This window comes from Haliotis rubra, unplaced genomic scaffold, assembly GCF_003918875.1.
Source record: "Haliotis rubra isolate DU_JTF1 unplaced genomic scaffold, ASM391887v1 Scf1496, whole genome shotgun sequence".
NCBI classification, from domain to species: domain Eukaryota; kingdom Metazoa; phylum Mollusca; class Gastropoda; order Lepetellida; family Haliotidae; genus Haliotis; species Haliotis rubra.
Genome location: NW_025765443.1, coordinates 31,053 through 168,535, shown reverse-complemented (window position 1 = coordinate 168,535; position 137,483 = coordinate 31,053). Strand labels below are relative to the sequence as shown.

Genomic DNA, 137,483 nt, shown 5'->3' with positions numbered 1-137,483 from the left:
CCCAACCACAGCTAGCGTGCGGAGAAAACTGTACCCCAAGGGGAGGCGATCCAAGGCAGGTCTTGCACCTGTCCGTGAGACAGATGCACCAGAGTTTGACAAATGCCTTCGACCTGGCTGATGATGCAGCAGCGTGGGTATGTGATGCTTGTTGGCATTGAGCTGAAAAACTTCATAAGAATTGAATGCATGTAGTCATAATGGTAGCTGATCGAGTGATTTTGTTTTGTTTGTTTTGGTGTGTCACCACTCAGCAATTCAGCAGTCTGTAAATAATCGAAGTCTGGACCAGACAATCTAGTGATTGAAATCAGACGCGATCAGTCTGGTTGATGCTGTGACAATTCCAGGTAACAGTAACCTCCCTTTGTTCATGTTAATACCCAATGAATTGATCTTCAGCAACCCATGCTTGTAAGAGAAGCTGACTAACAGGTTCGGGTGGTCAGGACTCACTGACTTGACATCGTGGTCCCAAATGCGTAGAGCGATGCTCATTAATGTTGAGCTATGGAATGTCTGGTCCAGATATTTACAACCCTGCAGCAATATAGCGGGAATATAGCTCTCTTTCACTCTTTCTATTCATCATTCATTCATTGGGGCGGTAGGAGTAGCCTAATGGTTAAAGCGTTATTTGCTCACGCCAAAGACCCGGTTCGAATCCCCACATGGATACAATGTGTGAAGCCCATTTCTGGTGTCCCCTGCATGATGTTGCTGGAATATTGCTAAAAGCGGTGTAAAACCAAATCTCAGTCAGTCATTCATTCATTCATTCATTCATTCATTCTTTCCATGTCTTTCCATTCTTTCTGTCTCTCAGTCAGCTCCCTCACTCACCCCCGTGTACTTGTTATGTTACAGGCCGCCGTACCCAGCTTAATTAGGTGTCAGGGCAGCTTCACACAGTACAGGAAGCTGGTTGGTATTTAAAGTAACATCTCTGAAATGAACATATTTTATGGAAAATATACTGTTCTTAAATTACCCTAAAAAATCATAATAAAAATGAGCTGAGCAAGTTTGTTTGTTATCAGACTTAAACTTGTATCAGACTTAAATTTGGCTATCAGACTTAAAATTGTATCAGACTTAAATTTGTATCAGACTTAAAATTGTATCAGACTTAAACTTGTATCAGACTTAAACAATTTTCTACAAGACCTGAGTTTGATTCCTACATGGGAACATTTGAAGCCCATTTCTGCTGCCCTTTGCCATGATAATCCTGGAAATTACTAAAAGCGGTGTAAAACCCATTCTCTTCCCACAGAGGTTACTTGTCATATCTTCCCACGAACCTCTGTTCTAATACGGCCATATTTCCCGGTTCTCGTAAAATCCCCTAGCGGCAAAAGATCGCAACACGAATTATCTCCCTTCTTTCTATCCAATCAGAACACGTGTTACATCGACTTAGATTCAACTTGACTAACACAAGCAAATGTGGGGGCCACAAATATCCCCATCTGCGGCGGGACTTGTGGTGATGTTACACACAAGACATTTAATGGCTAGCTTGTCCGTCAATCAATGCGCATGGAGACGCCACTCGATCCGCCATAACATGACTGATTTCTGTCTAGAAGAAACGTTTGCGCATCGGCGCGAGAGGGAGAGGTTTAGTTTTCTCCGAAGCATCACGAAATTACCGAGGCCTTGCGAATGATCACTTTTGAAACAACGCCGCTGATTGCACAACTAAATCTGATTGCAACCAATCACGAATCCTGAACACTTGCACCATGAAAGGGCGGTATTAGAACAGAGGTTCAGTAGGGAAGATATGACAAGTAACCTCTGTGGGAGAGAATGTGTAAAACCATACTCACTCACCACCACCTACCACATATTATACACTTGCATACGGCTGAATTAGATATATTTCTGTCCCTCACTGTCTTTTAGTAAATATACCACCTCAGTGGTGTAGTGGCTTAGAAGCGTCCACCCGAGAGCAGAAGGTCTCGGGTGCGATCCCCGAACTCGCCATACCAAAAGACGCTAAATGTGGTACTTGTTGGTCCCTGCCTGGCTTTCGGCATAAATGGGTACAACACGGACTGGTCATGCTCGAGTCAGTATAATGTGTCTGAGTGGGTATTCATGCTTCACTGTGGCATGGTATCTCCAGTGGGCTAGCACTATAGGACCAGCTTCAGTCTGGGCTAGTATGTACAAGCAGCGCACATTACACATGCATGCACGCCGTCCATATGAGTGAAATATTCTCAAGCATCGACATTAAACCCAATTTCACCTCACCCTCACCTTTTAGTAAATAATTATTTTTACCAAAATTCATCATTATTATTACTCCATGATAATTCTGTGAAAACAGGTTGTTAGGTTGATAACACTGAAATGCTTTGAATGTCTTAACTAGTCTTGTCCATCAGTCACACACTGACTGCAGGGGCTGACCACCATCACTAGCAGTAAAATCTTTGTGAAGGTTTTGTGGTATGTATAGTATTGCATGCCCTTTCAAAGACATTTAGAATGGACCCAAATAATTTGGGAGACAAATTACATTGTTTTGAATCGCTGCTACAACTCCTGGCATTTCTATTGTGGGAATGTGCTATTTCTGTCTTGTATTCCATTAAATAGTGGTAGTCTTGTAAGGATAATAACGAATGCACAGACTTCTATGAGTTTGCTTGGTGTCACGTGCATATGTTTCCTGTTGTTTTATGAAATTGAGTACAAGACAAATCTTATGGATTACAATATTTCTTTGTTTGTTCTTCAGGATGTTTTTAGTTCTTGCCCCATTTTCAGATGGATAAATCCACCTTACATTTGCCTTGTATCACTACACCAACTTCTAAATGCCTTTGGGGGCGGTGGGTAGCCTAGTGGTTAAAGCGCTCAGCTCCTGACACCGAAGGCCCGGTCTGGATTCTACATGGGTACAATTTGTGAAGCCCATTTCTGGTGTCCCCTGCCGTGATATTGCTGGAATATTGCTAAAACGCGAAAACCATACTCAGTCAGCAGTCTAAATGTCTTTGAAGAATTTCATGAAATTGGAGGTTAGAGTGATAACAGAAACGGCAGAGTAGCATGACAAAGTAAGATGGCAGTGCAACACTTGTACACACTAACGGTCAGACTTGAACTCCGTGTACAGTGTCAGCGGGCGCGGTGGCAGAGCTTTGAGGAACAGCTTCAGCTGACGCAGGCCAAGACCCAGCGGAAGGTGAACACCCTGAAGGCGCAGTTCCAGGAACACAAGGGCAAGTGGGAGCGTGAGTGTTCTTGTTTGTTTGTTTATGCAATTGACATACTTAATGCCATTTAGAAAGTGGTCAAATTTAAAATATGTCACATTTTTATTAATTTCACTTTCAGTAAAGTGCAGATTCTAGTCCTTTTGGGGGTTGAGTCCCATCTGGGGTTCGAACCCACACCCTAATCACCAGCATACAAAGTCAGCCGCCTAACCCGCTTAGCCCCACATTATGTGCTGGCGATTAGGAGCCTGACTCTGAGGGTGTGGGTTCGAACTCGGATGGGACTCAACCCAAAGCAAGTACTAGAATCTGTACTTTACTAAGAAAGTGTAATCCCAAATATAATGTATACCACAATTGGCATACTACAAAACAATCCTTTTGAAAATTATTCTGTCGCAGCATTGCGCTCCTTTGAGTTTCTTGTTACGCGGTGACCCATGAAGATCCGGGGTAGAATAGGTCTTCAGCAACCCATTCTTGTCATAAAAGGCTTCTGTTTGTCGTAGAAAAGGCTTAATTAACGGATCGGGTGGTCAGGCTCGCTGGACTTGGTTGACACATGTCATCAGTTCCCAATTGCGCAGATCGATGCTCATGCTGTTGATCACTGGATTGTCTGGTCCAGACTCGATTATTTACAGACCGCCGCCATATGGCTGGAATATTGCTGAGTGCGGCATAAAACTCAACTCACTCTTGTTACGTGTTGAATCCCAAGTTGAAACTGGAAAGTTAACCAAGATTCCATCTATAAGGGAACTGTTGGTCCTGTTGTAATGAAACACAATTACCTCTTCACAGCCATTGTTTGTTTATTTGTTTTTTACTTGTTTGTGACATTGGCAGGTTGTTACGACACAGAAATGTGCTAGCCAAATATGCTTAAATGTAAATGAATATACTGTGTGCCTTAGGACTAGGGGTGGGTATTGCAAAGAATTTTCATATTGCGATATATTACGATGCGAAAAGCATGTATTGGCGACATGTATTGCAATATATTGCAGGACGTTAATGCTTGATGTATAAAGCAAACACACAACAAAATCACTATGCCTGATTAAGCTTTTAATAAAACTACTTTACCATTGCATATTCTACATACCGTTACTCTGACCAATAGTTCCATCTACTGTGAACTTTTTCAACCCAAAATGCTGCCTTACCGATGCCTTTGCCCTAGTATTTGGCACCACAAATCAATTGTTCGTTGTTGGGGGTCACCATTTTACAACTCACACATGGCTTCGGTGTAAATAACAGAAATATCCGAAGATTTTCGAGTGTTACCAAGTTTTCCGAATGCATGTCAAAATACCAGTTTTCGATCAACGTATCGCAATACATATCGTTTTCATGTCTGAACCGGTATGTACCGGTAAACCGGTTATATTGCGCAGCCCTACCTAGGACGCACAATAATATTCACAGTTAAGAATTCATGGCAGGTAATATAAAGTTGCTGTAATCAAAGGAACCATTAAACTTGACAATACAGTCTGCTACATCATGTCATCACTTTACATGACAATCGTATTTCACATAATTAGTAAGTGGTAAGTAAATAGAGGCTATTATATGAGTGCCCATGTCATACTGTGTTTACGACACGAGTGCCTAAATGTTGGTATATCATCCGAAAGCGAGATGGATATACCGCATATTTAGGCACAATTGTCTTAAGCATAGTATGATATGGGGCACGTAAATGTCGCCAAATTGAGGAAAAAACCGAAATCTACTTCAAACATAATGATGGCTACCTGCCGTTGCTGCATGTAGAACGCTAACGTCACTTCGAAGAAAAGTGACATCATAGCATTGTTCATGACGTCACTTCACCATGACAGTGATATTTTGCCCTAAGGGCATCGTGATGAAAATATGAACCCCGACATTTTGCCCTCTTAGGTTATAAGGCATAGGAGAAAAATATCCTTACTTTCAGTAATGCCCGAGGGTCATGCTTTATCCAACTTATAAACCGACCAAGATATACTTTCTTAGATATAATTTCAATATTTGGTATTTACTGTTGAAACCAACTGATGAGAGACTGGCAGTTGACGCCTGGCCTTGCACGCACAGTGCACATCCTTCTGCATACGCTACCCATGCCTTGCATATGCGCTTCGCCCGCATCTACCTGTCTTGGGAGGAACACACGGTTCACCGACAAACAATCTCATTCTTCTCAGCGATCCTTCAGTGAGCCTAGTGGATAAAACCGCCGCAAGCTAGTGGCGAAGGGTTAAGAGGTTCAAAAACCGGGTGTTGGCACTACATGTTGGAAGTTTTCAATAATGTCATGTCTTATGATCGCATTCAGTGATGGCAAGACAAAGTCATATCAATCTTCAAAACAAGTAATAATTCAAAGTCAAGGGCTATTCCTCAGAAAATCCCCTCGGCAGAGGGACGATATTGAAGTAATGCCCCCTAATCAACGGGCATCGAGGGATATGACAAGGAAATACTGCCTCGCTAGAACAATAGAGTGACGCCACTGGAGGTTTATAATTAGTATTATAAGCATGTTATAAATAGGGTATACTGTATTATGAGCTTGAGTCATGGGACCCCTTTAGGAAGAGTGAGTGAGTTTAGTTTTAACGCTGCACTCAGCAGTATATTCCAGCTATATGGCAGAGGTCTGTAAATAATTGAATCTGGACCAGACAATCCAGTGATCAACAGCATGAGCATCGACGCATGCAATTGGGAACCGATGAATGCTATGTCAATCAAAGCCTGACCACCCGATCCTGTTAGTAAGCCTCTTAGCAACAAGCATGGGTTGCTTGAAGATCAATCCTAACCCTGATCTTCTTTAGGAAGAAACATGCTGGAATACTTTGGGGCTGAAACTCTTCGATGCAGTTGTACAATGTTTGGGTTCCAGGAGAGGGTGCTGTTGTACGAGCAGGTGTAGCAGGCTCACAAACTCCAGACGGAGGCTGAGAAGGAGGCTGGCGCTGCCATGGCGCAGAAGCGTTGGAAGACTTCATCAATGAACAGGAGAAACTGGTGAGGGAAGAAAATCCAACACTGGCGGGCTTGCTAAGGTTTGGGTTGGGTGTTCATTCTAACAAAAGAGTTATGTTGATCAAATTAAATGCAAAACCGTTCGAAACCAAGGCCCTAAGTGAGGCTTTAGAGCTGAGGGTATTCTGCTGTGAACCAGTGGGACATAGAGATCAGTGGGTAAAAGAGGTTGATGGGAGAGGTACATCTTTAATATGGGGAAAAGAGGTTGATGGGAGAAATGCATTAGAATGAGAGGTGGTTGACAGCTCTTCCTTAAAGGCAAATAGTGAACCCCCTCCAAGCTTTTATTCAAACTGGAACATGCGTTGGCAGGTTTGTATATACTGATGCGGTATCCGGTTTTGTACATGCGGTGGGGAATTCAAAATAAATTTGTTTATCTTCAGCACTGGGGCGTGAACACGAGGCATAACAATTTTAAATGCTGATATCCAGTTTTACATTCTCCTAAACATTCCATTATTTCAGGAGAGGGGCTTGATGAAGTCAAAAGAACCAGGGAATGCATTAGGAAGGACTGGGCTGGTGCTAAACGGAAACCCAGGCGCTGCCCCATAGCAGGGAGGAATATTCGATGGAGCTATGGCTGCTTGCTCAGGTCACAGGACAGGAACATGGAGTCTGGTATACTTCCGGCGGGCAGTGCAGAGGCAGGGGACTGCTCTGTTGTGCGGAGTAGCATGTTAGGGCACTGGGTGCTGAGGTGTAACAAATCCAGGTCAGGAGGGGAGTATCGTCTGGTCTGAAAGTAGTGTGCTGGGTTAAATATATTTCAAAATGTTGGTAGTGAGAATTGTATAGAGTCAAGCGTGGGGAGGTGCCATGGCCATCCATCATTGAGGCCTCTAAATTGTAATTCAGGTGCTGGGAGGTAGCTCTATGGTATCGAAGAATCCAAATTACAGGGGAGGTATATAAATGGGATAGGGTGCGGGAGTGCTCTATCATCGTTCAAGACACAGAGGATTGCTCAGTCAAGCCTAGGTCGAGATTTCCTGGGAGGTATAGATAGAGTCAGTAGAGGTTCCTCAGAAATGGGAGGGGCATCAGGCTGGAGACATTGGACTTTAATAGGAAACAAGGGTCAGGTGGGGACCAGCCAATAGAGAGATGTTTGGGTTTATCATCTCCCATGGCTCATTCATTCAGATGAAGGCCTTTGGCACCCACATCATGGGGCCAGGCCTTGGTGGCTAGGCTGCAGCGGGTCAGGTGGGTGTTTGGCAGGAATCATAGTTACAGAGTGAAGGAAGAGGGCTGGCGGAGACTTGGGTCCCTGACACAGTGAGTAGGACCATGGAAAGGGTTGAACGAACCGACTCCAGATCATCCGTGTTATTTTCCATGCATCCGAGAAGTCACTCCCGGGGGTAATTGCAAGGCTGCTGCATTCCCTGCAATGAATCATTCTAGGTGACCCATTTCAGAGACACTCCTGGAATCAGTGAAAGAAAGATGTACTGAGGCAATGCATTTAAAACATGCAGAAGTGGGGTAACTCTTGCGATAAAGTGTATGAGATAGGCTGAGAATAGATATCCCACTCACTACAGGCTGGCAGGGATCGAAAGTGGCAGGTATCAGGAGAAAGGAAGGTGATTATCAGATGGGATTTTAAGAAATGCATTGAGGAGGTCACTCTAAGATGTCAGAGGTAGCTCCATGGGTTTACAATGGCTCAGTGAATTGCACCATCCGAACCTGGGGATTCTAGTTAGGTGTGGTTTGTGCTGGTGTGGTGTCTGTGGTGTGAGCCATTAAATCATGGGGTTTAATACAGGCAACCCTTTGTCTATTTAGGGTGAATGCACACAGCCGTGGCTGGGGTTCGTGGGAATCGTTTCCAAAACAAATTAGGTCTAGCCTCATATCCATGGCATCAGGGGCACTGGCAGAATTCTCCAATGGAGAAGTGCATGGGCATTGTTTGCATTCTGGGTTTTTATTTTGCAGGAATGGGCTGTGTATTTGTGAATTCTCTGTCATCCCTCCTTAATTTGTATCCTTGGTTCCCATTAATTGAAGTGTTGGGATAGGTAAAACCTAGTGGTTGGCGTTGGCTCAATCCACTTGTGGGCCAGGGTTGGAATCCACATTTTGTCATGAGCCCATTCAGTGGCAGTGAGTGTTTATGAGATGTGCAAGAAGCAGTGTATAAACTCAGTGTCAAATTCAGTCATTGGTTTCCATGATATATCATTGAAATAATATCTTGGAATTAAATATGTGCATTAAATGTATTTATTGATCATTTTTGGAGTCCAGAAAATATTCGAAGTAGTTTCAAATTATGGGTTATTCTATTTCATGAGTCAAAATGGTTTGCATTCTGAACTAGTTTAAGGTTTGAAATTGGGCTTCTTTTAATAACCATGGGCACATCCATGAGGGTGGGGTGCCTAAATTGCATTAAAAAACCATCACATGAGGAAATGGGTTGGAATTTACATGAACATCTGTGTGAGAAAGCCCATTTCCATTGTCTTTCAGAATAATTACTTTCAAAAAGCATTAAAAGCCCCGTTTCACTCTATCTCTAGGGCTATACTCCTTCGGGGCTTTGAAGCTAATTATCAGGTGCTTTTGTTCACAAATCGGTTTCCAGAAATGGCTGAGTGGTGGCATTTAGTTTTAGCACTCCGTATCTTCGGCTGTGGAGATATAGTATTCAGTCGGATGAATGATCAGGATTCATCATGCCATTTCCATACCGTCATAGTGGAACTCCCTCCTCCTTAGTGAATGGGCAGTCATGTATGATTTAGGTCATTTTCCTTAGTCATCCCGATTTATGATCGTATATTTATCCCATTCTGGATGGCCAGTTGGACTTGATGTTATCAGTTCACCCTGTTAGCCTTTCTTATTGAATGTTGATTGACATGGAATCAACTCAATGCAAATCACGAAGAGTTTCAATGACATCGTGTTGTGCCGAGTCTGGAGCTTGACTCCGGGATGACCTCAGAGTAAGACCCATCATCCACTGTAGAGACAGTGAGTAGGGCCCGTCAGGTGGCTTTGATATCTGCCGGAATTACGAAGAATCTTACCATCCATAACAACAAGCTCTTCCACAGATTCCTTGTGGTGAGTTCTGGCTCCTGGTTTCAGAAATTAATGGCACACTGTTGAGACTAATTCGAGAAGGGTGGCATCCAGAATCAAAACTAAGTCAGCAATCAGGTGGAACAGAATCGCGGTGTCCTGGAATAACCTTCTTCAAATGCTATCGATCCCACTTACATCTGGAGTTATAGTTGTCATCAAATCTGATTTGCAAGGGTTCCCTTCTTCATGGCCCGCTTGACTGAAACAGAAAAATTTAGCAGGTTGACAGCAGCAGCATCTTATCCTTCCCTACATAGAATCATAGTAAATTGGGATAGTGCAACGAAATGATCAATTCAACTTCTGAAACAATGCACCTTTCATATTGTTTCCAGGGTGGGAATTCAAAAGCGGAATTCGCAGCTCCTCCTCGGACTAGAACCAAACTCAGAACCTAACCAATTCATTAGAAATCATTGAATGTATCATCATTGGAAATTCGGGACTGGATCAGCTCCTTTTCTGCCTCATACACATATTCTTAAGTACAAATGATAGGAACCATTAGCCATGGGTTTTGGGCTTATTCGGGACATTTGTATACTTCAGAAGCTTCTTCAGATTGGCTAAGTGAGCCTGATTGTTGAGGATACCTAAAGAAAATTCCTCATGCTTCCCAGGAGATTCAAGTTTTCTGACTCCCTGAAACAAATATCATTCCTAGGATCCCTTCAAGACCATTTGAGTCATCTGGTTCTTGTTCAGGGTCATATGAGTCTCTCAAACTAGGCACCCAACAAGTGCCTCACTGTTTCATCTTAAAGGGAACACACAGAAGCAGCACAAGGGCCCTCTGGAAGGACTAACTGGGCAGCTGTGGAAGTCGTGGAGAAGCTGGGATTTCACTCAGTGGGATTCTCAACAAAGCATCACAAACATGGAGAACTCAAATCAAAGTATGGGGTAGGAGCTCAGGTCAGGAATGAGGCTAAAATATGAAGGTGTTCCTGTCTGTTGCTAGGTGAACTCATAGCTAAGCAATGCTTCCTAGGACTAAGTCCTATATCAAACTAGGACAGGACTAAAGTACTAATCTAATGCTGCACAGATGCCTTCCTTATAAGTCCCAGTGAAATCGCTAGGATGCAATATTAAAGATGTATCATTGGAAAGAGACACTCCACAGGTTCAGAGTTAGAAATTTGGCCGAGTTCAAGAGTTTATAGAGAGGAATTGTCCCGGTCATTCCTGTTAAGAGGTTCCATGGAGTGCTTGCTCCAAAGTGCCAGATGATTCTAATTCTATAGAGACTGGGATGAGAGTTGGACACAGAAGGGTGAATCAGGTAGGGATGATGGACAGGTCACCCATTTGAGATGGGATTCTAGGAACAAGTGCAGGTCTTGTGGTGAATCTGCACATGTGAGAAGCTGAAGAAGAGGGAAAAGTAGAGTGGATCAATTAAAATTCAGAAAAAAATAAGAAAATTCTAATCAGGTTAGAAAGGCTGGAGTCATTCAAGGCCAACATTTGCACAGTCCTAGACCTTTGGTCAGAGGAAGATCCATTGGATGGTAAAACCTTTTGTGGTGAAAGTGACAGAAATGGTGAGACTGAAGTGAAAGACTGAGGCACCAGCCATGGCTGAGGGTGCTTCCAATCAACATCTGTATCTTGACATGGATGGGACTAAAATTACCAGAGTCAAAGTCCCATGCGATTGACAACTTCATTACATTGTACAAAAGGCTCGCCAGACCAAGAAAAGGATGACTTAGTTGGAAGCTGTGAATTATTTTGATTCAGGAGATTGATGCAGCGGATGTTGAAACAGTTGCTCCAACTTTTGAAAACAGAAGAGGAAAAATCACAAGAACTCTCCCCTAAGAGTTCCTGGAGTGAATGGAGGCCAACCCGGGGGCTTTCTGATGGGATGGAAGGTCATCACCCAGTAGCTACCTCCTTGTCCAGCAGGCACAGTGAAGAATCTAAAGAAGATGATAGAAACAGAGCCAGACTGAACAAGCAGGAGAACCTTCTTGAGATGGTGCGGGAATTTGTCCAGATCTGTCTAGCTGGTCAGGGTTAAACCCGATGACCAGAAGGTTCGGACCAGCACTCTTGTGGCCCTGGCAGCACTGATGAGTGATGGAGAGAAGCGAGATAGGGTTGTCAAGCGGGGAAGGTGTTAGACATGGGAGATGATGTCGAGGATCCTGGATGCTCGTTAGGGGTTCCGGGGAAGCTTTCAGTTATGGGGAAGAAGCAGCTTCATTGTCCGACTTGTATGGAGGTGAAGGTTTGTGGAGCATCCCGAAGCTTACGGTTTGAAGTCCATGCGCCATTTTACCAGTCTGAACCGCTGATTTGAGAAGTTTTATGGCTGCTGTTGATTCATGCATCACTTACAGCGTTGTTCACCTCACATTTCAACATTGTTTACTCTGCATTTCAACATTATTTCACCTCACATTTCAACATTGTTCACCCCTCACGACTTTCAGCATGGTCATGTTTTGTTTACTATTGTGGTGTTTCATTATTCAAAGCATCTTTTAAAATCTAGGAACTTCCTTTATATGTTATATATTTAGTGAATGTAATCCTAGGACACCCTTCTCTCAGGCAAAACAGTTCGTTTCTTTATGCATTGTTTGGTGATCAGTGTAATTTATGACACTAATTAAGGACTGGCGATTCACCCAGACCTCGGTTCGAATTCATTTTATATTTGGAATCTCGATTTGATTCTTTATACAATGTACAAGTAAAATCATCAGATTTCATTTAACTCTCAAATTAGATTTATTTTAGAAATTGAAATCCATTTATCCAACCTAGTGATGTCTACTATCAACAATTCTCATTGGATAATTAGCGGCATCAACTAATCCAACGTTTGCTTACGCTTATTTCAGAGTGCTGAAACTTTACTCAGGGTTGATCAATAATACGTTCTGGCTGTGTGGAAATAATTTCAATAGGTTGTTCCAAATGTGAATCGAAACTAAGAGCGTCAGATTCCGATTTTGCGTGAGATGGGGCACGAGATGTTGCAGCACTGCAGAACCACTAAGCTGCATGAGTTAATCATCCACTAGTTTCATTAATCAGCAAGCTTGAGCTAGCAAACTGAACTTTCGTTAATTGGGGCTCAAATCAACTTGAATTTTTTTTCTCAAGAATCAACAGTTGGTTATGTAATGAATTTACATGTGGCCTTCTGTTGGTGTACGGGATTTTATGGGTTGAATAGCTTGTATACTGTGATAATGAAAGATGTTGACATGTCAAATTTATAAGTCACATATATGCAAATCTATTTCAAGACTCAATTATTTACAGATGCTGCCTCCACATATAGTATGGGATATTGCTGAGTGAGCGTTAAAATATAAATCTATTACACAGCAGCCATCTTTTTTGAAGAAATATACTGTACCCAAGATATTTCTATTTCTTCCTCCCTTCAACTAATTAAATTCAAATTTCTTACTGACAAACAGACCTCAGAAACTGCCGTAGCTTCGGGGTAGAGCCAAAGTAGAAGTGATATTGCATCTGAAGCTGTGCAGCTGCAATGAGCAGAATCCAGAACCACGGAATACAGAAACATAAAGTCAAAGACATGTTTTTCCAAGTGCTGAGCTCTGTAAAATCAGCTGTGACCACGCATCAAACCAATCTACAAGGTCAAAATATCAGTTCAGATAGATCTGACCACACTGATCCGATCCAAGGCCCAGCTCAGGGCTTTGCCCGTCTGGACCAGTTAGCGTGCATCACAAACATCTTCAGGGAAAACTTCAAAAGATTCCTCCTAGCACTGATTTGAAGTGAGAAACTTCATCCATTTCTGCTACTAATTAGTCTCACGAAGTTCACTTGAGGAGTTCCCAATTATTCATCCCATGAGGAATAGGTTGTCTCCTGTATATCCCCACATAGGTGGCGTTTACCTGTATATATGGTTTTGCTAACTTATATCAAATTAATTTGTTGTGTGTTGCACAATTTGAATTTTACTGTGCATTCTTTGTTTGTGTATTCAGTTTTTCACAAAAATTTATTTGGCTTTCTGTTGGTAGATGGCTGGCCAATGTAATCCTACAGAATATTTTCAAATGTGTTTTAAAGGCAGTGAAAATCCTTTTCAAAACTCTCTTTTTGCGAGCGTCTGTGCAACAAACATGCTCTGTGGAGGTTTTATACCCTCATGTCCATTAGGCCAGACCAATTTTGTTTCTTGTTTACGGATCCACCAGTCATATTTTTCAAGAATAATGAAAAGTAAAAATAAATTTTCCCTGCTCAAAAATAAATCCTCATGTTTTTATTGGCAGAAAATGTAAACTTTAGAAATATTTTTTTATGTTAGCACTTTTACCCCATATACACTTCATAAGTAGCCAAAAGTGAAATACTTTTAGTATTTAAAATGGTAATACTTTTGACTGGTGATTGTTTTCCCTCCGCACTGGACATGGAGGAGCTTGAAGGCACTAAAGCAGAAGTATATGAATGAATCAGACTTATATAAACTCTCAAAAAAATGTAGTCCCAATAGTAGCAAGACAGAAAATGAAAATTCTAACAATAAATAAATAAAACTTTGTTGATAATTTAAATAGAGTGTTTTGTATTTTAGATTTAAATGGTACAGAGCACAGGTAGCAAAATGAAAGTCATGAAAACTTTCCAAAACTAATTAAAATGTTCTGTATAAATTATTTGCATGCTGCATATTAAACACATTAATACTGCCAAGTTTGTTTCAGATTGTCATCTAGATGCATGCATATATTTCAATTATATCTTTACTAATATTAATTGTATTTGATTTATGCATGTTGTCAATCTGTTTGCTTTTACCCTACTAGATGTTGTACAAGTTGTTAAAAGATGACATGCTGTGTATCATCCATGTATATGCTGTTATACCCGATGCAATAATGCTTATGCACTATGATGTATGAATCACTGACAACACTAGTCAGCATTTCATATTAATTGAGAGAACAGTTTATTTAGAAACATAGAGATTTTTCTGGAGTTTACATCTTCTTTTTATTCTCTAGTACAGCAGCACTCCCAGAGCTTGTTCTGGCCCCATCATCAATTAAAACTGAACAGTAACTGTGGCTCTGGCCATTTAGAAAAATCTCTATATGTTCATCCAAATATCATCTTCTAAAATGCCAAGTAAATAGTTCAAGTATATGACATTTATAAATTTTAAACAACATGTTTTAAATCTAATTTCAATATATTTTCAATGGGATCTGTATTGGTATATAGAAGTAAAAGGCTTGTGCCATTATATCTCAAATATGTTGTGGATATAAGGTGCTTTTTAGAGATGATATGTTTATAGAAAAGCCGCAGCATGATGTAAATGCTACAACAGCAGAAGTACAAACGTGGAGTTTGTCTGGAAGAATCAGATATGATTTGAGCTGTAGGCAATGTTGATGCTGTTGGTTTGGGCACCATTGGGACCCATATTAATACTTTTGAATTAAATCAACTTTTGGTCTGTATTCAATGAAGCGTACAATGTCTGTTTCACAGTCTCGGGTGAGTCGGGGGGAGCACTGAAGAAGAGGATAGGTAGTCAGCTGAGAAGCCCGGGCACAAACTACGGAATCAATTCATGGAGGTTGGGTGAAGAAGGTTGTGAATGAAAGGCGGACCAAAATCCCCAGGGATGAATTGCTGCCAAGCCTCGATCCATGGAGGAGGAGGACAGCTTCAGGTTGATGATGATGATGATGCCTTTACCTGGTGACAAGGGGCTAATTGTTGATACAAATCATGATAATCATATGCATTTACCTATCAGACTTAAAGGTATTTGTTGGGAAACACTTCATGATGGTACACCTTACGATGGTATAAAAGGTAATTAAGCTGTTGTTTCGTCACCTTGAAGACCGAGGTTAAGTCCACACATGGGCACATTGTGTGAAGCCCATTTCTGGTATGCCTGCTGTGATAATTGCTGGAATATTGCTAAAAGTGATTGTAAAACCATACTCCTCACTCAAAGAGGTGATGTGATACAAATCATGATATTCATATGCATTTACAGCCGAGAACTTAAGGGTAATTACTGAAAACACTTCCGATGTTGGTACACCTTTACCTGACAATATGATATTAGGTTTAGTTTTGTTTGTGGTGACACCTGGTGACAATGAGAGTATAATTGTTGGATTCTTGTCAGCTATAACTGGAATATACTGTACACTATCCAATTGTAATCAAATAAGATTATACAGGTACAGTCAAATCCGATGAGTCCGGTCGGCTGGGGACCAAATGTATTCGTCTTATCGATGTATTCGAGACTTGCCATTATGTCTGAGGGTAGAAAAAGATGATCCAGTCCTAATTCCTCCACCTAAGCATTTGTTTATCTAATGATTTCCCTATCACTAATAGGGGCATCAGTTCAGTGCGATTAGCTGAACAGTGATTTCAGTAAAATCACTAATCTGCTGAACTCACCCGTCGTGGCGGAAAGGTGTGAGCTGCGCTGGTTTTATTAATTTGATCAGTTTGCTACGCAATCAACTCCGTAGGCTGACTTCGGCTTATGTACTTTAAGATTGCTGTTGTTTTGAATCTCAAAGGGATAAAATTTCCTTCTGGAGTCATTCGTGTGTATTTATGAGACGAATTCGTGTAACCCGGTATTCAAATGATGACAGCTATAACAGAGATAGTCGGGACCGACAGGTACTTCAGAGTTATGCATAATATTGAGACACGGCATTCTAGACTCATCAGGATTTGACTGTATATGCTTGATGACTTGGTCAGGTTGATTTTATATCAATGATATCAAGGCCATACAATCTTAAAGCTACCGCTGAACTCAAAAGAACAGTTTTTAAGGTGCAAATTTGCATTGTACCAGTTATTGTAATTATATTACTTGACAGTAGATGCTAGTAACAGTTAATTTATATATAAATATCTCTCTCAGAGGGAGTACAGGAGCAAGGCGCTGGACATTGGGGCGTCCCCACCTGACACACACTTGTCAACATCTGCGCCAGGTGAGGAAGAGAATGTAGGGCTTATATATCAGACTTTCGTAAACTGTTGAAGACTGTATGAAACAATACTCTCTCTCTCTCTCTCTCTGCTCTCTCTCTCTCTCTCTCTCTCTCTCTCTCTCTCTCCTCTCTCTCTCTCTCTCTCTCTCTCTCTCTCTCTCTCTCTCTCTCTCTCTCTCTCTCTCTCTCTCTCTCTCTCTCTCTCTCTCTCTCTCTCCTCCTCCTCCTCCCTCCTCCTCTCTCTCTCTCTCTCTCTCTCTCTCTGCTCTCTCTCTCTCTCTCTCTCTCTCTCTCTCTCTCTCTCCACGATCCACTCACTCCGCCCCGTTCACTCCTTCTTACATTCACTCCGCTCCCTCCCTCACTCATTCACACAATCAGGCCTGACCTCCACTAGCTCACTCCACCTTTCCTCTGCACAGTTGGCCACTCACTCAACCTCTCTGAATCTGGGCTTCCTCGACCACGCAACTGTGGGGCTACAGATAAAGGGGCATATGGGCGTAATGTATCGCCTGAATATCAATGAAATCACGAATAAAAGATATAGAGATTTCAAGCTGCATCATGCGCTGCGTGAAATCACTGTACAATAAGTCTAACATATATGAAGTATAATAGCTGAAGAGTTGTTTAATATTATAGGTAATGACCTACATGCATCAAACTTCATCACACAAAACATGTCGTCAGTGCTCCTTCAAGATTATCAGTGCACCTCCACTTGCATTATGAGGTGTAAGTACACTACACACCCAAAAGTTATCTAGATTTGCTCACCCAAGATTTCTTACAAATATCCATCATTTATTATATTCCCTCTAAAGGGGTGAAATGTCTGTAAATATTGGTGAAGATTAAAGATGGTATTTTTGCTCGAGTGGGAATATCAATTTTGCCCTGGAACTACTTTCTGATTTCTGCAGACTTACTTGATTACCTCGATCATTTATAAATAATGAAATCAAAATATATATAAATAGAGATATTTTGTGGTTGTTGTCAAATAACATGTATATTTCCGCAGTGTGGTAGTCTGACCAAAGTTGATAAGCGTTGAAAGTGGTAGCACCATCATGTTTTGTGTGTGTTGTATGTTTAGACAGACCCTCCAGCCTGTGGGATCACTTGATTGTCCGCGACACTTCCAGGTTGTACTCAAGGTGTGGTGCAGTTTAAAGACCAACTCAATAGAATCTACTCATGGACAAAGGTGCACGGAGACTGCAGCACTTTGCCCCATGATTCTGATTCACGTTTAACACCAATGCAACTGTAAAAAGATTTTTCATCTCAATAATTTTAACCTCCCTCAAGTACATCATTTTCTTTAGAAGAATCGAATTGACATTGTGTAATAATTTTTCCAAATTGTGTGAGTTTCAGCCACTGAATTTGAAGTTACTTTTAACCTTTCATTTCCAAGATTCTGCATCCCCGGGACTACAAAGAGTTCCTAGTGTTTTGTTACCCATCAGGAACGATTGGGGTAGTCTAAGTGGTTAAAGCGTTGGCTCGTCCACGCCAAGACCCGGTTCAATCCCCACATGGGTACAATGTGTGAAGCCCATTTCTGGTGTCCCCTGCCATGATATTGCTGAAATATTGCTAAAAAGCGCAAGAAAACCAAAGTCCAGTCAGTCAGTCAGTTTAACCTATCATAACTCTTTTATGTTACCATAGGTATACAAATGGCATTATTTAAGTGCTTCAAATGGTTTGTGGATAGGGTCCCAGCTTTATTGTTTAGTTTTTTGCCTATTTGGAAAAAATCAAATTTTGTTAATGTATTCTCAAGATAATTCTCTATAGAGGAAACTTTTGAATTTGATAGCAACATTTTGGCATTAGACATTTAAGACATTTTTGACTGATGTCTAATCTATATAAAGATAAATGTATGTCCACATGTTGCAAGTGCTTATTACTAAGAAGTTATTTTTGCTTCTTTGTACAATTCTCTAAATGTAGTAAAATTGTGGTTTTGTGAAGTAAGCTCATAAATTACTTGTCTGTGTAGTTGCATTAAAATTTAATTAAAATCATGATTGGACACATTTTCGGCAGGCAGTGAGTGTTAGCTGCGACAGGCATAAATATAATACTCATTTAGATTCAGCTTTGTTTGTATCACATCTGTAGTCTCTCCATCTTGATGCTCAGGTCCCGATTTGTTTCAGAGCTGATGTCGGCCAGCCAAATTCTCTCTGATCTTGACATCCTCTTCGTCTGGACAAATCTGCCAAAATACAACCACAGATAAACAATATGGCACACAACATCTACTTTCAGTAAGTGTACTAGGGGTTGTATCCAGGCACCCACTATAAGGGACACAACATCTACTTCAGTAAGTGTACTAGGACTGTATCCAGGCACCCACTATAAGGGACACAACATCTACTTCAGTAAGTGTACTAGGACTGTATCCAGGCACCCACTATAAGGGACACAACAACTACTTCAGTAAGTGTACTAGGGCTGTATCCAGGCACCCACTATAAGGGACACAACATCTACTTCGGTAAGTGTACTAGGGTTGTATCCAGGCACCCACTATAAGGGACACAACATCTACTTCAGTAAGTGTACTAGGACTGTATCCAGGCACCCACTATAAGGGGACACAACATCTACTTCCAGTAAGTGTACTAGGACTGTATCCAGGAACCCACTATAAAAAGGACACAGCATCTACTTCAGTAAGTGTACTAGGACTGTATCCAGGAACCCACTATGAAAGGACACAGCATCTACTTCAGTAAGTGTAATGCTAGGGCTGTATCCAGGCACCCACTATAAAAGGACACAGCATCTACTTCAGTAAGTGTACTAGGGCTGTATCCAGGCACCCACTATAAAAGGACACAGCATCTACTTCCGAGTAAAGTGTACTAGGGACTGTATCCAGGAACTCCACTATAAAAAGGACACAGCATCTACTTCAGTAAGTGTACTAGGGCTGTATCCCAGGCACCCACTATAAGGGACACAACATCTACTTCCAGTAAGGGTACTAGGACTGTATCCAGGCACCAGCTTATAAGGGACACATCTACTTCAGTAAGTGTACTAGGGCTGTATCCAGGCACTCCACTATAAAAAGGACACAGCATCTACTTCAGTAAGTGTACTAGGAAATGTATCCAGGGCACCCACTATAAAAGGACACAGCATCTACTTCAGTAAGTGTACTAGGACTGTATCCAGGAACCCACTATAAAAGGACACAGCATCTACTTCAGTAAGTGTACTAGGGCTGTATCCAGGCACCCACTATAAGGGACACAACATCTACTTCAGTAAGGGTACTAGGACTGTATCCAGGCACCCACTATAAGGGACACATCTACTTCAGTAAGTGTAATAGGGGGCTGTATCCAGGCACCCACTATAAGGGGACACAACATCTACTTCAGTAAAGGGTACTAGGACTGTGTCCAGGAACCCACTATAAGGGACACAACATCTACTTCAGTAAGTGTACTCAGGGCTGCATCCAGGCACCCACTATAAGGGACACAACATCTACTTCGAGTAGGGGTACTAGGACTGTATCCAGGCACCCACTATAAGGGACACAAACATCTACTTCCAGTAAGTGTACTAGGGCTGTATCCAGGGACTCAGTGTAAGGCACACAACATCTAATTAAGTTAGTTGTATAAAGTCCACCTTCATATATATAGCTAGAATACTGGCACTCTGTCCACACACGGACACACACTTATATACGTATTACTAGACTGACAGCAAAATAACCTTGACATAAAATCTCTCATTTCCAGTGCGTTGGAGGAAATAGAAATCTCCCTCAACAATATCATCCTGGTATTTGATCGAAGATGAAGTGTGCAGCATGCCCAGGTCTTTTACCATCCCTTCCTCAACCCGGGAATTTGTTACGGAGCGGTCACTTAGTTAACGGATTTGGTACTCCATATTCAGACCAGAATCCTGTTTGCCCTCATTTCCAAATTGTTTCTTATTTACCGCAATCCCTTTTTTGTGGGCGGCAGTAGAAAGGTTTAGAGTCAAGGATCTGTTCCCTTCTCCATCAAGCTGACCGCTGAAGAGCAGCTTTAAACCTATCCCACTCACTCACTCACAACAAAGGAACAGTGGGGTAGCCTAGTAATGTTCACTCATCACGTGACTAAAACCTGGAGTTGATTCTCAAATGGGTATAGTGTGGCTTACATTTCTAGTGTCCCTGCTGTGATATTTAACTGGAATCATAGCTAAAAGTGGTGTCAAACCAAACTCACTCCTAACCACTACAACAATACCTCACTCTTCTCACTCTCCCATCATACATTGCCAGGACCCTCCAAACTCCCTCCTAACCACCACAACAGTACCTCCCGCTCTAGCCACCACAGCGATACCTCACTCTAACCACTACAACAATGCCTCCTCCTAACCACCACAACAATACCTCACTCTAACCACTACAACAATGCCTCACTCCTAACCACTACAGCAATGCCTCCTCTAACCACTGCAACAATGCCTCCACTCTAACCACTACAACCCAATGCCTCCTCTAGCCACCGCAACAATTGCCTCACTCCAACCCACCACAACAATGCCTCCCCGCTCTAACCACTTTCACAACAATGCCTCCTCTAACCACTACAACAATGCCTCACTCCACAAACCACTACAACAATGCCTCCTCTAGCCACTGCAACAATGCCTCCGCTCTAACCACTACAACAGTACCTCCTCTAACCACCACAACAATGCCTCACTCTTCTCCTCTCCCATCGCCTTGGACCTCCCGAACCATCTGTATACATGGCCTGTAACCACTACAACAATTACCTCCTCCTAGCTTCACTGCAATGCCTCACTCTAACCATGCAACCAATGCCTCCTCCTAGCCACTACAGCAATGCCTCCTCCTAACCACTACAATGCCTCACTCTAACCACCACAATGCCTCACTCTAGCCACTACAGCAATGCCTCACTCCTAACCACTACAACAATGCCTCACTCTAGCCACTACAGCAATGCACCTCCTCTGTAACCACTGCAATGATACCTCCTCCTGGCACTACAGCAATGCCTCACTCTAACCACTACAACAATGCCTCACTCTAACCACTACAACAGTATCCTCCTATACACTACAACAATGCCTCACTCTAACCACTACAGCAATGCCTCCTCCTAACCACTGCAGCAATTGCCTCCTCTAACCACTGCAACAATGCCTCACTCCTAAACCACTGCAACAATGCCTCCACTCTAGCCACTGCAACAATGCCTCCTCCTAACCACCCACAACAATGTCACTCTGAAACCACTGCAACAATGCCTCACTCTAGCCACTGCAAGCAATGCCTCCCTCTAACCACTACAACAATGCCTCCGCTCCACAACCACCACAACAATGCCTCACTCTAGCCGCCTGACAGTACCTCCTCCTAATACCACAGCAATGCACCTCACTCTAATGCCACCACAACAATATCTCACTCCTAACCACTACAACAATTACCTCCTCCTAACCACCACAGCAGCAATGCCTCACTCTAACCATACAGCAGTACCTCACTCTAGCCACTACAACCAATGCCTCCTCTAACCACCACAACAATGCCTCACTCTAACCACCACAACAAGCCCTCATCTAACCACCACAACAATGCCTCCTCTAACCACCGGCAAACATTGCTCACTCTAACCACTACTGTGTGCCTCACTCCTAGCCACCACAGCAATTACTGCCTCCTCTAACCACAACAGCAATGCCTCACTCTAACCACTGCAACAATGCCTCCTCTTCTCACTCTCCCATCATGCATTGCTGGGACCACTCCAGGCTCACTCTAGCCACCCACAACAATGCATCTCCTGACCACCCACAGCAGTACCTCCTCCTGGCCACCACAGCAATGCCTCACTCCTAACCACAGCAAGCAATGCCTCCTCCTAGCCACCACAGCAATGCCTCACTCCATCGTTACTTGGGACCCATCAGACTCACTCTAGCCACCACAACAATGCCTCACTCTAACCACCACAGCAATGCCTCACTCCTAACCACCTAGCGATGCCTCACTCTAGCCACCACAGCGATACCTCACTCCTACTTCCTACAATGGCCACCTCACTCTAACCACCACAGCAGATTACACTCACTCTAGCCACCCACAGCAATGCCTCACTCTAGCCACCACAGCAATGCCTCCTCACAACCGCCAACCAATGCCTCACTCTAACCACCACAACAATGCCTCACTCTAACCACTACAACAATGCCTCACTCTAGCCTGACAACAATGCCTCCTCCTAACCACCACAGCAATGCCTCACTCTAACCACTGTGATACCTCCTCTAGCCACCACAACAATACCTCACTCTTAACCACTACAACAATACCTCACTCTAACCACCACAACAATACCTCAATCTAAATCCACTGCTTTGATACCTCACTCTAACCACTCACACAACAATACCTCACCTCTTCTCATCTCCCATCATACATTGCCAGGACCCTCCAAACTCACTCCTAACCACCACAACAATACCTCACTCTAACCACTGGCAACAATGCACTCTAACCACCACAGCAATACCTCACTCTAACCACCACAACAATGCCTCACTCTAACCACCACAAATAATACCTCGTACTCTAACCACCACAAATAATGCCTCTACTCTAACCACAACAACAATGCCTCTCTAGCCACCCACAACAATGCCTCCGCTCCTAACCACCACAACAATATCTCACTCTAACCACAACAACAATACCTCACTCTAACCACCACAACAATGCCTCCTCCTAGCCACCACAACAATACCTCACTCCTAACCCACTACAACAATGCCTCTCTAACCACTACAACAATACCTCCTCACAACCACCACAGCAATACCTCCTCCTAACCACTACAACTTGATACCTCCTCCTAACCACTACAACAATACCTCCCTCTTCTCACTCCCCATCATACATTGCTTGGACCCTCCAAACTCACTCTAACCACCACAACAATGCCTCCTCCTAACCACCACAACAATACCTCCCTCTAACCACCACAATGATACCTCACTCTAACCACCACAACAATGCCTCACTCTTCTCACTCCCATCATACATTGCCAGGACCCTCCTTGAACTCACTCTAACCACCACAACAATACCTCCCTCTAACCACCACACAACAATACCTCACTCCTAACCACCACAACGATACCTTGGCACCACCACAACAATGCCTCACTCTAACCACACCCACAACAATTACCTCACTCTAACCACCACAACAGTACCTCACTCTTCTCACTCTCCCATCATACATTGCCAGGACCCCTCCAGTATCTTCTCTCAACATTTCCGGGACCAGACCAAGTGGGAACTTGCTGGCCAAGGAAGACACCCGCCGAGAGCGTGCAGGCTGCCTTCTCCTCCACCAGGGAGCCAGCCGATCACAAGCAGCAGTGACAAAGGAGGCGTCCTCCTCTGTCCGAGGAGTTGCAAGAACAGAGTATGAGGAGGCTGCAATGCGTGAACAGTTTCATAATGTTCATGATCTGTTACCACAATTTACCATCATTTATGAATTTTAAATCCTCAGACCAGTCTAGGATCGTTGATGAATCAATATTCATATTTAGGTATTACCACTATTACGTTACTGTTATTTTTTCAAAATGCTTATTACATATCACTTATTTGCAATATTTTTTCTGTCGTTTACAGATGTATGGGATAAATATGTATGTGAATTCTCAGCTCCTATTTGTATTGTTTTAACTATAAAGTACACAGAAATTCAGAATTGATTGACAAAATGGCTAGAAACAAGGACATGATTTTTCTACCAGAGTTGTGCAAAGTCCCCTTGTATCAACAACTACAAAATGGTAAAATGATCAGTGAATGATCATGCTCAGTGATATATAAAGAAAATATGACCTTGTACAATGAGATACTGTCAAACCACTTGCTCCCAATCAATTACCACAGTTAGTAGGCGGTGAAATTAATCCTGAGTGGTTAAAAGCGTTGGCTCGTCTTGCATGAACCGGGTTGAATCCCCACATGGAGTGATATTGCTTGAATATTGCTAAAAGCGTAAAAACCAAACTCAGTTAATTCAGTCCTTATTGGGCCTATAGTATGCAGGCTATATATTGTTAGTCTGTGATACGGTAGGTGACCACATCGATCCTGTGAGTTATAAAGATATTGTTGTGATGATTGTCTGTGGAGTAGTAGCGTTTATCAGACACATGTACAACTTGAAGAAGAGAGCAAGAAGCATGAGAAGAGCAGCTGAGATGTCATCCCATATGCGACATCTTACGTCTTTTTGGACATCATTGTGATCCTATCATCAACTTATCCGCGTCTAATGTGACGCGGCTGTTCTTCTAAATGTGACATTGGTTGTTCTTCTTAAGGTGACATAAGTTGTTCGTAATGTGACAGTTGTTCTTGTTATGTGATATTAGTTGTTATTGGTGTGGACATTATCAATCCATGCAACTAGTTTTGTGGTATGCTTGTTATATGCACGCGCAAGGCAGTGTGTTCGAATGCCCGTGTGCGTAGGTCCCGTCCTGCGCACTTTTGCATCTTTTGTCTTTTCTGGAACGGAACTTCAAAACCGTTCACTATTTCTTCACCAAACTTGGCATATAGATAGGTCACAAGGTGTACTCGGTGCCTTTTGGTAGTTTTGCAATTCTAGAGACTAAAATAATGTTTTTGTGTTTCCATGGCAACATCTCTTTTGACTTCTGACTGAAATTGAAATTGGTTGTGCCCTTTTCCCGAACAGAACTTTAAAACCGTTCACTATTCCTTTCACCAAACTTCTGCACATAGATAGGTTCGGTCGTGTACTGGTGCCTTTTGGTAGTTTTGGGAATTTCAACAAAAATATATTTTGTGTTTCCGGCGATTTGGCTTCGACTGAATTTGGTGGTAGTGTAAACCGCTGGGCGAGTAGTGTAGTGGTTAGGCGTCGCCAGGAGGCCGGAAGGTCGGCGGTTCGATCTAACCCGTCATACCAAAGGCGGTTAAAATATGGTACTTGTTGGTCCCTGCCCAAGCTCGGCATTAATGGGTACAACAAGGACTGAATCGGCTTCAAGGAGTCAGTATAATGTGTCTGAGTGGAATTATTCATGCTTCACTCGCGGCATGGTATCTCAGTGGGCTAGCACTATAAAACCAGCTTAAGTCTGGGCCAGTAGTACAAGTAGCCACTGCATGCAGCGCTCTACTGCGTATGCGATCATCATGGCGGAAATATTCTCCAGTAGCGGCGTTAAAGAGCCAATTTCACCTCTACCTCTGGAGCCAGAACTTAAAAGCTTTTCAATACTTTCCTTCCACTTTGCCATGTACGCACCAAAAGACATTTGACGCCAATCATAACTGGTGGAGCATTTTCATAAAGAGTATTTTGCCATTGTAGGAGATATTGATGACTTTGTCTTCTTCTTGTTCTTGTGTGACAATGATTGATCTTTGTTGTTTGCACAATGTTGCCCTTGCATGTGTTTTTCGCCGATACTGCAGTATGATCATGGTTGTGTTAACTGTGCGACACTTCAGTATCATCATGTGCTACTCCGTACTCTCAGACACTACCACCACAGTAGTCAAGTGATGGAGATGCAGGACACCATCAATGACTCTTCAGAGTTATGCCACGCCGGCGGGTCAAAGCAAAGATCGGAATTAAAGCCTTCCCCAGTTCTCTGCACAGGGTAATTAGAGCTTAAGTTTGCTTTGTTGGAAGCCAAATGCTGTTCGGCTACCATTTTAGTGATATAACCGATCCACAGGAGGGTTTCTGGCCAAGATGCAGGTTTCACTCTGGCTTCGAATTTAAGCGGAGTTGTCTTGCACCGGTTTTCACTTGGCCGGCTGGTTTTGGTTTGTTGTATAGCGCCACTCTCAAATAAATATTCCAGTTATAAGGTAAAGGTCTGTATATAACTCGAGTCTGGACCAGATAATCCAGTGATCACTCCTTATGAGCATCGATCAAAACAACTGGGATATGATTATATGTTTTGGACCAAGTCAGCAAACTAGAACCACTCAATCCTGTTAGTTGCCTCTTACAACAAGCATGGGTTGCTGAAGATCCAATTGTCTGACCCGGCATCTTCACGTCTGGTAACGGCAGAAAGCTTTGTCCAGGCTGACAGATAATGGTAAAGCTCATCGACTCAGCAGACTTTGGTTGCCATGAGTACTTTCATATCTTGCCATGGATGCTAAAGTTCGGATTTCATTTCATCCTCTACTTTATGATTTCCAATTATTTGCATTTAAAGGAGTGGTGTTTCTGTACATGTACAAGATTACCTGCAGATCCACCCCAGTGTGCTATAGCTATTGTACTGGACATCAGTAATGAATGGACTTGGTTATTTTAAGGCCATCGGAATACTGCTGAAGATATGTGGACATTTAACAACATTTATAGTCTGTTTGCTGTGAAAACGTACCGATGAATTTCACTTTAAACTAAAAAGTGAATCAAATAAAGTGAAAATAAGATTACGAACCTCATAATTTTACCTTGCCAAATGAGCATTTAAATCTCAGAATTTTATTCAACTTAGGATAATAGTTGTTTAACAAATGATCATAGATTCAAATCACTATTATTGATTTCTATTACAAGGGTATATGAGCAGTAGTTGAACAGTGAAACAAATGCACGTGCGGTAGGTGATTAGCATTAACTTAAACCAACCCTGCTTTTTCACAGTGTTTCATTTATTGTGCGTACCTCCTTGTAATACAAACCAACAATTGGCAAGGTAAAATTATGAGGAATTGCAATCTTAATTTCACTTTATTTGATTTACTTTTTTGTTTAAAATGAAATTCATCAGTATGTTTTCACTGCAAACAGAGTATGCATCATTCGGTTTGAGGATGATGAGGAAGATTTTACCAGCACCTCAGGAGGATCCCGTTTCTCAGTGCACAATTATGTTGTCCCTGCAGTGATTAAACGTATTGATATTTCTGGCTATGTATCTCTGATTTAAGAACTAAATTGCTAGTGATTACATGGGATCTCTTCAGCTGACCAAGCCATTTTGTTTGTGTAAATGTTTCCATAAACCAGAACAGAAAAACTGGGGTAATATTTTCTGATTGCCTTATAATAAAATGGTTCAGTTTGAGTGTGGATTGTCTCTTTGTCTCTTGTTTCATGTTGTTGTTGATTTAGGTTTTTGTGGGTGGTGGAAAAAGAGTTATGGTTGAATCGGGTCGCCTCCTTACAATCGAAGGCCCAGGTTTGAATCCCCACATTGGTACAATATGTGAAGCATATTTCAAGTGTCCCCCACCTCGATATTGCTGGAATATTGCTAAGGGGGCGTAATATTAAATTCACTCATTGGTTTTCTTGTTCATGATGTAGTCAGCAGCCTGTGAAGTATCTTCAACATACTTATTCACGAGAACTGACTTTAATACGTTTTTCACATTATGGAGGCACAAAAGAAGAATACAAATGTGTGCACACATACATACATTTACACAGTGTACTTACATAAAACCAAAACAAGAGCTACAGAAAAGGTTTTGGGTTATTGAGTTTACATCACTCACTTCTGTTCATCTCAATTTTGGTATCCTAATTTTCCTTTGAGTAACCCAATAAATTGTACTCACCTCACTCAAACTCAATTGCGTATTTTGCAATTTTCCATTAATTTTGAAAATATAATAAAGTTTAAATGTTAGTGTTTGTTATTTATATTTGATCTGTGATATGAGAAACGATAAGAAAGCCTGCAAGTTGTCATGTTCATGTCCTGAAATAGAACCTCTCAGTATACCTCAGTTATGTTATCTATCCACTGGTAAGATTTGACATTTTTTAGTGTGTATGTTAGATCACATTTATTGAGTATTTACAAAAATTCAAGTGTACTTGTACTCAATGGACTTAATAGAAATTGAGTTTTCATTACGTAAATGTATTTACGCAGAGATACGCGAGCTTATCCGTACCTCTGCAAGTTAAAGTATATTCTTAAGTGAGCATTTATGTCTGACAGAGACAACAGATACCATCTCCAGAAACATCCGTGATGTTCACAAGACTTGACTCCGAGAGGAACGCCAAGATAATGAAGAAAGCTGTATTGGACGACAGACTTGGAGCCGAGAGATACAAGGTGAGGTTGTCAGCCTTGAGGTCAAGGTTGCCGAGGAAGGTCAAGGTAACTGAGAGAGGTCAGGGATAACGTTCAGATGTGTCTCCCATCTTTATTGGGCCTCAGTTCATACCATGCTGCTGACGCACTTGGTTCCTTACAAAAGTGAGCCAGGCATTTACAACGAAACTATTTTGTGTAAATTTCGGATCTGTTAGTGAAATACAATTAATATCAATACATGACAAAGGTCGCACCAAGGTCAAATTTGAAGAATAACCGCTAAAAGGTCAAGATCAAGGCTATGCTTTAAGTTGTTGCAAATGACGACACAGTATTCCTAACATTCTGTCTGATTGAGATTAAATATATTTGTGAATTTTTTGGTTGTATTGTGTGGATGTATTATGACCTTCAAAATAGGTTTGATGTTTGATATGCATGTGCCTTTAATATAGCAGAAACCTAACAATACTTCCCATGTTAGATACCATTTAAAAACTCTTTAGATAAAAGGTAGAATATTGCTAACACTGGCGTAAAACTAAACTCACTCACTCTCTCACTCTGATGTGCAGGATGCAGTGGGTCAGATGAGCCAGTACGTGAGTCTGCCGGCCCAGAGACTCGCCCACCTAGCCAGGAAGTACATACACCATTGTCGCATGAAGGCCATAGAAGGTGAGACCAGCAGCAACGACTACAACAACAATAATCATATCTTAATAATAATAATAATAATAATAAGGTCATTTGTAATGCGCTGAATTCCGCACCACGGAAGGGCACGCTCAAAGCGATGCAATCTGATTATTATTACCCCGGTTAACCCAAGCTGCCTGTGAGGTGCTAGAAGGTTAATAGGCACATGACTTATCCCACCGGGTACCCATTTTCAGCTGGGTCCCAGAGGCAAGTTTGAACAAACTCAATTGCCTAAGGTGAGACCACATGTATCACATGGGCTTTGTTGTGGGGCAGGACATGATGGCATGGCTAGTTGCTTTTATTACCGCCTGTGCCATGTCTGTGGCTTTACCTTGTGGTCCAGCCATGGTACGACCCCCTGAACATGTCCAGGGCATCATGGGAAATCATGCTTTCACACTTCTTCGAATAGGGCCATACAGCCTTAGAAATGGCCTGCGCCAGTAACCCTGATCTTGTCCTTTTTGATAAAGTCAATGAATTTCTTTGAATTTTCTCTACCTTTTGAGAGCAATGTGATTGACAATGTTCTAGATAAGCATGATAAGTATGAGGGCCTCGCCTTTGAAAGGTCTCGCTTGCATCCCAAGTACACTGTCGTCAAGCTCACCATTTTTCTCAATGCCCTTGGGTTTGGTACCCGGGTTTGAGTGCCCGGGTTCTCCACTGGGAGCACAGCCCTTCTGACACTCTGGGTAATGCAGAAGGCTGCATTTTTTGCGAGTTTCCATATTCTCCAGGAAGATTTTTGTGGGTTCAACTAGGCACACTGAAGGTGAGCATTACCAGCCTGACTGAGCCAGGATCACCCAAACCCTCTCTGCTACATAGTATGAAGCATAATGATAATCAGAAGAAATAAATAAATTATTGTGGTCACCATCAATGATTTTGTTTATTTCAGAGAATGTAAAGAAGAGTGAGAGCCTAAATGAAAATGTTTTCGAAGTGCTGGACAAGATGGAGGCTCTTCAAAATGAGGTATGATCCTGCTCCTCTGTAATAATGTTTACAAAGACCACTCACTGGTCCAAAAGTTGGTCACTGGGTTCAAAGAAGAAGGATCTTTATATGGCCTTTATGTAGAACATAGATCTCTGAAGGGTCAGGACCCGTGAAGGTCCGGGTTAGAATATTGATCTTCAGTAACCCATGCTTGTCGTGAAGAGGTGAGCTAACGGGATCCGGGTGGTCAGGCTCTTCTGACTTGGTTGACACGCTATCGGTCCCAATTGCGCAGATCGATTGCGATCCTGCTGTTGATCACTGGACTGTCTGGTCCAGACTCGATTATTTCCAGACCGCTGCCATATAGATGGAATATTGCTAAGTCGGCGTAGTAAAACTAAACTCATTCACTCACTGTAGGGTCATTGTTGTGTCTGATCTGTTTTTGCGTTTATGAAAGGTGTGGATTAAAATGATACTATCGACAGAATTATCTGCCCTTATTTCTGTCTGTCAGTGTAAGTAAGTTAGCAACAATTATGCTGTGGACAAGATTATGTGCAGTTATATTATCTATCCGGTGACAATGACACGCTTGTGTTCCAGCGAACGAGAAAGTGGGCGGAGCACATGGACGACATGGGTGCGGAAAGACTGAAGCTGGCCAACATGTTGATGGAGACGCTGGACTCCATTGAACAGGAGTCCGGACTCTTCCTCATCAAACCCATGTACTCTTTCAGGGGGAGGTAAATATAAAACATGTGAAGTATCTGCCTCAACAGATTCCATTTGGCTTTAAAGACAAACTGTCAGTATATGAATGGATCATTGAATGCCATTGATGAAACCAGGTGTTTATGAAAAGAGTAAGCTTGTCATTCCGTAATGGTAGCAATGGATGCTCATACAATTCATAACCCGTGAAGGTCCAGGTTTGAATGAACTGTGAGTTACCCACACTTGTCGTAAGAGGCACCTAACGGGATCGGGTGGTCAGGCTCACTGGCTTAGTTGACACATGTCATCAGTTCCCAATTTCGCAAATCGATGATCATGGTGTTGATCACTGGATTGTCTGGTCCAGATTCGATTATTTACAGACCGCCGCCATATAGCTGGAATATTGCTGAGTGCGGCGTAAAACTAAACTCACTCACTCACTCATACAATTTATATTAAACATTAAGTTTTCGTTGCTTGATGTCGCACAACAATTCTATTATCATGCCTGCACTATTCCACAGGTAGTGAGGGTCGGTGGGGTAGCCTAGTGGTCAAAGTGTTCGCTCGTCACGCCAAGGGCCCTGGTTTGTTTCTCAACATGGGTACAATGTGTGAAGCCCATTTCTTATTGTCCTACAACGTGATATCTTCAGCTGAATATTGCTAAAAACCATACCAATCCCCTGTCACTGTGATATGGCAGTATGGCATGCCTCGAGGCCTCGTATAAAAGTTTAGTAAGTTTCATAGTGGGTGGGGTAGGTTAGGTAGTTGCGGTGGGCTGACGTGACGAAGTACCTACCTTTGTAGTCACATATGTAGAAGCCTAGGCCCATGCGGACTTCGTGGCCGGGGAGACAGGACGATGTCACGCTTCTTGCATGCTCCGCCATCTTGAGGGCAGAGATGTAAGGGCGTATGATTAATCCGAAATCTGGATTTCCAGTCACGGCCGGATGTCGCTCTATGATAGGCTCACCCTAGGGAATCGTCAGTCGTCCGATACCCGCATCGGGTAAGTGTTCAGCGACTTCGAGTCTTGCATCAAGCGCTAGGCTCCTATTACAGCATTAAACCTTACTCACTCTCAGGCAGTGATCTTGACCCCTTTACTCCTATATTGTTATTTATGTGTTTGGATGGACATTATTTTAGCCCTTGAATTGCATCCAGGCATAAATGTAAAAACCAATGATCTTAAGCATTGTCAGAATTCCTTTGAGTTTGTACTTACATTGTTAAATCATTATGATATGATGTTTGTCTCCAATTTTGCATAAGGACATTATGTAGAATTATCATATATTTCTAAGAAAGCACAGTTTTTCTTTTGATGTGATCAATGTCTTGAAAGGACTTAAATGGAATAGGATTTGAAAGTGGTAACTTATTGGGGAACATGAGTGGCCCTCTGGGCTAGATTCATGCAATTTACTGAACATAGTTGCATCCCTTGATAATCATAGTTGCATCCCTTGATAATCATAGTTGCATCCCTTGATAATCATAGTTGCATCCCTTGATAATCATAGTTGCATCCCTTGATAATCATAATTGCATCCTAGCTGCACCTGGATCTGTTGGTCACATGCTGGTAGAATAATGGTGATGGTAGTTGTAGAATCTTGTCTATCTTCCCCGACAGAGAGATGAAGCAGAAGTATGTTGGGAAGTTGTCCCGTCCAGGCCGACCCCTTCGAGCCTCCCCCATCCGTGAGACGGTCAGTTCCATGGCTCCTGCTCCAACCCCCTCCTCCCACATCAGACCCCTTGATGGCAGTCGGGCATACCACAAGGTGAGATGACCTTTCATAGATGAACTTACAATCCTTGCTCCCTAACATGGTGCTGTGTACACATATTGAGAACCTGTCAAGATTCCGATGAGAATTGGTCTTCAGCAACCCATGCTTGTCATAAGAGGCAACCCATGAAGATCTGGGTCAGATTTGGTCTTCAGCAACCCATGCTTGTCGTAAGAGTCAGCTAGTGAGATTGGTGGTCAGACTCGCTGACTTGGTTGACACATGTTACCGTAGCCCAGTCGGGTAGATGCTCATGCTGTTGATCACTGGATTGTCTGGTCAAGACTCGATTATTTACAAACCGCTGCCATATAGATGGAATATTGCTTAGTGCGGCGTTAAACAGCAAATAAAATATATGTGTATTTTGATGGTGATGTTGTTATGATATACATTTCTTCAAACCAAAGTATCTTCCTAGTGAGGTTGTGATATGATATGATATCTTTCATATCATCATAGGATGTTGGGGCGGTGGGGTAGCCTAGTGGTTAAAGCGTCCGCTCGTCATGCCATGACCCGGGTTTGAATCCCTACATGGGTACAATGTGTGAAGCCCATTTCTGGTGTCCGCCGCCGTGATATTGCTGGAATATTGCTAAAAGCGGCGTAAAGCAAAACTCACTCACTCACTCCATAGGATGTTGTGATATCATACACATCTCCATCGTAAGAAAACTCTAATATCATACATATCTCCAGATTAAAGTTATATCATACATATCTTACAATAATGTTGTGATGTTCATATCTTTGTGGTTAAGGTGTGATACATGTATTCATACCATAGGTTTTGAAGTGAACCAAATTGGAAGCAGTGTAAGAAACTAAGGACATGGATAATTAATCTGTGTTACCCTAGTTACTATTGTGTAACATCAGAATAATTACCTAAGTACCTTAAAGTTCATCCTTGATGTACGTCATATCGAAGACCCGGGTTTGATTCCCCACGTGGGTACATTGTGTGAAGCACATTTCTGGGGTGCCCCGCTGTGATATTGCTGGAATATTGCTAAAAACAGCATAAAAACATATTCACTCACTCACTCATCCTTGATGTTGAATGTTGCTGAATTGCTTCTGTGTAAAATTCACAAATGTTCCATTTTTTCCAGATCAGTTCAGCATCGACCACCTCACACCCGGAACCACTGCGCCCCCTGGAGGGAGACAGTGGAGGGGTGGCGGGGGCGTCCATGTCGTGGATGGGGCAAGCTCCTCGACAAACCTGGAGTGTAAGTACTTGCCTTCATCAGACAAGGACACTAAGAACAGCACACTGTTGAATTTGCTACTTCATTTCACAAATTGTACTCCTGCATTTGAGACTAAACATGTTCTGTGCACCAAATTGAACTCGAACTTACGAAATCAACATCAACAGCCAAAAATGAACAATATAAGAAGTTGACAAAACGGTGACGTTGTCTGGAGACATCAAAGAAGCAGACGTATAGTTCTGATTAGTTCTGGTAGGGTAGCCTAGTGGTTAAAGTGTTCACTCGTCACGCTGAAGACCTGAGTTTGATTCCCCACATGTGTAGACTGTACAATGTGTGAAGCCCATTTTTGTGGGGTCCACCGCCATGAATTCCACTGGAATATCGCTATAAGCAGTGTTAAACCTAAGTCTCAGCATATACCTTTCCAACAAGACCACCTCCGCAACACTGACCACCTGATCCTGTTAGTCGGACCGCCTCCGTGGTGTAGTGGTTAGAGCGTCCGCCCGGAGAGTGGAAGGTCGCGGGTTCGATCCCCGACCGCGTCATACCAAAAGACGTTAAAATATGGTACTTGTTGGTCCCTGCCTGGCGCTCGGCATTAATGGGTACAACAAGGACTGGTCGGCTCGGAGTCAGTATAATGTGTCTGAGTGGGGTATTCATGCTTCACTGCGGCATGGTATCTCAGTGGGCTAGCACTATAAAACCAGCTTCAGTCTGGGCTACTACAAGCAGCCGCACATACACATACACACGCATGCACGTCGTCATATGAGCGAAATATTCTCAAGCACGACGTTAAACCCAATTTCACCTCACCTCACCTTTCCAACATGACAGAACAACCTCCATTTCACATCACCTGCCTATAACATGCAATTTGCCCTGTTCAAAACCACATTTACACCATCACCATTTTTCTGATAAATACCGTAAATTGATGTTTCAGTTTTCCTCATCTCATGCTAAACATGTGTCTGCTGACCCTCTAAGTCTGTACAACACTCCCAGGATACTAGAGCTGGATATAAACAGGATGCTGATTGGTCAGAACAACATCAGGTATAAGTCACAATGCTTTTGATTGGTCACTTCAACTTTTTATTGTCTTTAACTATTCATGTCTCTACAGGTGCTTTTTGTTTTCTTGTTGGGATATAATTTGGGTTATTTTGTAATGATGCAGAAGATGAAGTAAAAATGATAAAATATAATATACATTACAGACAATTGTATGTTCAAGATGGACTGATTTGGAAAAGTGATCACCTAGGAAAACATAATTTGACCTGTCACATTGGTCTGTAGTCTTGAACCTCCAAGTTTTGGTCTCGTCTCCATAGTTTCCTTTGTTAAACTGGACCGGGTGCCCCAGTGAAAGGTGTATCAATGACAGGACAACACCTTCTAACAAAAGGGACAACCTAGGTGGTGTAGTGGGTTAAAGTGTTCGCCCAGAGTACTGAAAGTCGCAGGTTTGATCCTGGCCACATCTACCAAAAGATGCTAAACATATGGTACTTACTTGTTGCACTGCCTGGCGCCGCATTAATGGGTACAACAAGGACTGGTCAAAGCTCGAGTCAGTTTAATGTGTTCGAGGATATTCATGCTAACCATGGCATGGTAGTGTTTCCGCTCTCCTCGTATATACCTGAAAATCGCTGGTAAAATTTGTTTCGTGAATCGCAAAACGGAAGCCTTGGTTGTAAGGCTTCCGCGGTCGCAAAAATTGTAATATTTCGGAAACACCTAGTACAAAAATAACTTTAAAAATGAGCAATTTCAGCAGCACGTAATAGGACATGACCGCAAAATTTGGTCTCATGACCGGTAAAAATCTTTAGGCCGCCGCATCAATAAAGTAAGTCAGATGTAAATAATTCCCAATAAAGGGAACAATACAATACGGCATCTTCAGAGCGAAGTAATTTAAAACCAGCTTAAGTTCGGGCTAGTATTGACAGAAAGTCAATAATATGATATGATGCCATGAGACGTTAATGAGCATGATTTAACATTCTCGGCACGACGCTAAACGCCATTTCACCACACCATCTAACAAAGGAATCCATATAGAAGAAGGGCACACACAATTAGTTGGCACAACTCCCAACATGCATATCAAGAATAATAATATCCTGTTGAGGCAGCCACCGCAGTACATGGATATAAAGTAGCATGTAGAGCCGAATGTTGCTTCGTAGAGAGGAAACAATATAGCCATGTGATTTTGAAACACTGGAAGATCTCGAACGCCTTTGTGTCCAAAATACATTCATTGAACCTACTAAACAATACAAACGAGGTCTAAATCTGCTGTATATCTTCTCGGTGTATGTGTCGAATATCCCAACAGTTTTGGGAATCTACGAAGATCCGGTTAGTATTGGTCTTCAGCAACCCACATGCTTCGTCGTGAAGAGGTGACTACAACAGGAGGTGAGGTGAGGTGAAATTGGTTTAACGTCGCGCTTGAGAATATTTCGCTTCTTATGACGACGCAAGGCATGCAGGTGTATGTGTAATGTGCGGCTGCTTGTACTGCGCCCAGACTGAAGCTGGTTTTATAGTGCTAGCCCACTGAGATACCATGCCGCAGAAAGCATAGATACCCCACTCACCGACACATTATACTGACTCGAGTCGACCAGTCCTTGCTGAACCCATTAATGCCGCAGACAGGACCAACAAGTACCACCACATTATCAAGTCTTTTGGCATGACGCTGTCAGGGATCGAACTCCAATAACCTTTCGCGGCTCTGGCATGGACGCCAATCCACTACACCACGGAGGCGGTCCGGATTAACAGGATCAGGTGGTCAGTGTTATTGACGCGGTTGCTGACTTGATGCTGCTTAGGATTGATGCTCATGATGTTGATCCTTCGATTGTTGATTGTCACAATGCCAAGTATGGCTTAAAAATAATAAACAAAGAAACGAAAACACTGGTCTCAACCTGTTCAGTAATTGTGAAATCTTCCATTGGTCCTTTCGTTCCTTCGCTTTCCCGTCGATGACTGAGGACAGACTGGTCAATGCTTCTACAAAACAACTTGTCGTATGTGACGGTCAATCATTCTGTTGTTATCCCAACCACCACCACCACAACCTCCAGTAGACCAAGATCAGCTCAGGTCTGTTCAATAATCAAATGTTGAATAACTCATCACTGTGATTCTGTTAACCCTAACAGGGTGGTGGGTGGCCTTGTGGATAAGGGTTCTCAGTCACCCAGAGGCTCGGGTTTGACTCACATTGATACCATGTGTGAATTCCATTTTAGTTTCATGTTCAGTTCGCTAAAGAAATTCATCCTGTGACAGAACAGACATTTCAGGCGCATAGATTTTGTGTTTTTATCCTCAAGCAACATGTTTCAGTTCTGGTTCATTGAAAGAAATCCGAGGTTATGGTTGGGGAAAGTAAGACCGAGACCGGAGGGTGGGATACACATGAATGTAAGATCGAGGTTATGTCGCGTTACTTCTCTCCACCCAATGGTCGAAGGCTTACTTTCCCAACCATAACCGAGGAGGAGTGCTTTATTATACATATAATCCGTCAATGATGGATAATTAGATGATCATGTAATGAAGCTACATAACAGTAACTGAAGCGCTAGTAAAATCAATTGAATGACAGTAGGCCTAACTATAAATAGATAATTCAACCCTCGTTCTTTGTCGGCCCGGTGGCTGTGAGGTAGAGCGTCCGCTTATGAATCTGAAACATACGGTTCCAATCCTGCTAGGGAAAACATTTGCACATTTAAGTTGATCTTTGACGATATTTTTCAATTGATTTCAAACACTAACATATCATCTGAATTTGAATGTTGGTGTTAATATAGAGTTAGGAAAAGATAAAACCTGGGAAGAGGTCTTACTTACGAAAAGTAAAACCTGGGAGTAAACAACAACCTCAAATGTGGTTATTCCGGGAAAAGAAGCCATGTCTAATTTATAGTGAGAAGCAGCCTTCAGGTTTATATCATGATATCCAAGCAGACATCCACTAGAACAGCGACCAGTGAACTTGTCACATACATCATTGCTGTTAAGGCACCGGCACCGTTTGTCCCAATCTTCAGAAAACCATCCGTCACTGCAAACTAAGTATTGCTCAACCTAGAATTACAGTTAAACTGATTTATATGTATGCACGGTGTACATATACGGAAATATTTTGTTTCCAAGATTGAATTTGTCCATGTATTTTGTAACTGCACTTTCATCATTACATATTTCAGGGTCGATTAACCCAATATGACGTCAATCTTATAAGCCGTTATCATAAGTTGAAATGGGATGGTGGTGGGCGTTTTCCGATATAGTTTATTGTTTGTTAATCACTATTCGTTTGACATCTGTTCACACACATATCGTGTGTATTCGAAATTAATGTTAATGTATCACATTTTTTTTATTATAGTATAATTGCCATTTTAATGTGTGACTAAATGTGTACACACTCGCTAGCTCATGAAGGGTGTAAATCAAGCTAGGGTAGCAAAGGTACTGTAAGATAGTTTTTCATATTTCGATAGGGGGAATATACCAAAGTAACAACGACTTTTAATCGTAATCCGATTCAAGTTTTGTTCTTGTTTGCTATCTTGTTTGTTGTTCAAAGACGCTATCAGCAATATACCAGCTATATGACGGCGGTATGTAAATAATCGAGTCTGGACCAGAGGATCAAGAGATTGACATCATGAACATCGATCTACGCAATTGGGACATGTATAGACTAAATCAGCGAGTCTGATCATCCGATTCCGTTAAGTGCCTCTTATGACAAGCATGAGTGATTTCTTACCCGGGTACCTTGGGCCAACATATGTAATGGCATATGGAGAGCAAACACCAAAATAACAACGGACAGTTATCACAATCAGATTAAATCAATTCATGCAATGAAATTGCAAGGGAATTATATAGACTATATAGCCAGATGGTTGCAACGGGTGTGGAGAACCACCGTCTGGAGACAAATGCAGTTTCAATTGTACTTTATCAGCAAGAGATGATTTCGTACCTGTATGGATATTGAAAGTTTATGGGGTCATACGATACGACAAAGTTACTCACGCTGTAGACATGTGCCGTCATTAATCCATCCTGCTGCACATCCTCCAGGGCAGGCACCGTTTCTCTTGTCACAGCTTACACCATCCAGACATTTGCCACATTGCGAGGCACAGTTGATACCATAGGAACCATTTGGACATGCTGAGAACACACAATCATAATGAAAACATGGAGTAATAACTTAGCATATTGCAAGCTTTACTTTAATCCCAAATCGTACAGACCAACCTTGTAGACATGTTGTGTTACTCCGCCATCCTGCTGCGCATCCTAAATGACGGGCACCGTTTGTTTTGTCACAGATGTCTGCGCCCAGACAGTTTCCACAATCGTAGGTACAGTTGATACCATAGGAACCATCTGGACATGCTGCAGTTACATAAACATGATACATTACGAAATCGTATTGTGCAAAATGTCCCTCAACTTACATTTATACTTACTTCATAGACATGTGTCATTTTCCATTCCTAAGCACATTTTCCAGGTCCGTTTCTTTTGTCATAATTGATGCCTTTAAGACAATATCCGCAATATCCTAATGCCACTTTCAAAAAAGCCATCAGTACTCACGCTGTTGACATAACATTGTGCCGTCATTAATCCATCCTGCAGCACATCCTTCAGGACATATTCCATTTGTCCTACTACAGCTGACGCCATCAAAACAGTATCCACCCTCGAAGGCACAGTTGGTACCATATGAACCATCTGGGCACGCTGCACAAACACGGACATTTACTATTAACCTTGCCCATATGCAATGACTACACTCACCCAAATACTACCCAAGAACGTATACACAGTTTAATATAACATTAGTTAATCACCACTAATCTGATTCACTTTGTAAATAACCAACCACTGTCAGGGTTTGGATTTTGTAGGACAAACTTTATGGATAACAAAATTTATATTTCGTGAGTCCGACGTTTCGATACAGATTTTTGTACCGGTGTTAAGCAGGATTTCTATATTGTTTTATATTTTACGTCTCAACTTCATTACGTCATTACATGCAGAATGTCGCATATAATGTTATCAGCTACTATATGCTGATAGTCCGTGTGGGGATGTTGTCAGATATATAGATTATTGGATTACTGTCCAAAAAGAATGTAATTCTAACTTATTTGCTTGGTTTTCACTGGATTCAACAGTCCTGATTGTAAAGAATGATAACTTGATAATCATTTCAAATCAAGTTTTACATTTTGCTCTGCCTACTTTCAGTACTGACCGCCTCCGTGGTGTAGTGATTAGAGCGTCCGCCCGGAGAACGGAAGGTCGCGGGTTCGATCCCCGACCGCGTCAAACCAAAAGACGTTAAAATATGGTAGTTGTTTGTCCCTGCCTGGCACTCGGCATTAATGGGTACAACAAAGACTGGTCGGCTCGGAGTCAGTATAATGTGTCTGAGTGGGGTATTCATGCTTCACTGCGGCATGGTATCTCATTGAGCTAGCACTATAAAACCAGCTTCAGTCTGGGCTAGTACAAGCAGCCGCACATACACATACACACGCATGCACGTCGTCATATGAGCGAAATATTCTCAACACGACGTTAAACCCAATTTCACCTCATCTCACCTCACTTTCAGTCACATAAACGGTAACTGAAAGTATAATAGTCCGCCAAAGAGATTGCAACATGGTCGATAAGGTTCCTAACTTGGGTTGTACTGTATACCATAAACCTAAAACGGAGCCAGCAATATGTTTTGTGGTCACCTTTATCTTACTGTGGTCGAGAGTGTGTGTACCAACCTTCCATACACGAGTCGCCACTGACCCATCATGCTGCACATTCTCCAGGACATGCTCCCGTGGTCTTGTTACAGATGACACCACTGAGGCAGTTTCCACACTTGGAGGCAAATTCTGTTGTCTAAGCCCGGATATGAACCTCGATAAAGTGAAACGAATTCAATTCAAATCTTCCTTTATAATGCAGTTGTACGGTGACTTGATACTGGTGATTAACACTAACATATGACGAAAGACAATTCGGATCAAATATTAACTCTTATCCCCTATGCCTTTTTGGACAAGATTAAGCAATCTAATGAAATCTATGCAGCGATATCCATGAATTACAGCAATAATGTATCTTAACTCGACATGTATTTTTGCTCGAAATCACATTTGGTTTCGCTCCAGCAACACATAAACAACCATACTTTTACACATACACACTTACATGCATACACACACATACACACACTCGACATAATTTTGTCATCGATATTCTTCAACATTGGCTACTGCCGAATTGGTTGGTTGAAGTAAACACCTTGGCATGGATTTCTGTATGATCAAGCGTGCTGTAGTAACGGGCTTGTATGGTTTTTATAACTATGTTGTTTTTTAACTGTGATCTCCGTTCACGTCTATATTACTATATGTCAACATGTATACTCATCTATCTGAAACATACATGATTTAAGTTCTATGAACTGGACACAGTATATCCATTATGATGATTGTTTGATCATTGATGTAATGTAAAAAAGCATACGCCCACCGTATATGACATAATGCAATCACGGAATGTTTGCAGTCACGTCTATTACTCAATGAACGGGCTGTTTACCACATGTATATATATCATGATTGCATGCATGAGCGTGTGTACTTTAAACAAACACATCGTTATAACAGGCTGGTGTAAAAGCTCATGAATATTATCACATCCGATATCTATGCAGAATGAAGTAGAAATAACACAAGAAGGTTAATACAGTGTTTACGGTAAACAAAATGTATCGAAAACTTATTCACTATTAAAAGTTCTATAACGGTACACGCTTTCATTCTAAGTATAATATATAAAACAAATCGTTAACTGAAGTTGTATCTATTTAAAGTATATGGTTTCCGTGTAATCCGCTAGGACTAAATATTCTGTCAGATCTGGCATGTACGATATTGGATACATTCGGGCAATGTCCACCATCAAATGTAGGCTTGTCAGACCATGAGCATGCCTGTGTTATGCAGTCGATTTCGTTATTTATCATTGTCTAATTATTTCATCAAGTCATAAAACATGCAAAAATACTGTTAGTACTAGTATTATTAAGATTAAAACATTATTAAGGCCAGAACTAGTTTAATACTGCATAAAGCCGGAAAGCTTTTTCAGTGATGTTGGTCTGGGCGTTTGCCACTGAAATCCATGAACACGGATATGTAACAAACAACCCAAGGTTCCTTATTTACACATGCAGTTTACAAACAATTTACGTTCTGTAGGAATCTGAAAAGGTCTGGGATGTCCGCCTCCATCATTGGAGATATAGTCTAACTCGAAATTTAATTAGATAAATAAAACACAGTAAATTACATTATGAAGAAACGCATTGTCCGTGTTACCTGTAAAGCAATATAAGATCAACGAAATACCAGGAGAGATACTGAACAAGACAAAAACGGAATTCCTCCTTGTTGCTCCTCCAAGATAAGTTACAAACTGCTGCAATATCATCCATCCTTAGTAGAAATATCAAATTGTGTACAAATTCCAGTTAATAACAAGTTATCACTATACATTTCAGTTATATGTTTAGGGGTATGGTTCTGATTGAGAAGGGCTTTTGAAAAAGCGTTAAAAATCGGGGGGTTTCTTTCAGAAGCATAGACCTACCATGCTACAAAGTTGAGTCAGGGAACTGTAACCAACATAATTATCCAAATAACAACCCCAGTGAAAAATAGAAAAAACATGTAGGCAAAGGCCTTTCAACCGTTTAGCTAAAAAGAAGAAAACGTTCTGCAGATCAAAACAGGGACAAAGTATTTATAGTCTATAAATTTTTAAATTTATAAAATAGCTAAAAATAATCTACACTATGCCAATACGGTACGTGAAAATGAATACTCTGTACCCAACAATATCTGCTGTTTGCTACTTTTACCACCATCACTGGAAGAAAGTTGCTGACATCTGTAACGAGGCGACACAACATTTGCAGTAACAGCGCAAACACGTACTGCACGTGCAACATAGTATGATGTGAAAAGTTTGAGTTTCCCGTGTTTCTTAACTTTCAGTCTGAAACTGAAAGCGCACACCTATTTTATGCTATTAATATATACTGTTATAATGTAATGTCAGTACAGTACATGACAATGCACCCAACAATATCTGCAGTTGGCTATTTTTAGACCCATCAGTGCAAGAAAGCTGCTTACATCTTTAATATAGAGAGACAACATCTGCAGTAGCAGCGCAAACACGTACTACACGCGCAACATAGTATGATGTGAAACGATTGGTTTTTACAGTGTACGATAACTTTCAATCTGAAACAGAATGTGGAAAACTATTTTATGCCATTAATAAATACTGTTGTAATTTAATCAATCTTTAAAATGGGACAGAGGCGTTGGGGTAGCCTAATGGTTACAGCGTGTGATCGCCATGCTGAAGACCCGGGTTCTATTCCCTATATTTAAGTCAGTGTGTGAAGCTCAGTTCTGGTGTCCCTACCATGAGATTGCTGGAATTTTGCTAAAACAAATCGTGTAAAACCAATCACTCCATCAAATGGGACATAACATCCTGTACTATTCTAATGACGCTATACCTTACTCCATGCCGTTTAGATGAATATAACATTTGACTCTTGAAAAGTAAACATTCGTGAGTAAAACATCCCCAGAAATCTGTCTCAAATCGATACAATAATAAATATTCTGGCTCATTAATATCTTTTAAGTTAATAAGTTTCGAATTTAGCTGTACAAGTTAAAGTTGTTAGTTGAAAGACGAAATTGTCAATCTCACGATGTTCAAGAGACTTTTCGAATTTTGTCACCTTTAAATAGCTTCTTGAAACATGTGTACTCACGCATTTCACGGATATAGAGTCTGATGTGTTGTATCTTCTCTGGAACTGAAGTGTTCAGTTTCACAGTCCAGGTGGGATTTGACTCATTATTTGTATGGGCACATGGCTCGTTCCTGGCATCTGTGGTGACAATGCCGTCTACACCAACTCCGGCTCCATGCCGGCCTGCATTATTCCACAATGTGCTACTCTGGTTACAAGATCTCCGCAAAGCAGTGTTTTCTGAAATATATATACATAATGCGTCTCACAAATATCGGCGGCTTCTTAACGTGATACTACATCTACCAATCTACCCCACACCCACGTTTCTGGCAGTAGTTACCGAACCATCCTTCCTGACATCTGTCTGGATCACCGACCTGGCTACAGGGAGTAGAGGGGAACACGGCACAGGCAGTAGTGGTGTTACATTGACACTCGGCATCTGTTTGAAAAGAGATACATTAACCCGATTGAAAGTGATTACTACTTATTAATACCTGCCAACAAATATATGAGATATTTACACTTTCATATTCTGTAAATAAAGTCCTTACCAGTGAGAGTCACAAAGACACAAACCGCTAGTAGTCCTTTCCAGAACCAACCGATGCCGTGTACCTAAATGAAAAACAAACATTTATAATCGTGATAAAAACACAGACAAACCTGATTTGATGAGCTTTAGGCTTTCAGTACTCGAATATTGAAACATTCTTTTAGTCTGAGAGACAAATTCGAAATATTAATAATATGCAATACTATCCCAAAGCACTTAAGATACTGTAATTGGATTTTAAGCAAACCCATGCTTGTCGTATAAGGCGACTAACAGGATCGAGTGGTCAGACTGGTTAACATAGTTGATGCATGTCATCGTATCCCAGCTGTATAGAGCTATGCTTATGATGTCAGTTACTGGAATGTCTCGATTATTTACAGATCGCTGCCAAATAACTGAAAAATTGCTGAGTTTAATAACAAACAAACAAATGTTGACTCAGGTGATGACTTTCTAATGAGTTAAAACTCACACGCTCAAATACTCATGATGAGTGTTGGATTAAACAACGAGCAAACCCTTAATATACTAATATAAATAAAGAGAGGCGGAGTTACATGTCACGTTCACCTCGTTCGTTTACAAACATCTATCATGTACATGCATGATGTAAATGCATTGTACAGATCAAGCTCCGAGGAACTTGGCGCTCGTGTATCTTGACCACTAACATTTCTTTTCCTGTAAGGGCGACTCCGAACATCAACAAGCGTTTACAGGAAAACTGTTTTATCATTGTTGCACATGTACTTTACGTTTGAGGGGAACTCGAAGCTGTTGACTTTGGAACATGATTGCCATCGGTTTTGCGGTAATTTCTTAATTACTACTTCAACTAAATTTTCTCGTTAATTCAGTCACGTTCTTGGAATATTAAGTATTTTCTCGTTATTTTGGCTATTTGCTCGCTACTCCACGATATATATACACACGCGCGCACACACACACACACACACACACACACATATAAATATATATATATATATCACATAGATAAATAAAACCAGAATGTACTATTGTTTCGGATGTGGACACAAGAAGTGCAAGATTAGAAGAATTGAAGACGTATCTTCAGCTACAAGGATATCCACGTGGGGTATGTTGAAAATGCAGTTCATAAAGAGAGACACAGTAAACCAAAGAAACAGAGGTGAGGTGGACATTCTTCCATTTGTTTGTACCTACAATCCTAATAACTGTACAATTATGCCCATTATAAAAGCAAATCTTCCAATTTTGTATAAAAGTGAAACTATGAAAAAAGGTTTATCCAAGACTAAATTTATACGAAGCACTAGGCAGCCTAAAAATCTAAAACAAATCCTTTGTCCATCTAAATATTCACAAGATACAAACGCTGTCAGTGTAACAAAATGTCACACACCTCGATGTGGAACTTGTTCAATCATAACTGAAGACTGTAAATTTACATTTTGTGAAGACAAACTATTTACTATCAAAACCAACATGAACTGCCGCAGCAAAAATGTTATATATGTTTTAACATGTGCGGGATGTGGTGAGTATTATATTGGAGAAACTGGAATGCAACTAAAGGACCGAGTCACTGTACACAGACAACAAATTCGAGATCCTAATGTGCGATGTATAAATGTAAGCAAACACATTGATGAATGCGGGAATGGCCAGTTTACTATCTTTCCGTTTTATCAATTGTTTAACAATGATAAACAATTACGGATGGAAAAAGAACAAATGTTCATAAGGCTGTTTAAACCTAAGCTTAATACAAAAGTATAATTTTGTAACTTTCTCAATGTAACTCAGTATGTATTTGTGCACTGAAACCATAATGCATACACGTCCACCACTATTGTTTCTAACTATGACGTCAAAAACACGATGACGTCACAAACGTAACCTTACTGTCACCCATGACTACGTTTTACGTCTCCCGCTATTGTCACTAACTGCTTAACGTCATACGCATGATGACGACATAGCTATTACCGTTATGTGTCGCCTATGACGACACTCAGCTTTCATTGTACACCTGAAGAGCCGTTAAACGTCCTATGTCGGTCTGAGCAATGAGATAGCTGTTCACTGCAGTTTAAACGTACACACGGTGCTCCGTTGAGGGAATATAAACATGATTAGCGTCAAGCAATATGAATCTAATATAAAACATTTAGTCTGTCGTGGATATACACTGAGAAGTCGTCAAACACAATATATTCAAGTACTCACTATGCACACGGCCATCGCGCATCGAGCACGATCTCAGTGTACGGCAACCAGGAAGAGGATGGCACGCATGACAGATCACATGATCAATACAAAAGGTTTTCCTGTATACATTGAAGGCGGTGCACTTAAACATGCACTGCAATTGAAATTGTAAAGCCTTAAAGGCTCGGGTGTATGATGAACAAATATTGGTTCTCACAATGTCTCTCTTTCTGCTCTTTCTGATGCTGGAAAACACATTGCCGTGCTATTGTTATCTGACTAGATAGAGCAATATAAACATATGACCATTGACACTGAATATACCATTTACATGTTGATATGGAAGGTTGACATACATGTATATGTCTCTAAACAGATGATTCCGTAGATAAACAAACTTTGTATTGAATCCGGGCTGTGGGGTAGCTTAGTGGTTAATGCGTTCGCTCGTCACGCTGAAGACTCGGGTTCGATTCCCCCCGGCGAAAATGCGTGAAGCCAATGCCTGGTGTCCCCCGCCGTGATATTGCTGGAATATTGCTTAAAGCGGCGAAAACCAAACTCACTCACTCACTCAGTTGCATTGAATCCACTAAACCAGTAAAACACAAATTTCATGGAACATATTTTCAAAGGTTTGCTGATGAAACCAAACATAAATTGTCGGTAATGAAAGGCGTATGCAAACACTCTTGTATCGATTGAACGGTTGTTTCAGTAACAGTTGTGTCCCTGCGCGTTCCTCCTTTAGTCATCATTTCACGGATGTGTCGAACCTTGACTAACTAGAAGCGTACACGTAAGTCCCTTCGACTTTTTCGAGTTTTATTTACATTGAATGAAACAAAATGAAACATTCATCACTATATTCATCCAGTGTTGTCACTTCGAAAGAATTTGCAGTTATTAGATCAGTAACGAAGTACAAGTGACACGTGAGTTTGTTCATCAGTTCCCTCTGTTCACCGAGCAGTTATATATTTTTTATTTATTAAAATGTTTAATTAACTTCTATGCGGTTTCTTTTACAGTATGAATATAGTTTCTATCTCCCATGAAATCATAATGAGCACGTGAGAGAACTGTGTTTATAAGCGACAAAATTGTTTAAAAATTGTACAAAAACATGGTATAAACATCGTCTATATCGCGAGTGTGTGCCTCTGAGAAAGTGATCCAGTTACAAAAAGCAATGCATAACTTTCTAAAGCACACGTTCCTCTAAGATTAAACTAGGCTTTTAGGAAAATGATGTGACCCTGACGTTTTAGTTGTTATCACTGATGTCGACTACTTTCTATAATCCTTCATACAAATGCGTGTAAAACAGGTATTACCCGATGTGAATAAGTTTAAATAGAAAGCCACATTTTAGCTGAGAGTATTTAATGAATATGAGGAATGTCTATGTTATACTGATCGGTCACACACGTAGCTACGCATACGCACACAGGGTGACACTGTCACATTTTCACGTTCTAGTTACTAGAGCTTAACTATTATGAGATGGAATTGAAAGCTTCAGCACGATGGCCACGGGAAGACATGCTGCACACACACAGACACACACACGCACACACGCACGCACACGCACAAGCACAAGCATACGCGTCCTGTGTACAGTGTACCCTGATCATAATGCCTAAACTAGTTATATATCTCTTGAAAGGTTAGAACAAATCGTTATATTTGCGTATGAAATTATGCTTAGCCGAATGGAAAATACAATTTAGATTTTAAATTGTCTAGTGATAAGCGAGTATGTGAGTTCGTTTTAACGCCGCTTTCAGCATTATTCCAGCAATATCACGGCGAGGGACACCATATATGGTCTTCACACATTGTACCCATGTGGGAAATCGAACCCGGGTCTTCGGCATGACGAGCGAACGCTTTAACCACAAGGCAACCCCACCGCCCCCAAGTGATCTCACATTGTTTTGATCAAGTTTGTCATTACTTGTTCATTTACTTGATGTCTACGTAGTTCTTAACTGTGCATAATAATAATGTTAACTTCTAGCTTCACACTTTAAGTCATATAGGTATGAATTAACAACAAAAACATGTCAGTTTGGACTAAATCTTTATTGTATATCCTTCCCCATGGTCCCTAGTATGGTGGTTTAACTTCAGTTGTTAGCGATCTATTGCCCATTTTTATATTGTGTTGTCACTTAACAGTACTATTTTATATGCTCCCTAACTAGTTTTTTAAAAACATGTGATATACTAGTTGTTGTACTTTCCGACAGGATTTTATAACCTTTAAATATTTTTCATACTTTTTATTGCTGTATTAGGTTCTCTCGTCACGATAGGGCTGACATATTGCCGACATTTTAACTCACTCACTATTGTATATCCTTATGATAGAGTCTCATGCTTCGAAGGGGCCGCCAATTGTCGCCACCAACATCATTCACTGCAGGGAAACTGTTACAAACGATTGAACGCCAGAATTAATAACCATAGGATAGTGCCAAATTTAGTTTGTTTAAGTTTCAAGTTTACTTAGTTTCAAACACGTTAAATATCGAGGTTCAGGGTATAGCTATAATCAAGAATTCGTACTACGTTTCAATTTCTAAATATTTCGTATAAGACATGATTTTTTAAACGCGAAATAGATATATTTAAATGAAACATGTACAGCTGACATACCTGGCATGTACACACTATATACCAATTATCTGTGATAAACGTTCCACCATTCTTCACTTTGTGTGATGTGCTGGCTAATCATATTCAGATTAGATACAACAAAAAATGTCCATGTGAGTTCATTTAACTAACATCTTCACTGTATATGTCAACAATGTATAGCGACATGTGCATAAAGAACTGTGTTATCAGGTCTGAGTGACCGTCACAAAATGACACGATGCGTTGATTGAGGTTGGGTGAACTAAGCATGAGAAACAGTGTCACTCAGTGAATGATGATAAAGCTACATTAATTAGATACTAGTTGACTGAGAACTTATATATGACAAGTATTTGTAATGTGATATACATTATGATTCTTATCTATATAGCATAAGCATACTTTTTGTCGTGTACTAAACGTCCACAATAATGTGTCACACTTTGTGATACTTATTTACGAAGTACTATGTTGGTAATATATATACAATATATACATGTATTTCTTCAGTGATGCATTGTGCCCTTTATCGTTAATGCTAAAATCACCATGTTTCACCCTGAAGATGATCGACTACATTGAAGTATGGTATAGCATTGTTAACATGTCCGTGTGTACTTTCTGTTGCTGGAACCTTTGTCCTTTCATAAAGTTTCATCCTGAAGATGATTGACTGTATTGTAGTAAGGCGTTGCATTGTCGATATGTTCGTAGGTACTTTCTGTTGTCTTTGTCCTCTCATCAAGTGTCACATAGTGTTCCGCTCTCTTTTTTGTCTTCAAGCTCTCCAGGTGTTTCAGTAATTTGACGGGAAAATAGTTATTGCTATTTGGTAAAATTCAGAAAACAGAACCCTAACGTGAAACAAACAAAAAGGCCCTTGATTTAAGCTGTGGAAACTTTTATATTGTGTCACAGTTAAAACAAAACTTAGACACTGAGGCTAATAGTACATGAAAGTATTGTGTAGGTCAACGGCTCAAAAAGGATCTTAATAGGTTAAGAAATGTAGGTATTGTATACTTTATGATTTCAAACGTTTTTTATTTGTGAATGTTCGCCCGACACCTGCTAATAATGGATCCCGTCCTTAAATCTAGAAGCTGAAGCTCAAAGAATTCTGAAATGTTCTGCAAGAACTAGTGCACAACCATTTAGAATAGGAAATACCTTATGAATGCAAAGTTTGGAGCCCTATTTCTTGCAAGAGTTAGGTTTTCCCGGAGGAAGAATGATTTTCTGACATCACGAATATCTAAAGTCAAAGTTCATTCAGTATGGCGATGAAGTTGTACCCATAATCACTTCACTACATAAACAAATTATTTACACATTGCAAACTGAGAGTCCATGCAGATGAACTCTATTATTTTGAAACCAAAACAGCATATTGTCAAAGGGTGTTCTCAGCCAAATGAATTAGGACGGGGTCGAGTCGTTTTTGCTGTGTGCACCAGATATTTTGGAATGTTTGCAAACCTCTGAAATATTGTTTCACAAGCGGCGAAAGCCTTTCTATATTCATACGAAATCTGGACAGTCGACTCGAGTTGATTGTGCGGTTCCGACAATATCAACAGCCTGTGTTTCTGAATTACTATCGAATGTATATTATACCAGCTAGTAACAGGTGAAAAGGTGAGCCTATCATTCCACACCAGTGCACCTGCAGCAAACACCTGCAGAGACAAGTGTTCACTTACAAACGTGGAACATGTGGTACAAAATAAGGAACTGCGTGCATGGGGCATCATTTTCGTCTAAGCGTCAAATTTGGAAAGGGCATCTAAATGTTTACCATGAAACATTTCGAAGACTGTACTAAGGCCCCGAATGCTGCAACCTGAATCCAACAACTTCGGAGAAAGAATCAGATCTTGTTGGTAAAATTGTACTCTAAAGTATTTCATTTGGACACGCTGGAGAAGAAGTTATATTTGTCGCTTGTGTGGGTATTGAACAAAACAGATCATCAGTATACTTGAAGCCTACTTGGACCAAGTTCTGAGTTCGCCAATCAGAGCAGAAATTACGATTTAATGCACAAAGAACCAATCCAACAAGAATGGGCAACACAAAATAACTTTATATTTGACACTGCATAGCTAATTGGATCGGCATGTAAAGAGGATAAAACATAAGTGTTTGCTTGCTCAAGAAGAGGCTATCACTTAAACATATTTTTCAGCACAATGTTTAAAATGACTGTTAGCATTCTCTTAAGAAACGTTTGTGTCACAGTTAAGTATAGTTTAACGAACCATTGCCTATCATTCCTATCAGGTGATTACATAGCCGCAAGATACTATTTCAATATACAATGCTGTTCGGAAACATGTGGGTATTTGTACGAAAGAGGCAAAATATACTACCGTCTGATGTATATGGTTCCACCAGTCACTGTGCAGATCAGCAACACACCAAGAACAGCTGTCACTGGGATTCCCCAGCCGGAACACTTCTCTGTAGGGGTCAGAAAAAACACACAAATGTGGTCAGATAAATAGAGAACTGTGAATGTAATTTATAAATCTATTTAGATTATGTGTGAAGCTCAAGCTGGCTTTCGCCAAAATTACTCAACAATTGACCATGTCTATACTCTCAAAGCTCTATTTGATATTATCAAAATTACAATAAAAACCTTTATTGCGCTTTTATTGATTTTGTAATGTTTTTGATACAGAAGGGGACATGGCGTTTGCCTCAAAATGATACAAAGTAATATACGCGGAAAATGTTTCAAATTTATCTTTAATAAGTATCAACAAATAAAGTCACGTATTCCACATAATGGTAAATTAACATATTTTTCCCCATGTAAGATAGGAGTAAGACAAGGCGAGAACTTGTCACCATTTCTTTTTGCTATTTATTTAAACGATGTAGAGCTACTTTCAAACGAACGTAGATGGGCTTGCTACTGTAAATATGTTGGTTGAGAATGATTTGAATGTATATATAAAGTTGCTAGTTCTGTTGTATGCAGATGATATTGTTCTATTTGCTGAAACGCCTGACTATCTACAACAATGTTTATATCACTTTGAAAGCTTTTGTAAATTGTGGAAGCTCAAAGTCATTTAATATACTCCCCATCAAACGTTTAGACTAACTAGTGTAAATGTAGCCACTTACTTCAGTCAACTGTTCTGAACTAAATTTTGCAAAATAACCCATACACTTCAAAGGTACTGTTTATACATGAGCTGATGTATTGTAAAACAAATTCGTGACGTTGAAAACTTTATTGTCATGTGTTCAATAAATGATGAGACTCGGTGAGAAATGGCGATTTTTTATCAAACTTTACACCAAAACGCAGCTGTTCACATGCACGATAGTGGCACATGCTTTTCAGCAATTTGATGCACGATCCTCGTGCAATTAATCTGCGTAAGGTTTGCAGATGTTTCCCCCAAGTTAGTGGAGAAATTCATCTTCGTTGTAACCATATGAACATACATAACATATAGTTATCAAAATGACTTTATTATTTCATGCATAAACATGTACATATTCTTAAACCTTATCTTAAATTACCCTTTCAAAGTTAAATTTGGTTAACAAAATTTGGACAACAAATCATAGGTTACAAAATAGAAAAATATTTGAAAAGACAACCGACTTTGAAATCTTGTTATAAAGCTGTATGCATAAGGTATCAATCTGAAGTAGCATTGTGCGTGACATTTCCGTTTTCATTTCATCAAATCAGACATAGTGACCCTTGCAGGTTGCATTTATAACGTAAATCTAAAACATAGAGAAGTAGTTTAAAATAACCATCATTCCAAACTAATGCAATAAAATAAAGCTACAGTTTGGTAGGTCGAGTCATTTCATTGTGTAAGGTTATATGTTGCATCGTCTCACCACTGTATGCGTCACAAGCCTTACATTCCTTACACCCACAATCTGTTGTACAGTTAATCCCATGCATTCCCACGGCACACTCTGTAAGAAAAAGTATGAAATCGTTCAAAGTACGAGTATCGTATTATGAAACATACAACTCACTTTGTCATCCATAAAGTTGTATGTTTCATATTTACTCACCAACTTCTAGAATGCCGATCAAAACAATTACGAGTGTCGTTTTTGATATAAGGTATCTGTACATTAGGTGTCCAGCACATGATTCTTTGAATCAAACAAAGAACGTTACGACACTATATAATAATAACGTTCAAGTTTTCATATTACCCCTGTTTCGGGAATGTTTATGGCCTTGTTTGTATAGCCTGTCTCTTGATATGGCTGCTGGCAGCTCTTTACATGAGTGCCATTGACTAAGCTTCATGCCAGGCTGGATTGACCACAATCAGACACTAGTTTTATTTTTCTACATATTATCTGTCTACCTCAAGCAAATTGCATTTGACATGTTCCAGCCTCACAATCCCCATTCTGTTTGACTCTTTATCTTTATATCCCCCAAAACGCAAAATCTGCAATACATGCATCATAAACTTCAGGAAACAAAGTATGCATGAAACATTAGATAGGCAGAAGTCCTCTAGAATCAAACGTAGATATTAAAGTGCATAATAATGCAATTAGAAACTACAATCGCTTGTTAAAGTGACTCCCCCCATGATATTCACTACCCAACCCCTTTCAGATGACGTAATTATACGGACATAATTTATTTTAATGTTTTCACTTATTCATACATGATTCAAAGAGTTCAAACTAAATTCTGAATGGTCACACAAGTGTCAGCACTCAATATATTGTAAACGGTGCCACCCTAAATATCTGGACACAATGCTTTTGAAAGAGTAAACTTGAGGTGTCCTTTAAAAACAGCCCCGTCTAAATATAATTCAAGCAATCCAAATCTTTGAATTCTGATTATGACGGGCAGTCATCAAATACTATACTGAACATATTATATATCATATTATCTGAGGGCATACCGTTTTCCAAGAGGTACAAATTAACAGATCATTTTTCACTTTCTGAAATGTTTAAAGAAATATTATACCCTAATGTATTGTGATGACTAGTATCTCGTTAACCACTGTACCCACATATGTGAAATTTGCTAATGATTCTTCCAACAGAAATGGAAGCTTTTCTAACATTGGACATTGAGAATATAGTTAGGCCGACTACTTTTAGGACGCCCCTCGTATTTCACCTCGTCACACTCTGTCCTTCCCTGTTATTTACAAGTGCACATGCTAATGCTGAAGATAAAGCCTATCTGGACACATGGTGAGGTCATGAGCTCACTTTATGCAATAGGCAATGATGCACGACGGTTTTCCTTGTAAGGTTCATGGTAGGTTAAATTGACAAGAAAAAAGTAGCTGCATATGTTACGGATTTGATGTCCGGACACGGAAAAGAGATGAGTAATGACACAAAACAGGCCATTATCAATATGATAAATGGTGGATATAGGTCAGCCGATGTTTCAGAGTATTGGGCATCCATCCTTCTACTATTTGCAAATTTTTGAAAAGATATCGAAAACGTGAAAATATTGAAAGCAGACGTCATTCTGGTAGACCTGCAAAAATCACAGCACGGGGGAGTTATCAACTTTCGAGGATCGTTAAAGTTAATCGCCGGAAATCTTTGGAGGATATTACTCACATTTTTAATCAGTCTGTGCAACAACCTTTTCCAAAAAGAACATGTTCAACGAAATTTACATTCACTGGGATTTGTTCGACGGACTGTTTGCAAAAAGCTGGGAATACGAAAGGTCAACAGGAAAAAACTTGTGGCATGGTGTAGAGAAAAAATTCGTTGGAATGTTGATAGGGACTGGAAAAGGGTCATCTTTACCGATGAAATGACTATTGTTGCTAAACCTGATAGAAGAGTGAAAGTGTGGCGAAAGTGATCAGAAAGATGGAGGGTCGAGTGTCTCGGGTATTTCACTCAGGGAATAGGGCTGTCTATGAAGTTGATGATGTGGGGGTGCATTACGTATTACGGTGTGGGGTGTTTGGTGTTTGTCGATGGGAACATGAACAGTGCTAAGTATATTGATACACTTGACAACTTTTTGTGGCCTGTTGTAGTAAAGCATTTCCTTGACAAACCATGGCTGTTTCAAGATGATAATGCACCGATGCATCGGTCCCTTGAGACGGAAACATGGAAACGCAGGAATGACATTCCTCAGCTACCATGGCCAGCACAGAGTCCAGATTTTAACCCAATAAAAAATGTTTGGTATGTTGAAAAACTATGTGAAAAAGCAACAGGACACCGATAAGGTAAGCAACACATTCTTTATTATCCATAACCGGACGAGACCGAAATATCTGCCATCTTGAAAATTGAAACAATTTTGGCACATGAGTGTACATATGCTATAGATTTGAATTTCAGTTCATTAACCTAATTGTTATATATATATCCCTTAAGTGCAATATACGCCATTGTTACTCACGTTGTAGACACGTGCCGTCATTCATCCATCCTGCTGCACATCCTCCAGGGCATGTTCCCAAGGCCTTGTCACAGCTGACACCATCCAGACAGTTTCCACACCGGGAGGAGCAGTTGATACCATAAGAACCATCTGGACATGCTGCAAACACACACATACACATAATGAAGTCATCCAGTAACAGTATTCTGCAGGGTTAGCAATCTCTTCAAATCGTACAGACCCACCTTGTAGACATGTTGTATCACTCTGCCATCCTGCTGCACATCCTCCAGGACAGGTACCGTTTGTCTTGTCACAGCTGACACCACTGAGACAGTTTCCACACTGAAAGGAGCAGTTGCTACCATAGGAACCATCTGGACATCCTGCAAACACAAAAACAATATGTAGTAGTAAACTACAAGCTTAACCTTCTTTTAATCATACAGACTTACTTCGTAGGCTCTCTGCCATTCTGATGGACATTCCCCAGGACCGTTTGTTCTACCACAGCTAATACCTTTCAGTCAATATCTATTTGACTTCAAATGCAACTTTCCAAATGCAACTTTTCCAAGAACTCACGCTGCAGACATAACATAGTGTTGTCCCTCATTCACCCTGAGGCACATCTTCCAGGACATATTCCGTTTGTCTTACTACATATGATACCATTAAGGCAGCTTCCACACTTGGAGGCACAGTTAGTTCTATAAGAACCACCTAGACAAGCTGCACAAACACACAGATATTTACTGTTCACCCCGTCGGTATGGACTCAAATTATAAATTATTACGTTTGTTGACAAATATCCATTTATCAATATCGTACTAAGATATCAGTACTAGTGAGTGAGTGAGTTAATATTTAACGTCACATCGGCAATATTTCAGCCATATCGTGACGAGAACATTTGACATTTAAATAGAATATATATACAGATATCATAAAAAACCTGCCGACGAAGGACAGTGAAACAACTAGAATATCACAGATATACATGTAAAACTAGTAATTAAATCTAAAACTTTTTAACTTTAGGGGACAGCACAATATAAAAATAGGCAATAGATCGCCAACAACTGAAGGTAGATGACCATACTAGGGACCATGGGGACTTACATTACTTTTGCTACCTGCATGGGCCCTAGCTGGATTTACACCATCCCTTCAGCTGCTGGCGATTGGAAGAAATGTTAGCCAAAATTAATAGAACAAGAATACTACGTTTAAAAATCCTGGCAAGTTTAAATTTACTTTGAAGGTTTTGGGACTTACGTACCCTCTCAGGAGGACAATAATTTTACGCTACGTCAACCCCCTTTAAGGGTACATCCACTAACAATCTCAGTTACTAATAGAAACTACCAATAATATAATATTTAACTATTTACAGATCAGTCCACAAATCTAATTCTCTTAAAAATTCAACTATTAAATGATAATTAACATTATGAAAAAGATCCTTCAATGTCTTGAAATTAAAAATACTTATCCCTTGTGATGGAATATTCAACACAGTCAAGCAGGACATGCTTGACTGTGATTCTTTCATCACAAGGGATGCAAAACGGAGGATCTTCGCCTTTCAGTAAATATTGGTGAGTATATCTAGTGTGGCCAATGCGACATCGTCGCATAATGACCTCTTCAAATCTGGACTGACAACCCTAGTAGGCGTAACCAATGTAGGGTTTATTGCATGTAATTTATTAATACCTACTTGGGTGCCCCACTTCTTTTGCATTAGATCGCGGATGTATGTTCTAATGCTGGCTTTATAATCAGAGTATGGGATACGATGTGGTGTCACAGATTTGTTGAGGGCTGCCTTAGCAGCAATATCAGCCATCGTGTTCCCAGAAATGCCAACGTGGCTGGGCAACCAACAAGTCGCATTGGCCAGTAGCAAGTTCATTGTACAATTCAATAATTTCTAATAAAAGTGGATGTTTGCAAGAAAGATTTTTAATAACCTGAAGACACGAAAGAGAATCTGAAAAGATGATATATTGTTTAAATTTACGGTGTTTATTAATATATTTAAGAGCTGTTAAGATGGCGTTTGCTTCTGCTGTAAATATAGAGCTGTTATCCGGTATTCTAGAAGATATTGTTCGGGATCCAATGACAGTGGCACATGCTACTGCGCCACCATCCTTGGACCCATCTGCAAATAAGGATTTGTATGTATTATATTTAATTCTTAATTGACTAAATTCTTGTTTATACTGCAATTCATTTGTTTCTGATTTTTTAAATGTAATTAATGTTAGGTCAACTTGTGGCCTAACCAACTGCCAAGGCGGAGAAGAAAGAAAACGGGAAGGAGCTATATGTTCTAGCTCAATGCCAGCAGCAGAAAGGAAAGGTTTCACTCTTATCCCAGAGGCGGAACAAGAGAAGGCTTCTTGTTATACAGATCTTCATATAGTGGATTAAAGACACGGTTATATGCAGGGTTTAACTCATTGGAATAAAGTTTTGTAATATACTGTAAAGTTACTTTTATACGGCGTTGTGTAAGAGATGGCTCATCAGCCTCGACGTAAAGGCTGTCAACAGGTGAAGTTCTAAAGGAACCAAGACCTAGTCTTAGACCTTGGTGGTGGACAGAATCTAAAAGTTTTAGATTACTGTTGCAGGCTCCACCATAAACGATGGAGCCATAATCAAGTTTGGAACGTACCAATGATCGATATAATTGTAGGAGGGTAGCTTGATCCCCTCCCCACTTAGAATTGACAACGACTTTCAACAAGTCAAGTGACTTCAAGCATTTAGTTTTTAGTGACTTGATATGGGGAAGAAAAGTCAGATGCGAGTCAAAAATTAAGCCCAAGAACCGGGCCTCCTTCACAATTTTGATGGGAGTGCCATTGAGGAACAGTTCCGGGTCTTTACGCGGTTTATATTTTCTACAAAAGTGTATCCAATTAGTTTTGGATTTAGAAAATTTAAAGCCGTTTTCAAGACACCATTTATGTATTTTATTTAAACACAGCTGCATTTGCCGTTCAATAGTATGCATAGTTTTACCGCGACAAGAAATATTAAAATCATCCATAAAAAGAGATCCAGTAATATAATCTTTTAAAACCTTTGATAAACTGTTAATCTTGATGCTAAAGAGTGTTACAGACAAAATACTGCCTTGCGGGACTCCCTGTTCCTGATTAGAATGGTCAGACAGGGTTGAACCCCCTCGGACTTGTAATTGCCTGTTATTTAAAAAGTTGGATATAAAGCGAGGCAAACGGCCTCGTAATCCAAAGTCATGTAAATCTTTTAAAATCCCATGTTTCCATGTTGTGTCGTATGCTTTTTCTAAATCGAAAAAGATCGACACTGCATGTTGTTTATTAATTATGGCATTTTTCACAAAATATTCTAAGCGCACTAAATGATCGATGGTACTACGGTTTTTACGGAAACCACATTGTATATTAGTTATAAGGTTATTGGTTTCCAAGTACCAAACAAGTCGATTTTTTATCATGCGTTCCATGGTCTTGCAAACACAGCTAGTTAATGAAATTGGCCTATAACTGGAAGGATCAGTATGATCACGTCCAGGTTTAGGGATGGGCACAATTATAGCATCGCGCCACGACGAAGGAAATTGTTCAGATGTCCAAATGTCATCAAAAATAGATAGGAGCGTCTCTAAACATGATTCAGGCAAGTGCTTCAGGAGTTGATAATGTATGCCATCAGCTCCTGAAGCAGTATCGTGAGCTTGGTCAAGAGCAGTATGAAGCTCATGTATCGAAAAGGTTTCATTGTAGTCTTCCCCATTGTCTGAATTGAAATTAATAGATTTCTTTTCCTGCTGTCTTTGATATTTCTGGAATTCAGGTACATAGTTAGATGAGGAAGAATGTTTGGCCAAAGTTTCTCCAAGTTTATTTGCTATGTGGGGCGGTGGGGTAGCCTCGTGGTTAAAGCGTTGGCTCGTCACGCCGAAGGCCCGGGTTCGATTCCCCACATGGGCACAATGTGTTAAGCCCATTTCTGGTGTCCCCCGCCGTGATATTGCTGGAATATTGCTAAAAGCGGCGTAAAACTAAACTCAGTCAGTATTTGCTATGTCAGATTTATCAGTTAATAATTCATTTCCACTTTTTAGATGCTTAATGCTAGATTTAGAGCCCTTACCTTATTTTCTGAATCATGTTCCACACCTTTGATATCGGCGTGCGCGAATTGATGTTTGAGACATAACTTCGCCAAGATTGGCGTTTATTTTGTTTAAAAGTATGCCGTGCTTTGACGTTTAAAATTCTAAATTTGTTTAAATTGTGGACCATAGGATGACAACGGAAATAATTTTCAGCTTTTTCCGTGCCTTGCGAGCTTGTTTGCATTCAGCGTTAAACCATGGTTTACGTACATGAGGAACTGCAGAGGATTTGGGGATACACTTGTCAGCTATGTGTCTGAGCTCATCTGAAAAACATTTGATGGCATCAGGAAGATCACGAAAAAGTTCGGGTTTCAGTTTGTCAGTACAGAAAGTTTCATATAAAGGCCAGTTAGCCTTCTTAAAGTTCCATCTTGATGATGGAGGAACATCAGATGGATTCACGGGTTTTAGTATTGTTGGGAAATGGTCACTTCCACACAGGTCGTCGTGGACTGACCACTCGAATTCATGAAATAAGTCTGGGTCAGTAATTGATAAATCAAGAGCTGAATAAGTTCCTGTACCAGGATGTAAATATGTGCTAGAACCGTCAGTATATATGCATAAATCATTGTCTGAACAAAACTCTTCTAATAGTTTACCTTTAGCATTAGTAGTTGTACCACCCCAGAGCGGGTTGTGGCCATTTAAATCTCCCATAATGATACAAGGTTTCGGGAGTTGGTCATATAAATATTGAAGGTCAGTCTTCTGAAGAGTTGAAGATGGGGAGATGTACAAAGAGCATAATGTGAACGCAACATGTAACCTCAGTCGTACGGCAACCGCCTGGAAACCAGTAGTAAGTATAACAGGGCTATGGATAACATTTTGCTTGATAAGGATCGAAGATCCTCCAGTGGCCCGATCACCTGGAGGTGAAAAGGAATGGTATGCATTGAAATAACGTAAATCGAATGTATCCGTCTGTTTTAAGTATGTCTCCTGGAGACAAATGGCTGATGGTGTGAAGTCCTGGACTAATAGCTGCAAATCATTGAAATTTTTCCTTAGTCCTCTGCAGTTCCACTGTACAAGATTAATAGAAGACATTATCTTTTGGGGGGATTTATTCGGGATCTACCCCGCACTTGTTTTGAGGGCGACAAGCTATGTGCCCTAGAATGGACGTTTTCAGATACGTCCATGTCCTCAAGAGATCCATATTTGTTAAACAACTGAATTTTATTTTGCGACCCCTCTGGAGCTCTGCCACTTTGTTTCTTGTTAGCATCAGGCTTAGGCTTACCTTTACTTTGAACAATTTGTTGATTTTCAGATGACGATTGAGTGAGTGAGCGTGATTGAGAGGAAGATTTATGATCAGAAGAAGATTTTGACGTACCAGGAAGTGATTCTTCAGTCTGAGACGATATCTCAGGGTACAAATTCTTTGGAAAGTCCCCTTTGACCCAAGTCAAGGTTGTTTGGCAGCTAGTGGATGATTTTGTTATTTTAGAGCTAGACTCAGATGGTGTTTTGGCTACTGCAGCACAACTCTCTGGAAGATCGGATCTCTTTACCAGTTTTTTTGCCTCAGAAAAAGTGATATTTTGGGTAAATTTGATTTTGTTAATTGCCATTTGCTCTTTCCAAATGGGACACTCTTTAGAAAAAGCTGAATGGTCGCCCGAGCAGTTGGTGCATTTTTTAAAAGTACTGTTACAATCTTCTGTTGTGTGTGTCTTCTCACCACAGTGAGCACACACAACAGACAATGTACAAGTATTTACACCGTGTCCATATTTCTGGCATTTAAAACACCTGAGTGGGTTAGGGATGTAGGTGTCAACGGGAATGTTACAGCAACCTGCCTTCAGCGATTTGGGAGCATTTGGAGATGAAAAGGAAAACAGATAGGTATTCGTTCTGAAAGTTTCAATGTTTTTTCGGGTTGTAAAGCGCTTAACGTAAAGAACACCTTGATCTTTCATTTCTGATACTATGTCAAGTTCTGACATATCATCAAACAATCTGTCCCGGTCTCTGACGTTTCCTTTACTTGTGTTCAAAGTTTTGTGAGCAGAGACCGAGACCTGAATGCCAACGAACAATTCTGTATTCATCAAGTTTGTTGATTGCGATTTTTTCGCACATTCAACTAGCAGCGCACCTGAACGGAGACGTTTAATGTTCTTTACATCCCCAGCAATACCTTGAATACCCTTAGATACTGCAAAAGGGTTCAACTTTAATGGACTCTTGTCTAGAGTCTCGATCACAAGGAAACGTGGCCAATACTCAATCGACTTAGGCAGTCTGTGGTCATCATCAACCGGGTCATTGTCAAGAGGACGTTTGGTTCTTTTGTTGGGGTTTCGTAAGCCATGGTTATTGTGTTAGATTTCATCATCCGAGCTCCCCACCCACCATGGAGTATCACAAGGACGATGCTAAAAACAAGCGGATCTCCGACTTGCAGCACCAAGGATACCCGGATGACATACTCCAACAGAAAATTAAAAGATTAATGAATCCACCAGATTGGCCAATGAGCCACCGCCTTCTGGGCATACGACTCTAGGCAAAAACTTACATGAAATTGTGCAGTTGAAATTCAAAAATTCAAAGTTCAAAAATTGCCAAGATTTAAAAATATCATATAATAATTCTCAAATTTTGTGCAACATTTTACAGTTGTAGCACAGGGCTTGGCGTGACCAGACGATTGATTGAACCGGGCCAGTTCAACCACCCGTCTAGGTGAAGTAAGGGGCGAAGTGGTGTGTTGGGCAAAGGAACACTGTTCCTGGAACCAGTGCCCTCAACCACCAGCCACCCGTCCTCCACCGACACAGGGGCGCAACCCACGGCAAACGGGTTGGTTGCCCAAATATCCCCACGGGTCCACAACGGGGAGTTGAAGGGCGCTTAGCATGACCCAGCACCCACCACGAGGAGGTGGCCCTTCATAGGTGCCAGATATCAGTACTAACGTTGTAGACATAACATTGTGTCGTCATTCAAATCCATGCAAATGCACATCCCCTCATGCACAAGAGGGGATAGCCTTACAAATAAAAGTCCAGTTCACATTTCTGTTTTGCGTAAATCGTCGTATTGGAAATCCGAAATTATTTGCACAGTCTTCACAAGAGTCTAAACAATAAAGGATAATAACTTGATAAACCGTTTATTTGAACTAAAATTATATACTTTGTACACAGTCTAGTTGCTATTTTTGTATTTTCAGCACATACCTGTTTGGCAGTCAGTGCCATGATAACCAGGGAAACATCCACTAGAACAGTGACCACTGATCTTGTCACATACATCAGTACTGTTAAGGCAGCGGCAGTATTTATCACAATCTTTAGAAAACCATCCGTTACTGCAAACTTGTATTGTTCAACACAGAATTACAGTTAAACTATAAGATTTTGATTTACATGCATTCATGATGAACCTAAAAGATGTAAAAGACGGAATATGCTGATGTAATTTCTAACAGCATTTACTGTTTTTCATATTTCATTGCGGAAGAAGGATCGATTAATCCGATCTAACGTCAGTGTTATAAACAATGAACGTGGCCTGAATTGCAAATGTTGGGTGGCGTTTTCCGATATAGTTTGTTGTCAGTTCATTATTATTCTTTTGGTATCTGTTCATATACCTATTAATGACATACCAAATATCTGCACTTCACACAAAGTAAGATATTTCAGTTGACCAGGTATCCGTATAGTGACCGTGGTTCCTGTCAGTGGCTGGCGGCAGGTGACGTTAGCTATAGGAGGAGGATGTTCAGTTGATGACCAGTTGTAGCACATCTGGCTGCCCACAAGTATCTCCATGCCGTTGCTTCTCTCCTGAACTGTTAAAAAATGATTGAGAAATGTCATAAGTATTAATTGTGTTGCATCAGTGGAACACGTTAAATGAACATAGATGACTTGAGTTATGAAAGATAACACAAATTCTGCTTTGCAAGCTCGGATATGAACCACGGTAAAGCGAATCGTATGCAGTTCAAATCTTACCGCATAATTCAGTTTTACCTGTCAGACTAGCCACCAACGCTTTACACTAACATTTTTCCAGAAAAGACATCAACACAATATACGCACATATAAGCCTAACACACACACACACTCACGCGCTTGCACACGCACATTAGACACACATACACGCAACACAACACGCATAAAACGCACGCGCGCGCATGCAGGCACAAATTACAGACTAACAGTGAGTGAGTGAGTTTAGTTTTACGCCGCACTATTCCAGCTATATGTCGGCGATTTGTAAATAATCGAGTCTGGACCAGACAATCCAGTGATCAACAGCATGAGCATCGATCTACGCTATTGGGAACCGATGACATGTGTCAACCAAGTCAGCGACCCCTGACCACCCGATCCCGTTAGTCGCCTCTTACGACAAGCACGGGTTGCTGAAACCAGCATGTTGAAGGGCAATATTCTAACCACGGGTTTTACAGACTTACAGACACAATGAACACATAACATAGACAACACAGTGTCACTATATCCACACAACACATGAAAGGCACATACGCTGTTTGCGTTTTAGAGCATGCCATTATTATTACTGACTTCGCTAAAGTTTACATCTATGTGGATCTGTCACATCACAGAAACAGTATTTGTATTCATCACGTTTCGTCAACATCTGCTGCTGCCGAAATGGTTAACTGATGATGAGGACATGTATTTCATGAATTTTCATGTATTTCTGTATAACCAAAGGTGCTCAATTAGCAACTATCGTACTGATTATATTAATGTGTTGTGTGTAGTTAATACAAAGTGATACAGTGATGCCCGTTGATATTATTGTACATTAACATAGAAAACCAGTTGCTACGGTGTTTATCAGAAATGGGCTTCACACATCGTGCCCATGTGGGGTTGACGGCGTGACGGGCGAACGCTTTAATCACTTGGCTACCCCATCGCCCCGTCTTAAAATGAGGACGACCAATTGTAAAATAACTTAAATAGTCTACAATATGTCAGTACAGTACATGATAATGAATACTCTGTACCCAACAATATCTGCAGTTGGCTATTTTTAGACCATCAGTGCAAGAAAGTTGCTTACATCTTTAACATAGAGACACAACGTCTGCAGTGACAGCGCAATAGGTACTGCACGTGCAACATAGTATGATGCGAAGAGGTTGATTTTCACGTGTTTGATAACTTTCAGTCTGAAACTGAAAGTGCACAACTATTTTGTGCTATTTATATATACTGTTATAATGTAATGACGTACATTAATGGTCAAAACGACCGCTCGTCATGCATTAAAACCCGGATTCGATACCTCATATGGTACAGAGTATGAGCTTAATTCAGGTGAGATTCACGTAATATTGCTGGAATATTGCTAAAGATGGTGCAAAACCATATTACTTCACTCAGATGGGGACAGAACAATCTGTACCTTTCTGATGAGGCTATACCTTGTTCGACGTAAATTCAGATGAATACAAAATATGACTCTTGAAAGGGAACCATTCGTGTGTAAAAAACATCCTTAACAATCTATTACAAATCGATACAATAATAAACATTCTGGCTCACTAAAATCTTATTCAGTTACGTTTCGTTGATTTCGAATTTAGCTGTACATGTTAAGGTTGCCAACTGAAAGGCCAAATTGTCATTCCCTTCAAAAGAGGCCATTTCTTGCAGTGTCGGATGTTGTCACCCTTAAATAATCCTCTCACAAAATATCCTATACTGTACAGTGCGTTCGTGCGTGCGTGTGTGCGTGCCTGCGTGCACTCACGGTCGTCACGTAGATAGAGTCTGATGTGTTGTATCTTCTCTGGAACTGAAGTGTTCAGGTTCACAGTCCAGGTTGGATTTGTCTCTTTCTTTGTATGAGCACATGTCCGTGGTGAGCTATAGACATTTGTGGTGGCTCTGCCGTCCACACCAAGTGCTGCTCCATACAGATTTGGAAAATTGGTCAGTGTGCTACTCTGGCTGCTAGATCTCCGCAAAGCAATGTTTTCTGAAATTTAGATACATAATTAGTATCACAAGTATCGGTGACTTGCAATCATTGTTTTACATATACCCGTCTACTCATCTACCCCCACTCATGTACATATTCATAACTTTGTGTATTCACCACATCTACCAATCAACTCCACACTCACGTTTCTGACAACACGGACCAAACCATCCCTCCTGACACATGTCCTGACCATCCATCTGACTACAGGGAGTTGAGGGGAACTTGTCACAGAGCTCTGTGGTATTACAGTGGCATTCTGCATTTGTTTCAAAAAACATGGCTCCGCTTGTTACTCAGTTAGAAATATACAATACAGTATTGTTAGCATTCAGTGATAGCTAAGTGAGTGTTTGTTCATCAAGTCCAAACACTATATGCACTTATAAACCGACAGTTACGTCACTCCATTGTTCTTAGGGGACACTTTTTTTCTCGTAATATCCCTCAAATCTGATACAATCTCGCTTCCTCGAGCAATTATCTTAATAACGTCCCTGTGCCCCTGGCAATTATCTTAATAACGTCCCTGTGCCCAGGGCATTATCTTAATAACGTCCCTCTGCCTCGGGCTTTTCTGAGGAATAGCCCTTGACTTTGAATTATTACTTGTTTTGAAGATTGATACGACTTTGTCTTGCCATCACTGAATGCGATCTTAAAATATGACATTATCGTGCAGGGAAACGGTAGCGCGGAGCACGTGCATTGCGAGGCGTCGGCTGCCAGTCTCATCCCAGTTGATTTCAACAGTAAATACTAAGTATTGAAATTATATCTAAAGTATATCTTCGATCGGTTTATAAGTTGGATATAACATGACCCTTGGGCATTATTGAAAAGTAAGCCCTCTTCCCTACACATAGCTACTCTTGTTTTACATTAAGTGAATAACGTCCCTACCGGTGAGGTTCACGGTGACACAGATCACAAGCAATCCCACCCAGCACCTTCCGATGTTAGATTCCTGAAAAGAGGCAAAGGGATGAGAGCAAATGTATCAACACCGGGGTTAGCATAACAGATAAATATACACTTACGAAACAAAACCTGTGGACAGATAATGTCATGCTTGCAAAGACATTTGGTACGACCTCGTTTCTCGATATCGCAAAATCAATCAAAACTAAATGACACTGCATTCTGAGGGTGAGTGAGTGAGTTTATATTTACGCCGGACTCAGCAATAGTCCAATTATATCGCGGCGGTCTGTAAATAATCGAGTCTGGACCAGACAATCCAGTGATAAACAGTATCGATCTGCGCAATTGAGAACCTATGGCATGTGTAAACCAAGTCGGCGACCCTGGCGACCCGATCCCTTTAGTCGCCTCTTACGACAAGCATGGGTTACTGAAGACATGGCCAATGTACAAGAGTGGGGATGCCAGATCTTTCACTCACATACCTACTCCGGATAAGAGCTAAACTATGTCTCTGCGCTACTCACCTCTCACATCAACAGCCCACAGTCGCCTGTCTGAACACCAATACAATTCGGCAACAAGGAAGTTGTTTAAATAAAACACGTATTGAAAACATAAAATAGATATAGTCTCCTGTCATGCTTTGTGCAAACCGGGCGATACAGTCTACACAAATTGTCTATACAATTCATACACCTGCGAAACTGCTTTGTTACGTGTACATGTAGATACAATGGTCTAAACTTCTGTACTCTATAGTACCCTAGCCGCATACCGTCCACACATGATAAGGCAACGGGAAAAAGAGAAAATGAAATGTAAGCCCATGTGCACAACCGTCCTTGATCTTTATTTGAGTGGTTGTGAGGGAGTGGGGAGGAAACTCCAGCCCCCCCCCCACACCCACACCCACACCCACACCCACACAACATACATCTGCTTCGACGACTACTAACACTATAGAGCAACGCCGTACGTACAGATAGGGACTGTAAGGCTCTGTTTGGCGGGTCTGCTTCGGTGATGAATCCATAGCCGCGAGAGAGGAGTGAGTGAGTGAGTTAAAATGTATCGTCACATCGGCAATATTTCAGCCATTTCATGACGAGAACAATGAAGTTTATACATAGTAATTAGTATATCAACATACTAGGGACCATCGGGACGTACAGTACATTTACTTCCTGCATGGGCCCTAGCTGGATGAGAGAGAGGACAGTATGTCCACTGACATTGCTATTAATGTTTGTCACCGAGCTGTTTGGGACAAATCGATGGATTCGTTGGCGGTCAACATATTCTGTGTTGTGATGGTATGGGGAGGCCAATCCTTCAAACGGAGATTTTACTTGGTGGTGGTTCTATGGAATGTGACCAAAACATCGGAACATCGACCAAATCATTCATGCCACATTCTTGTCATTATTCAAAGTGAGAGAACATATAGAGCTCGTGTCACTGCTGACTCCCTTCATAATTTAAACACTAAGTCTTTCCATGGCGTAGTCGTATTAAGCCTGCCCACAGGTGGACAGGACGTGTAGCTACCGCCATGTATAGTTTCAATCAAACTAAATGAACTATAGTCAGCATATTGAACAGAGTATATTGTTCTAATTTCGCCTTTGGGTTTTACTTCTTTGGGTTTTTAATAGTGTATTTTCGCAACATAAAACAAATTCTCGCGACGACATATGCCGTACAATGCCCCAGCTATAAAGCACAAAGAGGCATTATGAGCGAGCGAGCGAGTGTGTGTGTATTTATTGTCACATCGGTAATATTTCAACCATTTCGTGACGAAATCCAATTTGACATTGATAAGGGATAAATGTATAATATAAAACATGTCGTCAAGGGACAGTTGAGGAACTGTGTCCAGTGGTGGTTAAAACGTATTTTACTGCTGTAGCCGTTTAGACATAAATCAGTGAAACCATTGAATATTACATACAACCATCCTTTGGTATTTGCCAACATCTCACAATCCACTTAAATAATCACTTGGAAGCATGCATATTTTACTCATGTACTCATCCCCCAGTCTGTACACTTCATCCGACAATGAATAGGTGACACATTGGTGGATAAGAACATTTTATTCTTTGCATCGACATTACAATGTCCCTTCATCAAATATGTATCATTAATATGTATCTGTAACCTGAAATGTTTACACAATGTAGGCTTAATAAACAAAACTAACTCATGGTAACAAGCCAAAAACTAACGTCAATATCTGTAGAAAGGTAACTGCACACAGCTATTGTAATACAAACATGAAGCTAGTCATTAACCGACACCAATGCCAACAGAAAAATTGCAAAGTAATTTCTTATATTGCGAACAACCTTGTTATTACTTCGACAACGAAAGCTACACAACTATTCACCACAGTTCTGCGCAAAAGTCAGCTTGGCTGTTTTTTATGTTCTCCTTTACGATAAGTATATGTTGCAGGGGTTCATTTCAATCCTGGAACCCGCTACCAGTCCTAATCTTGTTAAATATCCGCAAAATGTTCATAATTGAGCAGTGGATGAGCAAGTTAACATTTAACGTGACATCGGCAATATCTCAGCCATATCGTGAGGAATTTATACAATAAAAAATAATAACATTTTAGAGAGTAAAACCTGTCGATGATGGACAGTAAAAATAGTATCACATATATGAACACAAAACTAGCATGTAAAACTAAAAGAAGACAATACAATATAAAACACGGGCTAATGATCGCCAACAACTGAAGGTAGATCACCATACTAGGAACCATAGGGACTCATAATCGATGAGGAATATGAAGTAGGCAAACACAATTCATAGAAAATAGCAATGATGCATAACTGCATACTTTACTGATGAACACACAGCACTTATCTCATTAAAGAAATCATAGAGTCAGACAGACAAACTAAATAGTGGATATGTGCCCATGTCATACTATGTTTACGCCACGAGTGCCTAAATGTTGCTATTTCCCGAGCGAGGGCGAGTGATATACCGATCTTTAGGCACAAATGTGATATGGGCACGAATATAATGCTCTATTTATTAACGAAGTCGTCAAATTGAGGAAAGTAAACCCAAATCTACTTTCAAACATAGGCTGGCTACCTGCCGTCGCCGCATGTAGAACGCAACGTCATAGAAAAACGTGACGTCACGGCATTGTTCATTGCGTTATGTCACCGTGACTAAGTGATATTTTGCCTTAGGGCATAGTATGAAAAATCTGAATCCCAATAGTTTCGCCCTCGTAGGTAATGAAATTTGTAACTGCAAAAAAATATTGCATTGCTAATCCGCATATAGTGAACATGGCCAATGGCGACTCTCAGTACAACCTGAAAGGTTGCTGCTAGATAACAACGTCAGGGTTATTTATATTTTCTTGCTCACTTGCCGCAGGTTTAGAAATAAGGAAATACAATACAAATAGGCGTAAATGGCCGACGTGAAATATAGTGGGAAAAAAACATGTTGTTCAAGTGGATATCATTTATGTTACAAATCAAATCATTTGGAAAGAGTAAAAACATGAGGTGACAGTACATATAGTTTGTATCATAATTTACTACGATATGATGAGGTGCATGTGACCTTCCAAAGAAACATACCACGGTTTTGCACTAACAAACCAGCTATCGGTGGTATCTTGACATTTATATAATGACGAATGTACACACGGGCAAGTCTGAAGGTTCTACATATATGAAATTATAGGCACATGAGGCTTATTATTTGTGATATGTTTGACATTCATGAAGAGAGGTGTCAGTGAAATATGTACATAGAGACATGCATAAACGTTCGACATATAAGAAACGATATCAATGTTTCTCCGGGTATATGTAACTTTAAGCTAATATATATCAGTCCAGGAATGTTGTTAAAGTGACATAGTTTGGCGCAATTTGCAAACCTTATGCCACAACAAGGAAGAAGGAACTGACTTCACCCATGCTGTGAATCAAAACTTACATGTGCAGCGTAATAAGGAAACGATTCAACCGTGTTTGAACTTTTGAAATGTTTCAAACAGTATCTAATTACTTTACTGAATAAACATGTGTTGTATTTCAGTGCAATACCATGGTAAAAAGTAACATAATTTTATGCATCTTTCAACCCACACGTATTATCGAGACACACAGCACTTGGCTTCACAGCTGTGAATCAAACTTTTATATAATCAGGGCGACAAGCGAACGTGTCAACCGCAAACATTTATTCATAGAGAAATATTCAAAATAATACAACATACTTACAAAAGGTCATGCACTGAATCACATAACATGAGCTATATTCGAGAGTGCTGAGTTCAATAAACACTGCTTTTGATGCTTGCAGTTGATAAAAGATAAACGCTGATTAACCATTTTCATAATCGTTACATTGTCGATATTTAAGCCAGAACACGACTTGCTCGAGTTGTACTCTGATAAGTGACCTGAAATGAGAAACTACGTTTGTCCACACTAAGAACAATTTACTACTAATACAAAAGACTACTTTATATCCATATACATCACGACAGGACGCTTTATGCACTTATTCGGTGGTATTGTCGATGTGCTCATATGTGTTCTCCACAACTGGATCCTTGGTCCTCTCGTCTAAAGACAAGTAGTTATCTTCGTGTTTCTTTTCTGACGCATCCAGTTGAACCCTCAGTCTGTAATATACGGAAATGTTTCAATTCTTATGATTCTAATATAGAAATGCGTTCCTATACATAAGATTATGTGGTTAATATAGCACAAAATGTCAATCGCTGTTCTTAAGTATCAAGTATCTTCCCCTTACCTTCTGTTGTAAATGATGGCTGTCAGCAGAGCGATGAGAGCCAAGACGAGTAGTGTCCCAAGTGTTGCTGCAACTGGCACCACCTGGTTTGAGTATCCTGGCGTTGCCGGGCACTCTGTACAACCTTTCAGAACATAAAAAGGGGTTCATATCATCTGCCTTGATATCTTACCAAGTTACCTTCATTCATTATATCAATAGAAAATAAGAATTTCAACAGCAGTTATCTAGCTGCCTGTCGTCTTGATGACTGAGCAAACCTTTGCATATGGTCGAAAGAATACATTATTTCTTATTGCTTTTCATGAAGTTACCCTGACATCCTTCGGGACATTCTCCGCTGGACTTATCACAGGTTAAGCCGTCTTTACACTGACCACATCGTGACATGCAGTCATCACCGTACATTCCATCAACGCATTCTGGGGAGTAGAGAAGATACATTTTTCATCTAACTGCCAGGCGTCCGCGATATAATGAGAAATTATAACTGCCATCACATTCAAAATGCATCCCACCTGTACAAAGGGGTTCTTGAAACCCTGGCTGACATCCTTGATTGCATGTCCCATTGATCTTGTTACAAGGCAGGTTTCCTTTACATTGGCCACACTCAGACTGACAGTGGAGTCCATGGCGACCGTCACTGCAAGCTATAAACATATCATTAACCATTAACAAAAAGACAAAACATTTAAGATATGCAGGAACAAGTGGCGATTAAGTATCTACCCTGTGAACAGAAATCTGGCCACCATCCAGGCTGGCATCCTCCAGGACATTTGCCTGTAACCTTGTCACAGACGCCAGTGTCCAGACAGTGACCACACGGAGAGGCACAATTGGCACCATAATGTCCTTCGGGACATGTTGTATAATGTAAAATTAACACCTGCCGGTGAAGAATAGTCTAAGCAAGTGTAAGCCTCTGTGATGCAGTTAACATTTCAATATCAAATGTCAGGGGCATTTAGGGAATATTGCTCTTTACTCTTGGCATGTCCGCTGAGGTTCCTATGTATATTATGTAGGTTGTTATAATCATTGCTAAAAGTTTGTTCATGCAAACCAGGAATTTCCCATGGAGATAAACGATAAAGTCACATTCTGAACAAGAGTTATCCCCACTTCAGAGCTCTCCGATGTTTTACACCTTGGTTGAACCGACTTATTTTAATTTTTTCAACCCTGAGATGCACCACCAGATTTGGTCATGTATTCTCCCTGACGTCACCACAGACACAACAGTTCATTTAGAATATGTTCCGCAATGTTCTGTTGAATAGTCAGACATAAGATCTAAAAGCTATCATGATCTTGCTGCTGATGTTATCATTGCAATTGACTTACGCTGACTACACCTGCCGTAAATCCACCCTGCTACACATCCTCCAGGACATGTTCCATTTGTCTTGATGCAAACGTCACCATCCACACAGTTGCCACACTGGAAGCCACAGGCCAGACCATAGTAACCATCTGGACATGCTGTGTACATAAACGAATTGTTTTTTGAGGAACTCTTCAATATGGCTAGCCACATCCACAGTTAATCTGATGCTGTGGCAACCTATTCTAGCCTAACAAATAAGAACGTTATGACACTTGATGAAGTTCATTCACTGGATATTGAGGGAAAGGTAACACACAGTCAAAAACAGTATATATTATCAATAAAAATGCAAGGAAGTGTTCTCAATGTTAAATCTCGTCACACATGAGAACAAACTTCTACAGGTTCTACATGAATACTGTTAGTTTAACCACAGAGTATCCGAAAACATGACCAGACTGCACGTTGCGCATATACATTGATTTCCTTTATAAATTCAATTCAGATAGTTTTCAAACTTATTCGTCTGCCTTTATGAAAGTTATTCAAACTTTCCCCTTTTGGTATCCGTTTAATCGCCTGTTTAGTCACTCCTGTTTATCATAACACAAAATACAAAGCTATAGTCGTTTTGGTTTTTGACTATTGGTGAAGAAGTTTATACGTTTTGTATCTATTCGATGACATACATTGACAGAAACAAAGTCCCCGTTCCCCAAACACGTACACATACGCACGCACACACACATACAAATACACATTCACTACCACTACCACCACTGCTACTACCACCACCACCACTACCAAATTAACCGCTACCCAGCCCAACCCAACCAACCACTATCGTTACTCAAAAGTGTTTTTTTTCTTCAAATTAATTGTAAGTATGAGATCCTCCCAACCGCTACCATGGTATCTGTTCTGTCTGTTTCGGCACATACCTTTTGGGGTGTTACCGTCAATGTTTAGTAGCGTATGGGTCCATTTTGGCCATGAGACTTATTTGTTTCCACATATACAATGTACGACTGGTCACTTAACTCAAAAACTCATTCGGGAAAGGAAACATGCATCTGACGTATTATCAAATGCATCTGACTAAAATTGTAACTATGCTCAAACCTGTTTGGCAGTTGGTTCCATAATATCCTGGGAGACATCTCCTAGAACAGCGACCAGTGATCTTGTCACATACATCAGCACTGCTACGGCAACTGCACTCTTTGTCACAATCTTCAGAAAACCATCCATCACTGCAAACTGATAATTGGTTGACATTTTCAGATATGGCCACCATACACATAATGTAGAACTGTATGTGATGCATTTATACCCTAACACTTTGATAAAATATATGCGTCACTTCAAACATGAATACACATTTTCTTTCAGGAAGTGGTTAAATGTAACATAACATATGTTATATTTGAGATTAAAATTTCTAAACAAAGTACACATTTTAGTGTTGTTGTGTGTTGAGTCCCATCCGTTATTCCGACCCACATTCTCAACGCAAGGTATCTCTTTCATACGACACAGACGAACAACCATGACACCATGTATGACCTACAAAGACGATTCAGTACCTTCAAATATTACCATTGGTGTTAAAATTTGGATAACATCAAGTCAATCTATTAATGGCGTACACGAACGATTGCACGGTCAAAACGCTTACCATTGATATATACATAGTAATGTGGATTAGAATCAAACAGGCACCGTGAGACGTGGACTCCAGTTTTGCTATTGTATCATGGGCCTGTGGTATACTCTACTGAATGAATACAGTTGATGGATAGATACATTTTTCATTGTTGTTGACAAGATTGAACAATTCAATAAAGAAAACCTCACTTGGCATTGAATTCAAGTGATAACAGGATTATACTTAATGTTAAGAGTCCTAATAGATGGGTGGAAAGTGTTTAGTTCATCGCTGCAATATCCATTCAAATTTAATACGTTTCAACAGCCCGATAGATAATACATGTATCCATAGTGAAACCTTTTCTAGTTCATACCAATGAACAATATATCCAACTATGTAAATCCACATAGCCATGACATACCAAATATCTGCACTTCACACAAAGTAAGGAATTTCAGTGGACCAGGTATCCGTATGGTCACCGTGGTTCCTGTCAGTGGCTGGCGGCAGGTGACGTTAGCTATAGGAGGGGGATGTTCAGAAGACGACCAGTTGTAGCACATCTGTTTGCCCACAAGTATCTCCATGCCGTTGTTTCTCTCCTGAACTGCACAGATGGCAGACACATATGATATGTTTGACCAGGGACATGATGCATATAAACTCAAGTTGATAAAAGTTAAAACCTATGAGGCTTCACATCGAATGTATCAGTGCACTTAAGGTTCGTTAATATTTTAAAATTCCGAGGTTTGTAGTTTGATTTGTTTTAAATATATCTGGTTTTACAATGATCACTAGGATTCTGTACAAATGCACGATTTGTAAGACATAGGTGACAATTTTTAATCGAGATATGTAAAAAAAATCATGAGCCTGGTGATTGTGTTCTATATGAAAAGGGCAAGGGAAACCTACCGACTTCATGATTTAATCCTAGGGATATGAAGAAATCATACAGCTAAAATACAAGATCACCATGAACTATTTCTAAAGCATTTCATACACATACAAAGAATAACAAGTCAAGAAAATTATCACTTGTAATTTCATTGAAAGAAGGGACTTTGAACTGCTGCTGTTCTTAACGGAATTTCTTGTTATGCAAACATTTTATAAGATATAACCATATACGTGGACAAGATGTACATACTGAACTATCAGTTAACTTACTGTTTCAATTTGGAAATTCACGCGTATTCTTCGCCCTAGGCCTGAGCTAATTCCCCCGACATGTTAGATTTACTGATGGTGACACAGATTACCAGGACGTGTTTTATAAGACAGATTTCAACAGGTGTGTATTCTCTCCTTTCTGATATTGAATATCAATCATTGGAAATGTACTTCTAGCATATTTGTCGTCAAATTTGAAACGTGTCCCTCAATATCTTAGTGAGTGAGTGAGTGAGTCCACTCACTTAACTGTATCAACTAGGGATAAGAATGGTCAGTTCATGCCATTATATGCCACGGCGTTGACTGCCCAGACTGCCCAGTCTGCCACACTTCAGCACACGAAGAACAATATTATGACATGATTTTATAGCGTAATGCACTGCGCAAAGCAGGTAAGGAATGTCATGTATTGTTTGTATGGACTGATTATACTTGTCTACAAAACGGATTGTCATGTCGGTAAAAAACTGACAGGTGAAGACACTTTGTGAGATCTTCTTAATTCAAACATTTACTGGTGAGCATCACGTTTAAAATACTACTCCACCCTTCTCTCACTTCAGACTTCCCACACCTCGGTTAACCATCATGGAATTATCTACATTTTCATCGATCTCAATTTATTACTTGTACCATTTCAGACTATTGTATGATTAATATTAAATGCAAAACCGTGAACACATGACGTCGCCTTTTCGTATGAGAAATAGCGATACGACACAGTCTGAAATGTGTAAGCTGCTGTATCCATTGCTGATTTAACAAGTGAATTTGAATTGTTTTGTTAATTCCTAAAATAGATGAATAGATGTCCATCTAGTATAACATGACTGTATATAAAATTAAGACAAGAAAATAGATTGGTTTGGAATTTGAAAATCTCTGATCAGAAACTAGTTGAACGTGGCTTCTCTAATCATTTTGATCTAAAACTGTTTTATTATCAAGCAGGTATATTAACATTATGAATGTCGTCGATTCTCAACCTGAAACATACAGGAGTATATTTTTTTCCGTCTGTTATAATTCACTGTAACTCATTCGTTTCGTATTATGAGGCTATTTTTTATTTCAGTCTCTTGGTTTGTTCGTAGCAAATGACTACTTTGTAAGTACCCCAAGTATCTAACGATTAACAATGTGAAATACAAAGCATTTTGTAAGCATTTTGTTTCATTATAAATGTTTTGTTCTCACATGTTACATTGGTGACATGCTAGTCTGAATGCGTCCTAATATGGATAATATGTCAATTCCACTAAAATTTTGGAATAATTTTGCATTTGCTCACATCCTTTGTGAGAACAACTCATGAACTACACAAAATATACTCATGGAAACAAATAAGGGAACACATGAAAGCACAAGTGTCCGGACTGTGAGTAACAGTCTGGAAATAAATAAAGGAACACTTGTACATTCAGGTGTTCCCTTATTCGTTTCTATGAGTATATGTGAGTGTCATTTGCTTTCACCGTTTCATGTTACCAGTATAACATTGATCGTATGGGTCAACTCACGGTCGTTGCGAAGATAAAGTCTGATGTGTTGTATCTTCTCTGTAACTGGTGTATTCAGGTTCACAGTCCAGGTGGGATTTGTCTCACGCATTGTATGAGCACATGTCAATGGCTGGCTCCCTGCATCTGTTGTGGCTCTGCCGTCAACACCCAGTCCTGCTCCATAGTTGCCATTTAGTGTACTACTCTGGCTACTCGATCTTCGGAGAGCAATATTTTCTGAAAACAGGAACACAACATAAGCATGACAAGTGGAATGAACAAATACTAGTGACACGTTGACATAGATTTATCTATAAGCATCTACGTCATACTCACGTTTCTGACAGTACATTCCAAACCATCCCTGCAAACACATGCCCTGACCACAGGGAGTTGAGGGGTACTTGTCACAGAGTTCTGATGTAGTGCAGTGGCATTCTGCATCTGCTTAAAAAAACTTGTTACGTATCATTTGTAAAGGTTTACCTTCAGAACATAGTGAAATGATTCGAAAATAGCAAAGTATTTGTGAATCAAGACTACAGAGGGCCTGGATTTTCGAAGCTCTCTTAGCGCCAAGATAGTCGTAAGTGCCATACATTAACATTGACTTACGACTATCTTAGCTCTCAGAGAGCCTCGAAAATCTAGGCCCAGATCTGCAAATGTTTACACTTGTTTTACATTCCATGAATAACGTCCCTACCAGTGAGGACCACAGTGACACAGACCAAAAGCATCCCCACCCAGCACCATTCCATGTTGGATATCTAAAACAGAATTTTAAAAGTCCTGGTCATAGTCAGTCTCAACAGAATGTCTCCTGACAACAAATATATCAACATGAAGGTCAGCATGACAAAGTCAACAGTGTTTCCATTTCATAAAAATGTGAAAAATGTGAAAATTTAGTGAATCCAAAGGATATCAAAACAGGATATGTGATACCTTTCAAGGCTCGGGCATGTAGATGGGATGCGATTGATTTAAATAATAAGAGTGGCAATTTCGTAAATATCAAGATGTTTTAATGACCGAAATTGCACAGTACTTTATGTATGCCAATAACTATTGCCATCTTATCTCTTACCATACCTGTATTGAAACAATCCCAATTGTTAAGTTAATATTTAACATTAACTGGAAGATAAATACAATAGAACGCGTTGTGTTCAGACGCAAAGGAAACTTGTTTGATGGCGGGATAATTGATGGCCATTTGAAGGTGTTTTGATGGCTTTGATTCTTCATACATTTGGGCAATTCTTTAGAACGTCGTTGTATTATCGCATGGTAGCGATGTGTGTCAAGTTTTGTAACGTTTGCTTTAAGGTCGACGAGTGAGTGAGTTATTATTTAACGTCACATCGGCAATATTTCAGCCATATCGTGACGAGAACATTTGATATTGAAATAAAATATATATATATTATAAAACACCTGCCGACGAAGGACAGTAAAAGAACTAGAGTATCACAGATATACATGTAAAACTAGTTATTGAATCTACAACCTTTTAACCTATAACACAATATAAAAATGGGCTATAGATCGCTACCAACTGAAGGTAGATCACCATGCTAGGAGCCATGGGGACTTACATTACTTTTGCTACCTGCATGGATCCTAGTTGGATTTACACCATCCCTTCAGCCGCTGACGATTGTAGGAAAATTTAGCCAATAGTTAAAATAACAAAAATACTACGTTTAAAATGTGATAATTTATGTTTTACTTTGAAAGTTTTGGGACTTACGTACCCTCTCAGGAGGACAATAATTTTACGCTACGTCAACCCCTTTGAGGGTACAGCCACTAACAATCTCAGTGACTAATGTAAATTACCAATAATAAAATATTTATCTATTTACAAATCAGTTAACAAATCTAATTCTATTAAAAATTTAATTTTAAAAAACTATTAAATGATAATTAACATTATAAAAAAGATCCTTCAATGTTTTGACATTAAAATACTTATCCCTTGTGATGGAATATTCAACACAGTCCAGCAGGACATGCTTGACCGTGATTCTTTCATCACAAGGGATACGAAACGGAGGTTCCTCACCTTTCAATAGGTACTCATGAATATATCTTGTGTGGCCAATACGACATCGTCGTATGATGACCTCTTCGAATCTGGACTGACAACCCAAGTAGGTGTAACCTATAGTTGGTTTGATTGCATGTAATTTATTGATACCTTCTTGGGCATCCCACTTCTTTTGCACCAGATCGCGGATGTATGTTCTAATGCTGGCTTTATAATCAGAGTATGGGATCAGAAGTGGTGTCACAGATTTGTTGAGTGCTGCCTTAGCAGCAATATCAGCCATCGTGTTCCCAGAAATGCCAACGTGGCTGGGTAACCAGCAGAGGACGATGTCGTATTGGCCAGTTGCAAGATCATTTTATAATTCTGTAATTTCTATTAAAAGTGGATGTTTACAAGAAATATTTTTAATGGCCTGAAGGCAAGAAAGAGAGTCTGAAAATATTATATATTGTTTATATTTACGGTGTTTTTTAATATATTTAAGAGCTGTTAGTATTGCGTTTGCTTCTGCAAGAAGAGATTGTTTTGGACCCAATGACAGTGGCAAAAGCAACCGCGCCACCATCGGCCACCTACGGCAGAAATGTATACAATTAGTTTTGGATTTAGAAAATTTAAAGCCGTTTTCAAGACACCATTTATCTATTTTGTTTAAACACAACTGCATTTGCCGTTCAATAGTACGCATATTTTTACCACGACAAGAAATATTAAAATCATCCACAAAAAGTGACCCATCAAGGGAATCATTTAAAACTTTAGATAAACTGTTAATTTTGATACTAAATAAAGTGACAGACAAAATACTGCCTTGTGGCACACCCTGATCCTGATGATAATGATCAGATAGGGTCGAACCCACTCGGACTTGAAATTGCCTGTCAGTTAAAATGTTGGATATGAAATGAGGCAAACGGCCTCGTAATCCAAAATCATGTAGATCTTTTAAAATGCCATATTTCCACGTAGTGTCATATGCTTTTTCTAAATCGAAATGGTCAACAATACTTCGATTTTTCCGAAATCCACATTGAATATTTGTAATTAAATTGTTGGATTCCAAATACCATATTAATCTATTGTTGATCATTCGTTCCACGGTTTTACAAACGCAACTAGTCAAGGAAATGGGTCGATAATTTGAGGGATCAGTATGAACCCGTCCAGGTTTTGGAATGGGCACAACTATGGCATCACGCCATGATGATGGGAATGTACCAGATGTCCAAATATCATCAAATATATTTAACAAGGTTTGTAAGCATGTTTCTGGTAAATGTTTCAGGAGTTGATAATGGATGTTATCAGCTCCTGTAGCAGTATTATGAGCTTGTTCAAGAGCATCATGGAGCTCATGAATAGTAAAGATTTCATTATAATCTTCTCCATTATCTGAATTGAAATTTATATTTTTCTTCTCTTGTTGTTTTTGATATTTTTGAAAGTGAGGCACATAGTTAGAAGAGGAAGAGTGTTTAGCAAGAGTTTCGCCCAGTTTATTCGCAATATCGGACTTATTGGTCAATAATTGATCTCCATGGTTAAGATGGTGGATGCTGGATTTAGTACCCTTACCTTTAATTCTTTGTATCATGTTCCATACCTTGGACATAGGCGTTCGTGAATTGATTTTCGACACATAATTTCGCCAGGATTGGCGTTTATTGTGCTTAATTGTACGTCGGGCTTTAGCGTTAGAAATTTTATATTTATTCAAATTATGCACCGTTGGATGGCGACGGAAATAGTGTTCAGCCTTTTTCCGTGCTTTCCTAGCTTGCTTTCAGGCATTGTTAAACCACGGTTTACGTATGTGAGGATTTGTAGAGGACTTTGGAATGCATTCGTCAGCAATTTTGTTTAGTTCATCAGAAAAGAATTGCACAGGGTCGGAAACATCTCTAAAGAGTTCAGGTTTTAATTTGTTAGATGACATTATTTCAAACAAAGGCCAGTTAGCTTTTGAGAAATTCCATTTGGAACATGGAGGAACATCAGACGGAGTTACAGCTTTTACAATGGTTGGAAAATGGTCACTTCCACATAGGTCGTCATTGACTGACCAATCAAACTCATTCAGGAGATCAGAGTCTGTTATGGATAAATCGAGAGAAGAATATGTACCCATTCCAGGATGTAAATATGTGTTAGAGTTATCATTAAAGGGATATAGATTGTTGTTAGAAAGAAAGTCTTCTAGTACTTTCCCTTTACAGTTTGTATGTGGACTTACCCAAAGGGGATTGTGGCCATTCAAGTCTCCCATGATGATACAAGGTTTGGTAAGCTGGTCGTAGAGTTCTTGAAGATCAGCAGGTTGGAGAGAAGAAGAAGGGGGCACATACAGTGAGCACAAAGTAAAAACAATGTGCATGGTCACACGTACAGCAACAGATTGAAGTGTAGTTTTCAGAGGAACAGGACTGTGTATTATGTCTTGCCTCACTAATATCGAAGCCCCTCCAGTGGCTTTTGGCCCTGGGGGAGAATAATAATTGTATGAATTATACTGTCGTACATCAAATTGATCGTTTTCTTTGAAATAGGTTTCCTGTAAACAAAATGCTGACGGTCTAAAATCTTGTATAAGTAAATGTAAATCATTAAGATTATTCCGTAGTCCCCTACAATTTCACTGAATAATGGTTGTAGAGCTCATGGAGGCTTAATTGGAGTTCGTGATCGGGAGTGGGGTCTATTCCCATCTACTGGGGTTGTGGGACTGACCTCCATCTCTAAAGGTTCAAATGGATTGTGAACCTCTACAACAGATGTCCCAGGAGGCACCTCGACGTGCTGGAGAGCCCTGGTCTTTTTCTTTAGTGTTTTTCTTTTCACTGTTTGATAAATGTTTATGGCTGCTGCATGCATCTTTACCATTTTGCAAATCTGGTTCAGACGTGACGTCACTTAAGGGTTCCGACAATTTCTCTGTCTGAGAACACGACACAGATGTGTCTATCTGTTTTGTTGACATCTGAGAAACATCATATAGAATGAGTTGGTTTGTAACCCAGGAAATTGATGTCTGACACATGACGGAGGTTGTGACAACTTTAGTGACTGGAGGTGGGGAAGAAATGACAGTTGAATATTTGATGGTAGGAGTTGCAGAAGGATTTGGAACCTATTTTTTGGCTTCAAGAAAAAAATATTTTGGGTATATTTGATTTTACGAATTTCAGATTCTCGTTGGAAAAAGGAACAAGTTTTTGAGGAGGCCAAATGCTCTCCATTGCAGTGAGCGCACTTGATAACATTTGTTCACTCAGTGCTTTCATGGTTACCACTGCAACGGTAACACACCGTGTTATTTCTGCAAGTTTTTGTTCCATGTCCAAATCGCTGGCATTTTTGCACCGGAGAGGATTTGGAACATAAACGTCCACACCGATATTGAAATACCCAGCTTTGATTGATTTTGGAAGGACTGCAAGGCCAAAAGTAAAGAGATAAGTGTTTGTTTTGACAACTTCATCATTTTGTTTTCTGGTAAAGCGTTTAACGGCCGTAACTCCTTGATTCTTTAGTTCAGCTGCAATTTCTTCCTCGCTCATGTCTGACAGACAACGAGCTCGGTCCCTGATTATTCCTCGACATGAGTTCAGTGTCTTGTGCTCCGAGACAACAACTGTAGTGTTAACAAAATGTTTTAAGGACAGCAGATTAACTGATTGTTGTCTCCTTGCACACTCCACTAGGATAGAACCACCTCGGAGACGTGAAACATTCTTAACATCGCCACAGACACCTTTGATGCCTTTAGCAATGACAAAGGGATTAAGTTTTAACGGATTGCCATCCTCAGATGCAATGATGAGAAATCTCGGCCAAGAATCTGTGACGTTTTGAAGGATTTCTTCGTCAGATGATAAACCATCAACATGACGGCGTTTGTGCTTTAATGAACAAGGAAAGGTATTGTGAGCCATGGTTATAGTAATGTGATTCGACACCTCTGTTCCCCATCCACCATGGAGTGTCAACAAGGACAATGTTGCAGCGGAGACCAATCTGCAACATTAGGGTTACAGGAGCGTTATACTCCAGATATAAAAACATGAAAAGCTGCAATGACTAAAAGAAGAAATGCCAGGCTGGTTCGGCCCATGACACTTTTCCCAAGAAATACAGAAGTCAGAGGTTCGTATATCCAGATTGGCCCATGAGCCACCGCCTTCTGGCATTGGACTCTAGGCAATTTAACAAAACACAAAAATTACTGGTAAGTAGTGTTAGATAGACCTACTGTGAACAATAGCCGTTAACAACACGCTGTCCATACTCAGGGCATGACATGACCAGCCGATTGATAGAACCGGACCAGTTCTACCACCCGTCTAGGTGAAGTAAGGGGCGAAGTGGTGTGTTGGGCAAAAGGAACACGGTTCCAGGCTCCCAGTGCCCTCAACCACCAGCCTCCCGTCCTCCACCGACACAGGGGCGCAACCCACGGCAAACGGGTTGGTGGACCTAATATGCCCCCGGGTCCACAACGGGGGGGGTGAAAGGCGCTTAGCGTGACCCAGCACCCACCACGAGGAGGTGGCCCTTCATGGGTGCCTAAGGTCGACGAAGTGACAATGACATTTCTGTTTTTTATCCATGTTGCATTTAGACGACCCATGAATATAACTATGTTGACTATTGAGATATTCTTATGAATCTGGCAAGGGCTTTGCAGCTTTTGTTTGTAAGTGGAAATGAATTAGATAGAAACGCACATGACCTAATTCTAGATCAATGTTAACCTTAGTATAACGAATATTCGGTGTCAAAATACAAATCCACTGATTCTTTGTTTCACCCTCCTTCGCCAAAGCACCTCGACAAATGCTAGTGTACATACGCCTTGGTATACTGATATTTGCAGAAAGGCTTTGAATGTTAAAAGAAGTGGGAAGGGATATATCACTCACTCATTTAATAGGTGACATTTTAAACATGACGTTCACTTTTACTGTTTTCAGCCATGTATCATATGGGTGCTTCCAAATGTTCTAATTGTTGTATCTCAATTCGCTCTGTAACCGCCATTTCGGACGGAAGGAAGTGAGGTGAAATTGGGTTTAACGTCGTGCTAGAGAATATTTCGCTCATATCACGACGTGCATGCGTGTGTATGTGTATGTGCGGCTGCTTGTACTAGCGCAGACAAGCTGGTTTTATAGTGCTAGCCCACTGAGATACCAGGCCGCAGTGAAGCATGGATACCCCACTCAGACACACTATACTGACTCCGAGCCGACCAGTCTTTGTTGTACCCATTAATGCCAAGCGCCAGGCAGGAACAAACAAGTACCATATTTTAACGTATTTTGGTATGACGCGGTCGGGGATCGAACCCGCGACCTTCCGCTCTCCGGGCGGACGCTCTAACCACTACACCACAGAGGCGGGTCAGAAGGAAGTAAATTTTGGATTCATATAGCCAACCACTGATTCATAATTTGCTCAAGCATGTATGCACTTGATTGTAACATCTTTATACTCTGTTGTACGTAGTCATTCAATAGCCATATAGCTGGAATATTGGTGAGTGCGGCTTAACACTAAACTCACTCACTCGACGCGTTTACACAGACTACGAGGATAGAAAGAGGTTTTCATAGCAGCTAGTTGGGGATATATTTAGAATAGTACGCATAGCCAAATGCAGTTATATGGTTTTATTCAATGTACGGTCGTGGAGAAATGTCTGAACAAAGCGCAGTGCAACTGTGGTGTGATCGTGAAATGTTTACATTCGCTGTGCATTGAACGCGATATTGCTTTGTTATACACAGTCCTGAGTCCATTGTGCAGTTTGTATACATCTTAAATCCTGCATAAATCTAGGTCACGGTGAGCAGAGTCACGTTCCCTTCATATACATATGAAAAAAAGCAGATGAGGTGCGGTTCTATTGAAATACGTAATTGAAATTGTTCTGAAGTAATTATTTTCAAGACTAAGATATGGTCTAGCTCATAAATCACTGTGTAGGAAAGAACGGGTAACGATGTATGTTAATGACCAATATCTGACTAACAGGATCGTAGGATGTTATCACATACAGAATCTGACGCCGATACACTGTTATTAATCACGTGATGATCTTTCATTTATATAGACAGAATGGATTAGAGCATTATGAACAAAACCGTGGCTCTACTCACCTCTTACACCCACAGCTCAGAGTTGTTCAATACACTGTACAGCTATACCGGTATGAACTACCAGGAAGTGAATAAATGAAGCATGAGGCACCCGTGAAGAACCACTTCCTCGTGGTGGGTGCTGGGTAACGCTAAGAGCCTTTCAACCCCCGTGTGGACTCATTCAGGAAAGGAAACATACATCTGACGCATATGCAGACTCTTTATCAAATTTAACCCTTGAAGGTCCGGGTTAGAATATTGATCTTCAGTAACCCATGCTTGTTGTAAGAGGCGACTAACTGGATCGCGTGGTCAGGCTCGCTGACTTGGTTGACGGATGTCATCGGTTCCCAATTGCGCAGATCGATGCTCATGCTGTTGATCACTGGATTGTATGGTCCAGGCTCGATTATTTTCAGACCGCCGCCATGTAGCTGTAATATTGCTGAGTGCGACTTAAACTAAACTCACTCACTCACTTTATCAAATTTAACTAAAATTCTAGCTATGCTCAAACCTGTTTGGCAGTCGGTTCCATAATATCCTGGGAGACTTCCCCCAGAACAGCGACCAGTGAGCTTGTCACATACATCAGCACTGCTAAGGCACCTGTACCGTTTGTCACAATCTTCAGAAAACCACCCATCACTGCAAACTGATAATTGTTTGACATTTTCAGATAAAGTCACCATATACATAATGTAGAACTGTATGTAATGCATTTATACCCTAAAACCTTGATAAAACATATGCGCCACTTCAAACATGAATACATATTTTCTTTCAGGAAGTGGTTAAATGTAACATAACATATGTTATATTTGAGATTAAAATTTCTAAACAAAGTACACATTTTAGTGTTGTTGTGTGTTGAGTCCCATCCGTTATTCCAACCCACATTCTCAGCGCAAGGTATCTCTTTCATAGGACACAGACGAACAACCATGACACCATGTATGACCTACAAAGACGATTCAGTACGTTCAAATATTACCATTTGTGTGAAAATTTGGATAACACCAAGTCAATCTATTAATGGCGTACACGAACGAATGCATGGTCAAAAAGCTTACCATTGGTATATACATAGTAATGTGGATTAGAATCAAACAGGCACCGTGAGACGTCGACTCCAGTTTTGCTATTGTATCATAGGCCTGTGGTATACTCTACTGAATGAATACAGTTGATTGATAGATACAATTTTCATTGTTGTTGAAAAGATGAACAATTTAATAAAGAAAACCTCACTGGGCATTGAATTTAAGTAATAACAGGATTATACTTAATGTTAAGAGTCCTAAAGATGGGTGCAAAATGTTTAGCTCATCGCTGCAATATCCATTCAAATTTAATATGTTTCAACAGCCCGATAGATAATACATGTATCCATAGTGAAACCTTTTCTAGTTCATACCAATGAACAACATATCCAACTATGTAAATCCACATAGCCATGACATACCAAATATCTGCACTTCACACAAAGTAAGGAATTTCAGTGGACCAGGTATCCGTATAGTGACCGTGGTTCCTGTCAGTGGCTGGCGGCAGGTGACGTTAGCTATAGGAGGGGGATGTTCAGTAGACGACCAGCTGTAGCACATCTGGTTGCCCACAAGTATCTCCATGCCGTTGCCTTCTCCTGAACTGCACAGATGAAAGACACATATGATAAGCAGAGAATCTCAACCGTTTGACCAGGGACATGATGCATATAAACTCAAGTTGGTAAAAGTTAAAACTTATGAGGCTTCACATCCAGTGTATCAGTGCACTAAAGATTCGTTATCATTTTTAATTCCGAGGTTTGTAGTTTGATTTTTTAAAAATATATCTGGTTTTACAATGATAGATTACTTGGATTCTGTACAAATGCACGAATTGTAAGACATAGGTGAGATTTTTTAAACGAGATTTCTTAAAACTTATGAACCTGGGGATCGTGGTTCATATTAAAAGGGCATGGGAAACCTACCGACTTCATCAGTTCATCTTAAGGATCTGAAGAAATCACACGGCTAAAGTACAAGATTACCATGAAGTATTTCTAAAGCATATCATGTACATGCAAAGAAAACTAAGTCAACAAAAATATCACATGGTATTTCATTGAAAGCAGGGACTGTGAAATGCTGCTGTTCTGGACAGATTGTCATCTCTTGTTATGAAAACACTTTATAAGATATAAGCATGTACATGGACAAGATACAGATACTGAACTATTGGTTAGCTTTTGTTTCAATTCGGAAGTTTACGTGTCTTCTTTGCCCTTATAGTTAATACTATATGCAAAACTGTGAGCACATGACTTTGCCTTTTCGTATGAGAAATAGCGATAGGACACAGTGTGAAATGTGTAAGCTGCTGTATCCATTACTGATTTAACAAGTGAATTTAAATTGATTTGTTAATTCCCAAAATAGATGAATAGATGTCTATCTAGTATAATATGACTGTACATTAAATTAAAACAAGAAAAAAGATTGGTTTGGAATTTGAAAATCATTAATCAGAAACTATTTGAACGTGGCTTGTGTAATCATTGTGACCTGTTATTATCAAGCAGGCATAATGACAGAGTGATTGTCGTTGATTCTCAGTTTGAAACACTTAAGGGTTTATGTTATCCATCTGTTTAATTCACTCAGTCTGTAAGTCATTCGTTCGGTATTACGAGGCTATTTTTCATTTCAGTCTCTTGGTTTTTTCGTAACAATAGTGCTACTTTGTAAGTACCCCAAGTAGCTAACGAATTACAACAATGTGAACTACATAGCATTCTGTAAGCATTTTGTTTCATTATAAATATGTTTTGTTCTCACATGTTTCATTTGTGACACGCTTTTCCATCACAAGGGATAAATATTTCAATGTCAAAACAGTCAAAGATCTTTTTCATAATGTTAATTATAATTTAATAATTGATTGTTTAAAGGAAATAGAATTATTAGATACATTTTGAATAATATGTTTTGTAAATAGATAAATGTATTTTAAACATTGTAGTATAAATTAGCAACTGTGAATGTTATTGGCTGTATCCTCACAGGAGGTTAAAGTAAAGTAAAATTATTGTACTCATGAGAGGGTACTTTAGTCCCAAAACTTTCAAAGTTAAGTTTAAAGGTCACATGCAACGTAAACCACAACTTTGCAGATTCTGCTACCTTTCGGTATGGACTTACCGAAACAAATCATCAAAAATGCAAATTCAACTTATAAAGTTGAAAAATAACGCGATGAAAAAACCCGCGCGAAATCGGAGTTCAAACGATTCACTAATGTTCCCCCGACTTTTCGGGGGAAAACTGGTTTCAACAGCTGGGCTGCGCTCATAGCACGTGCGCAGTGAAATAGGTTCGCGCAACTTGGAAGTGGGCTGTCCGGTGAATACTCGGGGAAGGCTATGGTGAGAGCTATTTTCCTAATGTTTTGTTGATATCTAATGTAAAATATCAACTTAACAATTGGGATTGTTTCATTACAGTTATGGTAAGAGATAAGATGGCAATTGTTATTGGCATACGTGAAGTACTGTGAACTTTCGGTCATTCAAACATCTTGATATTTACGAAATTGGCACTCTTATTATTTAGATCAATCGCATCCCGACTACATGTCCGCGCCTTGAAAGGTATCACAAATCCTGTTTTGATATCATTTGGATTCACTAAAATTACAAAGTTTTATGAAATGCTGACCCTCATGTTAATATATTTGTTGTCAGGAGACTATGACCAGGAAAGTTTCACTTTCTTTGCCTCTGTTTTAGATATCCAACATGGAATGGTGCTGGGTGGGACTGCTTGTGGTCTGTGTCACCCCGGCCCTCATTTGTAGGGACGTTATTCACGAAATGTAAAACAAGTGTAACTATATGCAGATTTGTAGTCTTGAATCACAAATACTTTGCTATCCTCGAATCCCATCCACGATATGGCTGAAATATTGCCGATGTGACTATAAATCATACCTGACTCACACGAATCCTACCACTATGTTCTCAAGCAAACCTATAAATATGAGTGAGTGAGTGAGTTAATATTTAACGTCACATCGGCAATATCTCAGCCATATCGTGACGAAAACAATTCATACAATACAAAAATGAAAACATTGTCAACTGTTAAACCTGTCAAAGATGTGCAGTACAAATACTAGAGTATCACAGATATGAACATAAAACTAGCATGTTAAAACTAAATCAGTGTAATTACAGAAGACAATATAATATAAAACACAGCTATAGATCGCCAGCATCTGAAGGTAGATCACCATACTAGTAACCATGGGGACTTACATTACTTTTGCTACCTGCATGGAGCTTTAAATATGCCAAGTAACAAGGAGAACTATGTTTTTCAAACAGATATCCATTGTCACTGCAGTACCACAGAGCTCTGTGACACGTTCCTCTCAACTCCCTGTAGTCAGATGGATGGTGAGGACATGTGTCAGAGGGGATGGTTTGGTCTGTACTGTCAGAAACTAGAGTATAGGAAGATGCATATAGGTATTGCCATGTCAACGTGTCACTAGTATGTGTTCATTCCACTTGTCATGCTTATGTTGTGTTCCTGTTTTCAGAAAATATTGCTCTGCGAAGCTCGTGTAGTCAGAGTAGTAATCTATACAATAATGCAAACGATTATGGAGCAGGACTGGGTGTTGACGGCAGAGCCACAACAGATGCCCATCGCTCTCCATTGACATGTGCTCATACAATGATTGAGACAAATCCCACCTGGACTGTGAACCTGAACACTTCAGTTCTAGAGAAGATACAACACATCAGGCTTTATCTACGTGGCGACGACTGTGAGTTCATCCATACGATTAAAATGGTAGTGGTAGTGTCAAACGGTGCAAGCAAATGACACTCATTTATTTTGTGTAATTCATGGGTTGTTGTCACAAAGCATGATCAAATGCAAAAGGAATGGACAAAGTCACCCAATTATGACGCTTTTAGAACAGCATGTCACCAAAGAGTGAGTGAGAAAGTTAAAATGTAACGTCACCTCGGCAAGTAGAAAACTATTTTGGACAATGCAATGTGAAAATGGGCTATTGATCGCCAATGCAACTGAATGTAGATCACCATACTTGGGACCATGGGGACTTGTAGTGCTTTTGCTACCTGCATGGATCGACCCTAGTTGGAATTACACCGTCCTTTCAGCTGCTGGCGATTGCAGGAAACAATTAGCCGAAGTTTAAAAGATGATAAGTAATACGTTTAAAAATCCGGAAAGCTTAAAGGTCACATGCAACCAAAATATCAAACATAATTAAAACACATTTATCACTTATTCATGACATATAATATACCTTGCTGGTTATGAAAAAACATATAAACAAAATTATAAGCGTACAATCGCAAATCAAAAGTGCAATATTGTGTACTTGGGTTTACTTCCCAAGAAACGAAGCAGCCGGAATACCGAACCCAGTCAGAGCGGATGGGTGTGCACTCAAGTGTAACGGCTGGTTCATTTGCAGACGCCCTCACGGCTCATTGTGTGTGTATAGATAGAGATGTTGGTCTTTGTAAATACATGCTCATTTTTTGTGTATAGCATTTTGCAATCAACAGACATCATAACATGTCATGTGTTTAAGTTTCACATCTGCCTGTCTGTGTAATTACATAATGTGACAGAGACCGAACTCGGACCATAAATCAATGCGTTTTGTTTATACTGAACCGCAAAAGAAACGCAAGTTGATTTAGAAATGTCAATATTTCTGAATCTGTGGAACAAACAATCTTAACACTACGAAAAAAACAACAGACAAGTGATTGTTGAAGAAATGAGTCGTGATCTCTGGTGAAAACAACACTCAAGTTTACTGTAAAAGCATATGTTATCACTCCACCCTCACACACCAAAAATGTCACGAAACAGTGTGTCAATCAGTAGCGCGTGTGACCACCATTGGCTGCAATGCAGGCAGCACAACGACGTCTCATCGAGTCAACAAGTGTCTGAAAGAAGGCTTGGGGAATTTGATTCCATTCCCTGACCAATCTGGCTTCCAAATCTCTAAGGTTTTGAGGTTGAGCAGCTGTCTGTATCCGTGTACCAATTTCATCCCACACATGCTCGATTGGTGCCATATCCGGGGACAGAGAGGGACAGGGCAGTACAGCAATGTTGTTCCCTCTGAGGAAGTCCATAGAGACCCGTGCAGTGTGAGGACGAGCATTGTCCTGCTGGAACGCCTGGAGCTGAGGTTGGGCCTGGAAGAGCGGTACAACGTGGTGTTGAAAGACCTGGTCTCTGTAGACTACAGCAGTCACACGTTGACGAAACACGTGTAAACGTGTTCTGTGGTGGTAGCTGAAGCCACTCCGTACCATGAGTCTTCCACCTCCCCAGCGGTCATCTTCCACAGCACAACAGTTGGCGTAACGTTCATTACGTCGTCTCCATACACGTAATCGGCCATCGGCGTGGGACAAGTTGAATCTGGACTCATCAGAAAACAACAGTTGTTGCCATTGTTGACGTCGCCAACGCTGGTGTTGTCGCGCCCACTGTAAACGATTTTGGCGGTGACGTTGCGTCAGAATCGGTCCGACGTAAGGACGGCGACATCTGATCCATGCTGCCCTCAGACGACGACGAACAGTGTCTGCAGAGATGTGACGTTGTGGCCCTTGAATGGTTGCAGCTGTCTGTGTTGCTCGTTGCTGTCGGTTACGCAGATGAGTAACCCGGATGTGACGATCTTGCGCTGGCGTTGTTACCCTGGGACGTCCTGAACGTGGTCGGTCTGGAACATTACCGGTTTGACGATGCCTTGCAGATAGTCTTGTGATTGTTGTCACGTGACATCTGAAGTGCCTGGCCACTTTAGTTGGTGTGGATCCGGTCTGCAACATTCCAACGGCGATTTATCGTTGCTGTTCAGTTAGACGTGGGATGTTTTCTCCGCGTTGTCACAGTCAATTTTGTGTTCTATGGTGTTTTTTGAATGACCTGCCTTATAAAGCTTCAAACTGGAGTGAAATACACGCATTTTTGTGTGAAACACAAAAACTTCATGCAAAAAACACGAAAAACATAAAAATGATTGCGTTTGGGCGATATGGTCAAGAATCAGCGGCAACAACGGCAAAACCATCTTCGAATGCCTGGTTCTATAATGGTATACTTTGTTGTCCTAAAAGGAATGCATTTGGAACGTATGTTTTGAAAATAGTAACTTGCGTTTCTTTTGCGGTTCAGTATATGCATGGTAGCGATGTGTGTCAAGTTTTGTTACGTTTGCTTTAAGGTCGATGAAGTGACAATGACATTTCTGGTTTTTATCCATGTTGCATTTGGACAACCCATGAATATAACTATATTGAATATGGAGATATTCTTATGAATGTGGCAAGGGCTTTGCAGCTTCTGTTTGTTAGTGAAACTGAATTAGATAGAAACGCACATGACCTAATTCTTGATCAATTTTAATCTTAGTATAACGAATATGCGGTGTCAAAATACAAATCCACTGATTCTTTGTTTCACCCGCCGTGTTATGTGCATAACCACTCCCAGTTAGTTGTATTAGTAGTATCACTTTGAGAAAAACAAATGGAAAGCCAATGGGTAACTGAAACCTAATGGAGCCTTATCGGCTTCAGTAATTTAAAAGTTTAAGGCATCTGTGAGTGTACCTAACAAACCGTTAAGGAGACAAAGTAGAAGCTTAAGCTTCCGTAATATAACTTTTAACTTTTCCTGAAATTATTCTTCTTTCATGTGACAGTATCTTTTATTTGAATTCTGGTGTACAAAACACAGATCACTAAACTTATATACATGGAATACATAGACAGTTTAGCGTAGGTTAATGTCGGTTATATGCTGTACATACTGGTATATATGGAGTAATTTCCTCTACGTTCGTTTCATTGACGTTCCCATCAATGATGGTTTCCAGCTGCTTTATGAAATGGAAACTACCAATGTGACTTTACTTTAAATTTCCGATTCTGGAAACTAACTTTGTTGGTTTCCGGTAGTTTCCAGTCGCTGAAACTAACCTTGGAAATTTAAATTTTAATGTGTGCATTATATATATAAAAAAATTTATCTGTCTGCGAAAGACAGTAAAATAACTAGTCTATCACAAATGTACACTAAAAACATATAACCATAAACACTTTAACAGTACAGTATAAAAATGGGCTATTGCTTTTCCTCCCTGCATGGGCCCAAGCTGGATACTGTATATAGAAATTATTTTACAAGTGTAACAGTAAATTAATATATACATGTCTGGTTTTTATCCATGTTGCATTTAGAGGACCCATGAATATAACTATATTGAATATGGAGATATTCTTATGAATGTGGCAAGGGCTTTGCAGCTTCTGTTTGTTAGTGAAACTGAATTAGATAGAAACGCACATGACCTAATTCTTGATCAATTTTAATCTTAGTATAACGAATATGCGGTGTCAAAATACAAATCCACTGATTCTTTGTTTCACCCGCCGTGTTATGTGCATAACCACTCCCAGTTAGTTGTATTAGTAGTATCACTTTGAGAAAAACAAATGGAAAGCCAATGGGTAACTGAAACCTAATGGAGCCTTATCGGCTTCAGTAATTTAAAAGTTTAAGGCATCTGTGAGTGTACCTAACAAACCGTTAAGGAGACAAAGTAGAAGCTTAAGCTTCCGTAATATGGCTTAACTTTTCCTGAAATTATTCTTCTTTCATGTGACAGTATCTTTTATTTGAATTCTGGTGTACAAAAACACAGATCACTAAACTTATATACATGGAATACATAGACAGTTTAGCGTAGGTTAATGTCGGTTATATGCTGTACATACTGGTATATATGGAGTAATTTCCTCTACGTTCGTTTCATTGACGTTCCCATCAATGATGGTTTCCAGCTGCTTTATGAAATGGAAACTACCAATGTGACTTTACTTTAAATTTCCGATTCTGGAAACTAACTTTGTTGGTTTCCGGTAGTTTCCAGTCGCTGAAACTAACCTTGGAAATTTAAATTTTAATGTGTGCATTATATATATAAAAAAATTTATCTGTCTGCGAAAGACAGTAAAATAACTAGTCTATCACAAATGTACACTAAAAACATATAACCATAAACACTTTAACAGTACAGTATAAAAATGGGCTATTGCTTTTCCTCCCTGCATGGGCCCAAGCTGGATACTGTATATAGAAATTATTTTACAAGTGTAACAGTAAATTAATATATACATGTCTGGTTTTTATCCATGTTGCATTTAGAGGACCCATGAATATAACTATATTGAATATGGAGATATTCGTATGAATGTGGCAAGGGCTATGCAGCTTTTGTTTGTTAGTGAAAATGAATTAGATAGAAACGCAAAGGACCTAATTTTTTATCAATGTTACTCATAGTATAACGAATATGCGGTGTCAAAATACAAATCCACTGATTCTTTGTTTCATCCGCCTTCATCAAAGCACCTCGACAAATCCACGTGTACATACGCCTTGATATACCGATGATTGCAGAACGGCTATGAATGCTAGGAAAAAGTGGGAAAGGATATATTGTTCTAATTGTTATATATACTACTCAAAGTTTGATAAGGATCATATAGTTCTTACATTATAAAATCAATATATGAATTGATATGACACGCAAATTTCATCACAATGTTGGACTGACCCCTCTTGAGCCTCAAAACACAGGTTAGGTAGGGAAATGCATGCTGCAATGATCATGAGTAGCACGTGAAGCATGGTACCCACATTTTTCACATTTCTGAGTGCTTGTCGTTGATTTGAATTTGGGCATTGTCTTTACATCTGACATCGTTTAAGTCACTGTTACTCTATGAAAATGCCTCCACAACGTCAAAGACGTCGTTTGACTGTTGAAGAATTGGCCAGATGCATAGGAATGCTCGAAAATGGTGCAAGACAACGTCACGTTGCAGAGCTATTGGGTGTCAGTCAGAGCGTTGTTTGCAGAGCTTGGAACCGGTATCAATCTCATGGTTCAGCTTCTCATCGACATGGAGGCGGCAGAGAAAGGTCCACCACGCAGCAAGGTGACCGTTTTCTCTTGATTTCAGCACGACGTCATCGGTTTGCAACGGCGACTGCGCTTAGAAATGATCTTCTGAATGCAACTGGAGTTAACATTTCCACGCAAACTGTGCGTAATCGTTTTCATGAAGCTGGTCTTCGTTCCCGGAGAGCCTGTATTCGCATTCCTCTTACTCAGCGACACAGACAAGATCGTTTGAATTGGGCCAGGGCTCATGTGAATTGGAGGGTTGTTGATTGGGCCCCTGTACTTTTCACAGACGAGTCGAGGTTTTGTGTTGACTTCACAGATCGTCGTGTGTGGAGAAGGGCAGGAGAACGATATCAGGACGCTAATGTTGCTGAACACGACAGATATGGTGGTGGGTCGTTGATGATTTGGGGAGGAATCAGTCGAGCTGGACGAACTGATCTCCATGTCCTAAGGCGAGGCACGATGACCGGGAGTCCGCTACAGGGATGAAGTCCTGGATGTGTACGTGAGACCATATGCTGGTGCTGTTGGTCCTGACTTCACCCTCATGGACGATAATGCACGTCCACATCGTGCTAGGGTGGTGGACGAGTACCTGGAACGTGAGACAATTGTTCGTATGGACTGGCCAGCTCGTTCTCCAGACCTCAACCCTATCGAGCATGTCTGGAATATGCTTCAGGTAGCGATTTCACGTCGTCCTGTACAACCAACCACCCTCCAGGAACTTGAAAATGTTCTGATCCAAGAATGGAACAATCTCTCTCTTGCGTCCATTCAAAACCTCGTTGGAAGCATAGACGACGTTGCCAAGCTGTCATTGGAGCTAACGGAGGCCATACCCGCTATTGACACTTGTTTGTGCAGTGTGAAATGGAATGTGCAGAGTTTAAACAATTTCGTGATCATGAAATTACCATGCTTTTTATGGTACTCTCCCTTTACCTTAGGAGTACGCGATGAAATGTCATGTTTGCCAAATTTTTCTGTCACAATTTCTTGAAGTAAACATTTCTGAACATAAATCACTCTGTGTTGGTTGTCATTCACCTTTGTTGACAGTTTTACAAGTGCTGAAAAATATGATCCTTATCAAACTTTGAGGAGTATATATATCTCAATTCGTTCTGTAACCGACATTTCAGAAGGAAGGAAATTTCAGGATTCATATAGCTTAACACTGATTCATAATTCGCTCAAGCATGTATGCACTCGATTGTAACATCTTTATGCTCTGCTGTATGTAGACATTCAATAGCCATAGAAATTCGTTGTAATAAACAGAAACTCGTTTTTATCAGATACTGTGGCACAATCGACAACTTGACGCGTTTACACAGACTACGAGGATAGAAAGAGGCTTTCATAGCAGCTAGCTGGGGATATATTAAGAATAGTACGCATAGCCAAATGCAGTTATAGGTTTATATTCAGTGTACGGTCGTGGAGATATGTCTGAACAAAGCGCAGTGCAACTGTGGTGTGATCGTGAAATGTTTACATTCGCTGTGCATTAAACGCGATATTGCTTTGTTATACATAGTCCTAAGTCCATTTTGCAGTTTGTATGCATCTAAAATCCTGCGTAAATCTAGGTCACGGTGAGCAGAGTCACGTTCCCTTCATATACATATGAAAAAAAGCAGAGGAGGGCGGTTCTATTGAAATACGTAATTGAAATTGTTCTGAAGAAATGTTTTTCAAGACTAAGATATGGTCTAGTTCATAAATCACTGTGTAGGAAAGAGCAGGTAACGATGTATGTTAATGACCAATATCTGACTAACAGGATCGTAGGATGTTATCACATACAGAATCTGACAGTTGTTCAATACACTGTACAGCTATACCGGTATGAATTACCAGGAAGTGAATAAATGAAGCATGAGGCACCCGTGAAGAGCCACCTCCTCGTGGTGCGTGCTGGGTAACGCTAAGAGCCTTTCAACCCCCGTGTGGACTCATTCAGGAAAGGAAACATACATCTGACGCATATGCAGACTCTTTATCAAATTTAACCCGTGAAGGTCCGGGTTAGAATATTGATCTTCAGTAACCCATGCTTGTTGTAAGAGGCGACTAACTGGATCGCGTGGTCAGGCTCGCTGACTTGGTTGACGGATGTCATCGGTTCCCAATTGCGCAGATCGATGCCCATGCTGTTGATCACTGGATTGTATGGTCCAGGCTCGATTATTTTCAGACCGCCGCCATATAGCTGTAATATTGCTGAGTGTGGCGTAAAACTAAACTCACTCACTCACTTTATCAAATTTAACTAAAATTCTAGCTATGCTCAAACCTGTTTGGCGGTCGGTTCCATAATATCCTGGGAGACATCCCCTAGAACAGCGACCAGTGGGCTTGTCACATACATCAGCACTGCTAAGGCACCTGCACTCTTTGTCACAATCTTCAGAAAACCACTCATCACTGCAAACTGATAATTGGTTGACATTTTCAGATAAAGTCACCATATACATAATGTAGAACTGTATGTAATGCATTTATAACCTAACACTTTGATAAAACATATTCGCCAACTCAAACATGAATACACATTTTCTTTCAAAAAGTTGTTAAATGTAACATAACATATGTTATATTTAAGATTAAAATTTCTAAACAAAGTACACATTTTAGTGTTGTTGTGTGTTGAGTCCCATCCGTTATTCCAACCCACATTCTCAGCGCAGGACACAGACGAACAACCATGACACCATGTATGGCCTACAAAGACGATTCAGTACGTTCAAATATTACCATTTGTGTGAAAATTTGGATAACACCAAGTCAATCTGTTAATGGCGTACACGAACGAATGCACGGTCAATACGCTTACCATTGATATATACATAGTAATGTGGATTAGAAACAAACAGGCACCGTGAGACGTGGACTCCAGTTTTGCTATTGTATCATGGGCCTGTGGTATACTCTACTGAATGAATACAGTTGATGGATAGATACATTTTTCATTGTTGTTGAAAAGATGAACAATTCAATAAAGAAAACCTCACTGGGCATTGAATTTAAGTAATAACAGGATTATACTTAATGTTAAGAGTCCTAATAGATCGGTGCAAAATGTTTAGTTCACTGCTGCAATACCCGTTCTAATTGAATATGTTTCAACAGCCCGATAGATAAAACATGTAATTTCTCCACCAGCGCCATCAGATGCGGGTTGCTGGTCTGAGGTCAGAATGTCAAGTCACAAGAATAAAAATGCGAAATTTCTCAGTTCAATTTCGTGTATGGCCGCCCCGCCCATTCACCACTGCCAAACAACGTCTCCTCATCGACTGCCTGATGCTTGTGAACACGTGGTTGGGGATTCTGCGCCATTGCTCTTGCAAGGCAGCGTCAAGTTCCTGCAAATTCTGAGGTTGGTTCCTAAGACCACGAAGCCTTCTCTCAAGTGCATCCCAAACGTGACGTGATCTATTGGACTAAGGTCAGGGGACCTCGATTGCCAGTCCATGACGTTGATTCCAGCGTTTTGAAGGAGATTTCGTGTCAACATCGCGGTATGCGGCCGAACATTATCATGCTGGAACTGTAGACCTGGGCCATGAGCCGCCATGAAAGGCACGAGTTCAGGGGTCGACTGCACATGCAAAACCTGATTTGGCACTAACGTAATTTGCAAGACGTATGGATGGGTTTGAGTGGGTTTTGCTAACGTTTTTCTAGAGTCGAAAGATAGGGATCCAATTTCGGATACATAGATGTATCATCAGAGAAAAATTACCCATTATTTTTCAAATACATTTTGTGAAGTTTCTTTTTTGACTCAGTATACAACGGGTAAGAGCTAAACTATGTCCCTGCGCTACTCACCTCTCGTCAACAACCCACAGTCGCCTGTCTGAACACCAGTACATATCCAGGCTACCAGGAAGTTGTTTAAATGAAACACGTATGGGAAACATTATAGTCTCGTCCTGTCGTGCTTTGTGCAAACATAGCCTGGTTTACTTGCTACCAGGCGACATAGTCTACATACATTTGCTATACAAATGAAAATGAAATGTAAGCTCATGTGCACAACCATGCTGTATATTCATTTAAATGGATGTGAGGGAGACCCCAGACGCTCTAAATCCGCGTTATGGAAAAAACAGCGTGTTGTTCATTTGGATACATATATGTTACAAATTAAAACAATATCATTTGGAAAGAGCAAACCATGAGATGACAGAACATATAATTTACTACAATATGACGAAGGCTTATTATTTGTGATGCGCTGAAAAATATTTGGCAGTCATGAAAAAAGGTGTCAGTGAGATATGAACATACCAGCATGCCGCGGTTTTGATCTTACAAAGCACCTCTCAGTGGTATATTTGACACGTATACAATAACGCATTTACATAGGGCAAGTTCGACACATATGAAACTATAGGTGCTTGAGGCTCATTATTGGTAATATGTTTGACATTCATGAAAAAAGATGTCAGTGAAATATGTACATACTGACATGTGTAAACGTTAGATATCTATGAAACGATATTAACATTATTCCTAGTATATACAATTTTGAGGTGATGCATTTCAGTGCAGGAATGTTGTTAAAGTAACATAGTTTTGTGCAATTTGCTAACACTTTGCCACAACAAACAACACTAAGAACAGACTTCACCCATTCTGTGAATCAAACTTACATCTTCCTGGTAAAAAAGAAACGCTTCAAAAGTGATTGATTTTTTAATGTTTCAAACAATGTCTGAATACTATATTAAATAAGTATGTTTGGTATTTAATATGGTTCAAGTAACATAGCTTTGTACAACTTTCAACCTAATATCGAGGAACAGGAGACTTCACATGATGTACCCCTTCAAAGTTACATATTCGGGTGGATAAGCAAACGTTTCAACAGGAAACAGTTATTCAGGGAGAAATATTTCAAATAATATTTACAAAAGGTCATACACTGTACAATAACGAGCTATATTCAAAGGTGCTGAGTTCAATAAGCAATACTTTTGGTGTTTTGGTTAAGCTTTACTATGTCGCACCTAAATGAAAATGATGGCGAGATATTTGCAGCGTCAGGAATGTCAAAGTCACATGGTTGCAGTTTTTGGGATGATATCAACTGAAGAACTGCATCAGAAACTGGCCCCACATGTGCTGCTAACCTGTGACAACCGCTGGACAAGACATCGATTCAGCACCTCTCACAGTCCGTACTATCCCTCGCAACGGAGGCGTATCTGCAAGGATAGTCCGAGAATGTCTACGCTTCTACTGCGTTCATGCAAGGTTCCCAACAAGACCGCCAATGGTGATGGCAACTTCTCAGTTTCAATATCGATGTCGCCAGAGTTGCGGACTACACTAGCGGTGGACAGTGGACCCAATTAACTAAAAAGTCACATTTCCTTCACCAGACCGGGTACGTAAGTCCCAAAACATTCAAATTTCAACTTTTCGTTTTTTAATTGTAGAATATGTGTAATTTTAATGTATGGCTAGATATATCTTAATTGCTAACAACTGAGGGGATGATGTAAATCCAGCTAGGGCCCATGCAGGAAGCAAATGTACTGTAAGTCCCCATGGTCCCTAGTATGGTGATCTATCTTCAGTTGTTAGCGATCTATAGCCAATATTTATATTGTGTTGTCCCCTATAGTTTAACTGTTTAAGATTCTATTACTAGTTTTACATATCTATCTGTGATACTCTAGTTGCTTTACTGTCTTTTGTCGGCAGGTTTTATAATCACTATACATATTCTATTTCAATGTCAAGTGTTCTCGTCACGATATGGCTGAAATATTGCCGATGTGACGTTAAATAATAACTCACTCACTCACTCACTTCACCAGACCGATGGCAAGACGTGTTAACAAGCGTTGAGGTAACAATACGTCGGATGCAATAACTGTTGAAAGGAGGACTCAAATCATTGTATTTGATAAAAGATACAGGCTGACTAACCATATTCACAATCGTGATATTGCAGATATTTCACGCCAGAGCACGACTTGCTTGAGTTGTACACTAATAGTGAGTGAGTGAGTTGAGCTTTACGCCGCAGTCAGCAATATTCCAGCTATATGGCGGCGGTCTGTAGATAATCGAGTCTGGACCAGACAATCGAGTGATCAGCAGCATGAGCATCGATCTACACGGTGCGATACAATGACATGTGTCAACCAAGTCAGCGAATCTGACCACCCGATCCCGTTAGTCGCCTCTTACGACAAGCATGGGTTACTGAAGGTTGATTCTAACCTGGACCTTCACGGGTCTATACTCTAAAAGTGACCTAAAGTGAGAAACTACGCTTGTCTACACTCAGAACAATTTACTTTGCACAAGACTACTCTATATCAATGTACATTAAGACACGACGCTTTATGCAACAATTCAGTTTAAATTCGGCCCTGGGGGACTTCCACTGCATTAACATAAGGATTGGAATTGTCAGTGTATTCATATGTGTTCTCCACAACTGGATCCCTGGTTCTCTCGTCTAGGGATATGTAGTTGTCTTCGGGTTTCTTTTGTGAGGCATCCAGTTGAATCTTCAGTCTGCAATGTTTTAATCCTTACAATTATGATGTAGACATTATATCATTCTCCGTAAGAAATGAATTCCAATGTATAATCTCTGGTCAAATTGGCACAAAATGTCATTCCCCGTAGTGAATATCAATGTATATAGTTTATACCTTATCATCCCCGTACCTTCTAATGTAAATGATGGATGTCAACAGAGCGATGAGAGCCAAGATGAGAAGTGTACCAAGTGTTGCTGCAACTGGCACTACTTGGTTTGAGTATCCTGGCGTTGCCGGGCACTCTGTACAACCTTTCAAAACATAAATAAGGGGTTCATATCAGCTGCCTTGATGTCTTACCAAGTTACCCTCAAGAGATATATAAAGAGAAAGCAGGACAGTGGACAGGGTAGAAAAATTACAACTTCCGTCACATTCAAAATTGCATCCCACCTTTACAAAAGGGTTCTTGAAACCCTGGCCGACATCCTTGTTGACATGTTCCATTGACCTTGTTACAAGGCAGGTTTCCTTTACATTGGCCACACTCAGACTAACAGCGGTGTCCATGACGACCGTCACTGCAAGCTGTAAAGTATTATTAACCATTAACGACAAGACAAAGCGTTTAAGACATATTAACAGGAACAAGTGAAGATTTAATACCAACCTTGTGAACAGAAATCTGGCCACCATCCAGACTGACATCTTCCTCCAGGACATGCCCCCGTCACCTTGTCACAGACGTCAGTGTCCAGACAGTGACCACACGGACACGCACAATTGGCACCATAACGTCCATCTGGGCATGCTGTTACATAAACACGTCCCAGTGAACAATAATAAGCCTCGGTGATGCAGTTGAAATGTGTCTGTTGTGTGAACAGGATGCATACAACACCAAATGTCAAGGACATTTGGGGCATATTGTCCATTACTCGTGACATGTTTGCTCAAGTTCCTATGTATATATACGTTGATTTGATGATTGCTGAAAGCTTGTTCATGCTAACCAGGAATTTCCTATGGTGATACACGATAAAGTCAAATCTGAACGAGAGGTATCCAAACTTCAGAGCTCTCCAATTGTTTACACCTTGGTTGTACCGACGTAGTTTGATATTTTCTCCCCGTCACCACAGACGTAAGAGTACATTTGGAATATGTTTGCTAATGTTCCTGTTGAATAGTCACACATAAGACATAAAAAAATACCATAGTGTTGTTACCGCTATCAATAACTGCAGCTGACTTACGCTGATTACACTTTTCGTTGAACCATCCTGGTGCACATCCTCCAGGGCATGTTCCATTTGTCTTGATGCAAACATCACCATCCACACAGTTGCCACACTGGACGCCACAGTTAGGACCATAGTAACCATCTGGACATGCTGTGTACGCATATAAATGTTTCATGATGTCAATATTGTTTGCATTTAACGTCCTCTATTTCCAGGGTGGCAAAGGGACCGAGCAATGTGAAAGAGAAATTTGTTGACCACATGCAGATTACAACAGTATAGTAATTAACAAACGTACACATAATTTTATCGTTAGCTCAATAGTTGGCCATTAATGATTAAGTGACTTAAGTTTGTCGCCAATGGTTTCATCGATGTATGTCTGAGTGACTACAGCATTAAAATGCGTTTTAACTACCACTGAACTGATCGTGCCTCTTGTGTCCCTTGACCACATGTTTTATATTATACTGTTATCCAGCTATATGGCGGCAGTCTGTAAATAATCGAGTCTGGACCAGACAATCCAGTGATCAAAATTATGAGCATCTATCTGCGCAATTGGGGACCGATGACAAGTGTCAAACAAGCCACCGAGCCTGACCACCCGATCCCGTTAGTCGCCTCTTACGACCAGCTTGGGTTACTGAAAGTTCATTCTAACCCGGACCTTCACGGGTCGGCCATTAATGAAACCGAAACACAAACAAATCATATTTAATCAGATCACAGTTTTAATCGTGGAATATATGTTCCTTTAATTCATGGCTAATTTTGTCAAAATTGCCGACAGCTGAATGTATGATGTTAATGTAGTTGTGTTACTGTACCTTCGTGACCGGTTTAAAAAATACATGTAATTGTGGTAATGCGTAATTTGATCTCGTCACGAAATATCTGAAATATTGCCTGTGTGAAGCTAAATATTAATTCACTCATTCACAACTCCTTCAATATTCAAGCACCATTTGCCTCGTAGCTGTACCACATTTGAACACGGGTAGCATTCTCTTGTACATCCCACTCAGAATATTCCTGTGAACTTATTCCACAAATGATTATGAAAACAGTTTCCACACTTTGACGCACGGTTCATACCATAGCGTCTCTTCTGACAAGCTGCTCACATTAAGTCTAGAATGTTCACTTTGCTAAGATACAAGGAAAATATTCCGTTGTCCACAGCAATTATCTGTCTATCCTAATAAAGATTTACACATACCTTTTACTTCTCCTGGTTACATAAATAACCAAAAGTTACTTTAGGCATGGACAGCTGAAGTCATATTAAAGAAGCAGTTAAGGAAACAAAATGTAACATTCTGAACAACTGTGTCAAATGTATAATAACTTTCAACATGAAATGTATAACAGAAGGGATGACTTTCATTTTCTAATAGTTGATTTTATTGTGCGAAACAATTTCCAAAGGCTTCCTGAAGATTTGATATCAGCGGCAATTGCCGTTATGAAGAGACAAAATCGGAATTCTTGCAATATGCGACATAAATAAATCAACATGGCATTGGCAGGTTTAGATAGCGTGTAGTACAAATAAACATATAACTCAATGAGTGCATCAAAGTCGTGTCGCTATTTGAGTGTAACAGAGTCGATGTGAGGTTGATCATAAGTCAGATCCAAACTTGACTAAGGATGCTTTATGTCTAGGGGGAAAAGACTTCCCTCGGTTTTGGTAGAGAATGTAAAACCGAGGGAGGAGGAAATAGCCCGAGGGATTTCCCTCCTCCCTCGGTTTTACATTCTCTACCAAAACCGAGGGGATGTGTTTTCCCTAACATATAAACCGTCAATGATGGATAATTACAATATAGATGATCATTTAATGAAGCTACATAACAATAACTGGAGCGCAAGTAAAATCAATTTAAAGACAGTAACTATAAATAGATAATTCAACCAAAACGGCTTCGGCGGCTAGGTGGCCGTGAGGTAGAGTGTCCGCTTATTAATCTGAAAGAAGCGGTTTTAATCCTGTTAGCAAAACCATTTGCACTTTGAAATTGATCTTGAACGATATTTTTCAGTTGATTTCAACCACTCATATATCATTTGAATGTTGATGTTCATACAGAGTTAGGAAAAAGTAAGACCAGGGAAGAGGTCTTACTTACAAAAAGTAAAACCTGAGAGCAAAGAAAAACCTCACACGCGGTTATTCCGGGAAAAGAAGAGATGCTTAATATATAGTGAGAAGCACACTTCAGGTTTATATTTATGGTTCAACCCGCAAATCGTATCTTAGAGAGCTCCATACCATTCATAATCAAGGTATCAGAATGTGTCTGGGGGCATTCAGAACTTCCCCAGTCGAGAGTATGAATGTTGAAGCAAACGAACCATGTTTAAAGTTAAGGAGAATGAAACTCGCACTTCAATATACTGCTAAACTTCACTCAAATCCATCTAACCCAGGTTTAAACTGTGCATTGAATCCTTCCTACAAGGATTTAAATGATAATTAATCAAACTCAACCCCACCTCTTGGTATACCTATACAGTCCCATATCAGGGATGCTCATTTAAATCTTGAGAACATATCAACATTTAACATTCCAGAAATACCGCCTTGGTAGTCCATTCAGCCGGATGTTAATTTAGACATGGCGAGACTGAAGAAAGCTGTTACAAATACCTTATTGTACCCACAAGCATTCTTAGAAATTAAAGATAAATACTCCTCTTACCAAAGCCTTTACACGGATAAGGTATCAGCAGCCGCTGATGAAGACACCCTTTCCCTCAGATTAACTAATGGAAGTTCTGTTTTTACTGCTGAATCTATTGTAGTTATATTAGCAGTGATCTTGTCGCATATTTCTGTGTTTAGTGAACAGTGACACTGTTTTTCACAGTCCTCACCAAACCAGCCGTCACTGCAAACTGAAAATGAACATGAAATGAATACATAACTCACGTTCATTAATGATGAACAAAACTGTGGAAACAGTTCATTCCAGTCTACCGGGTAAAACAAACAGCACAATGAGGAAAAATAACTGCAAACCTATCTGTAGTTGATTAGGCAGCTTGTGACCTAACTGAATTACTTTTTATAACAACGTTAGAATAAATTAAAATGTTCAGCTAACAGGTGTATGTTTACCTACCAAATATCTGCACCTCGCAGAATGTGAGATAATTGCTGTTCTCTATATTGAGGTTGTTTCCTGTCAGTTCTTGTTGACATTTGACATCAGCTACAGTTGGCGGATGATTATTCCTTGATCACTGGAAACAAAGCTGTCCACCAACAGATATCTTCATACCATTGTTTCGGGCTTTGTCTGCATTTTAAAGGGAAAATCTGCTGTAAAGGTTAAATCGAAGACGAACAATTGGAACTTGATTTAGATGATAATGATGACCAAACATACATACACTGACAACAGTTCCGCACTTCAAGAACTATACATCAAATATGCATTCTATTTTGTTAAGAAATTACAAAAATAAAAAAGATAAAAATAACATATTATATTTTGCTACTCACACTTGCTACGTAGATACAGCTTGACGTGTTGTATCTTGTCTGTGTTTGAATTGTTCAGGTATACAGTCCAAGTTCGGTCTCCAGCTAATGTATGTGTACATGTGAATGGTCTATTTTAGAAGTATGTGGTAGCTCTACCATCCACGCCGTACTTAGCCTCGAAAACCTGATGTGAATTCCCTGTTCTGGTGCTGTTTTCACTGTAGGTACTGCTCTGTGTGGCACTTCTTCTCAATGCAATATTCTCTGAGGAACGGAAAATCACGTTTACCACCTAACACGTAACACAGCAGTCGAAATGATGACATTAGATTGATTGTGATAACATTTTGACTGTATGTGCTACTCTGGCGGACCTCTTCCTAATTCCATATTCTCCGAGGAACGGAAAATCACGTTTATCACTTTACTCATAACACAGCAGTCAAAGTGATGACATTAGATTGATTGTGATAACAGTTTCCTTGTACGGATGATATTACATGCAGTGCCATCTACTTAGTGCAGTGTTGTTGAGAAAGGAACAGCACAGGTTCCCCGACACCTACCTCTTCTAGACAACAGTGCCTGTGTCACAGAGAATTTCTATTTTCTCCAAGTTGAGTGCATAATAGTACGTAAGTTCCAAAACTATCAAAGTAAAATATATATTTACCCCATTTTAAACGTAGTATTTTTGGTATTTTGACTGTTGGCTAAATTTTCCAACAATCGCCAGCGGCTGAAGAGATGGTGTAAATCCAAAGAAGGTAGCAAAAGTAGTGTAAGTCCCCGAGGGTCCTAGTATGGCGATCTACCTTCAGTTTTTCGCGATCTATAGCCCGTGTTTTATACTGTATTGTCTTATACTAGAATGTTTTATCTTTGCTCGCTAGTTTTATATTCATATCTGTGATTCTGTAGTATTTTTACTGTCCATCGTCAACAGGTTTGAATCTTCAAAATGTTTTTACTTTTTATTGTATAAATTGTTTTCGTCACGGTATGGCTGATATATTACCGATGTGACGTTAAATATCAGTGAGTGAGTTAACATTTAACGTCACATGAGCAATATCTCAGGCATATCGAGTTAAATATCAACTCACTCACTCACTGAGTGCATAATGGACAAGGATAAACGAAATGTCATTATCTGGATTCTGACAGTTTTGTAGTTGAGGCCCCGGTGTATTGCAGACATGGGACGATATAAAATATATCAACTACCAAAAGGATTTGATGATTGGCGCTTCTGTACGTTGGTCTCAAACCATCATCAGAGGTGACTTGCCTTTGACAGAGAAGGTAACACTGATGTCTGTGCTAACGTTCCCTATTCCGGTATTCTAACTCAGGACCTCATGCATTATACCGAAAAGTTTCTGCTAAATATACAGTTCGTTAAGTCGACCACAAATACCATCAATACCCGAGAAATAAGTCCATAGTATTAGTCAAACCTTCTACAATGTGCAAATCATATCTACATCTAAAACATCTTCTATTCGTGGATAAGCTTGGCTATACATATGTGATACCATATATCAAAGTAATCTATGATGTCCGTGAATAAGAAATTGCCGTATGAAAACCGATTGAGAATCAAGATGGTGATCTGTACCGATACTCGGACTGCCCTGAGAGGGGAAGGCACACAATAGGCACTGTACCGTGACGAGGCTTGATTTACAACTCGATAACAGACACCATTCCAGAGGTCATGGAGCGTACTTTTTATCTTCCCATAATATGATTCAAAATTGACCTATCGTGCTCATTATCTTTGCTTTGCTTTTTTTCTAAATTGTGAAAGCAATTACAAGAGATTGTCACGACACTTCAAATGTATTTCTTTATCTTGTGAATAGCCGCTTTGTCCAATATTCTAAGAGTAATAGGCTGCAGCAGCTGGATTCTGTAGAGATGATACCTACATTTGGGGTGTGGTACAATGGTGATTACAAAGTATATATGTTGTCAAGAAATATCTATATTTTTTGTAAATTTGATCTTGCCGAAAGTAGGTTATAATGACATCAGTGCATAGTTTACATAGCACTGTTTTGAATCTATCTGAGGGTAATATACTTTCTTTCTTTTTTTGGTGTTGTTGTTGTTGTTCAACGAAGCACTATGCATTATTGAATTAAAATGATGGTTTGTAAATAATCGACTTTGAAAAATACAATCCAGTGAATAACATGAGCGTCTATCTTCTCAGTTCGGATACCATGACATGTGTCAACCAAGTCAGCGAGCCTGACCACCCTCTTATGACAAACATTGGTTGCCGCAGCACAATTCTAACCTGGATCAGCACGGTTGAGGGTAATATAGGACACACCGCGGGGCTTCGTCATACTAAGATGAGTTTTTGTATCTAGGAACACTTCAAAGAGACATCAATCAATGTTCAATGCAGAAAACACTTTAGAACATGCTTTCGACTGTGATTTCTGAAACCTAATCCGTACCTAGTCAATTTGCAAAATGCAAACGCCCAACACTCACGTATTTGGCAGTAGGAACCGAACCAACCTTCCTGACATCTGTCTGGATCGTCGACCTGGCTACAGGGAGTAAAGGTGGACACGGCACAGGCAGCTGCAGTAGTGCAGTGACATCCGGCATCTAAAAGTAGTTTGAAAGTGAACATGATGTGGGTTTTTTTTGACAATGCAGGTATATTTGCTTGTACATATCGCATTTTGCAGAGGTATGTTCATTTAGATGACATTATGAAAAAAGTCGAAAAGTACCATATGCAATATAGTAGTATATACAATGGGGGTTTTGGACCAGTTCCAACAAAAGCCTCTGCAAAGGCTTATTTGGGAAATAAGGCTTTGGTCGGACCCTTAGCTCTTGCTACCATTACCCCTACTATAAAAAAGTTTGGGACGCTAGTGGGATACGAACGCCCAATGTTATACCTCACAACCGCACCACTTAACTGACTGAGCTACCAGGGGCATGGTTGAAGAATGTTGATTTAACAGGTCTATCCTGAGATTGCGTCATCGCTCCACGTGCCGCTATGCCGTGTTGACTGGAGGTAACACTGTGCCGTACGGTACGATCAATAATTCCACTCTTACAAACCCTCTACCTGGCCCATCCCTCAAGTAGTACAAGTTAGGCTCGTCGGCTTTCATGTCCACTTTATCTATGTTGTAAGTTTTGACTGACCATATAGGATCGGTGGCTCGCTTACTGCTATCACCCTCGTGTTCCCCCGGCTGGTATAGATACCTCACTAGGGCCCTATATGGTATCTGTTTTTCCTTCCCACGCATTGGAGCAGCCGAGTGTGCCACTATTGGTTTTAGTTTGATAGCGTCTGCCGGTTTCTTGCCGGTGAGACGGGTGGCTTCATGGTTGATTGCCGACACCACCTTGGGTAACCTCACGACCCATTCAGTCGATCGTTTTCCCGGGGTTGCCATCTCCCTCGCATACTGATGGGCGAATAAGCGCTCAGCCAAAGTCCTATTAAATCTCTCAACTATGGCTTGGCTGCGATTAGCCCCGGCAGCGCCACGCCTGACCTTTGTATCGTGTTTGTCTAACAGGTGTGACACGACACCCATGAACTCCCACCCGGGGCAAAATTGCAGCTCTGTTGGCAACATCAGCGGACTGCGTTTGTATATGCGTTCGAATCCTCTGGCTACCTGGGCAGAATCTTCCGCGGTCAAGGGTTCGGCTTCCTTGTAGCGACTGGCCACGTCCACTACGGTTAAGGCATACTTGTACCTCTGTCGTGGGGTAGGAACAGTAGGTCTGCCTGGTGAACGCTATTAGGTATGTTAATACCGAACCTCCTTCTAGGCACGTAGCGTGGTGCCGGTAAATAGATCTGCCACAGGGCTTGTTTTTCAAGCCACGCTTTGGCCTCCTCCGGGGGTACTCGCGTCATTTTAGCCAGCTTATCTACAGCCCTAGCTCCTTTCCAGTACCCACGTGGGCTATAGTAAATAGCCTCAAACTTTCTCTGGTTCCCTGACATGTCGTCCCGACAGGGTATTTATTTATATCTATGTTCTTGGTTCAATTTTCTCATGCCCGTACGCATACGTGTTTATCCAACGTTTAGTGTCCATCGACGACAGGGACGTCTTGTTTATAGTAAGTCCGTATATCCTATGCCCATCACTTCTAAGTGTGTTCATTTTATGTCTGAAGGTACGGGTCTTGAACAGGGCTTCCTTGAATCTGGCATGTTTGATGTGTTGTTTAACCACATACTTCTTAACACCCTTAGCCTTCCGGATTCCACTATTGTCGGCTTTCAGTATGGAGTACATCTTAGGCCTCAAACCTATGTACTCGGCTATGGGCGTGCCAGCACACTCGTCCTTCATCTTACCTAGGACCTTTATATTTACCGTGCTGTGTAATGCATGGTCCTTGGGGTAGTCACTGGTGTCGTACAAATCGAGGCGTTATTTCATGTCCTCGTACACGTCCTCGGTTCGAATCTCCATCAACAGGGAATCCGTATCAGTGTACAGCACTTCACACCTGTCGTCGTACTGTTTCTTAAGCTTGTTGTAGTAAAAGTCGTACGTCAGGTGTTTGGATAAATCGAGGATGCTCATCCCCACGTAAACAGGCCGGTTGAATTTTATGTGGCTTTTCTTCATGTGTAGGGCAACTAGGTCATCGGTGAATATCTTGCTACGGTTAAATGCCGGACTGGCTATCAGTCTCCTGAGCTTGTCTTCCTCATTCGACCGAACCAGCTTCACGGTCACGCATTTCCTAAGGTTCTCCATAGTCTTACCAAACACCGAGTTGTTCATGAGCTTATGGAGATTTTTCTCAAAGTCACTGGTGGCAAGCTTTCGGAGGTCTGTGTTCATTCTGATGTAGGGCTCCATCCATGGGCTCTGGTTGAACATGAGCACCCTGAGTATTTTGGTCAGCCTCATACCCAACGACAGGTACAGCTGTAGGTTGCGATAGTGAACGATGTACTTGGTCTTATTCATTAAGTTGGGCACGAGGTTTTCAATGTCTACCACCCGCCCACCTAACAAGTTATGTTGGTACTCAGACATCCAGTCTGGGTTAACCCTCATACGTTCGGGGGCTAGGGGGTAGCTGTTGTGTGATGTGTGTAATGCCTTGGGGTATTCCAAGTCAACCTCGAGGATGTAACCTTTGTTCGTATATGGTGTGATGCTCATAACATCGACCTCGGACGATACCCATTCGAATCCCCCTGTCGGTAGATACTGGCTCATGGCCAGGCGTACAGGTTGTTTGCGTCGAGGTAGACAATGTGATTGGTTGGCTTGCTCAGGTCGTAGCCCTTCACGTATTGATTATTTGCTGTCGCGTATCGCTTGGTTGCAATGGAGATCCCGCCTCGCAAGCCTTTCTCAATGAATAGGTGCATATCATAATCTGTAAGCAATTCCAACTTAACTCCGGTCTTTTCAAGCAAGGCATCCCATGACAGACCTGGGCTGGTGTAATACCATGCGGGGTCGAGTTTATACTGCTTGAAACATGTCCGCCTAAACGTCTCAAACACGTCGGCTAACAGCAGTACATCTGTCCTCAAGTACAGGTCGTGATAGCCACCCAGAATCTTACAACTCAGTTTATTCCATACATTTATAGCGTGCGAGTAATCGTCTTGGGATATTGCCGAGTCTGTCAGATTGCTGTAAAATTCTCTGATTGGGGGTAGTCTGGTCTCGGCGAACTTGACCCAACTATCCATGTACTCATAGGGGTACACACCCTTCCTCATAAGCAGGGGTCTAGTCTCGGCTTCTGTGTATCAATCGGTAATAGGGAAGGTATCATTGGCCTTGACCAGACTGTCGAGTGACTACAGGAGGAATTGAACTGAGTCGATGAACTTAAGGCCGTTGAAGGAGATGTATCTCTCCATGTTGTTGGGGATGCACGTTATATTACCATCGATTTTCGCGATGGCCTGCATGATCAAGTGTGAGTCATACCCTCTCAAGTTGTGAAAGACAACGGGAATGTTTATTGTCTTAGGGATGATTCTAAGCTTGAGGTTACATAGGCTGTGAGCGGCGCCTCTATACTTACCGGCTATGTGGCAGTGATCTCTCACCGAATCACCGTTAGTGCTACAGGCGTGAGCTAATCTGTCGGCTCGGGTCATACGCATGGGAGCGACTGTATACAGTGCATTCCTAATAGTTTTTTCTTCCTCCTGCAAACACTTTAGAAACCTTTCAGCCGCGTCGGGACCCCTATACACTACCAGAGCTTTCGTTTCCCCATCACAACGGACGACCACGTATCCAAACCCACAAGCCTCATGCTCCTGTGTTTTGTGTGTGAAGCTCTCACCTGTGGGTAGAGCATTGGGAGTATCCCCAACAGCCTCAACGACTCGTATAGCCGTCTGCCCCACACCTTGGCAATCCTCCTGGTGGGATTCTAATAAATCAGCTCGTGTGAAGCCATGTAGGCACCGTTTGCAGAAGTGGGTCTTTTCTCTGTGTGCCGATTGGTCATACAACAGCCTGCTAAAGTGTTTTATCCATGTGTACTGGTACTTTTCACCTCGCCGGATCATGAATATATTGATAACGCGAGGGGGGTTCCCCCCCTGTCCCCCCTGTTGGGGCCCCCCCAACGGACTGACCCTGTGTAATATTGTTGTGTTACCTTCGTGCACAAAGACATTTATAGCTAGATTATTCTGTTTTTCTATTTTAGTTATCTTGGATATGGGGGTGGGTTCATCTATACCATCCCAGTTGAGCCCATCGTCCTGGGGATAGCTAGAAAGCCTGTCTGAATGAGTGTCAGCTGGAAACAAGGCTGACCTGATAGCTACCTCAGGCAATCGTCTCCTCTATTCTTGACGTTGACCATGGCATGTTTTTTCCTATAGTAGGGGGTAAGTCTAGGTATGACCGGCCTCTGAATGGCACATAGTTAGCTATGTCTAGATAGATATTATCGATTTTATCTACAGTCCACCCAGACCCCAAGTGTGTGTAGCGTTCTAGGTATTCTCATATCTGCTGAAAACTGGTATCGATTGATGCGTCGATGGTCTCTATATGGGTCACGACTTCTTGTTTACCTCGGAAGTAAGGCTGAACATACTCATCGACCCCAGTGGGGGTTCCCCCCACTCTCACTTGCTTATCGAGCAACATTTTAACTGTGATCTGGAATTTGATACTTCCTAGACTGTTTAGTTCCTGGTTGACCGTATCAGCTATCAGAGGCTTGATATCTGCGATATCTATGTTCCTATCAACATGCATGCGCCAGCCTCTCAAATAGTTGCCTACAGTGCGCTCAGTGCGCACGAACTGTAGGTCAATAGCTCTATTCTGCCGTAATAGTTCTACAAGCTGTGGTTTCCTCATACGGGAAAAACCCACCTAAACCCAAATCGCAAACCTCGGCTTTTAATTGTTTTACAGTGGGAGGTTGCGCTACGGGGGCATGTGATAACAATGCGATTAACCCGGCTCTCCCCAGGTTTGAATAACCCTTGAGCCCAAGCTGTTTTGCTTGAGCTTTTAATTGTTTTACCGTAGGAGGGGCTTCTAAACCTAGTAATCTCAACAAGGCTGGCTTCCTCATTCGAGAATACCCGATTACACTCCTCTGCCTGGCGATCCGCTTAAGTTCACTAACAGTAGTCATAGTTGCGTACACACCTATGAAGATCAATCTCTAATTGGACCACAGTAAAGGGCGGTAACTCCTCCAACCTTGATAAAAAATAAAGTGAGGCGCTCATAAAATCACTAGATGGGCCGTTTCGACCCAGTACTCACATCGTTGGACATAGTATTCCTTGAAGTTGTGCATGTATTCCTGTATACTTGTAAAACAATTTATCTGGTATTGAGTCGTGATGTCCCCCTCACATGTGAAGGGGCGAGTACACTTAACACCCTCCTTAATCCATGCCACTCCCAATGTGACCTGAAATCTGAAGTGCCCCCAGTCGTTCAGTTCCCCTTCGAATATGTTTTTGACCAGAGATTCGATCTTAAGTTCCACAGACATAGTTATACCTAGATGTGCACAGTGTCTAATTGGGTCACTACACTGCTACTCTGAGAAGTCGCCTACGTTCTTTTATGTAGGCCTTTTTATTCTCGAAGATGAGATAATGTCTGACTACGTTCGCCCCGTGAGCTTTACATAGGCAGTAGTGCCCTTTAACCCCTATACCACACACAGAACACGTGTAGTTAGGACTTCCCATGTGGAAACAACAGTACCCCTGAGTCCTGCATCTCCTATCACAGGCTTCTTTCTTTCCCATAAGTATGTATTCGCATCGGTATGGAGCAGGTCTCATGTTTAGCATACTTATATGAGTATTTACTCTAATTGTTTCGCAACCAACGCAGTCGCTGCTATACCCAGCGCGAAAAATACCAGTTCACGGTCCATTTGCCCCTTGGATGGCGTGTAGTACTGAGCGATTGTGGGTTTATTGAGTGGTTGCAACCGTTTACCAGTTAGTAAGTAGTATTCGCTCGCTGCGTCGTCGACATTGTGGAATGTTTGAACGGCATGGTTTTCACGCCTGAGCTGTTCGTTAATGTAATCGATCCTCTGGAGGCGTTTTTTAGCGTACTCGGCCTGTGTCTATAATTTTTCAATAGCAAGGTTATGTCGCTTCCTTTCTGCCTGTATTTCAGCCGCGTGTGACTCTCGTAGTTTCGAGAAGAGGAAATTACTCCCGGAAAATACCAGGGCATTTACCAACGCACCACCGACCATCATGGCAATCGTAGCCATCCTATATTTACTTCATAATATTTTCAGGTAGTATCCCTTGTTTTACTAGGATGTCTTTTGTAGCCATCGCCATACCAAGGTTCATTATAAGCATACCCATATCCTGCAGGTTGAAATCTAGCTTGATAGTTGGTTGTTTAAGCACCATTTTAGTCAACCGAGCTTACCCTACGGCTAGACTGGCGACCACTGTGGCGTGGTATGCGTCGTTGACGAACGTTTTCCCCCTCAGACATTATGTATATGATATAAAAATATTAAATTATAACATGATATGTGGGTCGACCTCTAATTGTGGGGAATCCCTGGGATTCCTGTGAGGGTTTCTCTCCCCAGAATCCCTGGGATTCCTGTGTCGTGTATATAACCACGAGATAACCACGGCAGCAGTTACGCCTACAGCCAACAAGAGTCGGGTCGGGTGAGTCACCGTGATAATTTTATGTTGGTTACACCACCGTTTTCTACCGGCAGCCACTCTCTTAAGATTCTTCTGCCTGGTTAATGTCACCTCCAGTTGGGGTTTCCCCCGTCTCCTCTGAAGGGGACTGGGGTGGGGTCTCCTGTGCAGCATCCATCTATACTATTGTTATTATTTTTCCTCTCAAATTGACAATGCTTTGCCGTGATAATCGCCGCTGTCACCGAGGCTAACAACATACCATATTTGTGGTACAGCTCTCAGCTAATAGAGCTCAAGGCGTGTTCGATAAAAGCGTCTTTCTCGAGGTCTTCCCACAAGTGAAGTCAGCGCTCCGGGGGAATGGGAAGGAAGTATGACGCAATACCAGTGTATATCTGGGTCATAGCCGATCCTATTGTCTTTGTCATCTCTGCCCCGAGCCGGGACTCGTATCTAGCGTACAGTTTATCGATTTCTTCAGCTGACATTTTGTGAATTTTATCGGGAGTGTAGTCTCCAAAGTAATGTTTGGCTTTGCCGCCAACAGCCAACGCCACCAGTTTCTCTCGCTTATAATCGTCCACTGGCACCAACAGTTGCTCTAGCAATTCCTCACACTCCATCTTATAATGTGATAAGTAAGTTTTAGTTTTAACTATATAATATACGATATAGGCGAAACACAGAGAAATGAAGGTTAAGTTGCACACGACAAACACTTCAAATACCATAGCTATAACTGATAAGTGCTAAGTTTTACTTAGCATTGCTTAGCATTTGCTTAGCATTTGCTTAGCTTTACTTAGCATTGCTTAGCTAAAACACCCTATAAGCCACGGGTTGGTCGGTCTTGAGCACGAGCTTAGCGTGTTTAGTTTCAGCGAGCTGTTTCTTCACACGTTCCCTATCATGTTTGCTCATCACATCTTTCAACACCGAGTTGAACTTCTGCGTTAGCACCCAGACGCTGTGATTTGCATGCCAGCCAGAGAAGGCCAGGTACGATAGCATATCTCTCTTTTTTGTTATCTCGCGATTAGCGCTGCAGTCATCCAGTATGAACAGCGTTGACTCCCCTTTAAATTTCTCGTGAAGAGCTTTCAACCAGTCCTGCAGGCATGTTCCCGGGTTGACTTTGTGTACGTCCGGGTCCGTCGTCACCCAAGGTCTTTCCGTGTACGTTTTATTCATGCTCAGAGTAGGGCACATGATAACGATGCTGTCGAACACATCCCTGTAGTACCCCTCCATTATATCCAACACGAAAACGGTCTTCCCACAACCAGTCTGCCCGCACACTATGGCGCAGTGTGGGTCGTGGGGTAAATCAGTAGGCAGTGGCCTAGTAGATGGCTTGCACGAATCTCCCATTGTCCATAAAGTAATCATTAAATGCATCAGCAATATCACTGGGGTGATCAAGAACCTTCCCGTTAGTCAAGATAGGAGGAGACTGTTTATTTGGATTTGTATTGTGCTGTATATATAATTTCACTAAGCGCCACCATGATTTAGAACCACATTCAGAATTAATACTATCATCTAGTTTCATATCATACGCGCGTTTAGCTTTCCTAACTTCGGAGTTGACTTTGTTTCGTGCTACTCTGAAGCGCTCCCAATCTACCGGTAAATTTCTCTTTTTAGCATTTTTATGCATACGATTTCTTTTCCTCATTAGCTTACGCAAGTGGCCATTCACCCAAGAGCAATCCCCCGGTCTAACAACAATCTCTTTAAGGGGTATGTACTGATCTATCAAATGTAATAATTTTGAAGTAAATAGTGAAACAGATGTATCAATATCACTGTGGTCAGTAATATTTCCCCAATCATTAGCAGCAATGCAATCACTCAAGCCATCATAATCTGCGTGGATATAATCGTATATAATTCGCTCATAAGATTCCTTACGTGGCTTTCCAAACTTGAGGGAGACAAATACTGGACTATGATCACTGCATATTGGAGGGAGAACACCTTTCATGTACAATGCTATAAATAGAAGTAAAGATAAGATCAAGCAAAGAAGTTGTGGTATCTGTTATGCGTGTAGGTTCAACAACAAGTTGTGTTAGGTTGTGGAACAATTGTAAGTATTCAATTTTGTCATTGCGTCTGTTGAGTATGTTAGCGTTAAAGTCACCTACAACAATCATTTTAGTGTTTTTATCCGCAGCTTTCGCGAATGATTCATCAATTAAATCCCAGTAATAATTCCTCTTTCGCCCTATAGAATGTACCAATCAGCAGTTTATTATTGTTTGCAATCACTTCAATCCATACCGCCTCTAAGTTTGGAAGATCAAGATCGGCAACATAAGTGAAAAACAGATTATCTTTTACGTATACTGCTACCCCTCCTCCCCTTGTAGGCCTATCTTTACGAATCGGTGGGTGGAAACCTGGTATCATAATTTTGTCGTTTTAAATGTCAGGGTGTAACCAAGTTTCGCATAAACAAATGATATCATTATTTAAGCCACTTAGGCTTGTTTGCCAATCCTTTTCTTTCTTCTTGAATGGAATAAAATATGTTTAAAACATATCATTATTACCATATTCTGCAACTATTAAGTCAACCTTATCCTTTAAGCTCCTCACGTTCAAATGCACGATAGTGAACAAAGGTCCCGGGTGTAGGTGGATATTCCCAGAGCATAGCAGGAGGATTGATATTGTTAAAAAGTAACGAACCCCTAGACATAAGTATAGAACTATACAAAAGCACAAGAACTTGTCAAAACGGCGTCGGTTTCTAACGTAAAGAATAGATGCAAAAAGCCCAACTGCCATTCGATACTGGCATATATCAACCCCCATTATCTTGACTTATAAACAGTACAAACAATACAAAGTGGGGGACAGTGGGCAGTGCAATATTCATCTCATATATGTGTAAGCAAAAAGATAGAAAACCATGTTCAAACTGTGTAGATTGTAGAGCATATGTTCTAAAGCAAATGGTATCTTGCAGTAGACAAATACATAAAACGTAAAAGGAAACAACAAATGACATGTTTAGCATGGAGTTTAGTTGGGGATGGAGAAGGACGGGAGCGACTCACTCCAGTGTGTACAAGATAAATGTTTTGTAGATGTGTAGGAGGGTTTATTTGTCTGCATCCCAGTGAATGCCACCTATTGCTCTCATTCGATTTGAATCGTTTTGACATGAGTTGACCAGGTTAAAAACAAGATGATACAGGTAGATAGTTCCATATATTGAACGAGTTTCAAGTCCTCCTCTGGAAAAGAAAATGTTACGAAAGATTAACTGGATACACTAATCAGCTTTTCAAAACCTATGCGACCACGTCCAGCTGTAGCCTTTACTTTACTTTTATTCTCAATAGACCACCAAAGGTGGTATAAGAGTACATATCACACACATCAATTATTACATACAGTCAAAATGGCGGCGGAGGGTAACAATATATTGTAGAAAACCAGTTGTTGGTATAACATGTCTATTATCTAACTTTTGTCAGAAGAAAACATGGCGGAAAAGATGGGTTTTGATAGATATTTTGATGGCAGAACAGGTTTGAAATTGGCGGACCAAAATGTCGCTTATATTATAATAAAGGAGTTTTATATCCATATAACTTTTCCCGTTGTTAAAGACACCACCAGCTTCTAAATGCCATCCAAAGAAGTTCACTATATATGGCTAGACCAGCGTTTAACTGCCTACTATTTTCAGCTTTGATTAGACGAACCTTTGACTGCATCCTTATATTTGCTTAGATTACACCATTGACTGTGGAATGGTTCTGTTACTACATTGAGGTACCAAGGTGCTTTACTGTCACGTGCGTCTCCTCTATCTTGGGGTAGGAGCGAATTGGGTTTTATGTAGGTGAAGTTCTTCAGTTAATAAATTTCATCGTCTTTATTAATTCAAAGAAACTACAGCTGTATTTTGATCACCCTGAAATACAATAAAGTGACATAAACATAAACGGTTAAGTTCTCATGCCTCATTTCTAATTCCTCCACCTATAACCTAACAGCGAGAACTGATAATTATTTTTGAATTGTCTACATACGGCTCATTTATAGTGTCACATACTTCAAAACTCTCTGAATGTGATGTATATGTAATAAACTGAGCTGCAAAGGAAACGCAAGCTCCAATTTGTTTGAAATGTAAGTGTAACTCACCATTCCATTAAGTTGGAATTGAACTGATGGCGTACAATATGGCGTCACAAAACCATCAACAATGAACCTAAAACATGAATATTGCTCTTAGGCGACATATATTTCAATTCACACACTCACTCAGTGATTTTATTTTAGGATGATGGTTTGGATGTGGTTGATTGTCTTAGTGCTGGCCACTCATGGAGGAAATCGCCATGAAAATATACTCGTCACAATGCCTTATTTGTCATAGGTCCCTCCCGTTCATCTGGCACTTCCAACACATTTCTCACACAACATCATAATTCAAAGAAAACCATAGAAAAGAACCAGTCAGACTAGAAAATTCGGAAACTTTTGGAAGCAGTACACATCAAGAAGATACGTTCCGCTCTCAACAGAGATGAAGGATAGTACATTCCCAATGCCTACAATCACTTGATAAAGTAATCAATAATATTTCTTGTGTAAATTATCTGTTTCAATTCAACTATGTACATCAAACCCATCTTTTGTATATACATCCACCTGGCCTGCTATAAATTCTAATTCAGTCCTTGTATATCAACCTTCTGGTTTCCAATCAACTTACTCAATCTCTTCTACAAACGTTGTACATCAACCTCATTTAATGTATAAACAACTCATTCCCTATCTACTGTAATAACAACTCATGTATATATTCTCTCAATTTGTTACTCATGTATCACTTGCTTGTCAACAGCATTAGAATCTATGTCGAAACGTCGCATCCACAGAATAAAAGAAGTTGTATATCCAATATAATTGTCATTATTCTTCATCAACTCAACATCTAAAATGCCCATCAAAGAAACAATTCAATTGGTTGGTGTGATTAAGTTGGTTAAGACAATTCGAATCCAGTTATGTCAAAAAATATGTAATTCCTTATGTCACATCACAAAATGAACGTTTCCGTTATTTCACGATATGACTATTGCATACGTGCAAATTGCATTTCAAAGGAAAGTCTACATCTCTAGTAGATATTTTCTAAACGTCAAGTCATACACCGCCATTCGTGGGCAAGAACATTACCGAAAACCATTTAACACTATCCAGAAATTACGATGGCGACTGAGCTCCCGTTTGTAGTCGATCATGCGCGCAGACAGCACTGAATTGTGGGTAATATCGCTTTCTCGCTCTATCGCTTTCTCGCTCTATCGCTTTCTCGCTCTATCGCTTTCTCACTCTATCGCTTTCTCGCTTTCTCGCTCTATCGCTTTCTCGCGAAATGATATCGCTTTCTCGTCTCGTGCTATCGCTTTCTCGTCTCGTGTTATCGCTTTCTCGTGTCGCGTTTTCGCTTTCTCTCGTCTCGTGATATCGCTTTCTCGCTTTCTCGCCTCCGAATTTTAAGGCGAGAAAGCGATGGCCCTAATCAGCCACCATAGAAAACCGCTGACACCGGGATATTATATTTTGAAATGCTGTTTCTCCTCTGTAATCATGGTCCCACGTTTGCTTGTTATGAAGGACGTATGAAGCTTGACTATGTCAAGTAAAATGGATAGTTAGAAATAATGTACCCGGCCATGCATTAACTGTTGTCATACAATAAACCTAACTAAGTATGATATACTTGGTTTCATTTGCTTCAGGAAATATTGCCTTAGGACGAAGTGCCAGACAGAGCAGTACTTTCACTGATATCAGCGTCCTGATAGGGAATACAACACACCGCTATGAGGCCTGGTACGGCGTGGATGGCAGAGCTACCACCGACTTCCGTAGTAAACCACTGACACATACCAACAGTGGAGACCAAACATGGACTGTGTACCTGAACAACTCAAACACAGACAAGATACAACAGATCAAGCTGTATCTTCGTCAGGGCTGTGAGTATGGGCATCCATACAGTGCCTTGAGCATATACTAGTTGCGTGGATATGTGCGTGATATAAATATCCTATAATAAATTAAAACAAATTAATAATATTCAAATATATATGTTGTTTTTGTTTCGCTAAACAATAATATCCTGTCTAGCTACATATAAATTACTAAATCTTTGAAAAGTATAAGGCATTCTAGGTGTGTGTTTCTTGTGTTACGTACGGAATGTTGTATGTTCAGCTACCGTTGGGTCATCAACCTTGACCATGTAGACCTCACGTAACATTGGCCTTTCTTCTGTATGCAATAACCTGTACCTTTTCACAAGGCCCTATTCGAAATGTCGCTTCATCAATTGTATCCCCTGACCCCTAAGAGACTGCGAATTTTCGCATTCCCAGTTCTGTTCAGAAACAAAGACATGAAGATATATGCTGGCGGACAACTGTGCTTCCAGTAGTCACATACCACCTATCCGCCTGCTATAGCCGACGTCGAATGTCAGCAAGCACTGATAGGAAACAACCTCACCATACAGACAAGCGATTATCTCACGCTGTGCGAGGTGCAGATATTTGGTAGGTTAACATGCATCTTTGAGCTTTTAAGGGAAAAATGACATGTTTTGATTTAAGAATTGGTTTGAACAATGTGAATGTGGGGGAAAGGTCTAAAGATGAGGCTTGTGAACGTTTTGACTCTGTCCTGAGACAACTGATGACAAACCAATCATTGAAACCCCTTGTGAGTGACATTACAGATAACAGACCCCAAATAAGGGTTCGTAGTGAGAGAGTAGTTATGATAGTAATGCTTTGTACTTTGTCGGTAATGGCGAATTGTCTTCCCAGTTTCTACTTATTGTCTTGTTATATTTATTGTTTGAAAGGAAAAAGCTCTTTGTACAGTTTTGTTTATTGATAATTATGAAACGTGATATTAATTTGATTTTGATCTTGTCAATTACAATTCCTGTTTGGTACACATCATGCTCGTTTTCAGTTTGTAGCGACGGCTGGTTTGGTGAGGACTGTGACAAACAGTGTCATTGTTCGCTAAACACAGAAGTATGTGAAAAGATCACTGGACAGTGTCTGGGTGGATGTGCTCCAGGATACATGGGAATGGACTGCCAAACAGGTACATGCTCTGAACGTAATAATTGTCGGAATTTTGTAATATTTTATTGTAGATACTACATGATGTATTGGATGTTAATCCACCCAACGTGAGTCTTTTGAGCAAATTGTTTCGCTGAGACAAGTTAGCAAAACATCTCGGATCTTCACAAAAAATCGCAAGGGTGAGGATTTAAAGACATTGTCAGTATATTTTACCAGGTGTAAGGAATACTCATAAACCTACAAATGCCTTCTTCGTAAGTACATAAGGGGTCTCTTAGACTCATGCATTATTTTGTCATTAGAAGTACAGATACAGCGTTCATCATGTGTTTGTTTAATGTATGTTAAAGATCGGAATATTTTACTTCATTTACAATATGTAAATATTAATGTAAGGGAGAAATCTGTATAGTGAAGCAGGACACGCCATTCATCATACATGTACATAACAGGGAACTGGAGAAAGTATACCTTAGTGCTTGTATTGGCATACAACATGCGATACGATATATCACGATACTAAATTTTTAGTCACGCCGAGATATTGCCAAAGTATTTTGCACTAAAGCTGCGATACGATACGAATCCCTATACACGGGTGGCGATACGTATTACGATACTAAAGTCTTTAATTCCAACACCAACTATAAAAAACCTTAAGCTCAAACCAAAATTTTAAAGTATTTGGTCAAATTCCGCCAGCGTTGTTCAATTTTCAAATGTGTACCATTCTAATATGTGACTTGATGTGTGGCTCACATTCAGTCATAATACTGTATTAAATATTGACATAACCTTCGAAGTTTGAACCTGAAATTTGAGTATGTACATGTCTACATTAAAATAATCACAGATTATTGTAAGCATTATTGAACAAACATTATGCGACAAAACTAACGGAACCTCCGGGAGTGGATGTGATGGAGGGTATTCAGTTGCTCGCTGAAATAAAATAATATAAACACAACTTCAAGTACGTCCTTTCAGACAGAAAGATTTATTCAGTAATATTTTCGGTAATAAAGCTGTGTATAGTTTAGTATTAATTAATGATATATTTACTCATTTCTTATATGGGGCACTTGTGGAAAATATTTACTTAATGATTTTAAAATATGGATATTGTCCGACTACAACAGTCGGATGAAGGTTTCAGTTGTCGGTGGTTGAGTCAGATGATTTGAAAAACAGTCAGCTCTTTATTGGGAATAGTTTGGAGTTCATTTTCGATGTTAAGAAGCAGAGACGTTCATTATACGGGGTGTTTTTATGACGGCCACATTCCATTGTCCTTTCAAATAATAGAGACAGCAAGAATATATACTTCGTTATGTTCACAGCATGTCCTAATGGTTACTATGGTCCTAACTGTGACGACCAGTGTGGCAACTACGTGGATGGTGATGTTTGCATCAAGACAAATGGAACATCTCCTGGGGGATGTGCCGCAGGCCGGATCAACGACAGGTGTTATCACCGTAAGTCATACATGGGTATTGTATGACATGTCACCATATGAATCACTCAGTTTGTTTCCCACTCTGTTGTCCTCCGCCGTGATATTGCAGGAGTAACTAGCGGGATCTGGTGGTCAGGCTCGCTGACTGGGTTGACACGTCATTGTATCCCTACTGCGTAGATTAATGTTCATGCTGTTGACCCCTTGTGTATGCCTTCGATGGCCGCCATATTGAGAGCTACTTCCGGGCCAAAGTTCTCTTCAAAAACTTTCAGACCTCTTCACGGTTTTTTTCAAAAGCAAACTTACCAGGGAAAAGTCTTCAACAAGCTGGTTTAGAAGTTGTCTGTTGTTCCTGTACATTTTCTGTTCTTAGTCATATGTCAAAAGTCACGTAGTTTGGCGGCAATATTGGATTGAAAAGAGTGCAAAAATGCGATATGCTATCAGAACGGCATAAAACAGCATATATCTCCGTCAGCATCGACCCAATAGCGTCCATATTTGGTATGTGTCTCTGCGATGAGATTCCAATGATTTTCGATTGCTTTGTTCCGAGGGGATACGTCCCGCCGTTTGGCCGCCATCTTGGATTTAAACTTATTTTTTTTTAGATTGCCATACCAACGAAAGTTAAAAAGGGAATGACTTGACATGTACTATAGTAGTAGGCACAGTTAATAGAAAGCTTACTGCACAATCTCAGTTCTGTATGTCGAATAGTTCCGGAGAAAATAGCGGGGAAATAGTTTGGCGGACAGACATGCGGACAGACGTCGGGATCAGTTTTGCCGAGTTTAACCATTCCATACGATACACTAGGTCCGGGCAAAGCAGAAACACCAATTCCTTTTAGCCCAGAAGCAGTAACAGCGGCGTCTTAGCTCGTCAAAGAAGTACTTTTTCTTGTGACGGACCGGTCAAATGACTTTGACCCCCGTGACCTTGTTGACCTTGACCATTAGAAAGTCTGTCGGGCTGTCTACCATGTCCAGGGGTTAAAACCCTGATTCAAAATTACTTCCAAAATTTCAACGTTTGACAGCAAACATCTCAATAACGAATTGTTCCAACACTTCCAAATTACTGGTACAGATGCACAATCGAATTCCCAACAATTTTGCCTGGACGGGTCAAGTCGCTAAAACGTATCGTTTGGCAGTTATTTGGCCATGTTTTTCAGCAGTTTTCTGAGTAGTTTGCTCCAAAAATGTGCAGATACTGCACAAAAAGTGCCAGTGTGGTAGATGGTGTCTTGGTGATTCCAGAACACTAATTGTTTTGACCGTAGACCCAAGAACAACTGCGATACAGCCTTTAAAAGAGGGAACTATTTCTTCTCCGGAACTTCTTAAAAAGGTACATGACCCCGCGACCCCGGCTGTATTTGGAAGATCCGCTCGCCTGTCAAAAAACGTGTTCTGGCTCCATTTTGGACGATGATTTCTAGCCCTCAGATACAATAGATAGAACTAAAGCCAAGGAGACCTTATCGTTGCCTGCAACTGTATCAATACCTTATAACACGTCACAATTTAATTCTGGACTCACAAAAGTCCAGAAACTCTCCGCACTGTGGACACTTTCTGACAAGGGATTTGACCAAATGGAACATGCAGTTGTTATGAATACATGCCAAGGATGAAAAAATTTTTTTTAGAAAACTTTAAATTTAAACTTGCTCGAACAGTGGCCATGGGCGAGCGAGTTTAAATTTAAAGTTTTCGAAGATTTTCTTTTTCATTTTTTCATCCTTGGCATGTATTCATAACAACTGCATGTTCCATTTGGTCAAATCCCTTGTCAGAAAGTGCCCACAGTGCGGAGAGTTTCTGGACTTTTGTGAGCCCAGAATTAAATTGTGATGTGTTAATGCTATAATGATAAGAAAATATGTCCCAAAAGCAGGGTCCATTTGAAGATTCCGATTTTTTCAGGAGCATCTGTTTCGGAATCGCAATTAAATTGTGATCATAACAGGGTAAATCCAACGTTATATTCCACTGACTTATGTATATGATTGTATTTGCTGGTGCATTGTTTTATTTTACTCATTTAAGTATATGCATTAGCTAATGCAGCGTTTCATTCTACTCTGACATGTATATGAAGTCGCTTTAGCAATGGTTATTTTTACTCGTTAACGTGTATGTATTCGCTAGTGCAACATTCTATTCCACTCAATTATGTATATGTATGCGCTACTGCACAAGTGTCTTGTACAGTTTAGTTCATGTACAAATCTTTGTTTCCTGAATGAACCATACTACATCAAGAGTTATCTCCCCTGGTGTAGCAGACGGCTTCCCTTGTTGGCATGGCACATGTGACAGCAGAAGAGACAAGATAGCTGGATCTAGATGATTTTGAAAGAATGCAAAAGAGTATACAGAACTTTGAAGAATATTCAGTCAGGAGTTGGGATTGAGCACAACACAGGGGCGGGGAGGCCAAAGAGGTTCAGTGCTACGGATCGGCGGCGACTTGGTCAGATTGTGAAAGGCGTTGAGAATATCGGAAATGATTAATAGAGGAAGTCCTCAGGTATGTAATGAAACCCTTGGACAAACATTACCAAGACTTAACTGGGTGAAAAAGCGCCGAATTCCCTCACCACTGATGAAATATGCTTAAATAGACAGACTTCAAACTGGTGCAGGGCTCACGAACATCAAAATCGGGAAAATGGTTTCTTTTCTTATGAAAGTTCTGTCTGGCTTTATTTCGAACTGTGTGACAAAAGATAGCGTGAAACCTATCTACCAATGCCCAAAACATAGCCCGACAATTCACGTGTAGTTTAACTGGAATTTTGCCATCGGCCATTGATTGCTGACGTACATTATTGCAGCATCATTATTTACCTGAGATAGTCAGCCTGAATGTTTGATCAACATCACGTCTGTTCACTCTGCGAGATTATGTGGATGCGGTTATTCACTATTTTCCTCTTTTAAAGTTACATCACTAATTGTGCATTTATTCACCCTCTCGTAACAACATATGTTCCTACAACGTTAAATTTACCAACGTTTCTGTTAAGATTCATTAGACCTAAAACGTAATAATACAATAAAGAAGAATTAATTATACAACAAAGATGAAGCTGACATTTATAATATTTTGTCTTATACCTGAATACCAACTTCTATATGCCTCTTAAGAACCTAAAACTTAATGCATTTCTCTACCACTAGCCTAATCTCTTGATACCATTGTACAATGTTTACGAACGTAAATGGTTTATTTAGGAGATAAACGTACTGTGTTTGGAAATTAGATGATTGTTAGACCAAAATGATAGTCTCTACATTACATTTAAAGACGAATTTAGAAACTATCAGCTCGGTGTAACATTCATCTAATTTCCAAACACAGTGCGTTTATCTCCTTTCTACCATTTCCGATTTAATATCGAACTTCCTCGTCCTGCGGAATACACTGCGTGATCCGGCATGGGACGAGAGGCGAATTGAACTCGTCAGTAAAGGGAGTGGTAGGTTTCGTTCGTATTTTTTTAACATTGCAACATTGTCACCCCCTTCCATTGTTTTAACTGGAGAGGGGTTGGGGTGGGGAGGGGAATGACAACCATTATTGACATGAGTATATTAGTCATGTTGGTGGCCAAGCTGAAGTAGTGCGGCAGTGATGTATACGTGCGCAGTGAAGCGCTGAGAAATCAGACGCATTGTCAATCCAAAATTGATAGCGTCTAATTTTATTGATTGACCAATCAAATTCGAGCCTCTTTAACGTAGCCATGGTAGAATGTATTATATGGGCTGTATATCAGTTCCAATTCAGAACTTTACGAACTGCACTCCTTCACAGAGAGAATATGGGCTTTGATAAACACTTTTTCTTTACTGCAAACTCGAAATTCTGGGTCTTTTGCTTGATCTGTACTTACAGCTCTGCAATCACTGATTCGTTGAATGTGGGTCAGTGTGAAGTAGGCACTTACGTTGGACTGATTCGTTAAAATGTTTTGTCTGGCATGGTCATGCACATCATAAGTGATACCTGCTTTCCCTAAATAGCTTCAATGGAGGATATGTCGGTGGTAATGACCTAAGATAAGATATATACACACTGTGACTGGAACCTGTGTGGAAGTGTGTTGTTCGAATCCATAAGTCTTGACAAAATGACTGGTAAGTGTCCTGGAGGATGTGACTTTGGATGGATTAATGACGGCGAAGCAGTGGTAACACATACTATACATATTTTGTCCACTCCAAAGAATAACGCAAAGCAAAGTTTTTATATCAACGTTACAGCTAAGACTGTCCATGTACATCAAATATATTCCAGTGGTGGACTACCTCGAGAACTATCAACGCCTGAAAGGACAACACCCGACTAATTTACTAATATCCTAGGTCAAAGTCATGAGAGTATCAAGGCTAAGAGTCATGCTTATTTGTTTGTTCGTTTGCTTGTTTGAAACTTTCAGCAGTATTCCAGCAATATTGCTAACAGCAGCATGAAGCCAAACTCACTCACTCGCTAGTCTTTCTTGACAAATGATTATCAATGATAAAATACTATCCTCCCCAAAAAGCGCATAGGCGTTTTGTATTTTTAAAAATCTATTACTTACCTATTGTGTTCAAACAATCGTCAAAATATGTAACCATAGTGTTGTAAACATGATTTTACACAATTGAACAAGTGAAAAATCGACTTTACCTGCAAATGTTGATTTTGATGAGATTTCTTACAAGAATTATAAACGCATCGCCACAACGCAACAGTTGAATTGTGCTTTAAAAATCAAGATTGCCTCCTGAAATCGGCATTTTGAAGGAGTTTCAAGGTCAAATCACTACGCCACGTCTTGACGCTCCGACAAGGAACATCGCCATGAAAGAATGCACGCTGGTGATTACCAATCCTCTGCTGCCAGGCGTCTGAATGTTAGTCTGAGCACGATATCACGGCTTGCAGCTCGTTACAACCAAACGGGTATAACAAATGACCGTCCCCGTACCGGCAGACACCACTGTAACCCAAGATGGGTACATCCGGGTACTACATTTGCGTGACCGTATTGCCATGGGTGAGAGCACAGCAGCGAGGGTGCCTGGACCTCGGCGGATATCCGGACAAACTGTACGGTACAGGTTGAGAGAGACTGGACTGAGAACCAGGAGACTCGACGTCGGGACCGTGTTACGTCGTCACGATAGTGCTCAACGTCTCCGTTATCTAAAAATATCCACTTGATTGTATAGACATTTCTTCTAAACTGATGTAAAAATTTAGGGACTAACTCCTATTTGTGGATGTGTTATACATGTTTGAAAATACAACATTTTTGCAACAGATTTCTGACATATGCGTTTCTTTTTTGGGGGCAGTATACTACGGACGGTTGCACCCTGTGTCCTGTGCCACCTTTGCTGATGTTGGATATTATGTATCTGAACTTCAACGCTTGGTTGGTTGACGTGTTATTTAACGTTACACTCAGCAATATTCCAGTCATATGGCGGCGGTCTTTAAATCATCGAGTCTGGACCAGACTACCCAATGATCAAGCGCACGAGCATCGATCTGCGAAATTCGGATGCGACAAAGTCAACCACGTCAGAAAGCCTGACAACCCGCTCTTTAGTCGCCTCATACGACAAGCATGGGTTGCTGAAGATGAATTCTTACCCAGATCTTCACGGGTCACCTGGACTGTGAACCTGAACACTACACTGACTGAGTGTGGTTTTACGCCGCTTTTAGCAATATTCCAGCAACATCACGGCGGGGGACACCAGAAATGGGCTTCACACATTGTACCCATGTGGGGATTCGAACCCGGGTCTTCGGCGTGACGAGCGAACGCTTTAACCATTAGGCTACCCCACCGTCCCCTGAACACTACAGGTTTAACATAGTTATGAGTATGAGTCACGCCTACGAGTACATATACACATGAACTCGGATCTAGGTGGTGATGTTAAACATTGGAAGAAAGGGTCTAGTTTGTTGAATTGATAATTCGTTGTCATGTTATTCTTATTACTGGAACAGTGATTCAGAATTTTCTATTTTACCCTGAAAGCCTGACAAACTGATCACTATGAATGTTCCTACAAAGTCACATGTGTGTCCGCATGTTACACGTGTTGTGGATGGAGCATATTATACTTGTTACGGACTACGTACTGTGAATATGATTAACAAACGAAGAATTATCATACGGAATTAATGTCACCATAAATGTGACGTTCATACCTAAGTGAAAGACAAACCGGAATAGAGCAAAGCAATATTATAGCGTTGTTTCTACATTTGAGCATGAAATACGATCGTTTCATGAAATGATACAATGTGATCTTTGATGGTGAAACTTTCAAGATGGCTGCTGCTGCATCACAGGACGTGTGGTGTGGTGTGGTGTGGTGTGTGGTGTGGTGTGGTGTGGTGTGGTGTGGTGTGGTGTGGTGTGGTGTGGTGTGGTGTGGTGTGTGGTGTGGGCGTGGTGTGGTGTGGTGTGGTGTGGTGTGTGGTGTGGCGTAGCGTTATGTGATATGGTGGCGTGGCGTGGCGTGGCGATGTGCTGTGTTGTGTCTTAAGGAGCTGATGAATGGGGTGGGGAGTACAAACAAGATATTAGTGTTTATGAACATATTCAAAAAAATATATTTTCCCGCCTCTGTATCTTGTGTTACTATGGAAACCAGAGTTCGACAGAGCACAGAAGTGAACCGTAGTGCATTACACGTACCAGAGCATTTAGGAATTGTCAATTGTACAGAAAGTGTACGATTGCCTTGCTTGACAACTGATTACACACCAGACCTGAGACAAGTTAGATGACTCAATAACGCCTTCCTGCGTGTCATTAAATTCGCTTCCTGGTAGCCCAGACATGTATTGTATCCACAAGGGCAGCTGTGGAGTGGTGAAGTGTGAGGTGAGTAGTACACAGACATAGTTTTGCTTTAATCCGTAGAGTGTGTATGAGAAAAGAACGTCTCCTGATAGTGTATGTGTGTCGGTGGTCAGATCGTATATGTGAATATATCCAGCTATTGTCCTGTTACATACATATTGCTTGATACTGAGCACACACGGTTACGTTACGTTATAAGGCAATATATTAAGAAATGTTGGCATATTGGGATCAACAATATTCAGTCGGCTGGTCTTTCCTTTGAAAGGGCGAAGATGCCCCTCTGTGTGTGTGTGCCTTGTCAATCCCAGTTTACCATAAAACACATACTTTTGAGTCTGTGTGGATACTGCAATTACATTAAAACAACTGTTTATACAAGTTTCTTGTCATGTGATTTTATCATTTCTAAAAGAAACAAGCGTTTATGAGTAGATACAGCTTGTAGCAAAATTGTCTAGGTTTTGCTTTATCTTTGATATCTCTTCTTTTAAATTGTCTTTGAGATCATCCATTTCAGTGCTGAGGTATATGAGCACATGTTGGAATTCATTTATTCATACACGCTGTTACCCGTGCATTCCAACATTGCTTATTATGAACAACACCAATCGCAGTCTATGTAAATACGTCCTTGAAATTATACGTTATGGTCTTTGATGTAATGGTGGAACTTTGATTGAAAATCTAATTTGCAAGCAAAGCGGTTTTGACTGCAAAGTAGAATACATAATAAACAAGCCAAAGTTAAAAGTAGACACTATTAATGAAAGCAGGATACATTCTAGATGTTCCGCAGGGGTGCAAATCTCACTGCATGTCCCTTTGTAGTATTAATGGAGTATTTGTTTCTATCAAAATTTGATGTTTTAAGCGACTATTTGTTAGTCTACCCTTCAGCTGTTGCAATCCGTACCTCTTGCACCACCACCCAACTCTGCCCTACGCCATTTGCTAGCAAATATGTGGTATCCGAGTGAACAGAAACTAATAATAACCTTGAAAATGTAATTTTGACTTAAGCAGCACAGGAATTTTCCTTACAAATTTGAAACGGGAATGTCATTCAAAATCCTCCCATGAGGAACATCACACTGTCACCGAGAAAGGATATAGATTGCTACATGTCAAATCACTGAAACTGAAACTGCTATTTGAAAAGAGCCCAATGCGCTTGCAACATTCTTTATAAAATAGAAATAAAATCCGGAATTATGAACCAGTGCACTTGGGGACGAAAATAAGTAATATCCTGTTACCTGTTTTATGAAAACGTTTATACACAAACACTACAAATGCACTATATGTACTGACGTTTACCGCGATTTCCTTTATTTCAATATTTATTGGCACGAAATGTTTTAAAGAAGTTTGGCGCATTATACCTAACGGTTGAGGAGGCATATCGCCTTTGACTACATATGACAAAATACCTATTTCGATCAGAAGTGATTGTGATTATCTACGAATCTCAAGTTGGTTGTAGGAACAATTATACTCTGAAAAAGAGAACGAAATACCGCACTAGTGGAAGAATTGGAGATATCTGACAGGGTTTCAAACAAAATAAATACCAAATATAAACTTGTCATGTCTGCATGCTTTGGGACGTGATATGTGTAGGTAAAATAAAGTACGGCAAAACAACACCGAAATGGAAGAACACAAAAGCTAGTTCTGAAATTTTGTTTTTGTTATCTGTTAGGGGTGTTGTTGCAAATAAAAATTACTTTGTTCAAATGTTTTTTGAAAGGAGTTTGATTTAGAAGTCAAATAGTCCAAATACAATCTTTCTAAGAGATACGGGTTGTTAAAACACATTCGTAAAGTGTTTTAAATGCCACGAACTGATGACATTTGAACGTGTTTTGTCATTACATGGACACCCAGATTCTGGACCACATTCTAGATTACATATTTTGTGTATGCATCTCACAAGCATAAATTGGCACGGCTACCATTAATGAAAGAAAGTGTACACATATGTTCTTTGTCAGAGTATAATATGGGTTACGCCCAGTTCTGCTGATATGGCTATGAGGAAAAACTGGATGTATCGGAGATCTATGCTTCCCAGGAAAATTGCAGTCACTGCATCTTTCAAAACTGCCACTTGCCAACATCTTAAATAAACTAGTTGTGTGCATGCGTGATATCTGGGGGAGGGAGAACGGGTGGGCGTTGTTTGCAAGCGCCTGGACGGAACAGCGATAGCAATTTCGTGATTCACACAGGATCTAGTCAAGATACACATCCGTGATTGCATTTAGCGCAGTTGACAACAACATCACTATCGCGATGGACAATCGGGAAGGACAGTACGCTTTAAATCTCAGTCTGGGCTCCGTCCCACGGAACAGTCCAATATTTTAATCGCAGAAAACACGGGATCGAGCCCACCCGTGACCGGGTGTAAGAACCTTGGCGTCAACTCTTTCAGTGTTGTCACAAACCCTCGTGTACAGTACACAATCATGTGCACTTAAAACAACCCTCGAATCCGTTGGTATATGACCAGATGGTGGCCACATGAATACGTGCAAACACCTAGTTGCAGGTAGAGCAACGTGCAGTGAACTTGGACAAAGTACTGAGACTATGTGTCCCAGTCCACCCAGCTGTGAATGGGTACCTCGTAAGGATGAGAAAACCGCAATAACTCGGTGTGCTTAGAGGTTGCAAGTGTTGTATACTCCCCGGGGAGTTGCGATTGATAATACGATGTGTCGTTGAGATTGACATCCAGTAATCTAGGGGGAAAATGTCAGCACCTTGAACATGTTCTAGATACATGGATATGTGCGCTATATAAATATCCCATAATAAATATAATAATAATAGGGTCCATGCAGGCAGCAAAAGTACCGCAAGTCCCCATTGTCCAAAGCGTGTTGATCGTCCTGCAGGTGCTGGTGTTCTCCACCCCCTTTTTTCTTTATGTTTAATGCACGTGTAAGTGGTGTCATTTCAAAGTTACATTCTAGTTTTAGTCAAATCTGTCAGTCACCTCCTCACGCTGGTAATGTGAATTCACAGCATCGGATTCCCCATTTGTCATGGGGTATATGTGTCAATTCCTGCAGAATTAGACTGACTGACTGAGTTTAGTTTTACGCCGCTTTTAGCAATATTCCAGCAATATCACGGCGGGGGACACCAGAAATGGGCTTAACACATTGTGCCCATGTGGGGAATCGAACCCGGGTCTTCGGCGTGATGAGCCAACGCTTTAACCATTAGGCTACCCCACCGCCCCTGCAGAATTAGAAGAACAGGATAATAATCGTATGGCTAATGTCGGCTCAGATGTTCTGTCAGGACACCCCTGCGTCGTGCATGTCATTAACTTGTCATCGTGTGTTTCGGAAACTGCACCTCTTGCCTTGTCACCCATGGGCCTTAGTATGGTGATCTACCTTCGGTTGTTGGCGATCTATAGCCCGTATTTTATATTGTATTCATGGGCTTCATGGTTGATGGCCGACACCACCTGAGGTAGCCGCGCTACCCATTCAGTCGATCGTTTCCCCGGGTTGGTCATCTCTCTCGCATACTGATGTGCGAATAAGCGCACTAATGAATCACCCAAATATGGCTTGACTGCGATGGGCTCCGGCCGTGCCACGCCTGACCTTGGTATCGTGTTTGTCCAGCAGGTGTGACACGACACCCATGAACTCCCGCCCGGGGTCAGCTTGCAGCTCTGTGGGCCACGTCAGCGGACTGCATTTGTATATGCGTTCGAATCCGCGGACTAACTGGGCCGAGTCTTTCGCGATTAAGGGTTTGGCTTCCTTGTAGCGACTGGCCACGTCCACGACGGTTACTCTCGTAGTTTCGAGAAGAGGAAATTACTCCCTGAAAATGCCAGGGCATTTACTAACGCCCCGCCGACCATCATGGCGATCGTAGTCATCCTATTATATATTAGCACATTTACTTCAAAATATTTTCTGGTATGATCCCTTGTTTTACTAGGATGTCCTTGGTGGCCATTGTCATACCAAGGTTCATTATGAGCATACCCATATCCTGCAGGTTGAAATCTAGCTTGATAGTCGGTTGCTTAAGCACCATTTTGGTCAACCGAGCGTACCCTACAGCTAGACTGGCGACCACGGTGGCGTGGTATGCGTCGTTGACAAACGTTTTTCCCTAAGACATTATGTATATGATAAAAAATATATATTTTATAACATGATATGTGGGTTGACCTCTAATTGCGGGGGTTCCTCCCTGGGTCGTGTATATAACCATGAGATAGCCACGGCAGCAGTTGCGCCTGCAATCAACAAGAGTGGAGCCGGGCTCCACTTGATACTTTTATGCTGGTTACACCACCTTTTTTTACCGGCAGCTACTCTCTAAGGGTTCTTCTGCCTGGTGACTGTAGGGGTCACCTCGGGAGGGTTCACCTCCATTTGGGGTTGGGGTGGGGTTTCCTCTGGAGGGTTCTCCTGTGCAGTATCCATCTATACTATATCATTATTTTTCCCCTCCTTAAATTGGCAATGCTTTGCTGTGATAATCGCCGCCGTCACCGGGGCTAAAAACATACCGTATTTGTGGTACAGCAAGCAGCTGATAGAGCTCAAAGCATGTTCAATAAAAGGGTCTTTCTCAAGGTCCTCCCACAGGTAAAGTCAGCGTTCCTGGGGAATGGGAAGGAAGTACGACGCTATACCAGTGTATATCTGGGTCATAGCCGATCCTATAGTCTTTGTCATCTCGGCCCCGAGTCTAGCCTCGTATCTAACGTACAGCTTATCGATTTCTTCGGCTGACATTTTGTGAATTTTATCGGGAGTGTAGTCCCCGATGTTTGGCTTTGCCACCAACAGCCAGCACCACCAGTCTCGCTTGCTTATCATCGTCCCCTCGCATATCATCGTCCCCTGGCACCAACAGTTGTTCAAGCAGTTCATCACACTCCATCTTATAATGTAACAAGCAAGTTTTAGTTTTAACAATATAATAACCGATGCAGGCGAAACACAGTGAAATGAAGGTTAAGTTGCACACGACGAACACTTCAAAAAAGTCATAGCTTAGCATTTGCTTAGCTTTGCTTAGCATTTACTTAGCATTGCTTAGCATTTGCTTAGCATTGCTAAGCTAAAACACCCTATAGGCCACAGGTTGGTCGGTCTTGAGCACGAGCTTAGCATGTTTAGTTTCAGCGAGCTGTTTCTTCACACGTTCCCTATCATGTTTGCTCATCACATCGTTCTCTCTCAAACACTCCTCGAACGAATCCCTGTCCTTGCAGTGAAATAAGGTCGTGTCTGCTCCCTGAGGTCTTTCAACACTGAGTTGAAGCTGTGCTTTGCGTGCCGGCCGGAGATGGCCAGGTACGATAGCATGTCTCTCTTTTTTGTTATCTCGCAATTAGCGCTGCAGTCGTCCAGTATGAACAACGTCGGCTTCCCTTTAAATTTGTTGTGATAAGCTTTCAACCAGTCCTGCAGACGTGTTCCCGGGTCGACTCTGTGTACGTCTGGGTCCGTCATCACCCAAGGTCTTTCTGTGTACGTTCTATTCATGTGCAGAGTAGGGCACATGATAACGATGTTATCGAACACATCCCGGTAGTACCCCTCCAACATATCCAACACGAAAACGGTCTTCCCACAGCCCGTCTGCCCACACACTATGGCGCAGTGTGGGTCGCGGGGTAAATCAATAGATGGCTTGCACGAATCTCCCATTCTCTATATTAAGTTGCGCGTCCATAATCACGTACAGATATAATTTCAACTTGCCCGCGGGTTGAGCCTTCTTGGTAATCTGGATTGTTATCCCCTCACTGCCATTGTCGATGCAGCGGCCACTGCCGTGCAATTTATCGTCATCCTTGGATCGCATGTCCAACCATAGCGCGTACTTGGTTGTCAGGTATTCACCGTTCTGCACGGCAGATAAGTCAAGGTCCTTGATGACGTGTTGGTATCGGGTCGGTAGCTTTTTTATCTAATCCCACTGCTGGTATGCCCTCATACCATGAC

General features: G+C 40.7%; 8 protein-coding genes and 4 long non-coding RNA genes across 13 annotated transcripts; 3 read left to right on the top strand and 9 right to left on the bottom strand.

Annotated features, from left to right (window-relative positions):
* The first annotated feature begins 29,717 nt into the window (after positions 1-29,717).
* Positions 29,718-35,373, top strand: LOC124270068. The gene is made up of 7 exons (XM_046705089.1): positions 29,718-29,730; positions 30,192-30,268; positions 30,842-30,984; positions 32,607-32,757; positions 33,885-34,004; positions 34,945-35,057; positions 35,304-35,373. The coding sequence occupies exons 1-7, from the start codon at positions 29,718-29,720 to the stop codon at positions 35,371-35,373; spliced, it is 687 nt and encodes a 228-aa protein (XP_046561045.1).
* A 3,711-nt stretch (positions 35,374-39,084) lies between these two features.
* On the bottom strand, positions 39,085-39,967 carry LOC124270067 (scavenger receptor class F member 2-like). Its single transcript, XM_046705088.1, has 3 exons — positions 39,666-39,967; positions 39,321-39,461; positions 39,085-39,233 (listed from the first exon to the last, which is right to left on the bottom strand). The coding sequence occupies exons 1-3, from the start codon at positions 39,679-39,681 to the stop codon at positions 39,085-39,087; spliced, it is 306 nt and encodes a 101-aa protein (XP_046561044.1). The 5' UTR covers positions 39,682-39,967.
* Positions 39,968-43,739: 3,772 nt separating this feature from the next.
* Positions 43,740-46,774, bottom strand: LOC124270070. The gene is made up of 4 exons (XM_046705092.1): positions 46,703-46,774; positions 44,487-44,550; positions 44,255-44,374; positions 43,740-44,169 (listed from the first exon to the last, which is right to left on the bottom strand). The coding sequence occupies exons 1-4, from the start codon at positions 46,715-46,717 to the stop codon at positions 43,889-43,891; spliced, it is 480 nt and encodes a 159-aa protein (XP_046561048.1). The 5' UTR covers positions 46,718-46,774; the 3' UTR covers positions 43,740-43,888.
* A 2,209-nt stretch (positions 46,775-48,983) lies between these two features.
* LOC124270069 (multiple epidermal growth factor-like domains protein 6) lies at positions 48,984-67,506 on the bottom strand. Of its 2 annotated transcripts, none has more exons than XM_046705090.1 (10): positions 67,357-67,506; positions 66,809-66,872; positions 66,051-66,170; positions 65,675-65,902; positions 63,546-63,731; positions 63,115-63,252; positions 55,973-56,113; positions 55,746-55,886; positions 51,703-51,793; positions 48,984-50,134 (listed from the first exon to the last, which is right to left on the bottom strand). In XM_046705090.1, exons 3-10 carry the CDS (start codon positions 66,103-66,105, stop codon positions 49,975-49,977), a joined length of 1,140 nt encoding a protein of 379 aa, XP_046561046.1. In that variant the 5' UTR covers positions 66,106-66,170; positions 66,809-66,872; positions 67,357-67,506; the 3' UTR covers positions 48,984-49,974. The 2 variants fall into 2 exon arrangements, with proteins under 2 accessions (XP_046561046.1, XP_046561047.1); XM_046705091.1 differs by lacking the exon at positions 48,984-50,134 and adding an exon at positions 50,561-50,585 and having other exon boundaries at positions 67,357-67,501.
* Positions 67,507-71,048: 3,542 nt separating this feature from the next.
* On the bottom strand, positions 71,049-71,756 carry LOC124270073. The gene is made up of 2 exons (XR_006896671.1): positions 71,642-71,756; positions 71,049-71,510 (listed from the first exon to the last, which is right to left on the bottom strand). It is a non-coding gene; the product is annotated as an uncharacterized LOC124270073 (long non-coding RNA).
* Positions 71,757-71,947: 191 nt separating this feature from the next.
* Positions 71,948-72,505, bottom strand: LOC124270072. The gene is made up of 3 exons (XM_046705095.1): positions 72,374-72,505; positions 72,160-72,294; positions 71,948-72,063 (listed from the first exon to the last, which is right to left on the bottom strand). The coding sequence occupies exons 1-3, from the start codon at positions 72,491-72,493 to the stop codon at positions 71,998-72,000; spliced, it is 321 nt and encodes a 106-aa protein (XP_046561051.1). The 5' UTR covers positions 72,494-72,505; the 3' UTR covers positions 71,948-71,997.
* Positions 72,506-72,950: 445 nt separating this feature from the next.
* Positions 72,951-77,724, bottom strand: LOC124270066 (fucolectin-5-like). Its single transcript, XM_046705087.1, has 5 exons — positions 77,643-77,724; positions 77,325-77,543; positions 75,047-75,232; positions 74,097-74,234; positions 72,951-73,129 (listed from the first exon to the last, which is right to left on the bottom strand). The coding sequence occupies exons 1-5, from the start codon at positions 77,680-77,682 to the stop codon at positions 72,951-72,953; spliced, it is 762 nt and encodes a 253-aa protein (XP_046561043.1). The 5' UTR covers positions 77,683-77,724.
* A 126-nt stretch (positions 77,725-77,850) lies between these two features.
* Positions 77,851-87,148, bottom strand: LOC124270071. Its single transcript, XM_046705093.1, has 3 exons — positions 86,971-87,148; positions 86,023-86,160; positions 77,851-78,076 (listed from the first exon to the last, which is right to left on the bottom strand). The coding sequence occupies exons 1-3, from the start codon at positions 87,134-87,136 to the stop codon at positions 78,009-78,011; spliced, it is 372 nt and encodes a 123-aa protein (XP_046561049.1). The 5' UTR covers positions 87,137-87,148; the 3' UTR covers positions 77,851-78,008.
* Positions 87,149-89,284: 2,136 nt separating this feature from the next.
* On the top strand, positions 89,285-90,385 carry LOC124270065. The gene is made up of 3 exons (XM_046705085.1): positions 89,285-89,344; positions 89,878-89,997; positions 90,096-90,385. The coding sequence occupies exons 1-3, from the start codon at positions 89,290-89,292 to the stop codon at positions 90,383-90,385; spliced, it is 465 nt and encodes a 154-aa protein (XP_046561041.1). The 5' UTR covers positions 89,285-89,289.
* An 11,583-nt stretch (positions 90,386-101,968) lies between these two features.
* LOC124270074 lies at positions 101,969-102,648 on the bottom strand. The gene is made up of 3 exons (XR_006896672.1): positions 102,521-102,648; positions 102,255-102,378; positions 101,969-102,098 (listed from the first exon to the last, which is right to left on the bottom strand). It is a non-coding gene; the product is annotated as an uncharacterized LOC124270074 (long non-coding RNA).
* Positions 102,649-102,792: 144 nt separating this feature from the next.
* Positions 102,793-111,337, bottom strand: LOC124270064. The gene is made up of 3 exons (XR_006896670.1): positions 111,325-111,337; positions 104,459-104,462; positions 102,793-102,878 (listed from the first exon to the last, which is right to left on the bottom strand). It is a non-coding gene; the product is annotated as an uncharacterized LOC124270064 (long non-coding RNA).
* Positions 111,338-122,448: 11,111 nt separating this feature from the next.
* On the top strand, positions 122,449-124,542 carry LOC124270063. Its single transcript, XR_006896669.1, has 3 exons — positions 122,449-122,575; positions 123,000-123,137; positions 124,462-124,542. It is a non-coding gene; the product is annotated as an uncharacterized LOC124270063 (long non-coding RNA).
* Positions 124,543-137,483: the final 12,941 nt, after the last annotated feature.

What these genes read in the sequence shown, in the direction of transcription:
- LOC124270070 (XM_046705092.1), bottom strand. An exon ending in TGTCTTTGTGACTCTCACTG is followed by an intron (nt 44,375 to 44,486) that starts GTAAGGACTTTA and finishes CTTTTCAAACAG; the next exon opens with ATGCCGAGTGTCAATGTAAC. An exon ending in CGGTAACTACTGCCAGAAAC is followed by an intron (nt 44,170 to 44,254) that starts GTGGGTGTGGGG and finishes TATATATTTCAG; the next exon opens with AAAACACTGCTTTGCGGAGA.
- LOC124270069 (XM_046705090.1), bottom strand. Translation starts at nt 66,105, where the DNA reads ATGGATGGTCAGGACATGTGTCAGGAGGGATGGTTTGGTCCGTGTTGT. An exon ending in ACTCTATCTACGTGACGACC is followed by an intron (nt 63,732 to 65,674) that starts GTGAGTGCACGC and finishes ATTTTTTAACAG; the next exon opens with TTCAGGAGAGAAGCAACGGC. An exon ending in GGAACCATATACATCAGACG is followed by an intron (nt 50,135 to 51,702) that starts GTAGTATATTTT and finishes TTTTCCCGTCAA; the next exon opens with ATTACTGAAACACCTGGAGA.
- LOC124270068 (XM_046705089.1), top strand. An exon ending in ATGTACTCTTTCAGGGGGAG is followed by an intron (nt 30,985 to 32,606) that starts GTAAATATAAAA and finishes CTTCCCCGACAG; the next exon opens with AGAGATGAAGCAGAAGTATG. An exon ending in CTCCTCGACAAACCTGGAGT is followed by an intron (nt 34,005 to 34,944) that starts GTAAGTACTTGC and finishes TTGATGTTTCAG; the next exon opens with TTTTCCTCATCTCATGCTAA.
- LOC124270072 (XM_046705095.1), bottom strand. Translation starts at nt 72,493, where the DNA reads ATGGTGCCAATTGTGCCTCTCCGTGTGGTCACTGTCTGGACACTGGCG. An exon ending in GCCAGATTTCTGTTCACAGG is followed by an intron (nt 72,295 to 72,373) that starts GTAGATACTTAA and finishes ATATGTTTATAG; the next exon opens with CTTGCAGTGACGGTCGCCAT. An exon ending in TCAAGAACCCCTTTGTACAG is followed by an intron (nt 72,064 to 72,159) that starts GTGGGATGCATT and finishes TCTACTCCCCAG; the next exon opens with AATGCGTTGATGGAATGTAC.
- LOC124270066 (XM_046705087.1), bottom strand. Translation starts at nt 77,682, where the DNA reads ATGTGTTTGCAGGGATGGTTTGGAATGTACTGTCAGAAAC. An exon ending in TGGAATGTACTGTCAGAAAC is followed by an intron (nt 77,544 to 77,642) that starts GTGAGTATGACG and finishes TCCTGTTTTCAG; the next exon opens with AAAATATTGCTCTCCGAAGA. An exon ending in GTGTGAAGTGCAGATATTTG is followed by an intron (nt 74,235 to 75,046) that starts GTATGTCATGGC and finishes ACCAATTATCAG; the next exon opens with TTTGCAGTGATGGATGGTTT.
- LOC124270067 (XM_046705088.1), bottom strand. An exon ending in TAACACAACATGTCTACAAG is followed by an intron (nt 39,234 to 39,320) that starts GTTGGTCTGTAC and finishes GTGTGTTCTCAG; the next exon opens with CATGTCCAAATGGTTCCTAT.
- LOC124270071 (XM_046705093.1), bottom strand. Translation starts at nt 87,136, where the DNA reads ATGGAGATACTTGTGGGCAACCAGATGTGCTACAGCTGGTCGTCTACT. An exon ending in GTGTGAAGTGCAGATATTTG is followed by an intron (nt 86,161 to 86,970) that starts GTATGTCATGGC and finishes AACAATTATCAG; the next exon opens with TTTGCAGTGATGGGTGGTTT. An exon ending in TGGAACCGACTGCCAAACAG is followed by an intron (nt 78,077 to 86,022) that starts GTTTGAGCATAG and finishes ATTCTGTTTTAG; the next exon opens with ATATCCAACATGGAATGGTG.
- LOC124270065 (XM_046705085.1), top strand. Translation starts at nt 89,290, where the DNA reads ATGGAATGGTGCTGGGTGGGACTGCTTGTGGTCTGTGTCACCCCGGCC. An exon ending in TGTCACCCCGGCCCTCATTT is followed by an intron (nt 89,345 to 89,877) that starts GTAGGGACGTTA and finishes TTTTTCAAACAG; the next exon opens with ATATCCATTGTCACTGCAGT. An exon ending in TGGTCTGTACTGTCAGAAAC is followed by an intron (nt 89,998 to 90,095) that starts TAGAGTATAGGA and finishes TCCTGTTTTCAG; the next exon opens with AAAATATTGCTCTGCGAAGC.